Raw genomic sequence first — 122115 nt, 5'->3', positions numbered from 1 at the left:
TTCCAGGAGCGAAACTCTATAGAGTGTTTGAAAAAGAAATCCTCCCCCTTTTTGACGTTATTTTCAAGCCCATAATTGTTTGGACACTCCATATAAAATTTACGATAAAATTTCATAGAAATTACAGAATGGGGTAAAAATTGCAAATTTTACTGAACAAATGTGTCGTACCACATGCCTGAATTAACGAGATTTTTTGATGACAAATACTCATATCTAAAGAGTTTTTCTCAGTTACACTCATGTAGAAAAAAACGTCATATTAGAGGTTGCGCCGCCTGGACATACCTTTGCTTACAAAAACACTAACAATTTATTAAAAAATAAAAATTATGATTCATGGTTTATTCTATAGATAGAAAAGATGATGCTAACTAAATGTGTAAAAATTCATTGATGTACCTAAAGCGGTTTTAATTTTATGACGCTAGTCCACGAACTTTTTGATAACCCCTCGTATATGTTAACATTAAGTAACAGAAAATTTTAACCTTCAGAATGTCTTGTTTGCAACAAAAACAATTTTTCCATTTTTTTTTCTGAAAAAGGTAAAAATAATCGTACAAAATAATAAGGAGTTAATTGTTTTTCAATGACAAAATCATGTCAAAAGTTAATTCAAACATCCATTAGACAATATTTTGGTGTGACACACAGGTCTCCTTAATTATAATTTTAATTGATTTATATGTCTCTAGGACTTGATTGTAATTATTTGTACTCTCAATTACGCAAAACCCTCAATCGTTTTTAACATGAACCACGTGCACAGTTATGCAAAAAAGATATCTAAGTATCTGCGTATTTCCTTGTATATATAAAATTCCGATGCCTTTTTCCGCTTGATTAGGAATACAATTTGCATAAGCTTCCTAATCTTGAGATTTAAAAAAAAAAAAAAAAAAAAAAAAAAAAAAAAAAAACTAGAGATAAAATGGGAAATTCATCCTAGTGTACGAGTAAATTTAGCATGTGGCCTCCCTGTATTTTTTTTGTTTTCTAAAGCGATATTAACTTTATTGCTTATTAGAAAGCCAATTAAAATTTTCCAAATTTAGAATAGAACCTTTATCTTTCTTCTTCGTTTAGCATTTCTTTTATTTCTCTGTATAATGTATAAAAAGACAGAAAACTATAGGTCTGATTTAAATGGGAAAATACTATCATTAGGAATTATAAAATTCTTTAGAGTTTATTAGGATAAGGTACATGTGTTTCTCTAGATATTCTTGATATACTCTCATGACCAGTTCTTCCAATATCTATTTTAATGACAGTTAGGCTAAAAAAAAACAAAATTAAAAATTGGTTTTGTTGTATTTCCGTGTTTGCAACATCTGCAATTACAACATCTTGCATTTGTGTAACAGGGCTAATAGGTTAAAAATAGAAAAGTATATGTGGCCTCCAAAAGTAGGGCAAAAAGAAGGGACAATAATATTAATTCTTATTAAAATCAAAATTTCTTCATTCTGACTAACTGATGAATCTTAAATTATTTCTTACTCAAAATGTATTCAATATAGGTGGAATTTGAGAAAAGAACAGTTACTCCAGCAATTACAATATGCATAAATTATACATGTATGTATCAAATGCATAAACTTCTGGATGGTGTTAAAAATTGAGCATGAAGGTATGAATTTTCCAACCTCCTTTAGTAATTTTATTCCCAGATCTACATTTAATTCCAAACCCTGAATTCTATCTTATTTTTTTAAATTTAATATTCCTTTGTAATTAAATTAAAATCCATATATGTAACCAGCAAATAACTCACTGTTTTAAATTCAACTATAACAAGAGGCCCAAGGGCCTTGAATCGCTCTTCTGATAAACTGTACAATCTATCACTTCTATTTGAAGCCTCTAAGTATCCTGTATATTTACATAAAGCCTCGAAATTCCAAAGGTAGGTCATCATGACCTATATTTTAGATGAAACACTCTGAGAACCCAAGATGTTTCTAAGCCAATTAGTACCTGAGAGTAGGTCATGGTGACCTACTTATCACTTCTCTGAGGACCCAAGATGCATCAACTAAGTTTGGTGATTCTAAGCCAATTAATACCTAAAATATTTTTAAAATTATCACCATAAAATTTTAAAAGTAGGTCACAGTGACCTACTTTTCAGATGACATACTTTGAGGACCCAAGATGCATCAACTGACAAAGTTTGATGATTCTAAGCCAATTAGTACCTGATATATTTAAATAAAATCATAAAATTTCAAAAATAGGTCACAGTGACCTCCTTTTCAGTCGACTAACTCTGCTGACCCAAGATGCATCAATTGACAAAGGTTGGTGATTCTAAGCCAATTAGTACCAAAAAATATTTAAATAAAGGAATAAAATTTCCGAAGTAGGTCATAGTGACCTACTTTTCAGTCAACTTACTCCGAGGACTTAAGATGCATCAATTGACAAAGTTTGATGATTCTTAGCCAATTAGTACCCGAAATATTTCATTATAGCCATATAAATTGAAAAGTAGGTCACGGTGACCTACTTTTCAGTAGACGTACTCCGAGAACCCAAGATCAACTAAAAAAGTTTGATGATTCTAAGCCAAATAGTACCCGAAAATATTAAGTACAGCCATAAAATTTCAAAAGTAGTTCATGGTGACCTACTTTTCAGTTGTCGTACTCCGAGGACCCAAGATGCATCAACTGACAAAGTTTGACGATTCTAAGTCAATTAGTACCTGAAATATTTAATTAAAGCCATAAATTTTCAAAAGTAGGTCACGGTAACCTACTTTTCAGTTGACGTTTTTCAATGACCCGAGATGCATCAACTTACAAAGTCTTATGATCATAGGCCTTAAAATGTCCAAATTATGCCTCTAAAACGCTTTGAAATCGAATGCCTGCAATGTTCAAAAAGTAGGTCACTGAGACCTACTTTTTAATAGATATGTTTTATGGCCCCAAGATGCATCATCTTACAAGATTAATGATTTTAAATATCTCAGTATTCGAATTAATGACCTTAATTGTTTTGAAAAAGATTAGCCATAAAATTCAAAAAGTAGGTCAAGGTGATCTACTTTTTAGTTGACGTACTTTGAGGAACCCAGATACATCAACTGACAATGTTTGATGATCATTGGTCTTAAATTGTTCAAAATATGCCTCTAAATCATTTTGAAAAAGAATGGCCGCAAAATTTAAAAAGAAGGTCACGTTGACCTACTTTTGAGTCAACATGATATGAGGTCCTTAGTTACCGGCGAAATTACGTCCCAACGAACCAATATAATTTTGCTTGCCTACAAACTTTGACCCCACAAATTAGAATGATTCCACAGTAGTAAACAATGAATCTCTTTTTTCTAATTAGTATCTAGATTTCTTTTTATCAGATACAGAAAGATATAGGGAAAGATTCAATTTGAAAATTATTTATTTTTCTTAAATATTGCAGTTCCATTTCAATTTAAAGATAATTATCTATTTTTTTTTTTCTTTTCTATTGCTAAAATGTTTTTTGAAGATTTTTATCCCTAAGTTTCTAAACTATTGATAAATATTTTTTTCATATTTATAAAAACTTTTTCATTCAAAAAGGAGAAATATCATGACATATTTTATTGGGTATTAATATTATCATTAATTAACGGAAAACTTTAAGCTCCAAAGTGTTTCATTTGAATGAAAGTAATTTTTTTTTCATTGAAATAGGCAAAAAAATATGTAAAATAATTTAGAGCTCATGGTTTTTAAATGATGAAATCATATGTCGAAAGAGATATTTCAAACATCAATCAAATACAATTTTGGTGTGGCATACCATTGATATAATTTTATATATGTATAATTGACTTGATTGTAATTACATGTATTGGTACCCTCTCAATTACGTAAAGCCCTTTGGTTTTTTAAAACATAGACAACCTTTTGATGCATAAAAAGGATGCGTATTTCCGTGTATATGGAGAATTCCGATGCCTTTTTACCACTTCATTTGGAATAAACTAAGCATAAGTTTCCTTATATCGAGATTTGTTTGGTAAAATTAAAGACAAAATAGGAATTTCCTCCTAATGCATGAGTAAATTTAGCAGCTGGCTTCCCTGTATCCTGTGCTTTTTAGGAGATGTAATAAAAAAAACCATTGAAAATTTTCCGAATTCTTCCCCCTTCTTTAAGCACTACTTTTCTTAATATTTAATCATAGAATATCTTTTAAAAAGAAAGAAAACTACAGGTCTCATTTAAATGGAAAAATATTATATTTTCATTAATAATGGTAAAACAATTAATTTAGAGTTCTTCGGATAAGGTATTTCTCTAGATATTTTTAATACACTGTCACGACCAGTTTTTCCAATATCTATTTTAAGGACAGCTAGGCTTAGAAGACAAATTCAAATACTACCGATTTAGTCAAAATATATACATGTACAAACTAAAATTAAAAAGTGTGATACCATTTGCTTAAGGTCTTTTTCGGTTGTTTCTATTGCTTTTATATCTAAATCTTATTATACTTTTGTGTGTTTATGAAAGAATCCTGTCAATTTGGAACTAAATTTAAATCTCAAAATGATTTTAGACTGTGATACAATAAAAATGATTCAATGTTTTTGTTCTTACTGCTTTCCAAATGTAGTGAATTTACACTTACCTGCCCTTAATTGAACATTAGATATGCATGAGAGGTGGCGCTAACATTGTAAGAATGGGTCTAAAATTAGACTTGATAAATAACAATAACATGTTTGAAAAAAAAACGTAATCACTCTTTTCAATCTCCCTCTTCATTCTGTATGGCACAAATACACTTCTGACAAAGGTTTCAAAACGAAATTAACAATATGAGCAAGTCAATGTAATTAAGGTCAAGATCTATTAAATGAAAGGTGCCTTCAGATTTCTGAAATCTGAGAAACAAGTTCTTTCAATGATCCTCAACAAATATAGCTTGGCGAAATTAGGTGTGTCGGGACATAATTTTTAGGTAAACTCACCGAAAAATGATACTTTAAACTGTTATTTTCAATGAAAAATGAAGGAAGTCAGGTATAAATATGGGAGTTTTTTCCTTCTCAGAAAAAGAAAATGTATCAATATTGCCTACAGTCTCTCAGTAAACTGTTTTTCATATCTTCTTGACCTCTTCTTTAAAATGATATTAATTTGAATATAGGTATCGGGGTTAATTTTGACATGATTTCAAATTGAATTCCATGAAAATGTTTCATTTTCTACGTAATTCTACAATAGCCGTAAAGTACGGGAAAAATTAAGTTTAAATCAATTATGACGTCATAATGGATCTAGCACCAAAAAGACAGTCTAAACTCATTTACTAGATCTTGACCTTAAAGCAGATTTTATATCAGTGCCAGATGACTTAACGACAGTTACGTGTTCGAACACAATGTCCTATTTAGCACAAAACATGCTACCTTACAAGTAACGTGACGGAATTTAGTATTCACAAAGTTACCTGAGGTAAGAAATCACGTGATGAATTATAATGTTACAGGTCCAATAAATATAAGACTGCTGTATGGGTTCTATTCTTTTATTTAGTACATCTTGATGAATTGATTGATATATGGAGCCCTAAAATTGAAAATATATTATAAATACATGTAAATCTACAAATCAAATAATTACAAACACAAACAATCATATATATCACATGAAATACAATGGTATAACATTATGCTCAACATTATACTTTCCTTCATCATACAGTATGTACAGCACTCTGAATAAAGGGCAATAACTCTTAATTTTAACTGAACAGATTTATAGGGCTTTACAGATAAAACATGAAAAATAAAGATAAAAATGGATTTTGGTAATTAAGCTTGGTAAATCAAAAATATTTGTCAAACATTCTTTGTAACCAATACTTTCATTATCAATTCAAAGTAATAAAAATATCTAAAATAAATAATACATGTTCTTACCAAAGACAATGTGTCTGGAGGCTTACTGATTCAGATTTATATATTTACAACAACTTGTCATATGGTAACCCAGCACCTAGTCATCAAAATAATATAAAACAGTTCAAGGTTCTGCATACACACTTAAATGTAGTTTTTAACATTCAGATTATTTAAAACCAATAAGTCTTTTAATCAAGCAAAATAATTAACTTATTCAAATCTAAGCTTTAGATAAACTTTATATTAACTTTAAATGTCATAGTCAAAAGTATAGAGAATTAATTTAAACAACAAAATTAGTAAAATTAGTAAGAGAAATCTAACCTGCTGCTACAAGTATCAGGACCAAGGTCTGGCTAGAAAGTGAAAAGCATGAACTGCATGGGATAAATGTACCACCTGACTGACCAAAATGACTTAACCAATAGCAAGACAGGGCAAGGCCTCAATTATAATAATAATACATCACATGACACTACCAAACTGGACAAAACACTACACAGAACACAAAACACAACACAAGCACATGGCCAGGTAAACATTGAAATTACACAAACAAACACATTTAATATTTTAATAAATTTTATTAATCTGACCATACTACAATAATATTCAACATGTCACAAACCTTGGTTACAACACAGAGAGCGAATGTAAGAAGAAGCAGTTTTTTTTCTCTTTTTAACCATGAGCGCATGTTTGTCTATTAATCTCTTTTTGATGCATTATAATTTATGCAAATATACAACCACTGTTAAACGTAGAACAATAGACAAACATACGCTGACTATGTATAAAGTCAGTAAAAAAGTGGGCGTCCTCATTACCGAACGGAGATTCAAGAAATTGTTATGAACCCTGACTTTGAAAACAGATTCGAATTTTGTAAATACACACTTTTATTAAACGTAATTACATAATGTTGTAGACTGGATGTTGATCATTCTTGCAATGAAAAGAAAAATGTTGTTTTGAAAGTTTATTTTGTCGCAAATTTCGGATGTCCTTAAGTGCAGTCATCATTTGTATCAAAAATCTTTAAAAATAAAAACTTAAGTCATGTTTATATAAGTAAATTGAATAGTATTGAATTGAATAGATTTTCATTTTTCTTTTAGCATTTCACAATAATTGGATTTAAAGTGAAAAAAACCTGTATAGATTAATAAGGATTTTGCAGAAAGGTGGAATTTTGAACATAGTAGAAAGTTTATAATTTCTTAACATTTTAGAAATTTATTATTCTAATCATTTCCAACAAAAAAGATCCAAAATATATACCAATCCAGGCATCCATTTTTATTTTTATTTATTTTTTTTTTAATCATCATCTGTCCTTTATGAACAAATAAGACGAAGAAATAGATCAATAAATTATCTTATCCTCTAAATTTAATTTTAAACAAAATAAAGATGCATTTCCTGACTACGATTTATTTTCTCTGATTGGAACCCACAAAATAATGAAGATAACAAGCTTTATATAGTAAGTATTCATTACCTTAATAACAGATATAATAAAACAATCAATTTCTTCGTAAATAAATCGATCTTCAAAAATGTTTGTGCATGAAAAATAAGAAGTGTCACTGTAAGTGCTTATTTAAACCTGTCATTGTCGCTCTTTCGAAGTTTTGGTGTATATATGCGGCAGATTCCTTTCATTACTGAGACATCTTCAGCATTATTGGCTGACATTTAACTGCGTCTAGCATATTCAAGACATTAGCGTAACGTAATCGTAATTGCTAGCAATATTGAAAACAAAATATTAATTGATAATAATATAAGGCATTTAATAAGGGCCCCGCGTGAAATTTTAAGTCTGATAGCTGTTTCTCTCCATATCTGTGAATATCTATCGTAACACGATAACTCATAGTTTTCATTGTTACAATTTCAAATTGTTTACACCAAACGAGTCGATTATAAGAAAAATAAGTTTTATGTATGTCCGAATTTGTGTCCAATCTTTTAAATGTTAAGAATTCTAACATATTTATGAATGATTGTTCTATTTCAACGTTTCCTATTAGACGCGCTGCTCTGAAGTGCGATGGTCTGATACGCCAAAGTCCGATGATACGGAGAAGCAATCAACATTTATGATGTCACAATATTCCGACGTCAATCCTTGACGCCATTGTCCTGCATTCAAAAGCCGTCAAATCAGTATTCGTCCTCGCATACAATTTTACTGAGTTTTGCTTATTGCTTGCATACGTCAGAGATATTAGGGTTAGTTCTCGCACACCACTTGACTGATCAGGGTTAGTTTTTACACAGTAAAGGACTGATTATTGGATGGCCTCGCAACAACCCGAGAGACTTAGGGTTAGTCCTCGAACACCATTCGACTACATTATTCCATTGATTAGGCCACATAACAAAATATCTTATACACATTACATGCACACCTTACAGGTGTTACTGTGAATGATAATCTTAATTAAGAGCTTTTTAAATTCCAGTTTCTCCAAATACTTCAATATGTATAACGAATGGAATGGAAAAGCATATACAATCATACATTGGTAATAACTGCTAAAATAACAATCGTCTTCGTATAGCGAATATCTGGCAGATTGATTGATTGATTGAGTATTGTTTAACGCCGTGTCGGCAATCTTTCAGCCATATTTCGACGGATGTATACCTAGCAGATAGTATGAATATGTTAAATCTGGTTGAATGTAGGTTGGAACCGTGAAAAAAAAATATTAGCTGAAGTCCGGTGGATTATACATACTAAATTGTAGGAAAATAAGATATGTTCATTTAAATATATGATTTTTTTTAATTTCATTTTTTTTTCAGAAGGGGGTTGGGTTGGATAAACAGTTTACATATAATTGACGATGTAGACGAAAGGTTATTACAAATGATATGATCAAATGCAAGGTTGAAGGTTTTTGGAACATTTTGATTGAGCAATCAGAACTGTAAAGTTCTTTCGATTCCTGCTTAATGTACTGTTCAGGAATGGATTTAAATTGAATTATGTCCCTTCAGACATTGCATGCTAAGAAATGAAAGATATTTCTAATTAAATGGGAAGATTATTTTATAGAACACATACGATATAATTCGGAAACAAAGATTGAAATATCTTCATTATCTGAAAACCTAAGAATTTGATACACAAAATAATTGGTCTCTAGGTACCAGAGCGTCCTTTTGTGGAATTCATCTTGTAAGATTTTCTATCTAAATGAACTGTAGTCTCTGAATTTCTTTTTTTTCTTCTAAAAATCTGTTGAAATATTTCTTCTTTACATCCCTGGCCTTCAGTAATCAAGAGTTGCTATCATGGTTATTATGATCCCTTTTTAAATGTTCATTTGGACTATCCTCCCAACAATAAAATCAATCTTCTTTTAAAATTCATTTATGTCTTCTAATTTTAGGCAAGCTTACCGCAGCAGATTTTTGCTAGATTTGTATTAATCAAAACAAGGACTTTGATAGAGATAATATATATGTTATTTAAGAAAATGATGGTATAATTTTGAACAATTATCACACAAGAAGTTGATCAGACTCACAAGCTTTGATTGTGAGTTACGTAAAATATTATATCTAACCGCCGCCCCCCCCCCCCACCCCCGAAAAAAAACAGGAGGTATCTATAAAACAAGACAATCAAAACATCACAAGAAATCGTTAAGAAAAAAACATTTACTTAGTAAAAAGATGGCACATCAAAACAAAATGTAAAAACCTACATATGATACATTAATCATAATGTTAAGGAGAAGGGTATGATCGCTGCTTGGTGGGTCTTTGAACGAGACGTGCATCGTATAAACGATGGTCAGCGTGCAGGTTTACAACTGTCTCGTTAAGCTGACCACGTGACCCTTTACCATCATCAGGGTAATTGGATATAAAATTTATGTGCTATTAATACATCGGTCAAGAAGACGTGGGTCTAAAAACTTTCACAATAAAAGAATCCTTTCACAAGCATTGAATTATTCTTAATACCTCTAATAAATACCAGCATTAAATACACAAATACATTTACTGTTCTAATAATTGTTGTTAGTATTTATAGATACTCAACAATTGCTTTTAAACACTGTGTATAGTCATCAACCTGGTCTTATATGTTGATATTACACAAGGATTAGATTGTTTTGAACATATTTTATTGATAATTTGTCAATGGGATTAGACACAAGTTCTGAAAACTTAGATAGACCTCTCCCATACATGAAATCTTAAAAGCCACATACAACATTTACAAAGATATATAATTACAAATTTACAATAACATAGGATTACATGAACATAGAAGAACAAAAACAATAGCTTTTATTCCTAAGGAATATCAATTGATATAATGATGGTTATATTGAAGACAATAACCATATTGAAAATAGTTTCAAAAGAGGTAGTAAATACAAATAAGTGTTAATTGAAATGACCAATATCCTGGATAATTTTTTTAACAATACCAGATATTTTTTTTTTCATTTTCCTGCAAAGATAATGATTCTCCCCCCCCCCCCCCGCAATTTATGCACATTTAACATTTTTACATTTATTTATTAATTACAAGAAATTCTTTCAACATCAAACCTCTAGCTTCAAGATGTTTTCTACACACGAAAAAATAATTATGACTATCCTCCTTATATCCACAAGAACAATTTGGATTCGTCATAATGTTATATCTATACAAGTCATGATTTAAAATACAATTGTGCTTTAATCTTGTATGTAAAATGGTCAGATACCTTTCGCCATATGATAGATACTTGGGAGGCTTGTCATTATTATTATTCAATTTTCTTTTGAAAATTCCTACTGAAGTTATTCCCCTTGTTTCGTTACTCAATGAATTCCATTTGTGAATAGTATCGGGGACTTATTGAGAAATTCAAGCCTACATTTTGGTAAAAAAATATATAAATACTTGAATTACGAGTATTATAATTGAAACAGTGTTTCTAACTACTGGTATAACATTTTTTAAATAATCAGGAGCTAGGTTATTGTGGATTTTAAATAGTCATTGTTAAAAGTTTAGCTTTGTCCCTTTTTATTATAAGAGGTTCCCATCCTGTTTCAACATACAACGAGTTTCTTGACGCTAATACTGATAGACCTGTCACAATTCCTGCAGCGCTCAGTTGAACCTTTTCAAGTTTTTCAATATCTGCAAACGAACAGCCTGACCAAACTTCAGATACATAATCAAGTTGTGATCGAATAAAGGAAATGTAAATTTATAAAGTAATTCTAGACACTGAAAATTTAAGTATCTTGAGAAGTCAAAGCTTTTTGTAGCCTTTACTAACAATGCTATCAACATGATTAGTCCAGGCTACTTTAGATGAAAAAAAAACCACCAAGATGTTTATGTTGTTATACATATTCTAGCTGACAGTTCCCAAAAATAATGCAGGTAATTGGTTTGTATTTTTTAAGCTAAAAAATACTACTTTTTTTTTATTTGGGTTAAATTTTAATAGCCATATTTTGGACCACTCATCCAGGATTTTTAAATCATTGTTTTAAATGATCTTAGGTGTTGTAGATTCCTTATATTATTCAAAATGTCTTGTTTGCAACAAAAACATTTTTTTCCATTTCTTCTGAAAAAGGTAAAAATAATCGTAAAATATAATTTAGAGTTCATTGGTTTTCAATGACGAAATCATGTCAAAAGTTAATTCAAACATCCATTAGACAATATTTTGGTGTGACACACAGGTCTCCTTATTTATAAGTTTAATTGATTTATATGTCTTTTGGACTTGATTGTAATAAATTGTACTTTCAGTTACGTAAAACCCTCAATCCTTTTTAACATGAACCACGTGCACAGTTATGCACAAAAGATATGTAAGTATCTGTGTATTTCCTTGTATTTTTAAAATTCCCATGCCTTTTTTCTGCCTGATTAGGAATACACTTTGCATAAGTTTCCTTATTTTGAGATTTTTATGAAAAACTAGAGATAAAATGGGAAATTCTTCCTAGTGTATGAGTAAATTTAGCGTAAGGCCTCCCTGTATTCTGTGCTTTCTAAAGCGATATTAACTTTATTGCTTAAAAAAACAGAGAAAATTTTCCAAATTTAAAATAGAACCTTAATCTTTCTTTTTCTTTAAACATTTGTTTTATTTCACAGTATATGAAAAGACAGAAAACTACAGTTCTGATTTAAATGGAAAACCTATTTTTATTAGGAATTGAAAAATTCTTTACAGCTTATTAGGATAAGGTACATGTGTTTCTCTAGATATTCTTGATACACTGTCATGATCAGTTCTTAGAATATCTATTCTTAAGATAGTTAGGCTAAAAAACTAAAATTAAAAAGGTTTCCCATTTGCTTAAGGAGCTCAAAATTGGAAGAAAAAGATCGATAACTTATGTTAAAGATTTAAAGATGAGAATAGATTTCCTCAATAAAGTGTATTACCTCTGCAGATTTTGTCTCTGTCAGGACGGTTTATTAAGTCCCTCTATCTTATAATACAGACAAGGGAGTATTTTACAACACTAGCTGTTCGTCAAGGGTTCAAGATTTTCGAGAGTAAGATTTACCGCATTTCTGATATTCTTTTACACTATGACAAAATACCACTATTATTCAATAAATAAATTACAGTATCTCACTTCTTGGAAATTTCATAAAATGAATCAATTCATATATAAACAGCGAGGAGAAAATAAATCGATTTTCAAAATGGCATAGATGTACATGAAAATGAGAAGCGTCAGTGTGTGCTATTTTTAAACCTGTTATTGTCGCGCTTTCCGAAAGTTTCAGTATCCATGCATATGCAGCAGATTCCATTCATTCATTCATGAGTCAGCTTCAGTATTATTAATTGGCTGACCTTGAACTGCGTCTAGCATCATAATTTCGAGCAAAATGAATAACAAGTATATATATAAAGCATAAAATTAGGGTCCCGCATGGAATTATGAAGCCAGATAGGTTTGTCCGTCTAGCTATCTGTCTATCTAAATGAACATCTATCGTAACACGATAACTCATACCGTTTTCATAGCTGCAATTTCAAATTTCTACATTTTAAAAGAGTTCACTATAAGAAAGAGATTTTGTCTGTATGTATGCCCAATGTTTAAATATTAAGAATTCTAACAGACATATGAGTGATTGCTCCACGTCACCTTCCTTATGCAGACACGTAGTACATGTATATATTTGGGGGAGGGGGCACTTTTTTTTCAAACATAAAGTTTTACTGTTAACTACGAATATGTTCATTGAAAGACAGATTGGACCCCAAACATTTTAGCAGTATGGTGAATTGGGACAAGTTGGTGTGCTTAGAATTTTTATGGGAAAAGTTTAAAAACGAAATAGGGTTTTTGAGTTTGGAAATTTTTCTTTCTGAGTGTGTCAGTTTCATTTTTTTTTTTAAGTTTCACTTGAATCTTAAGTTTTGACAAGCGTGTTAACTGATGGGCAGAATATTTACGAACATACACATTATGCTCAGTTCATGTCTAAATTTTGTATACATAATAGGGGCATATTTCTGAAATCACTTGTCCGATGTTTATGTCTACTTTTAATATCTTTTTTCAAAGTGTCCATGTCTTTTTTATGCCATCCAATTGAAAATATAATTTTCTGACAAGTCAAGATATAGATCCGACTATTCGACATGAAGATGTGACCAGTCAACATAATCATATAATAAGTCGACATAACTTTCTAGCAATTTGACAGATGATCTGACAAGTTAACATAAATTTCTGACAAGTTGACATATTTATCTGGCAAGACGATATAACATCTGACAAGTAAACATAATTTTTGACATGTAGACAGTACATCTTACAAGTCGACATCTTAATCTGACAAGTCGAGATAACATACGAAAATTATTTTGACTTGTCAGATAATCATTTCAATTTATCTGAAAATTATGTTTACTCGTCTATCAAATTGTTTATTCATAAATGACATAATTATATGACGTGACAGTCAACATCATTTTTTGACAAGTGATAACGGTTATCTCGACTTTTTCAATTTTTATTATTATTTGTCAAAATTTATGTCAAGTTATCTGATAAATATGTTGACTTCTCAGAAAAATTAAGTTGATTTGTCAGATAATTTGGGGGCAAGAAAGTAAACTCAAGAGATGATACTACTTTAGTTATTTACTTGCTGGATACGCATGTCGTCTTGTCAGATATATTATGAAGATAAAAGTAAGGTGCCCTTAGAAACTGTAATAATTATAACAGTGACTATCGATTATGATTAATGAGAAAATAACAACAAAATTACATATAATTTACGGGTTTTTATATTACAAGCATAAATCTTAAGGTTTTAATGCACAGAGTGAAGGTGTCATTTATAAACTGGCATGCCTTTTATCTACTTCATACTTGTAAGCATTATTGTGCAAGTAAATCATTTACAGACACCTGTTTTACATCTAAGATGTTCGGTAATGAGAAAAATGACATAGATCTGCATAACAGTTACACTACACAGTTACATCAGCTTGATTATCTCATACGTGTACAGTGTACAACACAAAAAATAAACTCCATAGTTCAAAATAACTCCCCTCCCCTTTTCCATAATGTAAACAGCCTAATCGGCATATCATAAAACAAAAGTTATAAAGCAACATGAAAAATTTCTTTATGACCAACTATCGATTTATTATTGATAAAACTATCTTTAATTTAGTTGCTTATGATCAAAATTGAGTCCTATATCTTTGCTGTGCCAGGTCTGTACAAAAAAGGGACTTGCAATTCATTATTTATATGAAAACAGAATGTATAGGTAATTTAAATAGAACATGCATTTACAACATATACTAGTATTTACATTGGTGATGATCAGTAGGTCGTCTGCTTTGGAAATAAGCTATCATCGTCACTATATTAATAAAATGTACCTGGTACCTTCGTTGCACATATAGTATAGACATACACACTTTCTGCTCAAGTTTTATACATGTAGGTTGGAAAAGTGACAAAAATGTGAGTATGTGTCTGGTTGGACTATATACACCATGATTTATCATCTTCAAGATCTGTTAACATAATAGCATTTTCGCTACATAAAGATATAAAACAAGTGCTTACTACTGAGAGAGAGAGAGAGAGAGAGAGAGAGAGAGAGAGAGAGCTACTTTGCATGTACATAGAAAGATATACTTTTGTATTGTTTTATGAAATGTATTTCAAGGAAGTACCTCATTTTAACAAAATCGATCAAACTTTATGAATTCTTTGTGCATTTTGAGCATCTGGAATTCTCAGGAATACTGAGTAATTCTTAATCTTTCAATTTGTTCTTAAAATAACTGTGGAAAAAAGAAGTATAACTGATAAGTAATAATTAACTTTCAATTAAGATGTAGCGGGTGCGAAGTTGTATTCAAATAAAGTGCTTGTACAGGTGTTTAATGATGTTAATTACCACATGTACGTAAAACAGAGGCAATTTTCTATTACTCTAAATTTTTATACACGTCCTTACGTGTATGTACAATTTACATCTTTACATCGTAAAGAATTTGTATTTAAAACTTAGCCTATTATAAAAAGTTCATAAATGCATTTACATGCAAAGACTGGAGATATGTGTTTTACACATCATATAAATTGTGGCCATGTCTCCATTTGCTTTTCCAATGCATATGAGGAAAAGGTATTGGATGCCCCCCCCCCCCCCCAAAAAAAAAATTACATTTTATGTCTATTTAACATAACCCTAGTTTCGTGATTTTGTCAAAAATATTTCCTTTCTAAGAAATTAAGAATATTTTGTTTCCGTAATGTTTTCCCTCAAGTCAATAATATGTTAAGTTTTGTCGGTGCTTTCATGGGGGCCATTTTCAAAACAGCAACATTTTTTTTGTTTCTACTTTCATCAAGTTTTAATGAACATGGGGGGGAGGGTTATTATTTCATTCCTCGGACATGTATCTACTTTGGAATATTTTAATGATCGCCATAGATAAATTCCCATTTAAGATTTAAAAATGAAAGTTAAATCAATAGAATATTAAATTTAAAGTCTTTATACGTATTTCCGTGTTTGTATGCAATTACAACATCCTTCGGTTGTGTAACAGAGCTAATAGTTTAAAAATAGAGAAGTATATGTAGCTTCCAAGGCTAGGGCAAAAAGAAGGGACAATGATACTAATTCTTATTGAAAGGAAAATTTCTTAATTCTGGCTAATTGATGAATCTCAAGTAATTTCCTACTCAAATTGTATTCAATATAGGTGGAATTTGTATTAAAAAAAAAAAAAAAAAAAAAAAAAAAAAGCAGTTACTCCAGCAATGACAATATACATAATATACATGTACATGTATGTATCAAATGCATAGACTTCTGGATGATGTTAAAAATTGAGCATGAAGGTTTCAATTTTTCAAACTTCTTTAGTAACTTTATTCCAAGTTCTCTATTTAAATCTAAACCCTGAATTCCATCATTATTTTTATTTAATTTCCTTTGTAATTAAATTAAAGTCCATATATGTAACCTGCAAAAACTCACTGTTGTAAATTCAGCTATAAAAAAACTCGTGCACTCTTATGAAAAAAATAAGTCATAAAATGATATTTCTTAATTTTATTAAATACTTTTCATAAACTAACTGTTCAAAATTTTTAAAACATTTAACAAAAAGGTGTAATGACATCATTTTGATGACCTCTGCCCTTTGAGGCATTCCAAGGAAAACTTCATATATACACAATGTACTGTGAAAGTCTTACAATCATCACAATTATCCAACAGGTAACCAATTACGCCATATGACAAAATAATTAACATACCTAATGAATATTGTAAAGTGTAAAATCAAGTTACCCTCTCCATGTGACTGTTATATGTTGATTGACAGGTACAAATGTATGTTATATACAAAGGTGTCATCACCTAACACCTTGTCCACACTTTACAGTGTAAGTAACAAGGAATATTGCACAGGTTTGCATAATGTTATTCTAAGTTGACCCCACACATCACTGCATCATCTTACACATAAACAATAAAGAAAATTATCCTCATTTTATGGTGCTATTACCATGATTACAATTTCACCCTCTTAGATACAGTTAAGATATATACAATAAACTTTGAAAGGTCAACAACTAGGTTTACACTAACTAAATAATTACTCATGATTATCACTTAAACATGTATGCATAAATTGATATATACTATAAATTTTTACTGGCAACTCAATGTCAAACAACCATTGCTCATCTATCCTGGTACAATACCTGACTAACAATTTTACAAAATATACAATTATACATTCATTAACACAATTGCTGTGAGTTTTTGCAAACTTGACTAACTATCATTTGATATATTAAATCCACGGTGTACCTGGTACATAATATCAGATGAACAGGTAGAGGTAAAGCTACAAAAGTGATTATCTCTCACTTATCAACAATTCGGGCAGGTCGGGGTTTTCACCACTTTCTCTACGTGGGAGTTAGTTGGAGGCCGCGAATGTGGTTTTAAGCTAGTAATATATTATGTGTGCTCCACGAACAAGTGCCTTGATCTGAGTTATATATATATATATCTAAATAACTTTTGAAAGAGTTTTGCATTTTGAAATCACTGAAGTGCCCTACAGAAAGTATTTTTTATATTGCGTAACTACATTGAAATTGGAGCACTGTGCATTGAATAAACACTGCAATCATTTGCCAGATTAATCCATAATTTTAATTTGATCACTGTTGAATAGAGAACCTAAAAATAAACTATATAAATCAACAACAAATAAATTTGTATTTTAAAAATGTAATGAATCACTAACCCATGGTTGAATTTATACCCTTAATATCATACCATAAAAGCTTCGTTACTTATATCTTTCCTAAATTATTCAGGGGTTGCCGATTTGTATCTAAAGTTGAGTGCTCTTTCAAAAATAATCCTTATGTACATTTACATGCTCTATCTAAATCTTTCACATATTTTTTAAGTTCAATTGTATACATTTTCACATGCGGTTCCATTGTCAGAGAGGGCATTTAAATTATGACTCTTTTTATGTATACTCTATACTCTATATATGCCATCACAAATTTTAAAGATGATGCATTCCTATTTGTCATTTTCCATAAAATTAGGCATTCACTCTTTAGATTTTGCTTGATCGAATGATTTCAACATTTAAGGATATACAAGTAACTAGTACTCAGAACTAACCATATCCTCATTCCTGTCCTATTTAACGAACGCCGACATTGTCCATTTGGACCAAATCAAGGACAAAGATAATTTTATTATAGATTCTTGCCATTTGTTATAATTACATGATAAAAATTAATTTAAAAATAACATTTGGCCTGAGGTTGTATTGTGCAAGATTTGAATTGATCAGATCTCAAGTTTCTTTGTACTTTGCACTGCACTTTACATGTATATAACATGTTTAAGAAACTAGACACATGCACTTTAAATCTGTGTGAGAATATTCATTATGTGTACTATTTTTATGTCAATTATTAAAGGTACTGTAAAATTTCCAACACCATATGGTTTTCAGTACCAACAAATACACTAACACATATAAAGTATAAAACTATACAGAATAATCAGCAGATTTATCTTACATACATTTTCATATACACATATTAAAAAAATCAGAGATTGCTAGTGATACCCCATACTTAAAACTTGTGATCAGTTCCAGAGCATATCCATGTTTATGGAAAGACAAATCCAGTGTATTCTTATGTAATCATGTTGAAAGACTTTGAACAGGGTAACTGAATAACAATCTTCAATAATCACCGTTTAATTTCTCTAAGCATATAAGTATCAGTGTTAAGTGTCGGTATTCAACCATTCTTTTACGAATATGGCATTTACAAAGTTTTATATGTATACATTGAACTTCACAGCACCTTCTAATACAGTAATTGAAAATTAATTTTATAATGAAAATGCACACCTTAGAAGTGTTACTGTGAAGGTTAATCTTAATTAAGAGCATTGTTAAATTCCAATTTCTCCAAACACATATTTAAACAATACTTTAATATGTATAACGAATAGAATGAACAAGCATATACAATCATACATTGGTAATAATTGCTAATCTAACAATCGTCTTCGTATAGCGAGTACCTAGCAGATTGATTGATTGATTAAGTATTGTTTAACGCCGAGTCGGCAAATATTTCTTCTTTACATCCCTGGCCTTCAGTAATTCAAGAGTTGTTATCATGGTTATTATGATCCCTTTTTAAATGTTCATTTGAACTATCCTCCCAACAGTAAAAATCAATCCTCTTTTTAAATTCATTCATCTAATTTTAGGCAAGTTCACCGCAGCTGATTTTGCTAAATTTGAATTAATCAAAACAAGGACTTTGATAGAGATAATATATATGTTATTTAAGAAAATGATGGTATAATTTTGAACAATTTAACACACAAGAAGTTGATCAGACTCATAAGCTCTGATAGTGAGTTATGTAAAATCTGATATCTGATCCCCCCCCCCCCCCCGAAAAAAAACCCTGAGTATCTATAAAACAAGACAAACAAAACATCACAAGAAATCGTTAAGGAAAAAATTACTTAGTAAAATGATGGCACATTAAAACAAAATGTAAAAACCTACATATGATACATTAATCATAATGTTAATGAGAAGGGTATGATCGCTACAAGGTGGGTTTTCAAAAGAGACGTGCATCGTATAAACGATGGTCAGCGTGCACGTTTACAAATGTCTCGTTAAGCTGACCACGTGACCCTTTACCATCATCAGGGTTACTGGATATATAATTAATGTGTTATTAATACATCGGCCAAGAAGACATGGAACTAAAAACTCTCACAATAAAAGAACCCCTTCACAAGCATTGAATTATACTTAAAACCTCTACATAAATACCCGCATTAAATACACAAATACATTTACTGTTCTAATAATTGTTGCTAGTATTTATAGTTACTCTACAATTGCTTTTAAACACTGTGTATAGTCACCAACTGGGTCTTATATGTTGATATTACACAAGAATTTAGTTTAATGGGTAAACGTTAGAGCAAAAGAGAAGGCGAATACCTTTTTTTCATATAACAGTGGAAGAATTTATTGTCTATATTTGGTATGGCACAAATGAAGACAATATACAGTCGTGAAGAAACGTCGATTTTAGGTGTTGTAGATCCTTTATACCTTACCCACTTAGTACCTTGTAATAATAAAGATAAATGCTTTCAAATACTAAAAGGAGAGTGTTTGTATCAAGGAAAAGTCTTTTCAAAGTAAATTACATTTTTCAAAAGTCGATATAATTTTTTTTTCACATATTATTGTTTGGGCTATTTGAACGCAATGTTTCATGGTTAGTGAAAAAATCTAAGTTGAATCTATTTTAGAGATTTGTTTAGTGGGTCGTACTTAACATTAATTTATTCATATCTCTAGACATTTCCTATTAAATATAACATATCAATTTTCGAAAAGGAAAAAAAGCATGTGATTAGAAAATCGAGAAATAGAAAATTTAAAAAAAAAAAAAAAAACATTTCTTTTTTTTGTTTTTAAAGGGGGGAATCTTTGAAATTTTTTATATCAGATACAGAGAAAGATAGGGATAGATTCAAATGTGAAAATTATTTAGTTTTTTTTTTTTCCTTAACTTTCACAATTCCATTTAAATTTAGTCTGAAAATATGATAATTTAATTTTTCTTCTTTTATCACTCAAATGTTTTTGAAGATTCTTATCAATAGATTTCAAACCTATTAAAAAATAATGTTTTTCATATTCATAAAAAAAAAATGTTTTTACTATAAAAAATGTCTTGCTGAATCTTCGTGACATGTTTTATTAGGTAATTATATATTAACATTAATTAACAGAAAATTTAAAGCTTCAAAATGTCTTGTTTGCAACAAAAACAATTTTTCCATTTCTTTCTGGGGAAAAAAAAGTAAAAATCGTACAAAATAATATAGAGTTCATGATTTTTCAATGACGAAATCATGTAAAAAGTTAAAATTCAAACATCTATTAGAAAAGAATTTTATGGGGCTCACAGGTCTCTTCGTTTATAAATTTAATTGATTGAACTTGATTGTAATTATTTGTACTCTAACTTAAGTAAAACCCTCAATCTTTTTTAACATGTACCACTTGCAAAAAAAGATATCTAAGTATCTGCGTATTTCCTTGTATATATAAAATTCCCATGCCTTTTTCTGCTTGATTAGGAATACACTTAATAAGTTTCCTTATTTTGAGATTTTCATGAAAAACTAGAGATAAAATGGGAAATTCGTCCCAGTGTTCGAGTAAATTTAGCATAAGGCCTCCCTCTTTTCTATGCTTTCTAAAGCGATATTAACTTTATTGCTTAAAAAAAGCCTCTGAAAATTTTCCAAATTTAAAATAGAACCTTAATCTTTCTTCTTCGTTGAGCATTTCTTTTATTTCACCGTATATAAAAGACAGGAAACTACAGGTCTGATTTAAATGAAAAACCTAGGAATTGTAAAAAAAAAATTTAGAGTATAATGGGATAAGCTACATGTGTTTCTCTAGATATTCTTGATACACTGCCACAACCAATTCTTCGATTATCTATTTTAAAGACAGGCTAAAAAGTAAAATTAAATGTTGGTTTTCCATTCGCTTAAGATTCGAAGAAAAAGACCGATAAATTAAATTAAAGATTTAAAGATGAGAATATATTTCCTTACTAAAATGTATTACTTCTGTAGTTTTTCTCTCTGTCAGGATGGTTTATTAAGTCCACCTATTTTATAATACAGACAGGGTTTTTTTTTTTTTTTTTTTTTTTTTTTTTTTTTTTTTTGAAACACTAGCTGTTCGTGAAGGGAAGGAAAATCGAAAGTAAGGTTAGCCACACTTCTGATATTCTTTCACACTGTGACAAAATATCACTTTTATTCAGTGAAAAAATTACAGTATTTTACTTGTTGAATAAAATGTAATTAAATGAATCAATTCATATAAAAACAGCGATGAGAAAATAAATCGATTTTCAAAATATTATATATGTACATGAAAATGAGAAGAGCCAGTGTGTGCTATTTTTAAACCTGTTATTGTCGCGCTTTCCGAAAGTTTCAGTATACATGTACATGCAGCGGATTCCAACCATTCATGAGTCAGCTTCAGTATTATTAATTGGCTGACCTTGAACTGTGTCTAGCATCATAACTTATAGCAACATGAATAACAAGTATATATAAAAAGCATAAAATTAGGGTCCCGCATGGAATTATGAAGCCAGATAGGTCTGTCTGTCTATCTAAATGACATCTATCGTAACACGATAACTCATACAATTTTCATAGCTGCAATTTCAAATTTCTGCATTAAAAGGAATTCTCTATAAGAAAGAGATTTATATGTATGTATGCCCAATGTTTAAATATTAAGAATTCTAACAGAGTAATTGCTCCAAGTCACCTTCCTTATGCAGGCACGTAGTACATGTATATATGGGGTAGGCCAAAAGGGGGAGGGATATGAGGCGCCGTTTTGGTATTTATTGCCATTTAGTGATATCACCTATTCGAATAAGTGATATCACCTATACCAATAGGTGATATCACCTATTCGAATAAGTGATATCACTCATTCAAATTGAATAGATGATATCACCTATTCGAATAGGTGAAATCACTTATTCGAATAGGTGATATCACTTATTCAAATAGGTGATATCACCTATTGGAAATGAATAGGTGATATCACCTATTCGAATAGGTGATATCACCTATTCGATTAGGCGATATCACCTATTCGAATAGGTGATATCACCTATTCAATTTGAATAGGTGATATCACCAATTCGAATAGGTGATATCACCTATTTGCATTTCTTACAACAATAAATAATGAATGCTCCCTTCCTCAAGACTATCTAAGATTTCCATTAGAACCAAGCAAATTTGGGCTGCCCCGTTTTCCCTTGTAACTGAGTCCGAGATATTTTAAATACCTTATGTTATCGACCCCTGTAAAGCTATATAAATTTTATAAATTATACCAAGCTGGATTACAACAGACTGGCATACCTTTCTCTCTTTATTATGTAAAGTGGGGCATTTTCCGTATGGAACAGTTATGCGTTTTTCACGATTTTTCCTATAGTATACCTTATAGATAAGTGTAATAAATATAATTTGTGAGCAAAACAAACTACAAATTCTACTAAGGTGCCTAAAACTAAATGCGAAGCTGTAATCCATTGTCTCCAAGAACAGTAAGTTATGAATCAAAAGTGAAAGTAAATGAGAATCAAAGGCTATAGTCTTGGGAGCAGTTATTATTTCATAAATAATTTGAATAGGTGATATCACCTATTCGAATAAGTGATATCACCTATTCAGAATGATTAAGTGATATCACCTATATTCGAATAGGTGATATCACCTATTTGAATTGGTGATATCACCTATTTAATTTGAATAAGTGATATCACCTATTCGAATGAGTGATATCATCTATTCAAAAGGAATAAGTGATATCACCTATTCGAATAAGTGATATCACCTATTCGAATAGGTGATATCACCTATTCAAATCAAATAGGTGATATCACCTATTCAGAAGCTGAATAGGTGATATCACTTTTCGAATAGGTGATATCACTTTTCAAATAGGTGATATCACTAATTGAATAGGTGATTTCACCTATTCGAATAGGTGATATAACTTTTTGGTAGTAAAACCAAAAGGGCGCCTCATAGAGGGACATTTTTTTTCAAACATAAAGTTTTACTGTTAACTACGGATATGTTCATTGAAAGCCCCAAACTTTTTAGAAGTATGGTGAATTGGGACAAGTTGCTGTGTTTAGAATTTTTATGGGAAAAGTTTAAAAACGAAATAGGGTTTTTGAGTTTGGAAAATTTTCTTTCTGGGTGTGTCAGTTTCAATTTTAAGTTTCACTTGAATCTTACGTTTTGACAAGAGTGTTAACTGTTGGGCATAATGTTTAAGAACATACACATTATGCTCAGTTCATGTCTAAATTTTGTATACAATATACATGTTATAGGGGGCATATTTCTGAAATCACTTGTCTGATGTTTATGTCTACTTTTCATATCTTTTTTTTTTTAGGTGTCCATGTCTTTTTTATGCCATCCAATTGATAATAAAATTTTCTTACAAGTCAAAATATGGATCCAACTATTCGACATAAAGATGTGACCAGTCAATATAATCATTTTACTGTCTAATAAGTCGACATGACTTTCTAGCAATTTGACATAGGATCTGATAAGTTAACATAAATATCTGACAAGTTGACATAATTATCTGGCAAGTCGATATAACATCTGACAAGTAAACTTAATTTTTGACAGGTAGACAGTACATCTTACAAGTCGACATCTTAATCTGACAAGTCGACATATCATACAAAATTTATTTTGACTATTCAGATAATCATTTCCATTTATCTGAAAATATGTTTACTCGTCTATCAAATTGTTTATTCATAAATGACAGGTCGACATAATTATACGACGTGACAGTCAACATCATTTTTTGACAAGTATGATAACGGTTATGTCGACTTGTTCAATAATTATTACGATTTGCCAAAAATTATGTCAAGTTATCTGATAAATACGTTGACTTCTCAGAAAAATTAAGTCGATTTGTCAGATAATTTGAGGGCCAAAAAAGTAAACTCGAAAGAGGATACTACTGGTTATTTACTTGCTGAATACGCATGTCGTCTTGTCAGATATATTATGAAGATAAAATTAAGGTGCCCTTAGAAACTGTCATAATTATAAAAGTGACTATCGATCACGATTAATGAAAAAATAACAAGAAATAACATATAATTTACGTTTTTTCTTTTTTATAGTACAAGCATACATATTAAAATTTTAATGCACAGAGTGATGGTGTCATTTATAAACTGACATGCCTTTTATCTACTTCATACTTGTAACTAAGCATTATTGTGCCAGTGAATCATTTACAGACACCTGTTTTACATCTTCGAGGTTCGGTAATGAGAAAAATGACATAGATCTGCATAACAGTTACACGACACAGTCACATCAGCTTGATTATCTCATATGTGCACAGTATGAAACACAAAAAATAAACTCCATAGTTCAAAATACCCCAACCCTTTCCATAATATAAACAGCCTAACCGACATAAAATAAAAGAAAACTTTGAAAAGTTACAAAGCAACATGAAAATTTTCATTATGACCAACTATCGATTTATTATTGACAAAAATATCTTTAATCTAGTTGCTTAAATGATCAAAATTGATTCATATATCTTCGTTGTGCTAGGCCTGCACAAAAAAGGGACTTGTAATTCATTATTCATATGAAAACAGAATGTGCATGTAATTGTAACAGAACATGCAATTACATGTACACCATGTACTTAGTCTAGTATTTACATTGGTGATGATCAGTCGGTCGTCTGCTTTGGAAATAAGCAATCATCGCCACTATATATAAAATGTACCTGGTACCTTTGTTGCACGTATAGTATAGACAAACACACTTTCTGCTCAAGTTTTCTACATGTAGGTTGGAAAAGTGACAAAAATGTAAGCATGAGTCTGGTGGGACTATATAGGCCATGATTTATCATCTTCAAGAACTTTTAACATAATAGCATTTTTCGCTACACAAAGATATAAAACAAGTGCATACTAGTGGTATATAGCTAATGTGCATATGCATAGAAAGGTATACTTTTGTATTGTTTTCAAGGAAGTACCTTATTTTAACAAAATCGATCAGAGTTTATCAATTCTTTGTGCATTTTGAGCATCTTAAGTAGTCAAGAATGCTGTATAATTCTTAATCTTTCAATTTGCTTAATTTTAAAATTACTGTGGGAAAAAGAAATACAACTGATAACTAATAATTAACCTTTTCAAGAACATGTAACAGGTGTGAAGTTGTATTCAAATAGCGTACTTGTACAGGTGTTTAATGATGTTAATTGCCACCTGTAGGTAAAATATAGAAGCAATTTCCTATTAATCTAAATCTTTATACAGGCCTTTACGTAAAATATACATCATCACACCTAAAGAATTTGTACTTAAAACATAAACTATTATTAAAAGTTCTTAAATGCATTTACATGCAAACACTGGAGATACGTGTTTTACACTTCATATAAATTGTGACCCTTTCTCCTTTTGCACTTTTCCAATGAGAAAAAGGTATTGGATGCCCCCTCCCTTCTCAATTCATTTTATGTCTATTTAACATAACTCCAGTTTCGCGATTTTAACAAAAATATTTCCTTGTTAAAAAATTAAATATACTTTGTTTCCGTAACGTTTTTCCCTCAAGTCAATAATATAAAAATTTTTGTCGGTGCTTTTACGGGGGTCATTTACAAACAGCAACAGATATTAGTTTCTACGGCCATCCAGTTTTTAATTAACAAGGGGGGGGGGGGGTATTATTTCATTCCTCGGACATTTATTTATTTTGGAATATCTTAATGATCGCCAATTAAGATAAATTCCCATTTAAGATTTAAAAATGAAAGTTAAATGAATAGAATATTAAACTTAAGCCTTTATAAGTTTCCGTGTTTGTGTACAATTACAACATCTTGCATTTGTGTAACAGGGATAATAGGTTAAAAATAGAAATGTATATGTAGCTTCCAGAGCTAGGGCAAAAAGAAGGGACAATATTACTAATTCTTATTGAAATTAACATTTCTTTATTCTGACTAATTGATGAACCTTAAATTATTTCCTACTAAAAATTTTGTAAACATAAAATATACATGTATGTATCAAAGGCATAAACTTCTAGATGGTGTTAAAAATTGAGCATGAAGGTATCCATTTTCCAAACTCCTTTAGTAACTTTATTCCCAGATCTCCATTTAATTCTAAACCTTTTTTTAAATTAATATTCCTTTGTAGTTAAATTAAAGTTCATATAACTCACTGTTGTACATATAAATTCAACTATAAAAACTCATGCACTCTTATAAAAAAATAATAAGTCATAAAATGCTATTACTTAAATTTATTAAATACTTTTCATAAACTAACTTATGTTCAAAATGTTTAAAATGTTTAACAAAAAGCTGTAATGACATCCTTTTTGATGACCTCTGCCCTCTGAGGCACTCCAAGGAAAATTTCAGATATACACTGTACACCATGTACTGTGAAAGTCTTACGATTATCACAATTATCCAACAGGTAACCAATTACACAATATGACAAAATAATTAACATACCTAATGAATATTGTAAGGTGTAAAATCAAGTTACCCTCTCCATGTGACTGTTACCTGTTTGACAGGTAAAAATGTATGTTATATACAAAGGTGTCATCACCTAACACCTGGTCCACACCTTACAATGTAAGTAACAAGGAAGATTGCACAGGTTTGCATAATGTTATTCTAAGTTATTCCCACATATTATTGCATCATCTTACAAACAAACAATCAAGAAAATTATCTCCATTTTATGGTGCCATTACAATTTTACCCTCTTAGATATAGCTTAAGATATATACAAATAAACTTTGAAAAGTCAACAACTAGGTTTATGCTAACTAAACAATTACTCATGATTATCACTTATATATGTATGTATAAATTGATCTATACTATAAATTATTATTGCTGACTCAATGTCAAACAACCACTGCTCATCTATCCTGGTACAATACCTGACTATCAAATATACAAAATATACAATTATACATTCATTAACACAATTGCTGTGAGTTTTTGCAAACTTGACTAACTATCATTTGATATATTAAATCCATGGTGTACCTGGTACATAATATCAGATGAACAGGTTCAGGTAAAGCTACAAAAGTGATTATCTCTCACTTATCAACAATTCGGGCAGGTCGGGTTTTCCCCACTCACTCTACGTGGGAGTTAGTTTGGGACCCTGCCAAAGTGGTTTAGCTAGTAATATATATGTGTGTTCCACGAACAAGTGCCTTGATCTAAGTTATATATATTTAAATAACTATTGAAAGAGTTCTATATTTTGAAATCACTGAAGTGCCCCAAAGAAAGTATTCTTTATATTGCGTAACTAAATTGAAATTGGAGCAGTGTGCATAAACAAACACTGCAATCATTTGCCAGATTAATCCATAATTTCAATTGGAATTAGTGAACTTGAAATAAACTTTATAAATTTATAACAACAAATATATTGGTATTTTAAAAATCTTAATGATCACTGGCCCATGGTTGAATTCATACCCTTAATGCCATACCATTATTGCTTAGTTACTTACTTATATCCTTACAGAATTATTCAGGTGGTGACAATTTGTATGTTTATTTATTTATTTAAAGTTTGAATACTTTTAAATATTTTTTTAAGTACAATTGTATACATTTTCACACTTCCATTGTCAGAAAGGGCATTTAAATAGTGACAAATATATACCATCACAATCTTTACAGATGATGAATTCCTATTTGTCATTTTCCATAAAATCAGACATTCACTTTTAGAATTTGCTTGATCGAATGATTTCAACATTTAAATATACAAGTGACTAGTACTCAGAACTAACCATATCCTGTTCTATTTAATGAACGCCACCATTGTCCAGTCGTGGACCAAACAAGGACAAAGAGAATATATTATAGATTCTTGCCAATATGTTACAATTACATGATATATATTTATAAATAATATTTGGCCTTGTGTGTAATGTTAATTGATTTCATCTCGAGTTCCTTTGTACTTTGTACTGCACTTCACATGCATATAACATGTTTAAGAAACCAGACACATGCACTTTAAATCTGTGTAAGAATATTCATGATGTGTACTATTTTTATCTCAATTATTAACAAATAATTAATAGATATAGGTACTTTAATATTTCTGACCCCATATGGTTTTCAGTACCAAGAAATACACTAACACATTAAAGTGCATGTATATAAACTATACCGAATAATCAACAGATTTATCTTACATACATTTTCATATACAACATGTACAATATATTAAACAAAAAACATGTTTATCAGCGATTGCTAGTGATATCCTGTACTTAAAACCTGTGACTCTGTTCCAGAGCATAAACATGTTTATGGAAAGACAAATCCAGTGTATTCTTATGTAATCATGTTGAAAGACTTTGAACAGGGTAACTGAATAACCATGATAACAATCTTAAATCACCACTGAATTTCTCTAATCAGATAATCAGTGTTTGGTTCAGTATTTAACCAACCTTTTATTAAGAATATGGCACTTACAAAGTTTATATGTAAACATTGAACTTCACAGCACCTTCTAATACAGTAATTGAAAATTAATTTTATAATGAAAATCAATCATTGTATGGTCATTGGCCACATAACAAAATATCTTATACACAATAGATGCACACCTTACAGGTGTTACTGTGAATGATAATCTTAATTAAGAGTTTTTTTTTAAAAATTCCAATCTCTCTAAACAAATATTTGAACAGGAATGTAGAGAGGATTTTCATTAAGAAAAAAATCTTTAAATCAGTTAAATACCAAAAATCTCTTTCTTAGTTAATTAACTTTCGATTCAAACAAATTCTATTTTGGGTTAACATGGTGAATGTTCTGATCAAGATTAAGCTTCTTTTTAAATTAAAAAAAAAATGAAACCAACCAATAACCCATTGATAAAGAACATACTATAAATATCTTGAAAAACTTGATAAATGAAGGGATCGATGAACTTAAAAATCCCAAACTGGCAAAAATCAATGTGAACCTTTCAGGTAAATGCTCTTTTTTGTTAAAAATACATTTGAAAAATCTTTTACCTTTTTTTTTTTTTAAATACGTACATTACATCATTCAAAGTAAACAAATTTATCTATGCGTGTCTTCTGTCAGAAATAAATACGTCATATATAGCATTGTTGACCACATGAATTCAATACACAGTTTAATGAATAAGGGTATTTAAATTATTTAACATTCAACTTATTGTCTGTTACTCTGCTGATCTAGGTGTTTATATATTTCCCAGATATTTATCTCATATAGACTTGTAAACAAGGTGGAATGCCTGATATCACTTCAGGTACCAACAACCTCAAAACTGATAAAAAAAAAAAGATAGATAAAGAAAATTATGTTCTAAATCAACAATGTGAAAAAAGGACAATGCCTTAAATCACTTCAACCTTTTCAAACAATGACTTCACTTGATCAAGAAAATGATTTCAAGTATTATATCACTGATTGTACAACCATTTAGTAAATTACAAATTGCATTCTATCTGATCTATGAACATTTATAAATATCCTTCACAAGAGTTTAGGAAAAGTATCTCCCCTTTTTCATCCTTACTGAATACTGACCATAGTCAACTTCTTGATGGTTAAATTATACTGCATCCCTTGACTGGTTTCTCGACACTTTCCGACGTTTAGAATTCACTTACATCGGTCATTCTTTATCATGTTTTTGTCTCCTCAGGTCCGGTAATGAATGACTGTTTGTCAGAGTTGAAGAATTTTCCCTAGTCGAATTGTAGTATGCATTTCTTAAATAGTACGAATAACACATTTCATCACCCATGTACCTTAAATGTTTACCGAGTCCTTTGGAATAATGCTCGTCTCCCATCACTCTAAGAATTTGTCCACAGATGGAATGTGACTGGGGATTCAGGTGATGTTCTACCAGCCCTGTGGGGACAGATCCCCTCCGCTCCACCCTCTGTTGACTTATTCTCATGCTGTCGTCTATGTCCTCTTCATTATCACTCTGTGTCCTGTCTGTACTTTCCGCCCGTGTCACCTCTATCCTGGGGTTGTTGCTTGGGTGGGGTAGGGTTCTCTGAGTTTCCTCTTGATCGTCTTCCATTCCCTCAGATCCCATGTCCTAGAAATCATAAGAAATCAAAATTAAATTTTGCTCTTCTTAATATTATTGTAGCTGTCATAAATATTGCATTTGTGAAATAGTGTTCAAAAGCTTAGACATGTTAGAAATGCATAGACAAGGCATCAACTGGAAATTGAAACTGAAAATTAAAAAAATTAAATACATGTACATGCATTTCAGCAATGAATTTTCATGGCACTGTAACACACACATGAACACAAATCATATAATTTGATCAACTGGTTACATATATATTTTTTGGCTGATAAACAGGATAAATTGAATAATTCTTAAAGTTAATTTTTATCTCTGCATTGAGAAAAAACAAATGTATCTGCTTGTTGTCAATTTAGAAGATTCTATAAAATGACAAAATTTTTATGAGCATCACATTCTTCACCATGAATTAGAGATTTTGGTATCCATATATATACAGTCACACCTTGTTATCTTGAACTCAATGGGATGAGAAAAAAACTTTGAGAGGAAACTTCCAAGGATTCAAGATATCCAGGGTTTGTTTGTTTTATGTCCCTTTCAAGAATTTTTCACTCATATGGAGACGCCACCGCTTGCATGTGGAGGGCTGCAAATTTATACCTATACTCAGCATTCAGGGCCATTAAGCAGTGAGGGTTCTTTTTTGTGCCACGGGACCTCAATTTATATGGTCTCATCTGAAGGATCAGTCTCCACGTCCCACAGTGGAGAGTTATGATCCAGGGTAAAATACATAAAGAATAAAGATGATAAACTTGATAAACTTTATTAAAGGGTTTAGACTAGCTTCCAAATCACTCCCACATATTCATGGATTTGAGATATCAGTTTTGAGATATCGAAGTTCAATTGTATATTTAACTTGAAGAAGATTAAAAAATATCACATAACTTTCTTTTTTTACATTTATTGGTCTAAGTTATAAATTCAAGCTTTTCTAACTGACGGTATGCATTGTGTGAACAGAATTATGGTCACTTAAATTGCTCACACAAAAAACAAATTTCATCAACTTTTTACATGAAAATATACAGCATTGATAAAATTAAAGCAGGCAATGCAATATCTGAAATAATATCTAACCCATTTCAAACATTGCATTTTCATTTTGGCTCATACTGGAATGATGCTAGATGTCATTGCCTGATTGGATAAAGGACTTCACCTGCCTGCCATCAATATTTCTTCCGAAAGTTCAGTCAGTGAATACATGTAGTAAAATTTGGACATTAGCATGGCTAATAGAAAGGTATAACATCCAAATTTAATGAAAAAATCATGCCGACACTATTTTCTCTTTTAAAAGAAATTTTCCAAAAATGTTAGATTAATCTTATACCCTAAATGCAAAAACTTTGTAAATTTGTTGAATGAAAAATGTTTTGCAGTGTGTCTCACTAAGAAACTTTCTCCATTTTTGGCAAAATGCAGTACATAGCATAAATCTAACACGTTAGTATATAGGTCCCTGCATAAAGTTAAACATGTTTACAATACTGCACATGCATCACAAATCTATATGCTCCTGACTTTGTCAATGTCACCATAGTCATACAATGGTACTTAGGCTTTTATTTTCACATGAATGAAATTGAGCAAAATAATCTATTACTGAACACTAGGCCAGCACATCGATTTACCCAAATGGACCCAAATGGAACCCAAATGGACCTCAAATGGACCCAAATGGAAACACAAATGGACCCAAATGGAAATCAAACGGACCCAAATGGAAATCAAATGGAATATTAAATATATATAATCGTATTATCAAGTTGTTACTTATTTAAAATGATGAAAATAATGAACTTACAAATGGAGAATATTAATTATTCATTTCTAATATTGTATTTTAAAATACGAATTAATTTTCTATAGTATTCTATATATCGGCAAAATTATTGGGGGGGGGGGGGGGGGTAGTGCGCCTCTCTCGTGCCCCCCCCCCCCCGGGTTCCTACGGCCATGAAATCTATAAACTTTAATATGAAATACTTCCATTTTGTATTCAATGATATGCAAAAGTTATTTCAAATAGAAAAAAAATAATTCGTATTTTAAAATACAATATTAGAAATGAATAATTAATATTTTCCATTTGCAAGTTTATTATTTTCATCATTTTAAATAAGTAACAACTTGAGGATACGATAATATATATCTAATATTCCATTTGGGTCCATTTGATTTCCATTTGGGTCCATTTGTGTTTCCATTTGGGTCCATTTGGGTTCCATTTGGGTAAATCGACGCACCCCACTTGGCTTCAAAAAGTTTCACATTCATTTTCTTTATATTCATTGCAAAAACCAAGATAAAAAACAAAAAGTCAAAACATCATTATTGAAAAAACATTGCAAAGTTAAAAACAAAAACAATTTCCAAATAAAGTACCCTATAATCATAATAAACCATATGTTTATCTAAAAAAATTGCTGAGGAAATTCGGCAGTAGTAGAGGCCTCTAGAGACTATAGGCCTACTTTGAGATAAGTATAACGTTACATACCTGATAATTTCCACTTCCTATAATCTGTTTTATGGTAATTTGTATCAAATATATTTTTCCAATATATTCAACAACTACTACCGTGAGAGGAGGAAACTCTTCCGTAAAATTTTCGTCCCTCTCGCAGGAATTCCTGTAATAATATTGTCCAATCAAATCCTTACTTTCTGAATGACGTATGATGTGGAATCTTCTCAGTGTATAAATATAGAATTGTTTTTTACGTCACATACTTTATAAACACCATTGACCAATAAGAGAGAAGGTTAGTTATCACGTGAATCGGTCCGTTCCTGAGAAGACCGCAGCCATTTTGGGAGGTTAGACGTATAAAGACTTCTCGTTTTCTTGTTTACATCTCATTTCTTGTTCTTTTAATTGAACAGTTAACAGTGGATTTGGACTTAGAAATGGCAAGTGAAGTAGAAAACCTGAAACATTCAAATGGAAACTTTCTCAAAGGAAATTTATTTACTGAAATTAACCGGCAGCTTGGTCTTCTTCCTGGATTTGCGGGACTTGGTCAAGATATGGCGAGGTTAGATCAAGAAACACAAACTCCTGGTAGCACAACGCCTATGGATAAAGTTCGACAGATGGCAGAAGTTATTGCCTCAGATGTGATTGCTACATTCGAGGAAAATAGTGATAGAGCTCCTCAAAATAGATACTGTAAAACCATGAGAAGAACTGTGAAAGAAATGTCTGATCGTCATAATATCGCTTTCAAATCTATGGTGCAAAAACTAAATGTGAATGACACTAATGCCTTCCCGACATTTGTATCAGTTGCTGATGAAATTTTTGAAGATGGGACAATTAACTGGGGTAGAATTGTTGCGGTGTATACTTTCGCAGCTAGGTTAGCAGTCCATTGTAAGAAATATAGTCCGGACTCTGAAGAAAGAATTGCCCTATATGCTGGAAAATATGTTGCGAGTAAATTGGGGAAATGGATCTTGGATAATGGGGGATGGGTAAGTGAAAATTGCTCATAGGATTGATAATATATTCATGATTTTTTGAGTCGGGTGTTAGTTGGAATAAACAATATTATATTAATAGATTTATTTAGGAAAAAACATCTGAAACAAGTATCTGTGGGGATTTTAAAAAAATATATGAAGATTAAGAAATGTCTTTGAAGTATACATGATAAGAATTATTAGAATGTAAGGTCTTCATGGTTGCTTAGTATCTATACAAATGTGCCAGACATGCTTTGGTAGTGTGCCAGTGAGTGTATTGAATTTTCAATGAATACTGAATACATTTGGCAGATAGCCAAATTCCATTTAAAAACCTCTTTAGACTGGATTTTACCACAAATATGGGTGATTCATTTTATGCTTTCATTCTGCATTTCTCAACTTGGCAAATATTTTAATTTAAAGGGTCCTTTTGTAGAAAACTATTTTTAAAATTTCCATGTATGGAGAAGTCATGTATTGAGTGTCAAACCACTAAGCAAAATAACTATAAGCCTGGCTAATCCTAATTAAATGTATGAAAAAGATCTCATGATACATGACATCAGGTATGGTCTCTCAATAATTGAGAATTGTGTTTTTTAAACGAGGTATTTTTGTCTTTTATAGGACGCCTTTGCTGATTATTTCCCAGAGCAAGGTGCAACGGAAGACAAGTTGTGGAAAGGACTCATGTTCACGGCTGTCGGCCTTGTGACGTTAGGAACAATGGTCGCAAATCGTTGAACAATCAACAACTGGAGTGAAAATCCAAACATCTAGTCAGCTGATCAACTCCACCCATCCTTCCCCAGGATGCAGTTGTCTTCGAGACAATGAGAAATTCGTGTTCAGTTGGGGACACTTTTATTTTTATACTTTTTGTCAAGCAATTATCATTTGTACATAATTGTTATCCATTTTGGATTCTTGTCTCCAACAATTAGGACAATTTTAAAGATTTTGTTTAACTTTAAATGTGTACTTTTGATGAATAGAGGAACAAAGGACATGTTTTCTCATTTATTGTAAGCTGATATTATGATCGAAAATTCTGTCATACCTACTAAACCATTCCTCTTGAAAAAGTGTAAATTATTAGCAGTGACATTTATAGAACTTTTTAAATTGTTGAGAAGGCTGGGTAATTAAATATTTGTACAGCATATGTCAACAGAACTTGCCATTTTATATGGTGTGATTGACAGAATTTTCCAAAAAAAAAAAATGTTGAAGTTTAGAATTTCACTTGAACATTTGTAAGCAAATCCATGGGTTTTTTTCCTAATATTTATATACATACAAAAAAGGAAGATTTTGTCAGTATATCATATTTATTGGTATTGTAGCAATCAAATATAGTGCTATTCTTCCAGTAAGCATGTTTATTTAAGACATGTATATGAACTAGTATTATTTAAAGATGCAGCATCCTAAAATAAGGGCAGATTCCAGTACCTCATAAATTTAATTCACATTGCTTGCGAGATTGTAATTAGTAAATTGTTATTTTGATGTGTAAACCAGCAAAGTTGATTGATCTCAAGAATGAACACGCAGTAAATTTTTTTTTTTTTTTTTTTTTGAACTAAAAGTGAGTTACGCTTTCAGAACTTGTCAAGTTTTAAGGGTTTTTCTAGTGTTGTAAAAATGTGTACACATCTTTTCATCAGAAAAGAATCAAGAGTTAAATATGAATGAAGTATGAACTTTAAATTTAAATCTGAATTTGGAGTATCTGAAAAAATCTCTATTTTTATTTTTTTGTTTGATGCTGTAAATGGTTGATAGGCATCTTTTTTGTGCAATAGATAATGTAAATCCAAATAAAATTATTAAAATTTGAATATTAGAATTATTTTTTTATTCCATGAAAAAATGGACACCACGTCATATAATAATATTCCAAATCTCTACAGAATATATAGAATGAAGTTGAACACACCTGTGAAATCTAGCTTTTACTGAATACTGATACCTGAATGGTACAGAATTTGTTAAATAACTTTAAAATCATAAATGTGTCCTATTTAAAAAAAAATTAAATGAAGTAAAATAAACTGCACACATTTTATAAAGATGAAAAGTGTTCTGATACAATGTGACGTAGTTGTAAAACCTGAACCTTTAAACATTGATGTGGCAGATCATGAAGTCGGAAAGACTGGGGAGTAAACATAATTTTACAAAATAACAGGGTTTCTATTAGCAAGCTGTACATGTGCACAGTACTGCCTCTGAACTATAATATTTAACAATTTAAAGATGGATGTAACTGGCGCGATAAAACCTTATGTTATATTTATTAGTAATTAAAACAAGAATGTTGTTAGTATAGAAATTGTCATTGCATGTGTGTGCAAAAACTACAGACGTCGGTCCGTGATTCGGGTTTGCTTGAGTTGTCGTTCTTTGAATGTTGATCTCTTCCATTCCAAACGAAGAAAAGAAAATAATGTTGAATCTATATAGTGTTAAATCCAGACTCTAAAAAGGGCATGGTAATCCAATAATCGAAAGGGCACTTTACGCCGCGACAAGTTTTCATTAGGGCACTTTTTTTAACGTCTTTTTTTCTGGCTTAGAAACATAAAGCCTCTGGGTGTCAACTCAAAAAGTTAGAACACAGATCATTGAACATGTTGAAAGAAACTAACTTCATACTTTGTTGTTTCCTAGCCCATTTCACACATAATATTCAGTTTTTTTTTTGGTACTGTACATTGTATGTTGACTTAATTCATCAGCAGTTTTATTTTTCACATTTCTTCATCTACTCTGTTTTTTCTACTTTCAAATTAAAAAAAACGATCCTGACTTAAAATGTGTAACATTTTAATTTACAAATTAATCTATCTTTGACACTGGGATAATTCTTGCATAATCAATGCAATTAAATGATATTTTCTCCTGTTATCTCTTATACCCTGACAGCCTGAGGCATGTTACCTGGCCAGGTGGCTGTGTGCGTTCAAGCGAGAAGTGATTTCCTGTCCTGAATTCACACCTTTGCCAGCATTCAATAAACAAAGGGGCTAATCAGCATGCACTGAATAAACAAAGCCGCTAGTCCATCTTGCCTCTGCTAGGCATATTTATTTATTTTTGCAAGGAAAAAAGGGCATGGCGCTGGAAAAAAGGGCATGGCGCCGCGCCATGCTAGTTTGCTTTAGATTTAACACTACTATATGATTTTTTAAATTTATTTTCAGCATAATTTGTCTGTAATTATTTCTTGCATACAAAAAGGTAACCTCTACCACATGTCACTTTTTATAAATATTGTATTATCACGGAAAAAAAAACAACAAAGAACAATTTTGGCTTCATACTTGGTACCACATCGTCGCAAGCCACTGGTTTCTTGTCCATTGTGGACACAGAACCCGTAGTTTGCGACGATGCCCGCACTATAGTAAATGTCTTTATCAGACAAAGTTCTTTATAAATCAATTTAAAATGCTATGAAATGCTCGTTTTTGGTAGCATAAGCTGAGTCATACAGATAAAAGACAATAACACTAATACATGTAATACTCAAAATGGTGTTTCTTTTTGGAAGTCAAGCTTGAAAATCTTGGCAAAGGCCACAATGTTACAATACAATTCTTAAACCGGCTTGACATCTTTGTGAATCAACATCATAATCTGAATTATTTAAAACATAAAGCACAGATAGATCGGAACTAAATGTTCATCCAGTTAAGGTGGGGTCAAGAGAAGGCTAAAATTTTGTACGTTTCATATATACAGTTTCTCTTCAGCGAGGATACCTTGAATACCATGATTGAAATGGGATTACCAAAAAGAACAAAAGCAAATCAGCGGACATTGTAGACGTGTCCTGCTACAGAAACGATAGAAACATTGCATAGGCGTTTAAAACTGTAACGATGCTTTCCCTACAATATATTTACTCCAAGGGAATTTTTTAGTCGTTTTGTTGTGTATATTTTCTTCTAGCACACGTATCCATGTGTTCAATATTAAAAATCCAAAACAAAACATTAGAGCAAACGTTTCATAAAAAAAGAAAATCACCACTAACACAACTTTTTAGCTCACCCGAGCTGAAGGCTCAAATAAGTGAGCTTTTCTGATTAAAATTCATCCTTGTCTGTCATTGTTGGTTTCGTTGTCGTTGTTGTTGTCGTCGTAAAATTTTTCACATCTTCATATCCTCTGCAGAATTACCGGACCAATTTCAACGAAACCTACCAAAAAGTATCTTTGTTCGAAGCGGATTCAAGTTTGTTCAAATGAAAGGTCACTTCCTTCTTTCAAAGGGAGATAATTAAGAATGAGTGAAAAATTACCGACATCTGTCAAAAATCTTCTCAAGAACCACAGGGACGGAAAAATTGAGACTGTTGTGAAAGTTTCATTACATAGTGTAGACTGAATTTTGTTCAAAAATCATTACCTCGGGGGGATGATGGGACCACAAATGGCGATTAAAGTTATACACCGGGAATGTTTAGGGGGAAATCTATAAGAATCCTCTTCTCAAGGACCCCTGGGCTAGAAAAGTTTAAACATATGTGAAAGCTTCATTACATAGCGTACATGTAGATTCACGTTTGATCAAATCAGCAAGGCTAGGGCAACGATGGGCGAGTACTGAGCTCGTTTCTGCTGTTCTCTAACCAACGTGCTCAGATGAGCGATATGGTCCAGTGGGCCTCTTGCTTAAAAATAAGTTTATTTTGTTACTTCCACAATATTCAAAAACCCTTCTAAAATGATTAGTTTAAAACTCTCTCTCTCTCTCTCTCTCTGATAATTAATACTTATCTTGATGTTTCACATTGTTGTAATAAAATAATTTCTTTTCATTAAGTTTAGTTTAACGTTATGCTGTGTATATATGTACAGGTAAACTTAAAAGAGTTAAAATTTTTGATAAATGCTCTTATTTCGATTGATATAGCGTTATAGTGAAGACATAGATAATGGGAGATTTAAAACAAACAGAAGAGCAAACAATCATGCAGTTGTGGGTCGGAGTGATGTCCAGAGGTCGATCACACCAAAAAATTGATGTATTAAATCATACTCATATTATTGGACACAAAATGGGGGGGGGCTCCCTGGACCCCCTCCCTCTAAATCCTCCAGTGATGTCTTGTTGTTTTCAAAGTGGATTTGCTCCGTACTTTTTCAGTCTTCCTCCGACCTCTTCCGTTGCCACTCCTCTATTATTACTTGCATGTGTTAGGTTTGTTACATAACTGTCTACGGAAATATATCGGGTTGATCAATTTCAAATAGACAGCTTGGATTTTCCTCGTCGTCTATACGATATATTTCCGTAGAAATAAGGAGTGTACTAAGATTGCTGCTGACTGTTTATAAAAATACATGTATATCGGGTTGAGGTCCCACTTTGGATCAACTAGATAATATTCAGGACCTTTAGAAAATGTTTTCTGAAATATCTTTTCCCCGTCATTTTGTTTCTTCAAAAGAGATGACAACTGCATGCAGAAAAGAACCTTCAAGTGTCTTTTCATTTGAAAAGTTATTCTGAATTATGAGTTTGTATCTCGACCTATCTTAATTGCCAAATACACGCATACAGGTTTATGTACAGAGGAACGAGAATTGATTCCAGACTGAGACAAGATCGTTGAAAATTTCGATTTTATTCCAGTCGAATGTTACGACTTTACGTCCTTAGTTCAATATTTTGTCACGCCTTCAGATCTAGACTCCGCATTGTTGGTAAGTTTAAATTAATCCACTCCATACATGGCTTACAAAGTCAAGGTTCTTATACATCTTATAAGTCATGAGCAAAAACATTCCATGGTATCCAGTTATAACCGAGACTCTGTTTGTAACAAAAGACGGACAGACAGGCAGACAACGCTGGTCAAAAGGATATGACGTCAACATATACTCCTTCGGTAGAGGGGGGGGGGGGGTACGGGGTCAATTACCATTTTACTTTCAAAGTTTTCCACCTCTTGTATCTGTTTTCTATGGACTTTCCATAGTTTTCAATCTTTTCAAGCTTAATTTTCTTATATAGCAAAATGTTTTGTATCGACCAGGTCGATCAACACTGAAGTAATATATTCTGTAATAAAGCAATCACGCCTAGCTTCGTTGACAATCGCTCGAATATATTAGAATACCTCACAAATTTCCACTAATCTCTTAACTATAGCTAGTGCACATACCTGTACCCTGACCATATATAAACGAGGTCAATACTAGGTCACTCTTATTGGTCTGTATTGTGCTTTATGGATAATAGGATCAGTGGATCAAAATATTAATAAAATTACGAAGTTTGAAAGTGACTTTCAACACGGATAACAGTGAAACTATGCAAAAAAAAAATAAACTTTAAAATAAATATCTTAAAACTCGATCTTACTTTATAAAAACTATATAATTTATCAAAACTTAAAAGTTAGAGATCGATAAATTCTTGACAAGTTCAATGTGCACTTATACACATGTCAAGTTTTTGTTATATTTAGTCTAGACCTAGATATGAATTGCGGACATTTAAAAGTAGTTTTGCTGGACAATAGAGTCACGTCATAATTCAACGGAAGGAAGTATGCCGGTATATCCACGTGCATAATCAGTGTCTGTATAATTTAAACTCCTCATATACACGTAGAAAACGTCTTATTGAGGTAAGTATTACATGTGATTGTTTATTCATATGTTGTTGTTGATTTCTCATATGTAAGCCTTTAAGAAAAGATGAAATTCTAACTAAGGCGATATACTGCATCTATATGTATGCATGATTCGATGTATCAAATGAAATGGATATTCAAGAAATGAAATGAGGAAAACAGTTTATCAAAAGTTGGATAAATTTGAAAGACGATTAAATTAAAGTTCGCATTCCATAAATCCTATATTCAGAGAATTAAGGTTGTGTTTTTCAATTGGAAAGAGTTGGGGAGCGAGTAGTCTACATCTACATGTATGCCACTATGGTATCTAGTAAAAGAAATTAATAGCCTTAAGTCAAAAATGGGCAAAAAGGGGGGGGGGGGTAAGGGGTGAAGGGGGTATAAAAGTAAATAGTTTAGTTTAAATTTTATTTCATTTGAATAATAATTAAGTCAGCATAAATATACATGTACACACTCAAATAGTATACACGCAGGAAAAATATTCGGAAACAAGTTGTTACAATTGATCCGTTTCCGTGAATTAACATTTGCCCTTGTTGCATGACAAATAGATGTATGATAAATAAAATAATTATATATATATATATATATATATATATATATATATATATATATATATATATATATATATATATATATATATATATATATATAAAGAGGAGATACTTTTATATACAAGAACTCTCCTACACTGTAGAATACGCAGGAAAGAACAACACATGAGTAAAAACCAAAAATAAAACAAAAAAACTGTAGGATTGCTGATAAGATCTTACGTTTTCCTTCCTGATACATAGAGATGTGGCAAAATTAATGTGCCTCGTCTTTCCTGTAAAAGTTTTTCAGTGAAAGAGCACAAAATGATTATAATTACCCAAATTTTACATGCATCCATGAATTTCATTTGAAAATAGAACAAAAGTGAAATCCACGTGAGTTTGCACAGATACTGAGAAAGCTATGTATTGAACAGTTAGAAATACAGACGCGTTTGATTTAAATAGTTGCGATCGCTAGATTTTGGTCTTGTGTTGATGAAAACTTTTTTTCAAATTAAAACCTTGAGAATTCTAACTATACTTTTTTTTTCATAACATGATTTCTCTCAAGATCTATGAGAATTCCAGAATGAACAAGATAACAGAGACACCCCGGCTTTACCATTATATTATGGAAGATCTTAGTGGTAAGTTATACAGGCATACAGTGCATTATATACTTACATCGTTTGTCATTCGTGTTTATAGATTTATCTGTCTTTAGCTGCATGGTTCTATGTGTTTCAGTACTTCTACAGTATAAAGCATATTTCCATTGGAGGTAGGTGTATGTGTGTATAACGGCCATGCCAACACATGCGCCAGAAGTGAAGCTATAGCAATCCTTATCCGAGTGTCTTTAGCTGCATGGTCATTACTTGAGATGGATACTTGTAAATCAGAATTAATTGTTTTGATATCTGAGGTGAAAATAGGGGCCCGTAGTGTGGATAAGGCTCTTCATAACTCCTCAGCTAAATTACTAAAATATAACGAGCCTTTACATTATCTCAAAATTCTGCAAATTTCCTTCAATTCCATTGAACTTTTTTAAAGATTAACTTAAGAATTGGCCATATACTGTCTGGTCTATACGGTACATATATGGCCAAATTCTAAACTTTAACAAAAATACACTGATTGTTCCCGTTTTGCACACATTTGAGAACAATAGGTGTGAAATATGTTTTGATAACATTTATAGTACTAGTCTGATCTCCATCTGGAATTTACCTGGAATTACCTGTGTTATAATATATATATTTAAAAGAATAAATTCTGAAAATTTAAGTTGTGCGACCCAACTGAAGATGAATTAGATAATTTAGACAGATATCTTATCGAAGCTGTTATTTCACAAAGATAAAATGATTTAGTAAATGATTTCAATCCTGATTAATAATAAAAAAAAATTAACTTGTTCATTTATTACCATATGAATATAAATATAGTTTTGATTAGTATTTATGATAATTTTTAGGATTCAAAATAGTTTTTCTAAATAAGAAATTAGATAAATCAATCAAAATACCAAATTCAAAATTAATCATTTTTTCTTTGTATTCATTCCATAGATTCTTTTTCTCCAAATTCATAACTATGATACAGACTATAGCAATTAAGAAATTATCTTACCTTGACAAATTCCCGCTTTGCACACATTTTTTCAATACCTGAAATTCAAATGTGAGCAAAACGGAAACAAACCCACAGAACGACGTATAAATCCGTTCGCACATATTTTTGAGAAATATACAATGTATATGTGGTAATTCTGTTGGGGGGGGGGGGCGTTCTCCACATTATGGTGCCTGTGGATAGATATTATAGCATGTAAAATAGAGCATGCAGCCCTCTGCTTGAGTGAACTGAGGTTTTTTTTATTCTGTAATTACAGTGCATAACAATTTTTATTTTTTTATTTTTATTTTTTTTATTTTTTTTTTTATTATTTTTTTCTTTTTTTGGAAATTGTCATGATTCAATAAAGGATGGAAAATAAGAACTACGCACGGTAACTCCCGACTCCCTCCTACATTTTACAAATATTTAATTCAATATTGATGACAATTTGGCCATAAAATCTTTGTTTAATACAAAGAACAGTTCAATGGTAATTGATTAATTATTTTAATTCCAGTGCTAAATAGTAAAATATCCCTAATTCTAGCTCTTGAAATAAGGGAGGTAGACGATATTTTCCACTGAAATCGGGCCATAAAGCATCACCATATTCTGAAATAGTCTTGGTTATGAATAAATGTTTCTTAAATCTTTTCTTATGTTTTATGCACATAAAATTAAGCATATATATTAGTAAAATATAATGTTTCAGTTGTAAAGCACTTGGAAATTGCTGAAAAAATATGCATTTTTGTCGTTTTTTGTATATAAACATATGTTCTCCCCCGTGAAACACAAAAAGCTTTGGTATGAATTTGTGAAATGACAGTCCATATTACCCGTAAAAAGGAATTTTTGTTTCACGAGGGGGAAAATTAGTTTTACCAAAATTTTAGAGTTATCTCTCGTTGTTTTCCCAAAGAAGTAATGTTTTATAAATATCCGTATAAATATTAAAAATCATTCGAATATCTTCACTTTTGAAAATTGACTTGGAGATAGGCGGGAGAACAATACTATCGTCCGCAGTTCTTTATAAATATTAGAGTTATCTCTCTTCGCAGAGGATTTTGTCCCAGAATGCCAACTTGGAATGAGTACTTGTTAATATTTAATAATTTTGCTGGAGATTGTATTACTAAATACATGGTATTTTACAATAATAATATTTTCTGAAATATCTTGCAGGAAATAATCAAATCTGCAGGATTTTGATAATATCCCATAGAAATTTTCCTATAGGAACTTTATTATCCCTTCAGATTTTTTTAAAAGGTGATTATATTCACCACCTTTAGGGTGGTGGTGTGCACGTGGATCGTGCCCCAATAAATTTACCTGCTTAGTTACGTATATATTTACTATAGAAAACCAGCTTAATAATAATGTCTGGTGCCTGTCACGGAATTTCTATCACCCCCACCCCTTTTCCGAAATACTAACTTAATGTTTTAAGTAAAATTTAACTAACGTTTGTTTATTCGTTCATCTAATTTGAAAATTATAATCATTATTATTTTTTTCCTATTAATCACAGACCCACGGACCGCGGATTGGTTCATGGTACGGTCCCCAGTGCCTCTCTTTCTGAGTATAGCTGTATATCTGTATTTGGTGAAGATGGGGCCTGTCTGGATGCAGTCGAGGAAACCATACGATCTAAAGAATATAATGATCTTCTATAACTTCTGTATGGTGACACTTAGTGCTTATATGTTTTATGAGGTATATATACATGTGTACACATATCATGTACTGGTAAAATTTTTCTTACTTATACAAGCCACTGTAAAGCAATTAGTACATGCATGTACATGGAAAACTGCAGGTCTGTAGCAGAATGATTTGAAAAAAATAGTGGAGTGACCATCCTATATTTCATCGATCAGTGAACTTCTGATCTGGAGCTTGTACATATGATGTTGGCACTGCATGGAATTTTAGTTTTAGTACCTAAATTAATATGAACATTGAATACCAAATTATTTTTAAAGCTCATATATACAACTCTACCTGTAATTAAATTTTTACAAGGCCATGTAAAACAATTACTAGATTAGTACATGTAATACTACAGATCTGTGACTCACTGGTCTGCAAAAGAAGATTGGATGACCAATCCTTTTTTCATTTAACAGTTATCTGTACATCTACTGATAGTACATTTGCTGTTGCCCTTTCAGTATCAAAATCACATCTGAACATTGAATAACATCAATACATTTATTGCTTTTCATTCTTTTCATAGACTCTGGTGACTGCCTGGTTAAATCCAGATTTCAGCAAAGTGTGTCAGCCAGTTGACTATTCTAACAATCCACAAGCATTAAGGGTATTAGTGATTGATTTATCTACTTAATTAAAACTTAGATTATGAAATTGTTAGTGATTGTCTCCAAAGCATGCACATTATTTATTAATTTCTATGTTTTATTTCAGTTGGCAAATGTGATTTGGCTTTACTACATATCGAAACTAATAGAATTTCTTGACACGGTATGTAAAGAAAGAACATCTTATTGATTTTTAATTATGAAATTTTCAAAACATATCTATGATACAAATTTATATCTCATCCCTTACAGGTGTTCTTTGTGTTGAGGAAGAAAAACAACCAAATTACCTTTCTTCATGTATATCATCATGCCAGTATGCCTTTCTGGTATTGGCAGGGGGCAAAGTTCGTTTCCGGTGGAGAATGTAAGCAATATGTACCATTCTTAACATTTTCCTTGAAATCAATACATAAATCTTTAACAAGAAAAAAGAGAATCTTTTTAAATGATCTGTTATTAATTAAAGTTTACTTGTATATTTGTAATTTCAGCATATCTTGTCGTTAGTTTGAACAGTTTTATCCACGTCATAATGTATACGTATTACTTACTGGCGGCTTTCGGACCCTCCATGCAAAAATATCTCTGGTGGAAAAAGCATATGACAAAACTTCAGCTGGTAGGTTTCTTCTGCAATATCTACTATAATATAGCTGCAAATCAATAGCTTACTGGTCCGAAAAATTTAACTGGAATGATCGTCCATCCCAATTTTTTTTTTTTGACTAGTAATATATAGATCTAGCAGGAGGTATACCCAAGAAGGTTATTGAATAGCATATTTTGCCTTGAAATCTTCATTTTGTAAATTTACTTTTTTTTTCAAATAGCAATTGATTGTTTGAATCAAACTTGAATCTATTTTTATCCCGATTTTTAAGGTAACCAACTTAAAACCTAGTTCTACTTTGATTATTTTTATCATTTTCTTTCCAGATACAGTTTGTTTGGTTTGTGTTACATGCTTTACACACGTTGTATATTGGATGCGGGTTTCCCAGGGCTTATCTGATGTGCCAGCTTCTGGTAGCTTTCTCCCAGCTCGTCCTTTTCCTTAACTTCTACACACAAACCTACTCAAAATCAAATCAAAGAGAAAACCAAGTCAGTTCTAATGGGATATCCACGGAAAAGAAACTAAGTTGATAGTGTTGATAGTATACTAGTACTTCTGAACAGCACCAGCTATACTCAAAACAGTCACAGATATCGGTGTCCATAAATACAGAAAAGAAAATGTTCACCATTAAAGTAGTTATCAGTTGAGGAAGGTATATGTTAGTTTTGTAAGATCATGAAGGAATGACCTTACACTTTTTACCCAGGCATTTTCACTAAACACGCTATAAAATATGCATGGATGCAAATTAAGTGTCTGGTCACATCCTTCTGAATCACAGTACTTACATTTACATTCCAACTATTCATTTACAATTGTACTTCAATAAAACAACCAGTAGTTGACGAAATTTTTTAAGTCTAAAGTTTTTCCCATTTTTCTTTGGCATTACATGTAATATGTATTTATTATTGGTACACTACTTCAGAAGGATGTCAATTTTAGCACTCACTGCTTCACAAGAATCAAAGAAGAAAATCACAACTGAGATATTTAAATGTGGATGAACATTCCTCAAGTTTCTGTATGAATGTACCATTATCACCATCAGTGATTCTTAAGTTATGAGAGTTTGCATGCGTGTAAAAGTGTTCAAATGATGAAAAATTATATCATATACATGTAATTAAGTAATGAATAAAGGAAAGTTAATAAATGGAAATTTTGAGAGTATATTGTAGATGTTTTCATTCTCGGAATCAGATTGGAGTTTATTTTAAAGACACATATACTGCGATGTTGAGTGACATTAAAATTATTAGGCCATTATTTTCATATTGAATTTTCTACGGTTTCCCTAGATACCCGATCATGACAAGGGCTAATGGCGGACAACAGAGGATGCTTACTCCTGCATGGAGCCTGATCACATCTTTCATGTTTAAGAGCTCCATGTATTCCCTGCTCACAATTTGTATTGTTAGAGCTTTCTTTGAGTTCGCTTTGTCTTAGTTGACTTCAAATTTTATTGGGGTTCTTTTAAATTGTATGTCCTTGTGCCTGTTAACACACTCCAATAATCATTTTTATTTTTTGTTTTCAAAACAGACCTTATCATCCCAAACTCTTCATATTTTCCTCGATGGTAGATTGTAAATATGCTACAACATAAATATACTATCGTTTCAGATTGTATGAGATGAAATATATGAAGATAACGAACAGTATTCAGACTCAAAAGTCCACCAAACAATACAAAATAGGAGCAGAGCAAACACGGACCTCCAAACATCAGAGGTGGGATCAGGTACCATGGAGGAGTGAGCATCCCCTGCGGACCGGTCACACCCGCCGTGTGCTCCTTGTCATGATCGGGAAATAACGGAAAGATCCGTCGACAATTCAGCGTGTAAATAATGGCCTAACAATTTGTATGAAAAGCGTCAGTCAACATTTGACTCAATAATAAATTGTATTTGCTGACAAGGTCATTGTATCGACCATAGAACTTACGAAATGATGACTTTAAACGAGACAGCTGATATTCTTGTTTCATCAACTTGTTTAATTTAAATTAAATTAAATGAGACCAATAGTCCGAAAAAATTGAACATATATTTACCCATTTTGTGGAAGGAGTTGACAATCGAGATTCTTTCCAAAATTACGACACAAAAATTTTAAATTAAAAGTGCAGTACTTTTTTGTTTTGAAGACTTTATTGCTTGTTCAAACAACTGTCATGTTCTAATTTTCCTTTACACCCATTACACCCATACAATTAAATTCAAGCTTTAGAGCAAAACAAATCTGGATCTCTTAGAACATTTGGAGACAGAAAATAAAATCCTCGATAAGTTTGTAAAACTTTTTAGTCTTTTGCTCTACTCCCGATTTGTATTGTTTCAATGGACTTTTGAGCTTGATTACTGTTCATTATCTCCATATTTATGATAAAATCAAGTCTTGATCTTAGAGAAATTAGGAGGGAATATAATTCTAAAGAACGATTTTCAAATAATTGGTGGAAACATGAATACGTTTTAAAGCCGAGAAGGGATGAGGACGGGATTGGATGACAGTTATCGATCGCGATGTTTTTGAGAACTTGGGTGCCTTGTATTTTTATTGAATATGATGAATCAAGAATTTACATCTTATGTTAACAGTTAAGTTGTTAATTAAATCTAAGCATTGAAAGAAATACTCACAGTGTATATTTGTTATCTTTTTCAAATACAATTGTATTCTGGTACCGGTATATTAACAACTTTACGATTTCATTATATGTTCCTGTGAATTTTTTAAAAATCTGAAATGTGTTATTGATATTTTCATGCACGTATTTATCGCCTGCAAACGGGAATAGGATATAAAAATTAATGTTCCCTTTTATTCAAAACCTGATATCTAAACAATAGGAATTATTACATTTTACATAATCTCGCTTAATCGTCTTTAAAATTTGGCCCAGATTTGTTGATGTGATCAGTAAACCGTTATAATGTTTCCCAATAGTCTGCATCCTAAGAGACAATCCTGGAGTACATAATAATAAACACTAAACCACTTGTACTGCTGTACCTAAATTATGACGTAATTTACTTTATCCCTGTCCTTAAAAGTTAAATGGTGCTTGAACTAAAGGTACCATTAAGCTTTACAAAATAATGAATGATTGTAAATTCTTCTCATATTTTATTTAACAAAATTATTAAGTAAAAACTTGTTTATTTTTTCTGGATTGCACCTACCTTATATCTCGTACATTGTATACTGACTCATCAAAAATATGAAATTTTCATTATTAATCATAGAATGAAATTATCTACAAAGATTTTGATCAAACAGTCAAATGTACAACTATAGTATATGTGTAATTTTCTTATCTGATGCTGATCATGCTCTTCACCTACCTAGAAGGGTACACTTAAGGGCATGCCTACCTAAATTCCAAGTATTGCTATGACATTTTATATCTCATAGGTGTGGTGGATACTACCCATAAGACATTATATTAAGACTTTGTAGAAGAACACTTCATAAACTGCATTGCGTGAGAGATATTGTCATTTAATGACATTGCCCAATAATTCTTTATAAATATCGTTCGACGTTTTTGTAATACCTTCATGATGTTTATAAAATCAAAGTTTATTCCATTTATCACAATTATTTGTAAATAAATTGATTTGATTTTTTTGTTAAGTGTCTGTGTTATATATATTAGAGAGAGAGAGAGAGAGAGAGAGAGAGAGAGCACATTTTACACAACTCTTAACTAACAAACTGCCCTAAGTGAAGAAATATTAATATAGAATCAATTTTAAAAGGATATCCACTTCCGCCCTAACCCGGGGTTGAACTCTCGACCTACGGAATCTATCTCCTAGCAGTACAGGAACAGCGCGCTAGACCGCTCGGCCATCTAGGCATGTTATGTTAATTTAAGAGTCGTAAAATGTTCTTTAAAAAAAAAAATATTATTTCATTACAATATGTATCGGTAACGATCCTCTAATGAAACTAATGTCCAAAAAACTGTATCTCACTTCCATTCTCAATGACCGTGTAATGTAGGATATATATACAGCGCCGCGAGAATTCCATCTGCATCGAAAGCAAGTTTTATGACTTGCCTAGATGGCCAAGCGGTCTAGCGCACTGTTTCTGTATACTGCTAGGAGACAGATTCCGTAGGTCGAGAGTTCAACCCCGGGTTGGGGCGGAAGTGGGTATCCTTTCAAAAGTGAATTACCTTGTGCTTTCTATATTAATATTTCTTCACTTAGGGCAGCTATGTTAATTTAAGAGTTGTTGTAAAATGTGCTTTATATATATATATATATATATATATATATATATATATATATATATATATATATATATATATATATATATATATATATATATGACACAGAATCAAATCAATTTATTTACAAATTGTTGTAAATAGTTTGATAGTTAGCCTACAAATCGAACAAATGTACTCTAGAGACTTTAGTATCAAATAATAAATGAATTAAAAATACATTCGTGAACATAATGGGATTTACTATAAATAGCTGAAAAATTCTAGTATTCCTATCCACAAAAAATCGAATTATTCAGTATTTTTTGTTGATGATATCAATCGTTTTATAAGAATATATAGAGACCACAGGAAAATAAAGAGAGTAAAATACGAGAATTTAATCAACACATTAGCAATGTACGCTTATCAGTAGCGCTAATTTCATGTACATGTATGATACGTTAATCAACATTCAATTCAGCTTTACTGTAATATAGAAAGTAGATTTGTTTAAAGTGCACAGCCCCTCAACTCACGACATTTGACATTAAAGCATAAGTGCATTTCTGCGTTTTGGAGCAAATAACACAAAAATTGCAGTTAAAAATCGACGAAAATGGAAAGACTGATTTGAAAAAAAACTAGAGATTTTTGCAAAAGTATATATTATAGTAAAAGTGTATCACTTCTTATTTATAATTCAGATTGTCTAGCATCAGCATTGTACATTTAGGAGTTTGGATCAAAAATTGAAAATTCCTTAAAAATGGAAATAATGGAAATAAATGAAAGAAAGTTTGCATTTTGATAAGTTTGTTGAATACCGAAACGTTGATTAAATTAAAGTCAATTTTAATGAATAAATAGTTTTTAATAATCTGTTTCAATATCCGATATCTAACCAATCGAGATCAAAGTCTTACAATGGAGACGGTATTTTGAATTCCTCATCCATTACTGTTGTATCTTGTATACTGGGTTGTAAACGCTTGAAGTTCCGACTTTGAAAATACAGAAGAATAAATTAAAGAGATTTCACCGGTATGTAATTGTTTTAAAATATTAACGTACTCTTAACATTGTAAATGACCCGAAGATTCCTACTGAAGAATACGGAGAGTAAAAAAAAAACTAGAAACTCGTTGCGAGCAACGAGAGGTCTTCCGTCCTATTCTCCATCCTTGTATTATTGTATGCAAGTGAATATATTTATATATGCTAGTAATAGTGACACACACAGGAAAAACACACTTTAAAGAAATACTTATTAAGGAAAATATCACAACGAAATAGGAGGGTAGAATTCAACGTAGACGTTTGAGAAAACATTGGATCAAAATTATTCTTCAAAGTTCATTTTAGTTCAACAAAGCTATTCTTATACACACAATGTAAATGACAGACAAGTAATTTCAGAATTTTCTATGTAATGTTTTTAAATACACGCGAATGTAATTTTAGATATAGATAAATGTCTTTTGGCGATAACCCCTTTTCCTGAAAAAGGGACCGGGGCTTGTGAATATTGACTAAGAAATTTTTCAGGCAGATTATTTTTTCTGTGATGACCAGGAACATATTTTATCGCTTTAACAAAATAAGGAGGAGGGGGACTTTCAATATAATTCAAGAACTCGATTTTTCATCTTTGCCAGCAAAGAGTTGGAATTCCTTACAGATGACCGAAGGCCTATAATTCAATGTCAGATTGCTTACTTTATTGCCTTTGGAGGACAGATTATTTATATTTTCATAGACAAGGTATTCATTTCCAAAAAAAACGCCAGCTCCCCTGTCCTTAATTGTCAAATTGCCCCTATGAAAGTCATTAATTTCTTCTATTTAGAAATTGGATAGAAAAGTCTTATTTGTCCCCTACCGGTGAAACCGGAGGGGACTATAGGTTTCCTCTGAGTCTGTCCGTCCGTCCGTCTGTCTGTCTGTCCCTCTGTCTGTCTGTCAGTCTGTCCCACTTGGTTTTCCGCACTTTTTTCCTAAACGCTTGCAGATACTGAGCTGAATTTTGGTATGTGAGTGTATCTTGATGAGTTACAGATCAAGTTTGCATTTCGTCCCGCTTCATTGATTTTTGACGGAATTATGGCATTTTCAATTCTTAACGGGAATCAGATTACACTTGCCGGTAGGGGACAAGTATTGCTAATGCAATACTCTCAGAATGCTTGTTTGTATTAATTTTATATTATTCTGAAACTAAAATAATATTTTTTATCCTTTTGATGAATCATTAAAACTTGGCCTAAGAGAAAAGCCAAAGTGGATTGAAATTCAACTGCAAAGAAGAATTTCAATCCAATGTTTATTAAAACGTCCGCAATAAACTCACAACTCACTGCGGACATCCGAGAAAACATTTCATTCAATTTTATGTTTTTTTCGGACGCCCGCGATTAATTCGATGCGGACGTCTGTGAAAATATTGGATTGAAATTCTACTTTTAAAAAGCATTTCAATCCAGTGTTGAAAACAGACGAATATCTCGAGTTCGGATTTATCAATTTTCAAACAAATTATATATTAAGCATTTTGCAAGGAGTATCTATTAACCTTTTAAATATTATCAAAAAATATTGAAAAACAAAAAAGCTGAAAAATTCAACTTTTTAATTCGTTTCCGGTAGCGACCGGAAGTACTGACGACGCAGAAAAGGGTGATTCCCCTCATCTAGAAGTCATAATCTATCATCTCTAACAAGTCTCTAGTTCGTCTTTATCCCGAATTTATTCCAGTCAAACTTTGAAAGTGCTATACAAGATTTTATTAGTCCCCTACCGGTGAAACCGGAGGGGACTATAGGTTTCCTCTGAGTCTGTCCGTCCGTCTGTCCGTCCGTCTGTCTGTCTGTCTGTCTGTCCGTCTGTCTGTCTGTCTGTCTGTCCCTCTGTCTGTCTGTCAGTCTGTCCCACTTGGTTTTCCGCACTTTTTTCCTAAACGCTTGCAGATATTGAGCTGATTTTTGGTATGTGAGTGTATCTTGATGAGTTACAGATCAAGTTTGCATTTCGTTTCGCTTCATTGATTTTTGACGGAATTACGGCCTTTTCAATTTTTACGGGTTTTCCGCAATTTTCTTCTTAACGCTTGTAGATATTGAGCTGATTTTTGGTATGTGGCTTTACCTTGATTAGTTACAGATCAAGTTTGCATTTCGTCCCGCTTCATTAATTTTTGACGGAATTATGGCATTTTCAATTCTTAACGGGAACGGAACCAGATTACACTTGCCGGTAGGGGACTAGTATTGCTAATGCAATACTCTCAGAATGCTTGTTTGTAATTAAAGAGACAGAGAAAACACTACAAGGGTATGTTCTCATCACTACTGGGGTTAATCAAATTTTTAGGGATATTTCAACGCTTTGTGGATACAAATTTATATAAATATTCTAGTTAACTGGTTAATACGGTTTATGTCATGATTTTTCCCGAAAAAGGTTGAAAATTGAAGCGGTTTTTTTCCCCATTATTTCGTGTAGAACTCAACCTTTGAACGAAAATACGAATGGGGTTTTTCAACATTTCGTACAGAACACAACCTTTAATCAAACTGAATAGTAATAGAACTTTTTCTGAACATTATAAAACATACTTAAATTCCTGGATCGAGTGGTGTGCTTCTTTTCTAAAGGTACTCAAATACACCTCTTTTCTGCAAAACTTAAGAACATTGCAAATTTACAAAAACTGTTTCCAAATTCCTTAACTTTCAATGGAAATTCTGCAATAGGAAATGTAAGCATCGGATCTCTACTTTACATTGATAATTCTAAAATAGGACATATGGTGTTTGTCAGGTAATTGGTATATGGAGAGGGTCATTATATACATCAAGTGAACCTATCTTTTTCAACTAATCCCCTAATAAATACATAGAATTCGTGTGTTGTGATCATATATAAACGTGAATGTGGTCATACGAGGTTGCACAATTGTAGTTACCATATGCATTAATGAAAAAAAAATCACTAAGGTTAAAATGTTGCATTAGTGAGTAGATGTTTTTTTCTTTATGAGAAAATCATAAGATTAATGATGGACCAATATTTCCACTAATGATGGCATGTTCACTAACCATAACATTTTTATGAGAGGTTAAAAATTAACTGAAGTTAAAAATTGCATTAAAATTTCAATAAAAATTGTGAATATTACATGCGTTTTGTTTAGCAATGCATCACACAATTTTTAGCATTACTTGGATGGATACAGATATAGAACTTATTTTAGGTACGATTTCTGTCTGGTGCAGAAAAAAACTATTCAAATAACAGTAAAATTCCAAGTAAATCGTCAACATGGTCTATGTGGAGTCCAGAATGACTAGATTACAGAGACTCAACGACTCGCATAGATAGAAATGCGATGTCTCATATGAAGTAGTGTACCCGCCATTATTATTTATATAGAAATTTAGGAGATGGCTACAATGTACTTGATCATATACTGTCCGAGGTGAAAAAAGGAATCTAACGGCAAGATTAAAGCAGAGTGATCAAAACATCTAATTGATTAGAATTTTTTTTGTAATTATCGTGCAAGCTAGCGTGCTAACAGAAATTGGAGATACGTGTAAAGCGTGATATTTAGCTTAAAATATTTTAAAGTTATCGCTCCGAGCATAGTATCAGTGAAATTTATTCTCGATTCATTACCGAGGAAGAGCAATAATGTTCGATTATATGATTTCCCTGTCTTTATATTTTAAAATAATTTTGTTAAATCTAGAAAATGTGTATATATATATATATATATTTAGATATTTAGGAACAAAGGTTTTATCAATCAAATTATTCGATTTACCTTTGCCACTTAGTTTTATAGGGGCTGGTACACAGATTTGAGGCTCGTATTTTCTAAAATAAGTTTTAAAAAATAAACTTTTATCTGGAAATTATTCAAACTACGATTTTGGGGGATTTTAGATTGACACATATCCTCACGCTTTCACATAGTAAACTTTATCCATAATACTTAAAAAAGAAGGAATTTTGTTGTGTATTAATGAAAAATATGAAAACTATAATCCAGAAAGTTCAGATCTAGAGTAGAAATACGAGAAAGCAAAACCAATAACCAATATTGTCAGTACGTGCTAACTGATGTGTGTAGACTAAACAAATTGAGCTGCAGATCTACAGGTAGAACATGTGCCCTGCACTTTTAGTACCTTAATCATATCTGAAATAAATAACATTTTATGCTTTTAATTCTTTTCAAAGACCCTATTAACTGCTTGTTTAAGCCAGATTTATAGCAAAGTTTGCCAGCTGGTAAACTACTCCGATAATCCACATGCAGTAAGAGTAAATGATTGATTTTACTTCTTCATTATGATGTTGTAATTTATTGTCTCCAAAGCATGCACATCAATTATTTTGGCAAATGTGATTTGGCTTTACTACGTTTCGAAACTAAAAGAATTCATTGACACGGTCTGTAAATATAAATTAATAACATTGAATTTAAAAAAAAAAAAACAAAAAACCCATTAAATACTGTCTCCCCTGAAAGGAGGAAGAAAAACAACAAATTTACTTTTCTTCACGTATATCATCATGCCAGTATGCCTTTCTGGTATCGGCAGGGGACAAAGTTCGTTTCCGAAGGTTTAAACTGCTTCCCAAGAATAAACATAGAAATATTAACAAATGCTTCTGAAATCAATTTACAAAACATTAGCATTGAAATAAGAGAATCCTTTTAAATCATTGTGATTAACGATTACTTAAATTTGTAATTTCAGCATATCTTGTCGTTAGTTTACCCACGTCATAATGTATACGTATTGCTTACTTGCGGTTTTCGGACCCTCCATGCAAAAATATGTGTGGTGGAAAAAAAAACCAATAAAACTTCAACTGGTAGATTTCTTCTGTAATATCCACGAAGACTATCATAATGGATACCACATTTTGCCTTCAAAAAGTTAAAATCTCTCTCTCTCTCTCTCTCTCTCTCTCTCTCTCTCTCTCTGCATTATAGATTAATTTTAAAGAAATTTTCTCTGCTTTTTAATTATTTAATCTGTTATAGATTTTCTAAAAACTTTTTTATTCTGTTTTTTTTTTAAATAATTTATTCCGTTTGCCTTTGCTGTTAAATAAAATACTATTTTTCTCCTGTTTTATTTTCCAGATACAGTTTGTATGCTTTGTGATACATGCTATAGACGTGCTGTATATTGGATGCTGGTTTCCCAGGGCTTAAATATTAATGATTTGCCTGTTTCTGGTAGCTTTTCCCCAACTTGTCCTTTTCCTTAACTTCTACACACAGACCTACACAAAATGAAACAAAAAGGAAAACCAAGCCAGCACTAATGGGATATCCACGGAAAAGAAACTAAGTTGATTGTGATGATATTATATTCAAAGATATTAGTATATAGCAACGTAGTTATACTCACATATATACACCGAAAGGGATATATATGGTAAACACGATAGGAGATGACTTCGTTTATATAATGTATTTCACTCTTTCGGTTCCTAGATTTCATCTCGGCGCATTTTATAAAAAATATCCGTGGGTGGAAAAAGTCTGTCATATCTATCTATCTATCTATCTATCTATCTATCTATCTATCTATCTATCTATATATATATATATATATATATATATATATATATATATATATATATATATATATATATATATATATATATATATATATATATATAATGTACTTAAATAAATAAAAACAGAATGCTACAGTCCAAATTAAATAAAATCTTTTCTGTTAGCGTTTTCAGCCATGTTGGCTATTCATAACTGTCTGAAGAGCCAACATGTGACCGAAGTAAAAAAAAAAAAAAGCTTCTTTTCCATCATTGTCGTCAACAGAAGGTCGAAAGATTTAAAATTTAAGTGCTTGGATGTGAAAGAGTTCAAATGATGAAGAAACGCATCAAAACATTGCGTTTAGTTTGAAGGGAAAATCATTAATTTGTTTTAACCTAAATCAAAATTCTTTATTTAATATACTTAAATGACTGTATAGAGTGTTTATCAAAGACGTTTATATTTTTCCTCTGAATCAGATTGAAGTTTATTGTATCTTGGTTTTTTTAATTAATAACCTTCCAATTGTAGACATACCACATAATTCCTTTGAGCGGTCATTCAAAACCCTTCCATCCTGGATGGTGGATATTAAAGTTTTGATTGTTAATATGTTATAACGTACAATGTATTTGCTGGGAAGTTACCTATTCAACCAATTTAAAAGAGTATAATGTCGTTCCAGATTGTATTAGATTTATGTAATGAATGAATGTATACTCATTTTGCGTAAGGTTTAAGAAGGGCCAAAAAAAATCCAATGTATTGTGCATTTATCTCTTTTGTGAAGACCCAAGTCAGTTCCAATCATTGACATGTTGTATTTTCACCTTTCCAGGAAAATTAAAAAACTATAAGTGGTATCACATAATAAATATAGTTTTTTTTAACAGAAAAAAGTCTGTTGAACAAAGGTGTTGTACAATCTGGTCACAAACGATCCAAATCTTGATCTTATCTGATTCTAAAAAAAACTTGGTTATCATTTTCTGAAACGCGAGTAACTTTAAAAACATGATATCAGAAGGGATAGAGACAAGATGGAGTTGAAAAATGACTATTAAGAATACTTGGGTCCCCTGCATGTTCATTTAATATGATGAAACATGCTCTTATATCTAAGTAAGTCCAAATATTTATGTGAATTCTTGTGCTCTTATTTAAAAGCATATAGTCACGAATACATGCAATTACAACTGTAAATTACAATTACAGTAAATGCATTTGTGGCAAAAACTTTTTGTCTTAAATGCATTATTGCTATTTCTGTACAGCAATTTGATATAAAATTTATGTTTCCTTTTAATTCAAACATAATATTTAACCAATATCAATTATCATATTTTGTATAATCTAGTTTAATCATCTTTAAAATTTGGCCTAGATTTGTTTTTGTGATTAGTAAGCGTTAAATGTTTTCGTGGTAAAATTTCCCAATAGCCTATATCCTTGGAGAGAATACTGAAATGCGCTTTAATAAAAACTGAACCACTGGTACTATTGTAGCCAATATATGATGTAAGATAGCTCAGTCCATGTTCAGGAAAGTTAAATGGTGCTTGAAATATCAGAGTCACCACATATGACGTTAGTCTTGAATTACAGATTGAACTAATGATAGTTTCAAATTGACAAGCTTCATGTAAAATTTAGAGAGCTCTTGTAGATCATTATATAGTAGCCTTTTCATCTTCGGCCCCAAAGGTACAATTAACCTTTCTAAAACAACGATCCTAATATCTTCTCTTCATATCTCATATTACGTAACAATGTAATCAAAAAACATGTCTATTTATGCTTACTTTGTTCCATTCTTGATATTTATATAGAACTGAAACATCAAATTTATGAAAAAAAAATATTATATTATAAATATGGAAGGAAAATATTTACACAGACTATAATTAAACATGTAGTTTAATTTCAATTCTGTTTACATTTTGCATCTGATGAAGATGATAGTCTCTATCTATCCGCAAAGGCACATCATTGTACATCCGGGCACACTACCATTGTACAACCAGCACAGAACTTTTGCATGTATGCCTAAATTCCAGGTATTTCTATAAAATGATTAAGATTTTTTTAAAGGAATCATTTATAAATTGCATTGCATGACATGAATTGAGTTTAGATTCTGTCAAGTCATTTAATGATATTGTACAAGAATTCTTTGTAAATATTATTTGGCTTTTTTCGAATAAATTTGTGATGTTTAACGACATCAAAGTCTGTTCCATTTATCACAAATATCATATTCTTTATAGTTATAATTATAACTTGCAGGGAGATTACCCAATTTAGGCCAAAAAAGAAAATAATGTTGATCTCATTTTGTTCTCGTCACGAAATGGGCACATTAGTCTAAATATATATAATTTGCACAGACACTTGGCAAAAAGAAAAATAAATACAAAAAACATACAAACTGTGCTCAATGGTTTTTAATCAATCTTGAAGATCGAACAAACTTTTGATTGCCAGTGATAATGCATTTATGAAGGGACAAACATTTCTTTGATTTTTATAATGCATGTTTGTCAGATACGTTGTAAAATGAACCTTTTCAATATATATCTATGAAATAACTTCGCTTAGTTCATTGTACATGTATTATATAATTGACAATCACTTCAAAAGCACATATAAATCGTTTTATTTTTTTGTCAGAGTAATTTTTTTTAAATCAAAGATGCCGGTCCTGAACATATTGGGCATATAAAGAGCTAGATGAAAAAGATTCAAATATATCAGCAAATATTAAAAATCATTAAATATCAATAAGTTTAAATTCAGTAGTTTTTTGGTTGGTGATATTATTAGTTTGATAACACAAGAGACCACCATGAAATAATGAGAGAAAAATACGTTAATAAAATTGATCAATTAGCAAAGTGTGCTTATCCATAAGTATTAATTTCATGAATGGCATGTAATTTAGCTCTCATATTGCCATATAGTATTTTTTCTATCACGCAGTTGTTTTACATCATTCTGTTACATGCACAATTTCCTTATCTTTATATCTATGTAATCAACAAAGTCAATAATTATAACATGCTATTCTCATACTTAATCACCGGGGTTCCTCCTTTTCCTCTCTCTCTCTCTCTCTCTCTCTCTCTCTCTCTCTCTCTCTCTCAATGCAGGAGGTTCCTGTACTTTTATGGACGCATTAAAATCAATTAATGAATGTTTATAATTACTCAAAAATGTAGATGCATGGCAAACATAATTTTATAAATTTAGCTTTTGTTGTATTTTACATTCCCTATTATTGTTCAATTATTGAATCGTATTTGTTTAGGTATTTTTATTTCAAAAATTAAAACAATCAAATTTTTTCTTTGTTATGGATTAACCAGAGATGTCATAGAAATTAAAGAATATTTGCTCTGTCGATCCCTTTTTTGAAGGAATAGTTTGCCAATTATCTTTAACTAAGTAACGAAGTTATTCTACGAATAGCAAACGGAACAAATTAAACACTGCCGCCCATTCGCTTATCTGATAATCTCCATGGATAAAGAAAAATACACAGCTGCATATTGGTAGCATTCAATATTACATGGAAAATAAATATAATTATGTTTCTCGCAGAATTTCAAATTGTACTCATTCTGAAAGGTATTGAATTTAGCTTATGCCAATTTCACGTTTGATTACATACCTATGTCAAGAAGCCAGAATATTAGTCAATTAGTTTGTATTCTTAATATAAATAATCATACCTGTTCAATCGCAAGTTATGATGGAAATTATTTCATATTGTTATATAACAAAGGTAAAAATTGATTTCTTCATGTCCATTTTGGGCTATTATAAGACAGAGATCGAACCATTTAATCTGTGGTTCAACGGCTTCCCTCAATTTTAAGCTTGGCGAACCGTATAAATGGAGAAGACCAACTCCAACTAATAATTTCTCACTTTCGTTGAGCTGATTCATTAAGTGAAGCTATCGACTCTATGGTATAACGAATGCTATGAAACTGGAAACCAACACTTTCACTATCCTATTGGAAAAGCAAACTAAAGCTGCAGCCTACAACTTCATTTTAAATGTGTATGCGGGGTTACTAGGGATGAGATTATATAAATAACTGTTTTGAGAATGTGAGTTTAATTTTTAATTAGGAACCTCTCAGTGAACACGAGTTCATGGTGTTTAAAATTCATTTTTAATGGAAAACTCGCTAAACACAAATGAGGAAGTTATACAATCGGTAACAGAGAATGTTATTAATTGTAAAGAAATGAAAAATGATTCTGAAAAAAGTGAAGAACAAGAGTTAATTGTCGTTAGTGATGGTAAAGAGGGTGAAACATCGAAGGAAGAAAATTGTGCTAACGACAACAGCAAAGACAATAAGGATGCAGAAAAGATCACTGTAGCAAAACGAAGACCTATGTCAACAAAAAGTACTCGAAGTAGTGAATTCAAAGAAAAGGAGAAGAAAAAACGTCCCATTGGATCTGGTAAGGGAAAGCATATTGTGAAAAGACGAAGTAGTTCATCTGATATTATTAAGAAAAAACCACATATATTTCATAAAAAAGTAACGAAAAAACTAGAAAAGTCCAAGCAAAATGGAAATGTATCCTCAATAGAGAGCAGTTCTCAACAATGCAATTCAGAAACAGATTCAAAACGAAGTACAGAGGAAGAAACTCTGAAATTAAAAGACACTGAGAACAGACCACAAAGCTCATCGAGTAAAAATTCAGAAAAAAATGCTGGAAATGGATGCATATCCGTGGAAAGTGACAATAAAGAAGAGAAATTAAATTCCACGGCTCATGAGAATAGTTCAAAAAGATTTGGTATCAAAAAGACATGGCAAAGAATAAAATCAGTGAAAGAAAAAGGCTTAATTTCTTCACAAGGAAACGGTACTCTACCGTCAGGACACGAATGTAGGCCAATTATACCAGACAAGGAAAAACACGAAACTGTGTTAAAGAAAGATGATCAAGGAAATGAAACCAAAGAAACTCTCACACCAGAAGTAAATCAAATTTTACAAGATTGTCCTGTGAATGAAGCCAGTTCACAACAGTCTGCTGAACCAACAGTTCAGTATGGAAATGGCAATAAATATGCTGAAGATGAAAAGACAAAGGCGTTGGTTGTTAATTCGGACCCTTACATTCATTCCGCTATACCATATCTTCCATTGCAATTATCTGTGATCTGTTTAGTGATGAACATATTTCTACCCGGATCAGGTAATTTGATTTTAACCATCATAAACATAAAGTAATTACAAATAAAAGATTATAATATCCATGATGAATATATATATATATATATATATATATATATATATATATATATATATATATATATATATATATATATATATATATATATATATATATATATATATATATATATATATATGTATGTATGTATGTATGTATATATATGTATATATATATACGTTTTATATATAGTACATATAAACGTTAAATTAAAAAAAAAAACTTTTTCACAAGAGCTTCATTTCAACTAAAGGAAGAGTGAACTTCAAAATTATGAGAAAATAGATCAAAGATTTACGAAAAAAATAACATAATTCTTGGGAAGAAATGGCAATATTTATTAGATTCTTTTCCCTTGCATTTTACTTACCTTTTGAAAGCTTTTGGTAAACCAATTTCTGCTTATGATTATTTACAACATAAACACATTATTCGATAATTATGGTTCAATGTTGCAACAAAACTACGCTTCCACTTTAGAATTAACACGATTTTCGTTCCAACTTTATTACAGAAATTTCTCGTTATGGATGAACATTAATAAACGTAGGTCGTCAAATCATTAAGATTTCCTTTGAACTTAATGGGAAATTATAGTTTTATCTCTATTTGCCGGTTAACATTTCACACTTACAATAAAATGATCAGTTCACTGCCTATTAGGTAGCAATTCATTGTTCTGTCACAACACTTTACACAGGATTTCTGAGAAAACGGATTTGCCGAACCGGATGTGTTGTGTGTATTCTTCTGCACCGATGAATAATTTTTTGCTGTAAATCACTTGACTACTGCGTTATTGGGTACATGTGGCTTTTTAAGTTGTTTTCCTATAATGGTAATTTGAGAAAAACGTCAGGATTAAAATGATGATTTTAAAGACATAAAGAAGTAGAACGCATACAATGAATTGCTACATGGGTTTGGGAAATAGAGATTCCCTTTTATGGGTCAAATTTGTGTTTCAATGAATGTTTAATTGAGAGACTTAAAAAACTTTAATTTGCACATATTTCCTAAAACGCTCAACCTTACTTTAATGATTAAGTTTGTGGATACTAATATACAGACAGAAAGTTTATTTTCACCCATTTCCGGACTTTTCGTAACTGTTGTCCTATTAATGAGACTCATTTTGGACAGACGATAACAGTATTTAAACAGGGTAGAACTATCTGACATTTTATGTTTTGTTTAGAATTTTGTGGGTATGACGTTACTAACACCTTATCTGCAAAGTCCAGAAAATCCCATTGGAGTAGACTTGGAGTTGAATTCCAATTACCTGACTTGCTACTTTGCGATAGAGCTGCATTCGTACAATCGGCCTTTAAAATTGCAAATCAATGTCCATTTCCACCCTGTCTTGCTTATCGGCTTCTTTTACACGGCGCTGATTGAATAAATTGATGGCTAATTGATTTAACTGGTACTCCACACTGACGTGCGATGGAATCTATTTGCTTCTTTACATTGATATTCTGGTCCGCCTTGATACTTTTTTCCGGAATTACCGAATACTTGTGCTAATCTGCAGAGGTCTTTAAAAAAGAATATGTAAGAGGCTTTATTGAGTACATTAAAATTATCAAATTAAATCGAAAAAAAAAATGATGCCATGCTTTAACAAAGTCATTGATTTTTTTATATACAAAAGGTAATTTAATGACTGGAAAATTTCATTGCAGTATATAAGGATTTATTCAAGTCTCGGTCAATTCTTTTTTAATGGAATGAAAATCAAGTGTGGAATGTTAATTCAAAAAAGAACTTTCGTCAAAATTTCTTGAAAATTAATTCTTTGCAGAACTATACAAAACAGGCAGTACATTTAACTAACAATACGTGATTTTAAAAAAAAAATCTTTATGCATACTTTCTTATTCAAAAGCATGATTTATACACCAAACACACACAAATATTTACCTGCTTTCCATTATTTCAAATCTTTAATTCATAATGCATCTCATAATTAATAAATGTTGAAAAAGAATTATTATGAAACTGCTTATACATTTTATGTGGTTTGTAGGAACTGTCTTGAGTGGGTTTGCCATCCTTTTCTGTGGAGAAACACGAATTCAGACGAAAGAGGACCAAAAGACGGTAACGCTGTGTGTTAATCTCTCGGTGGGCGTGTCCCAGCTATTCACCGTCACCTTCCTGTTGGTTGGATGGTTCTGGAGTCTTGCTTGGGGAATCAAATTGGTCACACTCTCTGGTTTGTATATTACTTTTCAAATCTGGTATATAGTATTATAATAGATAGCAGACTTGAAGTTTGTAGAATCTATTAACTATATGATGCATACTAATCCAACAATCACATGTACCTAAAGCAGGTAGGGATGACTTATTTAATAAAGCAAATAATGTTTAGGGGCACTGCTTAAACATTTTTCAAGGATATCTGTGTTGACAGAGAATCATCAGGAGAGCGGGGCATCCAGATTCATAGTTTACACTCATCCCCGTCCTAATACATAAAGAAAGTATTATAGTTTGAGAAAGAAAGCTGAGTGAGGATTGAGAATGAAATCCTTGGAATATGTGACAAAGTTCGAGGGTATTTAGGATCTCTCCCTCCGGCGTTTTTTTTTTCGGCCAGGCCTTTGGAACCATTTGTATTTTGTAAATGATTGCTAAAATCAAGATGGCATAAATGGCCTGAAAAAAAATTTGAAAATTACTTTGTTCAGAGTATTTCTTTTAATTTTAGTTTTACAATATTTGCAACTAAAATTGTGCCTTGCAGTCTTGATGAAATTATAACAAACATCCAAGATTTGAGAATTGTTTGAAATATATGTAGGTGTTATATTCAGAACAACAATCCTTGCAATGCAAAACAAAATTTGATATTTGGTTGTTTAAACACAGGTCGTTAGCTATTGATTAAAGACCCATGAATCTAAATCTACTCTGGATTATCTAAATCATTTTAACGTTATAAAGATTTTGATGTTACTGTGCTCTTTCTATTAAGAGTCAAATTAGATCATTTGAGACTAAAACTTTCCTCTTTAATCTTGATTCTTCTCTAAATAATATAAATTATTAAATCCTTATTTAAAAAAAAATTAATATTACTGGTCCCTTTGTATAAAAAAAAAGTCAAATTAGAACATTGAGACTAAAACTTTTCTCTTACTTCTGATATGAGCAATGTCGTTATGCAGAATAATCAAGCACTGTGGAAGAACAACATTAGTGATATTTTAAATACGATAAATGGAAATGAAAGGAGGATTTGCTACCTTTGTTACCATCATTTTAAGGTTAAAAATCCATCAAAATAATTTTATCCTTTATTCCTTCCAAACAGGTTACTTCATATCCATTGTGTGAATATAATTTGTCAAAGGAAAACAAAATATCAATTTTATTGATGCGTTATTCCATCGTAATATAATAATAATATATACATGTATTATAATAATCAAGAATAAATAATTCTACACAATGTTAAGTTTAAAGAAACGTTACAGCTTACATGTGAACTTTGTTTCTTTGAATTTTCCGGGATTTTTTCTTAATTTGAAACTTATTTCTAAAATGTCTACTTAATAGTACTTATGTAAGCTTGTTCTAAATTAGAGACAAAGCTTTTTGACGACTTTATAAATACTGAATCTTCGTTAATTATTTCTGCATTCTTCGGTTACACAAGCAAATTAATTTATAATGCCTTACTATGAAAAACCATGGGTTAGGAGATAAATCATTCAGTGTTACCAAAAACAAAGTCTGTGGACAAGTTAGCTAGAAAGTTCTTTTCTGAATCAGTAAATAATGATTGTTTTATCAACAGGGAACCAAACTTCATACAAATCACCAATTCCCTTCTTCATTTATTCCCTGTATAGTTGTAGTATTTATCATGGTTAAAATGTGAGGCATTTTACAAAGCTAACATTATATTTTATAAAGTGCAGGATTCAATTGTAACTTTTATGTTTGTAAAATTTTGAAAACATGTATTAAAAACAGAATAATTTTAAGCAAAAATCAGTAGCATGTACATGTATGTACATTTGACCGTGCAGCACAGCATTTGGAAATGAAGATTGTAATTCGACTGGATGATAATATTGCATTGAGATTTAGCTACCAGTAGAGATCGTTCGTTATTATATTTTTTATGTTTTATATATATTTTTATGATTTATATATATTTTTTAATTTGTTTATTTTATTGTTTGCTATCCTTATATCCGTGAAAATTATTACTCACGGTAATCAATTTTTGGGTATTAATTTATTTATGATAAAAAAAAATATTGTTTTCAAATTTAGATGTTTTCATTTCTTGCATGTTATAGAAAATAACAGGTTGATATTGAAGCCTGCTATTGTTTCGGTATGACAAACAATTTATTGCAGATATGTTCAGGAAATATGAAGATTTATTATTCAGCCAACAAATATCCTTGGGATCTTTTTTTTTTTTTTTTTTTGGTTCATTGAATAAATCTTCATATTTCTAGAACATTCTTGTAAATGTATAATATTCGTGAGGACATACGCCGAAAATATGGTTGATGTATGTAAAAATTGTCCTTTTCAAGGAAAGTTATACATACATTTAACAAGCACATCAAGATAACATGTACTACAAGGGCACCCCAGTGAGCAAAGTTTTATTGAATATTTGTTGTACAAAGACCTCAAACGTGAGACAGATCAAACGAGTAAATGAGAGTTCCTGAACCATCATACTTTGTTATGCTCAGGACACAATTCTTCTTTTAATTATTAAGGAATTTAGGGGTCTCAAATTGCAATTTAAAGTGTGAAATCTGCAAATTTTGCAATGTCAGAATCGCAACACATTTATGCCTCAATAATTCGGGCTCAAAAGAAGAGAAAACATACACAAAACCCATATTTACCCATGTTAACGATGTAAAGTTAAGGACCAGAAATATCACTTGAATGATGTACATGTACATAGTATTGGTTAAATGTTTACGTGAATTGGATGTATTCTTCCATTAATTAATTGAATTAATTCCTTCAAATTTCTGTTCTTGGTTTTTGTTGTTTATTGCAATGAAAGAGATTTAAAAATATCTTTTTTGGTTCATTACATACATAATAGTATATAAATAATTTCTTATTGTAAAGTTATTATTTATTTCTTCTATAGACTGTTTCACGATAATTGCGGTGCTCTTCTATTAATTTGCAGGGCAAAATGATATATTTTGGTTAAATATGAAGTGAAAGTAATTGTTTAATATACGTCATTTAAATATCTGTCATCAAAAACTCCGCCAAACGTAATAGTACCGCAGTTATCGTGATAAGCTTATATTATTGTTTATTACGCCTGTAGATGGATACAAGATAAATGTGTATAATATGTATATGTGTAAATATATCTATTTTTTACAAACCATGATGATATATCGACTTAATTTTGTTATGAAACAAATATCATTTTTGCACTAGACAGAAACGTGAGATTTTTACACGTCCTCGCCTCTCTTCATATTTTTGCCTTTTCTCAAAAGCCTAGTAAATCAATTCAAGAAGACAAATACAAATGTTGCCCTAAAAAATGTCGTCAATATCAATTAAATATTCTGGCTAATTGATCAGGGAACTGATAAAAAAAATTTAAAATCAGCTCCTTTAAATATTGTACGATTAATAAACAAAAGTGAGTTCATTGACAAATATTGAATCGCTACATGTATATACATGGACGTACATGTGTGACGTCGACACATAAAGTGTTTTTAGTTTTTGTTTTTTTTTTTAAATCGCACCCCACCCCCTTTATCAGATTCCTCATTGCTGCATGTTCAAACTTATTTTACATCTTTATGTACTGAACCTGAATCATTTAGCTAATACCAAACTCTCTCTCTCTCTCTCTCTCTCTCTCTCTCTCTCTCTCTCTCTAATTTTTCGATCATTATGGGAACAACTTTAAGTTGCAAAAAGCTGGTATTTACTTTATTTTCATGGATGATAATTTGATAATTCAATACAATAAATTAACCATTGTTATGATACCTCTACTGATTTTCCCCTATATAAAATTAGATAGTTTGATTGAATAATTCTCTAGAAATCGCTGGACTAATACCCGTGCGTTAGTCAAGTGAACTAATCCCTGCTTTGACAGTTAATTCTCGGTTATCCGCAATCCTCTAAATTTTACTTTTGTATTTGTATAATTAAAAATTTAAAAAAAAAAAATAAGTAAAAAGATATATCATTAAGAGAGTTAGCAAGATTTCGGTTCCCTTGACCAGGGCTTTTGTCATGGTCTTTGGGAACTTGAATCTTGCTAACTCCCTCAACAATACACCTTAAATGTATACTAATGTTACGTATTTTTGAACTCTCAAGATACTTCAAAAAAGTTCTCAAAATCTCTTAAAGTTTAAGTTTGTTGTCCTAATTTTTTATTGTCCAAAACGATGATTTTTTTTTTTAAAGAAATACATTAATTAGGTCTATGTTACTTATGAGGAATTTCGGAACGGCCAGTAGATTAAGATCGGTCTGTACAAAAGTTGTATAATTTGTGTAGAATATATAATATATATATTTATTGTAGCAACCACTATGTCGATATATATTCTCATTTTTTAAGCTGAACAAATATATACTTAAATAAGACATTTCATAGGTTATTTTTTTCAATAGAAAATATAAATCTCCATAGTATTGGTAAGGAATTCCTTAGTTATTCTTTTTTTAATAAGTGTTGCACAAGTGACTGATTAATTAACTCGCGTGAAAAGACAATTAACTTTTACAAGTACAAAGTTTAATTCTTAGTCATTTTTAATAGGAAAAAGATCCTTGGCCTCCTAACTTGAAATAGCCATATGTGTTTGTAATTTGATCATTCTTTGTTATTTATATCATACGCTGTTCGCAATGAAAGTAATGTCGGTGCTTATCATATAGTCATTTAAAATAATTTAGCATGAAGTTTTGACCACAATAAATTACTATTAGTCTTCATTTAAATAGCGACGATTTGGAAACGTGTCTACCATACTCTGCAATTTAAAGGTACAGATATAGAAATTTAAGGTTTATACAACTTATGTGTTAGGATTGTCAAGCTATCAGCTGATAATGGTTCAGAAAGTAAATTAGTTCAAAGATATTACATGTATAAGATTTAAGAGTGCTTTTGACTCAATCGCACCTTCATATGCTGTAGATACCAGTGTTATAAAACATTCATGAATATTCATAAAATTTCAACTTTTATTAAAAGTGGTGAAGGATGGAAACTAAACAGGCAATAGTTTAATTCAGTTCGCAATTGATTCGATTAGCTGGTTTGCTAACAAGCAGTTGCAAAGTAATGGTATTGTAGATATCTAAAATATGTGGGGGGTTTTAAATTTTGAATTAGAATTTTTCTTTATGATGAAAATTTAACATGTTACTCTAGATGTGATAAATGATATAATTACAATTTTTAAAGATGAAATGCGTCACAATTACCAGAACAATCTATACACATATTTATTAGCAATGTAGCATAGGAATGGAATTTACTAACCGATTAAATATTATTCTAACAATTTCAAACATTCCCAACCTTCAAACATACGAAATACATGCATACATTTTCTGACGATATGTAAAGGTTAAGGTTTGCAAAACAAATTTCATTTTTGTTTAACGTATTAATTGAAAAAAAAAACACTTTGCAAAGTGCATTCTGTAAGTACTCAGTTATCTTTCCTGGATATTCTGCTTCATCGTCGAATGCCCTCGGGTGGTCTCCTCTTTTACACGTCATGAGTTGAATTAGCGTACAATGTAGAAGATGCTATTATCAATTCACAGATGCCTATGAATTAGTTTTATTTGTAGCAATATGCACACAACTTGTGTTTAATTTTTTTTAAAAGCAGGCCGTTTTAAATTCTATATGTTAAGCATGAATTTGGGATTTTTAGCTCACCTCGACGAAGTCGAGATGAGCTTATGCTATACCCCCGGCATCGGCGTTGGTGTCGGCGTTAGCGTCGGCGTCCCGGTTAAAGTTTTAGGAGCAAGTCCATTCCCAAGTAACTATAAGCCCTACCTGGACCAACCTTTCATGGATGATGCATCTAGGGATGGACACTACCACACTTGCTTCTGATGCTGGATCTGACCTAGATTTTCCACATGAGTGACCAGGTTAAAGTTTTTGGAGCAGGTCCGTTCCCAAGTAACTATAAGCCCTACCTGGACCAAACTATCATGGATGATGCATCTAGAGATGTAGAGATGCCGGATCTAACCTAGATTTTCCACATGAGTGAATTTTAGCCATATTTTAACCAAATTAGCATGGATGATGTATCTAGGGATGGATACTTCCAGACTTGCTTTGGATTCTGAATCTGACCTACATTTTCCAGATGAGTGACCAAGATATTTTTTTGGAGTAGCTCTATAATATTATGGACTGTTATGATAAACTTTGTATAGATGGTGCATCTAAGGATGAAAACTTCCAGACTTGCTTTGGATTTTGGAACTGACCAAAATTTTCTTGAGTAGTAAACAAGTTAAAAGTTTTTGAGAAGGTATTTCCAAGTAACTATAAGTCCTACTTAAGTCAAACTTGCATGGATATTGATCTTTGGATGTACACGTCTAACTGGAAAAAAAAAATATGATGTGAAATTTGCATTACTTATAGATAAAATTCGTCGAGGTGAGCTTCGTAATCTTTGATTACATATGTTTTAAAGTGTTTATCACAAATTATCAGTAAAACATGTAGCTAAAATTATTTCTTTTTTAATTCGTTTTTACGTATGATAGGATTTTTCCTAATTACTTCTGAATATCCGAATATGTAACAATCTGACATCTTTAATTACTTCATTTTTACGTATGATAGGAATTTTCCGAATTACTTCCGAATATGTAACAATTTGATATCTATGATTACTTCAAAGACTAATCTCAGTCTATTTGCTGGTTTGGATGAGTGAGCTTATTAAAGCATATTTCTTTTCACTGCAGTATTTAAAAATAAAAAATGAGTTAATTTAGAGATTAAGATTGTTATTCCAGTAAATATATGTATTTCTTTGCAGAGAAGAACTGTATACCTTTATTATATTGCAACATCAATCGTAATTCAAGATATTGTACTCCAAAGATTGTAATTCTTGGCATTAAAAGATCCCTTCCGGTTATTTTTTTTTTCATGGAAAGCATGCATTCATTTGAATGTAGTGGGCGATGTTTCATATCGTTATCAATATTTCAATCGTAATTAGGTCATTCACTGGAACTTTTGTTTCCTTGAGTTGAGGACCGTGACTGATACAAAATGCTTTTATTATCTTTTTTCAGTGGAATACAAAAGACATTTAAAACAGAAACGAGAGAGAGAATTACAAGTCATTGCTTTGAAAGCCTTTGGATCATCCATGCAAGTGCGTCCAATGTTTTCCGTGGTTACCGAGTAATGAGAAATGGTGACGAATGGACGCGTACCTGTCAGTGCTATAAATCTTTCCTGACAATTGATGATACGTTAAAATAATATGTTACCGTGTTCTGCATGGCAAAAGTATATAGATTACAAATAAAACACGTTTGTAAATTTGATCTATCATATCTCATTTGTTAATTATCTAATTGTCTGTAGATGTAGAACAAGCAGATCGAATCATGTTTCTCAGATATACAGGATTATATTAGAATGAGCAATACTTTCATATATAATTTGATTAAATCTGTTATTTAACTTTACTACACTTTCTCTTTTATTGATATTGTTATCTGGGTTTTGAAGGTAGGCTTCTTTCCTATTCTGCCTAAAAGTCTTATTAATAAAAGGTACTTAATTGCAAATATACATGTGGAAAACAATGAGAGTAAAAAAGAAATACCATGTTAAAGACATCACTTTCGCTTTAATGTGGTTTTGGTTTTTAATTTATGTAACAGCTTGCCTCTGAATGTTATTCTCGAATTCAAGGCCATATAAAAACAAGATTACTTGGACCATATTCAAATATGACAAAAAATTACATTCATTATTATTATTATTATTATTTTTTTTTTTTTTTTTTTTTTTTTTTTGAAATACCAAAAGAAGAAAAATTATTTGATAACTTATCAAATTTGCAAAATTATTAAAATACCAGAGATAAATTCAAATAAACATATCATTTCTATCGATATTTGGAAACGTTTTCATCGATATTTGGAAACGTTTTAATTTTCCTTTGCTCAGTAGTAAGGACGACGTAATTTTCATAACACATCAACTGTTAAAATGTTATTAAAGGTGTAGCTAACATTGAAAAAATATATTTGCAAACATCGGGCATCGTAGAAAAATTATAAGAAATTCGTTTTGAGTTGTTCTTTATAAAAATACTTAAGGCATTTTAAAATAAAATCTTTCACTGTATCATTAGTAAAATATTTATATAAAGATTATTCACAATATGAAACAATAACTTATCTACCCATCAGTCATACATTATGCATGTAATATCCAGACAGCTAGTAACAAGACATGAACACATGAATTCTACAATATAATTGATAGATAAGTATTGATGATTACTAAAGTGTAGAGAAAACATACTTAGATGTTTCTAATCATCGTCCAGTAAAGATGTTTTTTATCTTTCTGCCGATATCTGTTCCTTTCTTGGGAACACTACTTGTCTCTTCAGCAGTCTCCGCTATTTTTTCAAGTCTAGTTTCCTTTGGAAGAGCGTCTGTCGCAAACAGGGTTTTATTTTCAGTATGTTTCATTCCATCTATATCTCTGGTTACACTAGAAACTGAATCAGATACTCTTGTTTGCACCGTAGTCTCCGTAGTGTCATTTACGGTTAGGGCATCGTCACCTGAGATATTTAGAAATATGGCCACCTTGCTTTCAGTTTTGTTAACAATAGCTTGTGTTACCTGTATTATTGATGGAGTATGATCTGTACGTATATCGGCAGACATTTTCTCTGTTTCATTAACGTTGACATCAGATATGAATTTCAATGTAGGCTCAGGTTTCTCAATAATTATTTCTACCTTTTTAACACCATCTACAGCTGAAGGAACTGTATTTGTCGATGCGTTGTTCACATTTGCTCTTACGAATTTGATTCCAAGATTTTGCATGAAATCCAAAACTTCCTTTCTCGTACGTTTTCCTGATTTTTTAATTATTCCCTCCAGCCAAGATGGAACTATTGGGTCTTTAGGCTCTATTTTCACTCGTGAGATTCTAATCACTGCCTATGAAGCAAAAATAAATTGGTAATCCGCAAGTACTAAAGTAAACATTTCAAACTACTTACTCTGGACCATAAAGACTAACCTTTGTATCATCAACCAAGTTCTGAAGCATGCAGAAAAGCAAGCTTAGTGTGAAGATTGACCTCATCCTTTCATTACATTGACCAAAGTTTATTCAACTATATATGTGTTTTCCTTTATACTTTGTTTTTGCACGAATCACTGAGCATGAATGTTAGCAGAGGCGTGTTGTAGCTTTGAAATAAACAAAACAGACAGTGCAAACATTAAACTGGTGAAAATGCAACTTAACAAATTTTACCCATTTATACGAATAAATATCTTGTACCAGAAACAATAGACTGTTCTGTAGAGTGGAAATATTGTTAAAAATGAATTTCTTTAACACAGCATTGTTTCTTGTGAAATGGACATTCCCTTGTTATCGAAGAGGAGTCTCCAAGTAAATTGATCTTTCTTTTAATTTCAATACTTATTTTCAGTCAATTGCATCGTCAGTTTTAATATGGTATCATTTAATGTTGCTATCTCAAGAAAAAGACTCAATTCAAACATATATCTAAAACGGTTTTTGGGGGATGGAGGGGGTTGGGAGTTAAATCTGTGGAAACATTTTTGTCTTTATACTTTCTTTTGAATTTTTTTAATTTTTTTTTTTTTTTTTTTTTTTTTTTTTTTGCCAAAGAGTAAATGGTATGCGATAAATCTATCGGTACTACAATCACTTAATTCGTAGAGTCATATTACGAAGCATTATAGACTCGAGCTCATCTGACCAACCTTTACGTTTCGCTTCGAGTTTAATCTGAATATCCACACTATCAATTTCCATGATCAAAATCTTCGAATCAAGTTACTGTAATTGTATGTATGGCAAGGCTTGCCATACGTATGCCTCAAATAACAAACTAAATAAATCTCTGAACAAAACTGCTATGCAACGCATGCTCACAATAAGCAATTTAGATATGTTTTGAATTTATAAAATTTCTTAGTTTTCTTGACAGAGATAAACAATAATGTATACAACCACAATCAAAATTTAATATATATGTATATTAAACAATTAAGTTTACAACAACAAATTCAAAGAAATAAATACTAGTGTATATACAGAGAAGGAACAGTTCATAGATTTTACATCAGAACAGCGCCGTTTGTCCATCTATTCTTCACTTATCTTTGATTTCGAGGTATATATCTAATTTCTTCTAAATCTCTTGAATCGGCGCAAGGCTCTTTTAGCTTTTCTAGCCTTTCGCTTTGCTCTTCTTTTGGCTCCTTTCTTTGATTTTTTCGCCTCCCTTTTGGCCTTTCGCTCTGCTAATTTTTTTGCTAGTTTTGCTTTTCTCTCCTTTCTTTTTTCCTTCCTTAGTTTTCTTGCTGCTTCTCGTGCTGCTTTTCGCGCCTCGGCCTTCGCCTTTCTGTGAGCTTTCCTTAGTTTGGTTTCTGCGGTCTCAACCTTCTTTGCCGTAATGTTCCTTTCTTTCTTGGCTTTTCTGGCAGCTTTCTTTGCTTTTCTGATGGCGGCTTTCTGTTGTTTTGTCATCTTTTCAGATTTGGAAGCAGGTGATTTTGAATTGATAGAACCTTTGGAAACTGTGTTCGTCGCTTCAGACACAGTAACTTCAGCCAAGGAGGTTTGATTATCTTTTCCTTCTGGAGAAACAGCTAAGGGATCCCCAAGAGAATTTACAATCGATTTTGTTGTAGTGTTTACTGGAGCTTCCGTAGCAGAGTTTGCCTGTTGTTCTACTAGCTCGGTTGTTGAATTTACTGTCTCTGCCGTAGCCGTTGCATCGATCTGAATATTGTTTGTTGATCTGCTTGGCGCTACATAGGTAGTTTCAGCAACTTGGGCTTGTGTCGCTGTTTCAATAGGATTTCCTTCCGGGGCTTTTACTGTGGGCTTTGAGAGAGAAGTGGCATATATTTCAATTGGAGGGTCCACCACTGAATGGACATTGCTTATAACATTACTTGGAGCACCCGTCGAAGGATCGGCCACTGGAGCTTCGGATGTTATTTCAGCAGGTTTTACTTCCGGAGTCATTGTGAGTTCTGATAAAGTAGTGGCAGACATTTCAAATGGAGAATCCACCACTGACTGAGCATTGTCTCTGGTCTTAATTGGAGTCTCGATGGTAGAACCCATCACTGAAGCTACAGATGTAATTTCAGCAATATTTGTTTCCTGAGCTTTTGGTTTGGGTTCTGATATAATTGTGGCAGAAACTTCTGGTGGAGGATTGACAACAGTTTCGTTTGGTGTTGGGTCAGATATGTTTTGACCCGTTGTTGCGGTGGTTGCTGTTTCGTAAGGTGGATTCTCAATTGTACCCTGTAGACCTGCTACCTCCAAAGCTCGCTTTCCTATATTTGAGAATTGTCTTATTTAATTTGCATTTAAAATAGAATACTTGTAAGTCTTTGTTTTGAATGAATAAAGTATTATAACAATTTCATGATACATCATACTTGTATTTGTATGATTTCCATTTCAAAGCATATCTTACCTCTTATTCGTCCATTGAAACCTTCTAGCGGAACCTTTTGAAAGAAATGTTATTTCTTTAAGTTTGATATTTGCACAAATATAAAAAAAAATATTATAAAGTAAGACAATTGAAAATTGAAACTTCATATTTGGGGAAAGTATTTTAATCCTACCCTTTTTGAAGTTTAGATAATTAATGCAGATAAATGAGTAAATGTTTATCGTAGATTACTTATTGTCGAACTTGAAATTAAGTGAATTATAAGAGCATATTTTTCTTACAGATATTTCAGCAAATTACCTGTCTTGATTCCACTATAAAACCAATGCAGATCAAGGTGAGTATTCCTGCCGCAGAGACCCTCATTGTTGTTACTGCATTGTGGTCTCTGAAGCTTTCGAATTTATACTATTCAACAATAAATTCATGTAAATTTATGATAAGTTTTATTGGATAACATTTTTGAAGAAACTCCTCTTTTCCTCGCCTGTCAAAATACTAACGGATGGCTTGAGAGAAATATGCATTTGTTCTCCTTTTTTGGAAATTTGCATGAAATTTGCAACAAATGCCTAATTTGCATCTCTTGATAGTAACTGTTTGGTACAGAGCGCGTGAACCTAAGTATGATGAAAAAGGTTCTATTCAAAAGTACTTCAGTCCATAACTCTTCAAAATATATCTTTTTCTGTAGATGAGAGAGCTAATACATTATCGAGAAGGCATATCATCAAATGTGTTACTCTAGACATTTTTTTCTAATTGATCATATATTTATTATTAATAATAATTACGCACTTTTTGCCATGCATGTGCATTAATTTTACAGTTTGTGCATCATTTGATGTGGATTAAGGAAATGTTAAATCTAGTATTGCTCAACTGTTCAGCTGTTCAAGTTGAGGATTTATATTATTTTGAAGTACAGTAAAACTTGCTGAATCCGGATGTTGTGCATTCCGGCATGTTGTTCAGTCCTGTGTAATATTTTAGTCCCTTTAATTTCCTTTATAATTTGTGTTTAATAAATGTTGTTCAATCCGGATTTTGCCTATTCTGTAAACCGGCCGCTATATAAAGAACTAACTGCTCATAATTAGTACAAATTAAATAACTCTTCTAATCCAGCCACTTATTTTTACCTGTACCCGCTGGTTATTAGAGAAGTCTCGCATGGGGTAATTATTGTCCCAATAATGATCTATCCTCTATCGATGGTTTAGATTTTAACAAACGTGATAAAAAAAATCATTAATGGCTCAAGTAAGGCGAGGAAACTAGCAAAAGAACGAGTGATGGTGATGATTGCGTGTAGCATGTCTGTAGAAAAACTTGGAGACTCATTCATGACCTCCTTTCTACTTTTGTTTTCTGTGCGTTTGTTCCGTTTGTGCCGCTAGTTTACAACGACCAAAACGACAGAAGATTTTGATCCAATATTCATTATAACATTTAAAATTAAAAATACAGTGTCTAAATATTCAAACATATTAATTTTAAAAGAAAGAAATTAATTAGGAATCTGTCCCTAACAAAATAATATTTACAGCTACGATGAGGTTTTGGAGTTTGTTTAAAACATTTAACGATTTTCAAATTTAATAAATGACCAAGAAGAGATATTATATTTCGTTACTGAATAAAAACCTTAAACAGAAATGAAAATCCTAATGAACAAACAGAGTTCAAAACAAACGAAATAGACGAGTTTTTCTAGTGAAACGTAAAAAATTACACATTTGATCAAGTATTTATTTACCACTCTTTGTTTATATCTATGTAATTTTTAACTTGCTATAATGGTTCAATTTTCTCCAATCCCGATGTTGTCTAATCCGACCAAAATTTTTGGAACCACTGGTCGCCGGATTAGACAAGTTTTACTGTATAAGAGGTAAAACATAAAAAGTAAAAAGCATCAAAGTTTAAAAAGACATAAATATGAATAATATTTTCTTGTTTCAAATTTACCACCAAACAAAAATTAATATTTTACTTTTTCAAAACTTGATTATGATGCATTGGATATTCAATCATCTTACTTAAGTTAAAAAGAGGTATTTAAATGCCCTAACTGATAATTATGTACAATGTTGAAGTGTAACCATTTCATAGAAATATGAAAAGCGTGCCCATGCTTTCTTTAGAAGAATAAATTCTTATTTTTTTATTTGTGTTTGTATTCCCTATGTTTGTACCAATTAAAAACTCAGAAAAAATATTTCAGCGTATGCGGCGTTTGACACTATAAGAGCATGCAAAAGCGGTCAATATGGTGTCTGAAGGCGATTCCTCTGGAGAAATTCGTAAAAAATAAAAACAATTAAAAGATTATTCATTCGACTGGGGAAAAATTGTTGCTAATATATTAATAAACATAAAAATGTTTAATATAGATATCCACTGCATTAAGTAAGCACCAAACGACAATTTCAAGATTGTTCCACAACATTGGGGCAACCGGAAGTTGGGTGGACTGGAGAGTCGCCTAAATTCCTTCCAAAAAGTAATTTAGTAGAGGGTTTCTGCGTGGGAAAAACTAAATTTGGTTCATTTTGACCAGTCATCTACAAAAAAATTGAGGTTATGCAAAACATTTAAGCTATTATTTAAGGTTTTCACTATATGATTTCTTTCCTTCGAGAGACAGAGAAAATGCCAAGATAGCGCTAATAAAAACTTCAGAATAATTAAATTTTATTGCACTACACAGGAGATAATAATTATTTAAAGACAATGAAGATGTCATTAAATGGCCCTCCATAAAGTGTGCTCGGTGAAGATAATCAAAATAAACTAAGTAGCGTATTGCAGGAATTATTTTTGATGAGAGATATGACTCTAAATATAACTACTAAAAATGTATATTAAATATTTAATAGGCATAATTCAGTGCCTCAAAAATATAATTTAATGTTTGTTGCATCCAAAAAAGATATCAGACTTGGCAACAACTATAGGAACTGGTAATGTTATTCTTGTTTTTTGATTTGTATATAATCCTTTTTTTTTTCGCTTTCACTGATAAACGGATGAATTCAATAAATTGATATTATCTGATTAGTGACATTTTCATTTTCTATTCGGTTTTAATATAATCTATTTTTAAGAAAAACTATTCATCTAGAATGTTCAACATAGAGTCAATTCCAGAATTAAATGAAAGAAATACACATTTATCATGTCCTGTAAAAGTAGTTTCCACTATCTCATCAACCCACTCATTTCCTTCTTATCCATATCCTAGGTGTAGAATCCTTATTCTGGCTGTAGTATCCATATCCTGAGTGTAGGATCAATATCCTGAGTGTAGCATTCATATCCTGGGTGTAGTTCCCATATCAGAGTGAAGGATCCATATTCGTAGTGTAGTATCAAATCATGGGTGTAGCTTTCATAACCTGACAGTAGTATCAAATCCTGTATGAAGTTTCCATAGCCTAGGTGAAGTATCCATATCCGGGTTGTAGTGACCATATCCTAGGTGAAGTTACGATATTTTGGGTGTAGTATCCATATCCCGAATGTAGTATCCCTATCCTGGGTGTATTATCCATATCCTGAGCGTAGTATCCGTATCTTTGGTGTAGTATCCATATCCTAGGTAAAGTATCTATATCCCGGGTGTAGTATCCATATCTAGAGTGTAGTATCCATATACTGGGTGTTGTATCCACATCCTTAGTGTAATATCCGTATCCTGGGTGTAGTATCCATATCCTAGGTAAAGTATCTATATCCCGGGTGTAGTATCCATGTCTAGAGTGTAGTATCCATATACTGGGTGTTGTATCCACATCCTTAGTGTAATATCCGTATCCTGGGTGTAGTATCCATATCCTAGGTAAAGTATCCATATCCTAGGTTTAGTATACTTATCCAGAGTGTAGTTTCCATATACTGAGTGTAGTATCCGTATCCTATGTGTAGTTTCCATATTCTGGGTGAAGTATCCATATCCTGAGTGCAATGTATGTTATGTTTAAGGCATGTGTCTCAGGGGAAATAAGTGACTTACACTATGACTGAAATTAGGATAAATTTGAAATAAAATGCAATCAAAGATAATTGTACATAATTATATATAATTTAATTTCGTTTGTATTCTAGCCTCTGATTGGTTAATATCCAAAAAGGAACACAAATTATTTCTGTATAACCTGGATTGGTATGGGGACACATACCCCTGACAACCAGCTGAATCATCTGTATCCATACAATCCTCTCATTTCCAGTCCTCGGGATTCATGGAAAATTCCAGATTTAATAAATGTACCTTTAACTTCAAACAATAATTCGATCTTACCACATGTAAACAAACAACAAGGCTGCTAGGTTATGTATAAGTTTTTACCTCCCCTCGCTTCTCATCACTTCCGTTACTTCTGTTACTACGGTTGTATTATTGAGCGGCAAATTTGAACTAATAAAAAGCAACGAAATTTTACACCCATAGTTATTTAATGATTTTAAAATAAAATTATAAGGAATGACTCTAATTCTTGGCCGAATTATTCGAGTATAACCTGGTTTGGGTTAGTTTACGCTTTATAATCCGCGAAGAATTAGAGTCATTCCTAAAATATCTTTTTGTGTCTTCTTTTCTCATTCGACCTATCTTTATGAAATGTTTTCCAAAATGAGTGATATTTGAATAACACCGTTGTCTAGTATTTAGCTTTGGGATAGATAACATTTACCATATCAACTTTGTTGTTGGATATAATGTAAACTTTCATGAATAGAATCTTCTTCTGAATTTGTTTCCTCTACTCATTTTTACGCTTCTGCATTCCTTTTCAAATTTTAAAATTTCAGTCCTATAGAAATTATTAAATAATTGGACCAGTTGCAAATTGATACTTGTGACCTGTTGACAAGGGATGCCTACTCCTCCTAGACACCTGATTCCAACTCTGGTGTATCCCGGGAATGGTATATTTTTCCTGTGCATGGTTTGTACTGTAAATAGGATTTATAAGATTGATCAATGCTCGTTATCTTCACATATTTTATTTTCATAAAGAGCAAGTATGACATTTTGAATGATAAACATGACCTTGAATATTTGAAAATACAGTCAAACCTCATTATCTTGATATCAATGGGGCCAAGAAAAAAACTTTGAGATATCCGAGGATTCAAGATATTGAGGTTAAAATACATAAATAAAAAATGATAGGACTTCAAAAATCACTTTAACATACCCAAGGTATTCGAGATATCGGAGTTCCAGATACAGATGTTCAGCTGTATAAGTACATGTACTCTTGAAAATCTTTTGAACAACTTTGCAATAGAGAAAAAGAAAAAGTTGGAAACGAATGCTAAATTCCGAGGTTAATCCAAAAGAATCCCATAGAAATAATTAGTAAAATAAGAATAGTTTAAAATTAGCTATAAAGTGTTTTCAATAACATGCAATTCAACATTACGTATGCAAATAATAACATTTTTTTCAAAACTTTCAAAAATTTTATTAAATGAAGTTATTTCTATGCCTTGGAAGTAGAATAAGAGAGGTATTTTGGAACTATTTTAAAGAAAATACAAATATTTAAATTTCTGTGTGAAATCATGAAGACAGAAGAGGTAAAATACAAGATATTTTAAGCTTTGCATATTTATGATGCGGTTTCTCATACTGTATACTTATCCACGTCTAATGCACCTAAATTATAGGTAAAAATAATTTTATTTCTACTAATTAAGGAGTATTTAAGATATTTAGGATGATGAAAAACGTTTGAAAAATGTGAATATACAGCGTTGATGACTCAATGTCTGAAATTCGGAACGCCACGTGTGAAGAGTCATTTGTTGATTTAGATAATTAAATGTAGATTAAAATGTCGTAAGATATAAATCTGGTTTAAGCATGAAAATGTCCTGATTGAATTTTAAAGTACAGTTTCACTGTATTTCAGTCTCCCGCTATGCATTGGAAGATTTAATAAAGAATAGATATATATTTAAAAAGAAATTATTGATTAGTGCTATTATTACAATTAATGCAGGAAATATGATGTCAAATCTCTATTTCATTATTTTTTAATCACTCAACAAACATGAAACATACATGAACATACATGAAAGTAAAGTCCAGAAAAAGTCTTAATTCTATTTCATGATATAAAAGAAATAAGGAGAGGAAGAAGATACAAAACTGACAACTTTTCAGTAAAAGATACTGGGAGCTGATTTAAATCTTGACAAAGCAACTTCACCTTTTCTAATTTTATTTTTTTTTATTGACAGTCTGAAAAGGTTATTGTTTCTTACAACGTTGCAAGTAAAAATTTTTTTCAGATCAACTCATGGTCAAATTACTAATCATTTGATTAGCTAATCATTGATCGATTCTGTTAGGTTTCTTCTTTAAAAATCTTAAAAGCACAAGGATTACATAATTATAAAATTCTAATTGGTCCATTCAAAGCATTTTCAGATTCGTAGATGCATTGTATATCAAGCGTTCCAATGCTTGATCAATTTGCATTCTCTATTGAATATTTCACAATTCATATTCCATAATGCTTCGATTTATTTCTATTCACTAACTAGAATCATAGGATGAAAACATTTATTTCCTATCTAGCTTGTAACTTGAAATATGATTGGTTGGCAAACCGGGTGTTAATTTAATCCGTACACCCGACTTGAGCCAGAGGATAAATAACCTGAGGTCAAAATGCATATTTCCTCTATGATAGAAAGCAAATAACATGACGTCACGATACATTGATCTTATCAATAACTTGAAACATCATTGATTGGACTAGACTTTTATTTGGTTACATAGAAAATAAATTCGCTATCCAGGTCCACTAAGGGTGTACACGGATTTCTCCGAGTTTTTTTATCCTTCGGCCTCAGGGTATATGGAATAAACCCAGAGTAAATCCCCGTACATCCTTGACATTGAACCTGTATAACTAATAATATTTTCAACATTTAATAAAAGCACACAAATTATTTTGAAAGTTCAAAAATTTAAGATTACAAATTATTGTTTTTATTATTCAATACAAAACGAAATTATGCTATATAATAACATATATAGAATACAAATCATATAAAAAACTAGAAACTTTGCTATTGAAAGCAAAAACACAAGTCCTCCCGAATTGATCACAAGGGTGTAATATTGGAAATTACATCAGAATAGGCTGAGCAGTTCCTGAGAGAAATAGAATTGAATTTTTAATATTTTATAGCAACGATTGCCATTTTGAAAATTAAAAGTTTTAAGTGCATACCTTAACTTGGAATTTATCATCACTGTAAAGTTTTAGTAAAATTGTTTAATACTATCACACAGGTATGCCGACAAAATTAAGTGGAAAAAGAAGGAAAAACCAATAAAACCAATATCAATATTTCACCTGACACAAATATACAATATAAATGGGCAATTATAAAAATAAATATAACAAATGTAAATTACATGATGCAATACAAAAGAAATCAATACAAAAGAAAATTATGGAATACATTTGGAAAATTATACAATATAAAGAGAAAGTATAAAATGCGAAAAAAGCTAAAGAATTCAAATAGAAAAGATGGTATATAGAATGGGAAAAGATAATATATATAATTAAGATGACTTTTGCAATAAGGTTTAAATAATGTATACTAATATATGTTATGAAAACTATACCATTTCTTTTACTCAAAATGTTTTTTTCTCTTTAAAATGATGTTTATTCAGGTTTAAAATAGTGTTAAGGTATAAAATGACATTTCTAATCATGTCATGGAAACTCGTTGTTAGAGCTATTGCAGCTATGTATCGTGGGCTGGCGCCATAAGATTAATATGTAAACTATACTTACAGAATTTGTAAGGAATATAAAGTAACAAAAGTATTAAAAGTGTTGAGAATTTAAACTTGATACGTTGATAATTTTTCGATTAATTATTGGAAACAAAAACATATTATGATCACGCGGCACTGTCGATGACGTTGGACAAGGTCATTGCTTCTCAATGTCCGCTCCCCCTGCCTCACTGCACTGAACTTGAAGAGATGTCCTGGTGTTAAATACTGACCGAATCCCATCTTGTTTATTGCACTTTAAAAATTTCATGAAAAACTAATTTCAAAACAAAATGTTGTAAATGGATCTATCTGAACCATACATATCCTCACTTGACTTAGACTACTTAATCCGCTTGATGGAGTTCAAGTTCTCCCTATCAAAAAAGTACTATAGTAAACTATAGTTAACTTTAGTTTACCATTATAGTTAACTATAGTAAATCTAAGTTTCAAAGTTATCACTATAGTAAATCAAAGTTTCAAGGTTATCACTATAGTTAATCATAGGTTTTAAAGTTATCACTATAGTAAATTAAAGTGTCAAAGTGATCACTATGGTTAATCAAAGTTAAAGTTTTATCACGACTGTATATAATGTTCTGTGATAGAAGTCTCAATTAATTTCACAACATATAGATAATATCCAGTTTTACAGATTTCTCATTTTATCAAAGTTACCTGTTAATGTTTTGCATTTCAAATAATTCCATACACATTACATGCAGTACAGTATATTTTAAGTTTTATTTTTAGTGATTCTTTTTGAAACCTCATGTCTTACAATGACTGGTACTGCCTAAACATTTCTAAAGTGAATATTGTTCTTCATTTTACTTGTTTTTTTTATATTAGTAAATCACACTATAAGAATAGCATTAAGTACATCAAACAAGATCGCCCGCGTGGCGCAGTGGTACAGCGTCTGCTCTAGAGTCGTGGAGTAAGGAGTTAATCCATACGTCGCGGGTTTGAATCCCACTGTGAGACGTTGAGACCGGTCCTTCGGATGAGACCGTATAAACCGAGGTCCCGTGTCGCAGTAGATGTTGGCACGAAAAAGATCCCTCACTGCTCAATGGCCCTGAGTGCCGAGTATAGGTCAAAATTTGCAGCTCTCCACCGACAAGTGGTGGCGTCTCCATATGAGTGAAAAATTCTCGAGAGGGACGTTAAACAACAAACAAACAAACAAAAAACAAGATTAATAGAGCTATCATCTGATATACAACGATATAAAGTATATGATTGATAATCATAGTAAATCAAGAGTTTTCATAATCTTACTAAAGTATTTCAAAGTTTTCAATGTTATCAGTATAGTGTCATAGTGATCACTAAAGTAAATCAAAATTTTCATAGCTATCACTATAGTCATTCAAAGTGTCAAAACTATCACCGTAGTTAATAATAGTTTTCATAGTGTCAAAGTTATCACTATAGTTTACTATATAGTAAATTATAGTTAACTAAGGTTTACCATAGGATAGTTTTGTAAGGTATATCGCACTTGATCAACGTTATTTTTTCGATATGACTGATTTTGGACATTCTGACTGCGAATCGGCATTAATGGTTTCTCTCCTCTCTCTGTATCCTTTATGTCGTTTAGCAATAATTTATCATCTCTCTCTCTCTCTCTCTCTCTCTCTCTCTCTCTCTCTCTCTCTCTCTCTCAGACTTTTTCAAACATTTGAAGTTTATGCGAGTTTTTCCAAAATGAAACTATAAAATGCGGCAAGTAGACACCCCCCCCCCTTTTCGTCATTTTTGACCACTCTTTAGCACTCTCTATTTAATTTACGATAAATTGTCTTAAAACTGACAAAATTAGTAAAAGATTATGAATTGTTTGTAACAATTATGTCACATCTGTCGAGTGAATGAATGTAATGTGAAAATTTGACCAAAAAAATTTAATATGAAAATATTTGTATCCGTTCAACTCAAGGTTAAAATACGGGGTATTTTGAGGCTGCGCCGTGTCAAACCATATTGATTACAAAAACATTGACAATTTATTAGAAGATGAACCAAATTTCTCATAAAAATATAGTTTATTCTATGGACGAAGAAAATTATTTGAATAAATGTTGAAAAAATCATTTATTTACATGTACCTTAAGCGCTTTTAATTTTATTAATAACCCCTCATATGTGTTAGAGTAGACAAACATATGTTTTGTTTCGTTCTTTAAATACATAAACACTGAAAATGAATGATTCAATTCAAATATTATTTCTCATCATAATGCTAGAAAATACTTGTAATTCATTTGAAAGATTTCTGCTAAAATTTTAATATTTTTTAGACGTAGTAGTAGATAAAATCATTTAACTCAACTCCTAAGATTTAATGAAAATTTTACTCTAAAGGTAGAGCCTATGTCGGAAAAGTCTATGTCACAGGAATTTTTCTAAATTTTCAAAATGATTAATTAGGACAAGCGCATTATCCAGTTAAAAATAAATGGCTTGTTTCCCCATTTTTAAATGTAGTGCAACAGGGCACCTTGGAACGATCATCATACAAGGTGACTCTACAATTTCAAACATCTTTTGTGGTATAGTGTCATATGGACAAGATAGAAAATAACAAAAACACTCTTTTTCTAAATTTCAGAGTTCACCTAGTTATTAACTAAACAATAGTTAACTACATTATTTAAGAATAATCTTTTTTATTGGCATAAAAACAGGCAGCATATCCACAAATATCGGCAAATGAACTAATTATTTTTTAAAGGATTTTTTTGTCAATTTAACGCCCTAAAATTAAAAATATTTTTCAAACATCTTTGTCACAGAGTTTTTAATATGACGAAGAACAAACCCAAATGATTACTAAACGTGATTAGAATATATACCTTTCCCCATAAGTTTATCAAAGATTTAGGCTTTTTATTTGTGTTACTTCTGTTGACTTTTTTGCAATTACACAAGATTTTATGATTTTCAATTGCTTTGGGGGTTACTTTCAGATTTAATGCGCAAAATTTTATCCAGAAATGCTAATTTGTTCGTGTATATAAAAAAAATAATACTTTAAAAAAATATTATCAACAATATGAATGTGCAATTAACATTTTGAAATTCTGAAAATGAAAACAGATCATTTAATAATGCATGTAGATATTAAAAAACTGTAGACAAAATATTTGAATTAAACGTCGCTCACATTATCAAAGTAGTATTTTCGTTAGCTGAGACATTCACGGGTTCAATTAGATCTATAACGAAAACTCAACTATGACGTCATACGACATAGGTTCGACATTAACTACATTGTAAATAACCGCGGCATTGAGTATCGACCGACAATTTAGCCATAATTTGTGTTTCTATTTTGGCTGGCAAATATTTGGTCATCAGAGACCCTAGACAATAACCAAAATATCTTTCATAGATTTATAGGGCAAAAATTACAAACCTTTTTTCTGTAAATGTTTTGTAATATCAAACGTCAACCTTCATGCAAGTTGCGTATTATTAAATACATATAATAAGGCCAATCAGCGTGCACGCAGTTATTTTCTCACATGATAATTAATATAACTTATGTATAACTTTTTAAAATATTTCATAAAAATACGCTTATGAAACATTTTAATTGCCTCATTACGAAACGTCATTTCTTAGGTAACCTGTAAGTGTATGTCCATTATGAAGCTCTGTCGGACGGAGTATATTCGTCGTCTTATGCATAATGTGAAATTTCCTACCTCTTCTTTGTTCAGAATATACTCTGATGAAGTGTTATCACTTAATAAGATATAAATGAAAAATAAAAACCAGGAAAACTTAATTTTAGTATATTATATTATTTAAAAGAAATGAAAAGAGTTTCAAAACAGACATCTTTTCAGTTACAGTGCAGTGACAAATCTAGAAAAAGACGCTTATTTTTCGAGTTTAATGCACCGACATACCCTACGGCTGAAAGTTATATTTTATAAAAGAGACATCCCTTCTCATGCATTTTCGTCCGGTCGTAGAGTTTTCTCGAGTCAAACTTTTTTTAATTGCGAATAAAAGTGAAAAGGGAGTAGCATATTTTGTCTGTCGATATTATTATTCACAAGTTAACATTTGAATTACATAAAAAAGTAAATCTTTGTAGGATACTTATAGGTATCTAAGTTAATATTGTCAAATTAATTATGAATATTATTGTTTGTTTTGTTTGTTTTTTTAAGAGATTGCGTGTTTCATCAAAATACATTCCACGTAGTTACATAATGTTATAAATTTTGAACATTTACCTAAATATTTTAAAGATAATTATGCAAACAATGTTTTACAATCAAATTAGACCTAAGGATATCTTCACACTAAGGTTTTTATTCTCCTTGATCTGAAATTTTAAACATTTTATGTAACCGGAAACAAATTATAGAACCCAGCAACACCTGTGATAATGACATGGATTGATTACCGATCAAAATATTGCTAGACATATTAAATTGTCTTCTTCTCTTAATCAAAAAAGGCTAAAAAGTTTCATTGTATTTTCCTTAAAGTTTTAAAGACAAAATTCAAATTTAAATATACGCTCGAACGAAAGCACTCAATTTCCGGAAAAAATATGCAAGTTTTGACAGACTTTCAAATTTTCTCCTTAAGACGCCAAATGAATCAATAAGCATTTGAGTGTAATTATTCTGTTTTATTTTTCAATTAAAGAAGACGTGAAGGTCAAACATGTTGCTTTCATTTCATTTTTCATGTTTCTATTTGAACAGTGTCTTGCATGATTAGAGATTGCTTTTTTGCATCGTAAGCGATGCAGATGTGATGCTAAGTTGTATGAAATAGAAAGAGAAGAACGATATTTAGTGTTATTGACACATTCACAGAAAATGTACGAAATATTTGAGTATATACTATGATATATCATTGGCAGGACTATATATTATAAAGATCATGCATCACTTACTTTACTTCCTCTCGAAAAGTGGTGCGGGGGGGGGGGGGGTCACATGTACATTAAGTGATTGGGGTATCTGACCATCAGTATATCCGGCACACTCGGGGTGGACATCCCTTATCCGAAATTTATGCTATTTCATATAGAATCTTTAATACAAACTGCCTTATAATAAGCACCTGTTTTTTTACGTTTCCATCGGAATCGGGGTTTCCCAGTATCCATCTTTTATTCTGAATCCTACTATACAACTGGATAAAATTTTATTAGATATTCACATATTTAATCTCTATTTCAAATCGTTGTGTTGTGCACTTTTAATTTTACGTCTTGATCAGAAAGATATTTGTGATTTCTTACATCAAAACATGGACTTTGCAATTATTCTTGTCAAAGGGGGTATCCATTTTGTTCAACCAGTTCCTTCTTAAACCCCGAATGAATATCGATGATAATTTTTAAGAATCACCTTCTACCAGACGAAAACTCCTACTGGAGCGGGAGTATCATTTTGTGAGCTCAATCAAGTTTCTATTCTGCTTTTCAAATGAAACATATCCTTGTAAAGTGATGTAGTTGTGAACAAGACAGAGAAATTACAGCTCTAACAAATGCATATCGTCAATAATATAAAATGCTTTCTTTGTCCCGTTTCATAGAGTTGCTACTATATCACCGATACAAGTCCAACATCTTTCTGCTCCTAAATCCTCACAGCCGAGTATATATGAGAGAAAAGAAAAATACCAAGAGTTTTAGCACTCGTTTGGCTCTTGTCTTGTGACAACAGATATGGCCACTAAAAGAAATCTATATGTCAAAAGGCCATATGCGTCGAGCATACACCTGTATACACGTATTTCGAAGTAAAAGAACCCTTGATAAAACTGCTTTCAAATTCATAAAGTTGTTAAACGAATTAATAATTATAAACAAAACAAAAAAAGTTAATTATTATGCATAACGTTTATGACGTCATATAGATGATAAATATGCTTCAGGAACAGAAAATGTCATTTTAGAGTTCAATATATTCAAAATTATTGATATTTAATGTTTAAATAAAAATATTACTTCAAAGCAACAAAACTCAAGAGTTAGTCATATTTCGTATTTTGGGGAGTTGAGATGAAGTGGTGGTGGTGGTGGGGGGGGGGGGGGTTATTGTCCTTTTTTGATTTCCTAATTACTGTTTATCTTTACAATCACCTAATATTGCCTGAATGCACTTTATGAACAAAAAACCTGTACATCAGCAATGAATTAAATCAACTCCTAGACAATTAAAATAGTGCACAATAGATAGGTCAAATTTTTCCTCAAATTCATTTTTTTTATAAACTTTGAAATTTTGTTCTAGGATACAAAATCTCTTTTATATGTAATTTGAAAGAAATTCAACTGCACAATTTTTCCCCACATAGCTTGAAATATGGCCTACCAGCCCCCTGTAAGAATATTGTGAAATCAGACATGCACTTTAGAATATGCATTTTTAAAAATTATCGATCCATTTATTGCAAATTTGAGTGATGCTTTTTATAAATACAACCTTTCTGTAACTAAATTTCAGTAAATTATATTGATACTGGTATATTTGAGTAAAATGTGATTAAAAAAATAAAACATACATAAACCAGGAATTGAAAATTCACGTGTAAGTATGCTAAACTTTAAGTTCTCTTAGGAGAAAATGTATGATTCAATTTGTACAAAAAAATCCACAGAATGATTGAAATAGAACCCAGATTAAAATGTGTCAAAATGAGGAACATTGAACCGGCAGTTTTCAGATATTTTGGCGATTAAAAAAATATTCAATGCAAAAAATTTAAAAGAATCAGTAGATGACGTCACAATATTTGACCTTTGACCTCTAAATATGACTTTGACCTTTCTTGTGTACAAAGAATGGAAACTCTTTATAAATTGGTCCAAATATCAAGTCTATGCTAAAAACGGATCAAAAGTTACTTTGTATTTAATAACAGACTGTCATATTGAATGTAGATGGCATAAACACATTCTAAAATGTAGGCTCTCGAATGACCAATATAAACTCTTTAGGTTTTTTATATATATATATATATATATATATATATATATATATATACAAAATATTGTGAACAACATGACACAACTTATTTATTTTCTTACAAAGATCGTTAATTGTTGACAATATAGTGATATTATTCTCTTTTTTTTTTCTAGTGTACTTATAAGAAATGAGCTAAACATATTTCATGGGTGTTTTGTACTACCTTAATTTTACGGACAGACAGACGGACATTATAGTTCAAATTTTCCTTCCTTTTCTATGAAATCTATATTTTAACTCTAAAATCAATTTTCCAAACAAATTTATTGCAAAATCTGAGAAAATTTATGAATTCCTTAAGCCTTTTTAATATGTTCATTATTATGGCCAGATTTCAATCACTGATCTTTAATCTCCTATTATCTTAAATTTTGACCATAGAATTTTCTACGACTGGACGAAAATAATTGCTGAATAATATACCTTTCCAAAAAAGCACAAGTTAGCCGTAGGTTAGGGTGGTGCATTAATTTCAAAATTTTGATGGTCTTGTCACTCCACTATTAAAGATACTGGGAAATGATTTAAATCTTGACAAAGCAGATTCCTTTTTTCATTTTTGTATTTATTTTTTTACTACAATAAAACCTAGCTGGTTTCCTAAAAGATACATTAAAATTATTTTTTTAGATTATTTTTTTTAACAAATGACGTCTAGTATCCATTGTTAGTTGATCTGTGATATCGAAATCGCTGGGTTTCCTCTTAACGAAATCCTTAAAAGCATAGATTACATAGTTATGAAATCGAAGTAGTCCGTTTAAAGCATTTTTTAAAAAAAAAAAAGATTTGTGGATGTTCATTTTGTGGATGAATTGTTTCTCAAAAGTTTCAATGCTCGATTAATTTGTATTTTATTATTTATTTTATTATTACTATTATACAATACAAACGAAAATTATGCAATATTAATATTGAGTATAAATACAAATAAATAAAAAGTAATTATTTAGTAGGAGGAAAAACTTAATTAGGTTCATTTTGACAACTTATTTACGAAAATTGTGCAGAGATTATGAAAAAAGGCTACTATTTGAGGTCTTCACTTTATGATTTCTTTCCTTCAAGGTGCGAAAAATATGCAAAGATATCGCTAATAACCAACCTTTTACTGCATTTGACAAGAAATGATAATTATTTTAAAAAACGTTGACATTAAATGACCATCTGTAATGTGTACTTTGTAAAGCAAACAAAACTTAACTAAGTGGAGTATTGCAGAAATTATATTTGAAGAGATACTGAAAACGTGTATTAAAAAGTTTGTGTCTTAGGAAATAGTTTTAATGTTGATTGCATCCAAAAAAGATCTTAGACTTGTCGACAAATATATGAACTGATAATATTATTCTTATTTAGGCAAAAACTTACCTTGATTTATGGACAATTTGAATATTTTTTCGCTCTCACTGATAAACAGATGAATTTAATAAATTGATATTAACATGATGAATGACATTTTGTTTTAATTCTCCTTAAATGTCATCTTTAAGAAAACATCTCCATCTAGAATGTTCAACAAAGAGTACATTCCAGAATGAAATAGAGAAATGCCACTCTATTTGGACTACGTCCAGGACTAAATGTTCAACCCATGCAGCTTATCGCTCATTTCCTATCCATACCTTAGGTGTAGTTTCCATATCCTGGGTATATTAACCATAATACGAGTGTGGTATCTACATACTGGGTGTAGTATTCATATCCTGAGTGTATTATCAATATCCTGGGTATAGTTTCCATATCCTGAGTGTAGTATTCATATCTTAAGTGTTGTATCTATACCTTGTCTAATGTTTCTAATGTTTATTGTATATTGTATATTGTGACTTGTGTGTCGGGGAAGATCTATTGATTTGTTAGCACGGTCTGAATTTAGGATAACTTTAAAATAAAATATAATCTGAGACAAATATAAATAAGAAGTACGGTTTTGGCTTTATTGTGCCCTAGCTAAAAATTTAATGTTTTCAAAAAAGTGTTGAAATTGGCATAAATATGAGTTGTGTATACTGTATATGTGATAATTCATGAAAGAATATGGCATAAAAGAGAACCATTCTGGAAATATGACGTTATTAACTTCGAATTTTTTCTAAGTTTTAAGCAGAAAAAGCCTCAAAAAGACCCATTTCAGGGGGGATTTCACTTGAGAAAATAATGTCCACAGCCGTCGCCAACTTCAATATTCGGATATGTTTTGTAAAATTCTTTGCAAAATCACACTCAAAATTTTTGTGGGCGATGCATGTGGTCTATATTATCTGAAAGAAAATTTCACTGAAAATTGATGTTTTCTGCAACTTTGTAAGAAAATACGGGAAAATGCACAAGTTTATGTAAGAAAATACGGGAAAATGCACAAGTTAATGACGTCTCGATTAGCATTTAAGAAGTAAAATGAGAAAAACGATTTGCCTGATCTTAGTGCATAGAGTTTCATTATTTCAGAAAGCATGAATTTTAATTTCTTTCGTCACTTTCATATTTTAAAAAAATACAGGGCCAGATTTGTATTGAAACTGTACCATGTTCTTTTTTTAAATTTGTCTGTGTTTTGTTCCCATTAAAACTACATTTGTGAAATTTTATGCTCAAATCTATTGAATTTCAAGTAAAATCTTAGTCTAACATCAAGAAATGCGATCCATAACGATTACCATATCAAATGCGTTATTGTTTATAATGCAAACTTAAATGAACAGGAGCTCTTTTCAATTTGTTTTCTTTAATCCTTTTTTTTACGCTACCGAATTTTTCGGACTGTAAAAGTTCCGATCTAAAAAACATGATTAAATGATCAGTTGACAAGGAGCACACGGCGGGTGTGACCGGTCGGCAGGGGATGCTCACTCCTCCATGGCACCTGATCCCACCTTTGATGTTTTAGAGGTCCGTGTTTGCTCTGCTTCAAAATTTGTATTGTTTAATGGACTTTTGAGCGTGAATATTGTTCGTTATCTCCATACATTTCATCTATGCATGTGATCTGTCAGTAAGGAATGTCAATAGGGAATGCTTATTCCTCCCTGACATCTAATTCCACCTATGGTGGTTTCAGGTATCCGTATTTTTGTTCTTTGCCTAATTTGTATTGTATAAAGGATTTATGGGATTGATTACTGTGCATTATCGCCACTTCTTTTCATTTCATGAAGAACAATTGTGACATTTTGAGTTATAAAATTAAACTTGAATATTTGAAAATACGTGTATTTGTACTCTTGACAATGCTTTAACAGCTTTGTAAAAAATATTGTTTTACAGTTGCTACCTATTTTTAATTGACTTAGGTCAGTCACGGTCCTAATTCGAACACACGACCTTCCGATCCCGGGATTGAGTTTTGAAATTCATTTTCAGTGTATCTCTAGCTATCAGAAAGGTACAACATTGGAAATGACATAAAAAAATTTAAACTTTTAGGTGCCTAATTTTACTTGATATTTAATCATTACTTAGAAGTTTTTAACCTCTGGAATTTCCAGGGGTCAGTGTTTTATATCCTGTTTACAAATTTGTAGATATTTGAGATCTACCACTGTTCGTTATTTTCACCTTTTCATTAGAGCTATCTGAAGAGAGAGAGGCCCACAAATTATTCGGAAATAGAAAAAACAAAAAAGAAGCAAAAAAAGAAAGGAAAGGAAAGGAATAACAAAAAGAAAAAAAGGAACAATACCAATATGTCATCTAGTATAAATATATGATGCAAATGGACAATTATAAAAAAAAAAAAAAGGTTAATCAAATTATACAATACAAAAATACAATACAAAGGAAAATTAAAGAATACAATTGATTAATTAAACAATATAATAAAAAGAAATTATATACTACAAAGTAAAACTAAAAAAAAAATACAAATGGAAAAAATGGAAAATATAATTAAGATGAGAATTGTCATTTCACAACAGTTTACGAATCAATTTCAGATCCTTAGGCAGATAACAGTCTAGTATTCAATTAATCAATTTAAAAGTAGTTAACACGGAACTTTACCTGGACTTTCTCTTTTTGGGGAATAATTTACAGTATCATTCGTTGAATCATTGAATTAATGTTCAAAATAAGTAACGAATTCTATCTTTAAACCGGTCCGTAGCACAATGTCATTTTTTATACTAAAAAATCATTGTACTTAACTCTTAAGAACTAATGAAGGTTTTACTTTAACTATACATTATAAATAACCGCGGTATTGGGTATAGACAAGCAACTTAACCATCATTTGAATTGTTTGTATTTTGCAAGTAAAACTTGCTGCAAATGGTGTTTTCCACTTACTCCCACTTTTAAAAAAATCTCAATTCCACTTATCCCACTTGCAAACAATAGATGTATTGATAGTTCATTTGTTTTTATAGCTATTAGTTTAATAACATCCCACCTTAGATTAACCTGCATTTTATATCCTTTAATACAATTTAAGACAGAAAAGAAATAAATTGATAAGAAATATGTTATTTGATTTACTTCAAGCTTTTCTTTTTGAATATGTGAACTTTACAGAAACTTGTATAGAAAATACATTAAATAAACAACGATATTAATCTTATCATTTTAGTTTTGATTAATAAAATGATGTTCTATACATCAAACTGAAAGTATAATATACTCAATATTGATATAACTTATGACATTGTTTTTCAAATAACAAAAAAAATATAAATTACATATTCTTTCTTTCTTTTTCTTTCAAACGTTAGTAAGAAAAATAATCAGAATTACAAGAAAAGACAAAACCAATTTACCCACCCTTCATCAAAAACGGAGCAAATTAGAAACTGTCTATGCAGTTACTACATGTATATGTTTACACATTAAATCATTTGTTTACACAAGTACAGAGTATTCCACCTATTTCCACATTTTAACTTTTATTATCGGATATTTTTAAAAGTGGAAATAAAGTGAAATCGTTTTTAGCCTGTCAAACTTGCTAAATAACAATATTTGGTCATCAGAAACACAAGAGAGTAACCATAATATCTTTTACAGATTTATTAGACAAAACTTACAAACCTTTTGTGTAAATATTTCGTAATATCAGACCTCAACATTAAGTGAATGCAGTAACGCATTACAGATATTATACTTCCACATAAACAATTAAGGTCAATCAGGTTGTTCACAAGTGTCTCTTTACATGATAATTAATAAATATAACTGTTTAAAGTATTTTCTAGAATACGCTTAGGTAACATTTTAATTACCGCATTACGAAACGTTCTTTGTTCAAAAACCTGTAAGGAGGCTTTGTTGGACGGCGTGTATTATTTGTTTTATACATAATTAGGATCTTGAATTTTCTTATCTCATCCTTCTTCAGAATGTCCTTTGATGTCAGTTTAAATTCAATAAATAACATCCTTCAGATTTTATACATTCTGGATTGTCTTTGCGTTTTTATTTCATTCATAGAAATTTTGTTACGATATATTTGGTTTATATTTGGTTACAGAGAAAAATTTCATTGTAGTAATTTTACCTACATAGGAAAACATACAAAGAAATATCAGTAAAATGAAAAAAAAATAAACCGAAATGCCTTACATACAGTGACATTCGCCATTTATAAGTAAAGGTATTTATGCAATATCTTTACAGCTAGTAATTCAAGTGATCCACAACAGGAAAATATACTTTTAATAAGATCTTTAAACTTAAATTTAATACGTGTATAGGATAATATAACATAATATATTCTTGTAAAGTACAATTTTATTTATTTATTTATTTATTTATTTATTTTTTTTTTTTTTTTGAGATATAAAACGTAAAAGAAGAAGAGGGGACTCAATCATACTTTAACTAATAATTTTTGCTTCTTTTTATCAACAATAGGACAATACAGAATGACAGAATTGTCAGAATATTATTTGAATTCTCTTATGTAAAATTAAATTAGACGATAAATGTATATGACGACTTTGATGATGATGACAAAATCAAAAGTAAATTAGTATTTTGGAATATTTTCATTGGTGGAAATTTCTACAAACCAAAATTGTTTTCTGTCTAAAACGAGGAAAGGCGGTGCCAATTTTCTACGTTTCTTGGGAATGTTAATTTGTTGTGCCTGGGTATAAAATATAAGATACTGTCTCATTTTCTTTATATAAAATGACTAAAATAGCACTTAAATCTGAAAAATTATTTGGATTCTTATTAAGCTTTTAATGAAAAATGTAAATGTCAGGAACCATTTTCGGAGTTAAGTCTATCATAGGTTAATGCAAAATTTATGTGTCTGCTTGTATTGTAAGTACTCGTACTATGCAAAGTCTTTACTTGTGATATTCCTCTTTAATAAAGTAAAAAAAACTTTTTTTTTTTCCCAAAATTACATTCTTGAATTAAAAAAAAATACTGTCTCCTGAAAGCTCAATAAAGTTACATGTACCACACTAGATAATATAGAAAATGGATATAGAAAGAAAATAGGAGGGAAAAAAAGATTTCAAAATTATTATAGTAATGCTCAGCGTTTCAACTTTTCGCTGAAGCTTCCGCTAGTCCAATCAGGGAGTTTATCTATGATGAGGTCAATTGAATTTTTTAATAATGCATCATAAAAATACAAAATACAAAGATAAAATTAGCCCTTTTTTTAATTATATGTCTATTACTGAATTGATTTTTGGAAGAATAAAAAAAAATGATAAAATTGACTCTGGGGTATGAATGTAATTTTTTACTAGCGTTATAATAAAGTATTATAAGATTCTTGAATTCATAAAACAGACAAGATAATCTAATTTATAATATCCAAAATATCAAATTTAATTAGGGGTGAAAAAAGTACACACAAATAGGGAAATAGATACCTTATGTGTAGATAATAGAAATATAAGTAATTTTGTATATTTTTTGTGAAAATCATATTTATTGTTCAAAGTTATCGAAGAATTGTTCATTTGATCTTGATCTTATTTTCACGCTCTGGTGGTTCAAAAAAAAGATAATTCTAGGAGAAAATTAAAACCTCTGTTAGATATGCACAAACGAAAGCCTTGAGCGGATGAGAGAAAGCGTATTATCAAAATTTGTTTTAATGTATTCTTTTTTTTTAACACGCAAGAGAATCTCTTTGTTATCTCCCTTATCGTATAGTTCATTCATCAGCTCCAGTGAGCCTGGACAGCGTGATTTAAATTTGACCATCTCTCTAAAAAGAAAACAAACAAAAAAACAAACAAAAAACAAAAACAATGATATTTCTTTTAAGTTCAATAATGGACATAAACAACGTCAAAATTAAATGTTTCACAAAGGTAGTAAACGCGTGATGTCGATATCAATCATGTTTTGAAGAGAAATTTACTCGGTATGTGCATGTTACTTCCTTTCACTAGCGATAATCAATCAAATTCAAGCAATTATTCATGTAGTGTCAACGTATCTGACCCCTGCAAATATAAGAATTCACACCTGTATTACATTTTAGGATTGATTAATTATAACCATTTGATGTTTACGTCAAAAAGAGAATGTTTTCAAGACGTCTGGAGTTGTTGGGAAAAAATGTGGAAAAAATAATTTAGTAGGTAAAAATTATTTCATCAAGCTGACTTTAAGGTACATAAACGATTTTTTTTTTATTCACTTTTTTTTTATTTATTATTATTATTATTATTATTTATTTTTTTTATTTTTATTTTTGTTTTACATCTAGTTTTAGTTTTATTTTAAAGTGATATCAAGGAAATACAGAAACGTCATTCTGTGAATATATATTCATCTTAAAAGTACTTGGTCAAGCTTGCACTGATGATTTTGTAATTTAAATAGAACTATGGTATGATGATGTTGTTCAGTCAAAAACATTCGGAAATTTTGCAAGGTTTATGATTTTATTGACTTTACACAGTATAATGTTATTGTCAGAAATCAGAAAGTTTTATTTTACGTCGGATTTTTAACACAGCAAACAAAAGCTCTTTCTATTTTTTGATGAATAAGAGACAGACAAACACATAAGATAGTCAAATAGTCAAAATTACAATAGCATGGGACTATACAAAGGACTTACGAAAAAAGACCAAAACAATTTTGCAATATATTTTATTCTGTCAATTAATTCTTTAATGACTTATGATGAAATGAAGGATATTTAGAAACAAGTCTTTATTTTATCTACTTTTTTTTTTTTTTTTTTTTTTTTTTTTTTGTTGATAATTTTACAATTCAATACCTCCTATCTGTATATCAGAAAATGTATTTTTAAAGATGTATATATCTGTCAAATATTATTTTAATCGAACAATCTTTCTGTTCTTTTGATCATATCATTTTGATTTTTCTCAATAAATGTCAATCTAATTGTCTTGAAAGATGTTCTCTATATGATTTTTATTAAAGAAAGCATAAAAAAACCTTGCCATAAAGAGACAATAATCTTTGTTTATCTTGGTCACATCATGATAATGAAGGAAAAATTACCTCTTTATCATTTTTTACTTACATTTTTGCTTCTTTTTCATATAAGAAATAATATGCAAATTTTCAAAGTATTAAAGAATTTTTTTTTCGTAATAAACTTTCATCTCATGATATTATATAGCTAGTTTCTAATAGTTATACAAACATAACACAGAAATTAAGTTTCCAATAAAACAATAAAACCTGAATTTGTTGGTTAAATGCTAAAGAATGCAAGAAGGGCAACTCTTTCTCCACTAAACTAAAGGTAAGAGAGCATTGATTACCGTCCAGTATTAAAACATAGCTATGAAGCATGACAAATTTCACACGCTGAGGAAATTCATTTTTTTTTTCAAAAGAAATGAAAAAAAAATCGTAAATTCATTTTATTCAAGCGTATGTATTTGTACAGAAATAGTTAAGCGGTACGAAAAGTAGATTTGGAGTATTTAAAGTGAACACGTTGAAGGTGGGATGTAAAGGGAATTCAAATATTCCAGTTCCTACCCAAATGCGATTTATCTATTTTTGTATCTCTGGTGCATCTTAATGAAAAAAAAAACAAATACAAACGTAAACAGATATGTCATGTCAATCAACCATAAAAATTAAAATTCTTTTTTTTTCAAATTGAATGCTCACCTACGCAAGCTCGATTGCACAGAGCAATAATTGAGAGAGAAGCGAAAATTGTTATTAAAAAAATGAACTGAATTATATATATATATATATATATATATATATATATATATATATATATATATATATATATATATATATATATATATATATATATATATATATATATATATATATATATATATTTGTTTGTAAGGCTCATTAATTTAATTGTATTTTTTAATTCAAAAAGTGGCAATTCAACTTATACCCATAGCTTCCTTTGTAAGGAGGAATTTCTTCAAAATTATATAGTCAGTTTTGAATATTTTAATATTCCCAACAACCAAAATGAATTTGAATCACATTATTTATATTGGATTCCGAAACTTCACAAAAATCCTTACAAACAGGGTTCCATTAAATGTTCTACCAAGTCTCTTTCTTTACTCCTCACTAAAATATTAACAGCAGTGAAGGAGAAACTTTAGGAGTACTGTGCAACAATATATTTGAAAAGTGGTGTAAATCATATGTGGATACTTTAAAATTCAAAGGAACTTTTAGAAAATTTTAAATCACAAAACTTTACCAAAATCGATAACATAAAAAACTTAGGACTTTTCAACTCTGTATACAACCATTCCCCACGATAAATTGAAGTCCAGGCTTTTTGACATCATAGCTATAGACAGCTGCTTTTTCAATAAAAACGGAGCTCGTAAATTTACTTAGCTTGTCATTGGTCATTTGCAAAATTATTTTGTTAAAAAACATTCTGATTGTACACACAAGTACTCTGAAGTTGATATTAAAAAGATGCTTGAGTTTATGATTGACAGTATCTATGTGGTTTTTTGGAGACCAGGTCTTCCAACAATCTGTTGGAATTCCCATAAGTACCAATTGCGCCCCGTTCTTAGCAGACCTATTTTTGTATTCATATAAAGCAGAATCTATTCAAAATCTTATACACGAGAAAAAGAAATCTATCTCTTGCTGTGACCTTCAACTCAACATTTAGATATATCGACTACGCATTATCAATTAACAATAGTGATTTCCATTCATATGTCGACATGATATATTCCAGTGAGCTTGAACTAAAAGATACCACAGAGTCTGAGACATCTGTTTCATATTTGGATATTTTACTAGAAAAAGACGTTAATGGTGATCTAACAACAAAGCTTTATGATGAACGAGATGACTTTAACTTTTCAATCGCCAGCTTCCCTTACTTATGCAGCAATATACCCTTATCACCTGCATACGGGGTGTATATCTCTCAGTTGATTCGATACGCAAGAACATGCTCTACGTATGAACAATTTCTAAAACGAGGTAAGTTATTGATAAACAAGTTGATGAAACAAGACTATCAACAATCTCTTTAAAGTCTTCATTTCGGAAGTTCTATGGTCGATACAATGACCTTGTCAGCAAATACAATCTATCATTAAATCATATGCTGACTGACGTTTTTCATACTAATTGTTAATTTTTCCATTTTTTTCCCCGATCATGACAAGGAGCACACAGCGGGTGTGACGGGTCGGCAGGGGATGGTCACTCCTCCATGGCACCTGATTTCTACCTCTGATGTTTTTGGAGATCCGTGTTTGCTCTGCTTCCGCTTTGCATTGTTTTAATGGACTTTGAGCTTGAATACTGTTCGTTATCTCCATATTTCATGTTAGACATTAGAATTCCTGTTATGAATTTACAAACTCTAGCTTTCGAATTTGCTAGTATTTAAAGCCATTTTGTCATAGAATATCATTGAATATGACATTTTCACCGTATGAGGAACTAAGTATTATTTATTAATTTTGTTAAAGTATTTACTTATATCTTACTTTTTAGATACTTGTTTATTTTTCTTTCCAAGTTTTAAATTATAATTCAATAAACTTTAAACAAGATCAACTGTTATATACATGAAGCTATGTGAATTTTATTATGTTCATATATTATTTTTTTTTTCTAAAGACAGGTCACGCTGTAAGAAAATCTTAATTATATCTTTATTGAGAAATCATTACAAATTTATGATAATGAATCATTCTCCCTATCAGACGCCTGATTTGATAAAAAAAATCTTGTTGTTTTGTATTTAGAATCATATGACAAGTAAAATAGACAAATTCAAATTGGAATGATTAGCTGAATTTTTCTTGTTATGTTATCCATTTATCTCCCAGACTATTAGTTCTCTCTCATCAAATCTCAGATGGGAAAGCGTGCATTATTTTCCTTTCTCCCATTATGAACTGTGTATCATCCTCAAAACATGTTAAGAAACTCCTTAATAGCACTATTCTGATTGGCTGATTTTCTAGGGAATACATCTTCAAGTTTCTGCCTATTATGACATAAACTGCAAGTTGTTTGTAAACATTTATGATTTCATTTTCTTATTTAATTTCATGAGACTTGTATGAATGGGATAGAATGGGATAGGCAACTATTTCACCAAAACAACAAACAATTTCATGTTTGCAAAATGGGATGGATTCAGTAACCCGTGTACGTTCGTAAACGGCTTTCTCAAACTATCATGACTTTTGAAAATTAAAATAAATTAAGAAACACGATTAGTTATCACTTGTGATAGTTATTTCATTGTAAAACCTATATGACTTATTCTGTACCAAAGCTTATATCTTCAATTTTCAATGAATTTTCAGATCATTTCGATTGGGTGTGGATTTCCAGGTGATTTCACTGGTGGTTTAGGATTATTTTATAGAACAATATCTGTCTTCTACTCTTTCTCCCCTAACATTTTCTTTGAATTCTTGAAATATGAAAGTCCAAGAAATGATTTAATAAATTCTCTTCTTCAACTTACGACAAAATATAATAGACACTCATTTTTTATTATGTGGAAACGAATCTTTGTCTACCGATGCAAATATTCAAATTTTCTATTGTGTCCATAAATTTATTTGAGAATCAGATAGATTCTAATTCAAAACAGTGTCTTATGTATATGTAGAATGAAATTTTTAATTTTTTTAATAAACATGCCAGCTTCTTGTTCAATAAACATTGTAATCAGTGTACATGTAACATTAAAGCTCTTGTAAATTACTCAGTGTATGTGTCTTTATAATTTTTATATATTATATATGTATAACATTAATTTTTGTAAATTATCTCAATTTATTTTTATGATAATCATGTTGTATTCATTGCTCGTTTAACAAGGAGAGGATCTATTACGTTGAAAGAACTTGTATCCAATCCTTTTGTATGTATTATGCAATAAAATATGTTCAAATCAAATCCTATTGCGGTTGAGCTCTGAGTATCATTCGGCTTTTCTGTCATCCTCTACCTAGGTCTCGATACTCTTGCAATCAAGTTTGAAGTCGGATTGATTCTGTACAGACCTCCGACTTGTCCTTTAAATACATTTGCCTGTCCTTGGCTTTCATGTACATAGGCTCTTGTAGTTAAGTTTGATGAGTCGGGGCACTGACTGAGCTCACTACAGCAACCCCCATTTTAAATATACATATTATCAAAATAATTCATTCAATAACGTTTCAGAAAACGTTAAACGTACTTCTGTTCTTTTTAATAAACAACTTATTACATACTTGAGAAACATTTGTCAATGAATAACTTTGTTTAATATCTATCATTGAAAAGCATCAAGAATCCAAGTGCATTAAAAATTATCCATATAATTACATTAATGTGGGTTAGGGGTTGAGAAGGGCGTACAAACTATATATTCTCGGGTTGAATTCCCGCTACATGAAGATATTTTCGTCTAAATCTTGCTATATTTAATTTCATTTTCCAAAAACATACATGTAGACATTTTAGTAAAAGAAATCAGTTTTTCTAAATTGTTAGATTGTTTGATAAATGAAAAAGGTGCACACATCGAACAGAAATCGATCTCAAACTGTCAAATAATGACCTTGCGTAGAGAATAGTGATCCAAACTCCCCTAAATAAATAACAGAAAATCTTTTCTACATATTAACTTTACATTTTAATTAACAAAATAATATTATACAACATAATAAACTGGTTTGGTGTGTGGTCGTCCGTGTCCCTAGAATGTCTACTACGTCTATGGTTTTGTTCCACACGGTGTTTAGGCTACACTACAGTCTCTTGCCGCTAATGAGGCTCAGACACCCCTCTCCAGTGCCGAGAAAGGTTTACACTTCCCCCTCTCCAGTGCCGAGGAGGTTACACGTCCGTCTTGCGTTCAAGACTATGAGATGTGACTGGTACCGGCCGCCATCTCTACACTACTATACAGGAATGAGACCTGTTAAATATCATACACAGAATAATATAGACATACAACTTACTCCGTGAGTACAATATGTACAACGCAATAAATGCTTTACTATACAATAGTTATTACAGAACGTAGAACCGACAAATAAAGACACAAACAATCCACCGTACAATTAAGACTCAAACATTTTCCAGTAACTATAAATAACAGAACTTAAAAATATCAAATAGAATAGCTTAAAGTTGCATATTTTAGAAATTCCGTATCTGGGTGTTTTGAGATGTTTACAACTTTATAAAATATTAAAAACAAACACAAATAAGGCTTACCTCAGAGAAGCAGGACCATACAACTAAATTCTTAACAAGTAAAACCCTCAGTGGTCTGCCATGTGTATAAGATAAATCAAACAGATCTTGAGAAGTTTTGAAAACGTCCTTCTCCCAGGACTGCCGTGTCCAAACTGAAGCACGGGCTTACAAATATTTTAAAGGTCCGGTGATTTGAGGTATAAAACAGGGTAACATAAACCCGGTGAAAAATGGAGGCTCCCCACAGGTAAATATAAATTGCTTGCGTGTTCGAATAGGAACATGTAGATTTTAATGTGACACAAACAAACAAACAAACCTAAAAACAAGTCAAATCTGTGAACAGGGCATAAAATACGGACCCCCCCCCCCCGAACATTCAAGAGATGAGATGAGGTATCTACATGTACAAGGAGTTTATATTAAAGATTCTTCCTACATTTATATTTTGTCTAAAACATGAAGTTTTCTTTCTAAAAAGGTGTACGACCTCCACAAGAAACAGTTAGTCTTTAAACTGTCATTATTTTTATATTTAAGCTTGGCCTGATCAATATTAACGACTCATTAATATTGATCAGGCTTAAATATAAAAAAAAAATAAAGATTTCTTTAATTTTATGCTTCTTAATAGAGGCGAAAAAACGAATAGTAATAGATCTCAAAACTAATAATTTGTGAATAGGAAATAAACATGGACCCCTGAAAACTCTAGGATCAGGTACCTAGGAGAAGTAAGCATCCTCTATCGACTGGTCACAAATCATCATAAATATGTCCGTTCACTTTACGTCAAATATATCATGGTTTTTTTTTATTCTTCCTATTTAATTGATTTAAAAAAGATCTACTGTTACAAAAAAGACATGATACATGTAGATGTTCAGGGATTTTTATTTCATTGACTAAATGACTGCATATGCATGATTATAAGGATTGATAAAAAGTGCGCTTGTATATTCATGAAGGCTTCATCTCTTTTGGTTTAGATTTTAAAAAAGATCATTAAAATAATAACTCTTTGAGGTGAATGAATTAAGTTACAAATAACAGACAATTTTCTAGAACACAATGTTACAGGACCATTTGTTAGGGTAAGTAAGGATAATGTTGCAGAAATTTAGATATTACAAAACATGTGCAAAAACAAGATTCGTTTAACAAATCTTTGCAGTTAACTCATTCTGTACACTAAAACGAATTTGATAAAATGAGAACACATTAGTACGAACTTTAGAGTTTATTATGATTTTTTTTTCAAGAATAAAAAAAATGACACAAGACATAAGTTATTTCTAAAAATTCAATCAAAATCTGAGCTCCTGGAAGGCAAAAGTTGTGAAACACAACAAGCTGTGGAACTACAATGTTCCGTTCTATTTGGTTTTAACAGACAGAGTGTATATTTTATATTTCATTTCAAATTAATTCTGTAGTCACCTGCAAAGTCAAGGGTTCTGTTGTATTGATCTTTCATCCATCCTTGAACTACACTTAATAGATTGATCCTACTAATTTCTTTCTTTATTCCTCTGGCGCTGTTTTTCAATTTTCCTCGTCTTTTAATCGTTGATTCGATATGCTAATCATAGGATCATAAACATATAATATTTGTACTATGAATTACAGAATTATCATTGACTTAGTGTTTGTAGCGAGAAAGTTGAGTAAAGGCATGTGGTTTTGTTTTTTTTACATGACTTGTCGTTTATTGTTCTAAAAGAAACCTGCCAATTCGTAAAATATGTAAAATTCGAATTTACTGTACGTTTATAGTTTGTCTTAAGTTCTGGCAACTTCATACAGTTATACATGTTCCATACATATTACAGCTTTAAATCACAGAGCGTTAAAGCGTGCATTAAACTGGAATGAAGTAGCTATATCAAAACAGACCAAGGAATTATTAATTTTATCGAGGGAGATCTCTTACTGATCTGACAACAGATTTTTCCTTACCCAGTCATGACAAAGGGATCATAGCGGGTGTGATCGGTCGACATGAGTTGCTTACTCCTCCATGGCACTTGATCCCACGTTTTCTGGGGTCCGAGATTGATCTGCATTCAAATTGTATTGTTCATTTGGACTTTTGGCCATTATCTTCATATTTCAATAAAAAGACATACATGTTCCAATATCTTATATTACTAACAAAACAAATCGAGATCATTATCATTTCCAATCCTAAGCACATACTTTGAAGCAGAAAAAGCGACTGTCTGTCATATCGCCATATATCTAAATATATAGCAAATACCAGTCAAACTCGATTGGGTTTAAATCAGTAGTTCAGTATGCCACATCAACAAAAGAGATCATTTCATGTTTAGATCCTACAATGTTGAATATAAAAAAGAAATAGTAAAGATTCTAGTGAGTAACGATGAAAAACCATTGGAAATGAAATAAAAAATCAAGTTGTCTTTCTTTTTATAGAACTGTGTAAAATTTTGAATGCATGTACAATATAAATTGATTATTTCTCCTTCCTTCTGTAATAAAAGCAGAGATCTTGGCAAGTAATAAATTTCTACTGTTTTATAGAGAAAATTCTGCAACGAAAACCTCTTTTAAAATCTTACCCAGATTTTGTTCATGTACAAAAACTCATTTTATCATGTATTTGCAGTTATATCACTACAGGTATAAAACTTGTGGGGAAAAAAAAAATTCCAACACAATGGCTAGTAATACACCTACCTCCATGTATATATTTAATGATAGTATGTGGTCAACAAATTACCTAACAGGTCCACTTAAACATAAGAAATATAATTTTCCTAGCCATAAACTAATATAAGGTAAATAAAGAACCCCACATTTTCTATCTATCTATCTATCTATCTATCTATCTATCTATCTATCTATCTATATATATATATATATATATATATATATATATATATATATATATATATATATATATATATATATATATATATATATATATATATATATATATATATATATATATATATATTTATATATATATATATATATATATATATATACACCTGTATATATATATTTATATAATCTAGTTTCCTGTATTTTTATATGGAGTTCTTCTTTTCTGGGGTGTTTACAGTGCAGGGAACTAATTTTGTTACATAAACCAGCTTCAGCATAAGCATTAGTAGCATCAGGATCGAGCTAGCATCAGCATCAGCATTTAAAAAACAGCATTACCAGGATCAGCATCAGCAAGCAAAGGATAAAACCAGCATTGACCTACATAATATCAGCATTATCCTACTAGCATCAGAAAATCAATGAGTTTTAATTCAGTAAAAAATTAAAAAAGAAAGAAAGAATATTGGTTAAAGTATTCACATTATTGATACATAGTGAGATATTATGGTCAAATAATTGTAAAAGGCACTTTTATTGCTTTAAATGGCAATGCTGAAATTCATTATCTACTTCCGGTAGCATGATGCTACTTCCGGTAGCATTGACCTTATTATAAAACAGCATCAGGATAAGGATTACTAGCATTAAATCAGCAAGCAAAGGAAGCATTCAAATCAGCATCGATGCTGTAACAAAATTAGTTTCCTGCACTGTAAATAGTCGAAAAATGACCACAAACACCGATCCCTCTTAAGCCAACTAAGTACCGCCATGCCACACCGTTGAATTTGTACTGAGGCAGCTGAATGATTTTTTCTCTCTTTTATTTAAATCATATAAGGTTGCAGACATCACATAATATCATTGTTAACATCATTTCTGATGTACTATTTTACAATATACATATACATGGAATCGTTATTTTTTTTTTTTTACAGAAAATCACCTAAATTCATGATAAATACTGTCTCTTTTCTGTCTCTACAGCCCAGTAGCTATATAAATACTTCGGTACTAGTTTAAAAATACGGATACATATTTAATTGCTGTGGTAAACTTTAGAAATTTATTTCAAAATAAAGGATCATCTCCCTCATGCTAAGCTTTGATCAAGATCCTTCGACGTATTTGGCTCCAGTTATTGGCAATTTTTTTTTTTCAGTTCTTCGGTCTTTTTTTATTTAAATATTTTGGATTTCCAACCTGAACATCACTGAAGAGACATGGTTTGTCGAAATGCGCATCTGGTGCATCAAAATTGATACTGTATACTAATAAATCTGTTTAAGAACATCATTTTGAATATAGAGCTGTATTCCAGCCTAAGTAGGATTTTTCTCAGACAGTTGTTCATTTTGTAATCTAAATGTCATATTTTACTCGTAAATAGTGAAGCTAATAAAGGCTAACAAATTATTTAAAAGCAAAGCTTTTTCATCAGTTTCATTAAAAAAATCCAAGAACTATCCAAGAAAGTAATACCAAGTTTTAGAAAAAGACTAACCTTCTCCCATGTTTACAATTTATAATTTTGCAACCAAGCAGGGGATATTTTGTATCATCTTCAACTTCAAAATTTTCACACAAAGGAAAAGCATCCTTGTTTCACTTGATCCTAAAAAAACATTATTGTTCAAAATATCATGTAATAATTTATAGTTAAATTCTGATATTTTCTATTGTACATATGTATATATTCTCTGTTCTTATAAATATTTTCCATGTACAACCATCCAGAATATTGAATATCCTTTCCCATCAATTTTCATACAAAGGTTTTTGAAATTTTATATCAATAAAAATTGAGTGATAAAAATTGCTTCTTATATCCTGTATCTAGATTTACATGTACAACATTATTTTTTATATAAAAATATACATTTGGTTTTAATGTCACACACTTAGCATATGAACAGTCAATCTTTTGTTTATATGCTTTAACAGTTTTAAGCATATAATATTCACATAAGATATTGTTCTTTCTACTCAATTTGTTCGAGAAATAATTGAAAACATATATTTTCCCTGAATCATCAAACATATCTTTAATGTATAAAATATCACTCTGAATCAATTTTTTTTAAACACAGGGGGTTTGAATTAAATTGAAAAAGTTTATTATGTCTTAGAGCAGATGAATGTCAATATGGCCAGATCTTGGTGTTAAAAATAGCTGTAATATACAATGCATTATAGAACACTGAGAGTTCCGTCGTTGAAGGGGCAGCATTAAAAATGTAAGACATGGATATACTGGATGAAACCGGAAAGAACCAGAATTTTGCTGGTGATTTATTATATTTAATACATATGCCCGAGGCTAGTCATGAGGTATTAGCCAGGACCTATAGCTTTTATCGTCTGGATATAAGTTGAAGATTCTCTCAGGAATGTCGTCTCCAGACAATAAGTCAATCAGCCTGATGCAATGCTTTCGAAAAGGTTTGTTGGGTGCAGATTGAACCATAATTTCGGATTCAATTAAACATATGACTATACAGCAATTTAAAATAGAAGGCATTCGATGTTTGTGTTATGAAATTTAATGAACTTCTTTGAAGACATTGTGTCAAAAGCTGATACGTTTTTCATCTGGAATTTGATAGTTAATACTATGAACTAACATTGAGTATGTGTTGAAACCGGATTTTAAACTTACTTCCTGTACTATTCTATTTATAATTTAGTTCCTTGGTTTTTCTTTAGGTAATATTTGTTAATGCGAAAGAATGACAACTGTAAGGTGACTTTTATAGAAAAAAAAATAACTGGAATCCCGCATGTCTAAGAACAGTCTATCATATTGAGGAATCGCATAGAAAAAATGGCAAATGATTCCATGTTAAAATAAGAAATCAGATTACTCCGAAAAAAAATCAAATCATTAATCGCAATGACAGGGACATGTGGCCAAAAAGGTTGTTCCTATTTCTTTAAAATGTTTCAGAGATGATTACAATTAAATTGTTAGGATTTGACAGGATGGACGAGAGTTATATCTTTCTGATAGCAATTGCCATAGTAAATAAAAACTTTCAAAAATAAAAAAAAATGTTTTCCATGTTTAGAAATTTTAGAACCTGAATTTTTTCACCAATATTTTTTTTGTTAACCTAAGGGGGTATTAAAAAAACAACGACACCGTGAGTTCGGAATAAATGTCCATTTGTGAACTACTTTCATTGGACTAATTTCACTTGACTTTTTTCTAACCATAAGTTTCCCTGCTTGTAAATCCATGACATTTCGGAAAATCTACTAAACAATCTTTCATAAAAATTAGGAAAAAAAATATCTCTAGAATTTTTCACTTATATGGAGACGCCACCACTTGCCGGTGGAGAGCTACAAATTTTGACCTATACTCGGCACTCAGGGCCTTTGAGCAGTGAGGGATCTCTTTCGTGCCAGCACCTACTGCGACAGGGGACCTCGGTTTATACGGTCTCATCCGAAGGAACGGTCTCCACGTCCCATAGTGGGATTCGAACCCTCAACGTGATCAACTCCTTATTCCGCGACTCTAGAGCGAACGCTCTAACCACTCTCCTAGGACAGAGGACTAGGATTGTGATGGGCACCATGCTCATTCTGGGAAAGGATATCCTTATCCACCCATCCCATTGCCGAGATTTGGTCATTTCTGACAAATGAACTGTTCTTGTTATAAAAAATAACTTGGTAAGAAATATAAGATTCGGGAAAAATCTTTCAGCTTGTGTGAACCGAAAGCTACAGAGCATGTCATGTGACCGCCTGGATCACGTGATTCGCGCATGGGTAGAAGGGTGGCAGATGTGCATTAAAATCGGAGAGGACTACTTTAAAAAATAATGAACACTGAAACCTAATTTTATTTCTCTGATGGAAGTAATTCAATTAGTTCGCGAACTTTTTGATCACCCCTTGTAGTTAGTTACCAAACTTTATCATCTATACATAGCAGAAAATTTTTACCTGCTAAATGATCCATGTTCAGACAAACTACAATGTAAGTAACATACAGGACAATGAAAGGCTTTAAAGTTTTAGCTTTATTTTATTGTGTTATAATGGTATAAGAACAAGCATGATACATGATATGATCCAAACTAAACACCATGTGTCTAAATAGATATAGTAACACAAAAGGCCACCATACTTTTATAATTTGATGAAACTCATCCGTTGTTTGACACTTAAAATTTGCCGCTTCAGTGTTTACTTCATGGTGTGCCAGCTTTATTTCCTTTGTTGCCTTTCTTTTGTTTCTTGTCCTTCTTTGCCTTTTTGTCCTTCTTTGGTTTCTTATCCTTTTGGGGTTTCTTGTCTTTCTTTGGCTTTTTGTCTTTTTTGGGTTTCTTATCCTTTTTGGCTTTCTTATCCTTTTTGGCTTTCTTATCCTTTTTAGGTTTCTTTCCGGGTTTGGTTGTTACTTCAGGTCTTGGTTTTGTGGTCACGTCAATTCCAGGGGGCAGTGGCGGATCAAGTCCTGTTTCACCCGGAATAGCGATTCCTCCACTCTGTACCATACGCTTGTTTCTCACTGCTGAAATCAAATTTCATATTTATCATCATCTATACGTAAGACATGTACATTTAATGATTTCATTTTGGATAATATCTATACATAAAAATTTAAGATGAAGGATCATGATATTAAATTCATGTATAATATTTATACAGAGAAATTTAAAATGAAGAATCATGATATTAAATACATGTAAATATCTAAAATAATAATATCAATTGTATCAAGTGAGGAATAACTACCTCTGATGGCTCCATTATTTTCGGCATTCACCTGCTAAATCAATAAAACAAAAATCAGTATCTCTTCAAAGTTTTCAAACTGTTTTTCTGTCGTGCTTTCTTTTCATTCATCTCCATAGTATAATGCATTCTGAATTTTTCCCCAATATTTTTTCATAAAAATTGAATAAACAAAATAAGAAAAAATTGTAGTGAAATTATTGGAAAAATTTTACCTGAGGTGAAAAGCCCGCAAGGAGGACGCTACACAGCACTAGTAGTGCTGGAATTGTCATGTGCATCTCCTGGGTAAGATTCGATGTTATGAATAAACAGCCCGATATGTCCCAGGATTTATAGCAAGGTTAATTATCTAAACATATTTCAAATCTTATATTTCTATTTTTCACTGATAGGCTCTCCACCGAAGAGGGCGGTGTTTGTTCTGTTTTCTTCAATAGACATAATTCAGAACTGAATTAATAAAGCAGATATGAGTTCTCAATTAACATAATATTTTAATAAATGTCATAAAATGTTTTGGCTACATACAGGTAGTATACCGTGAAAATTTCCTTTATGTCTTAAATTTAGGCATTCTGGCAGATGGTTATAAAACTATGACAAATGAATGTCAAACATGGAGCTCTGCACATGGAGATTGTTTTTTTTTACGTGATTTATATGACAAACATTGGCACGACTGTATACTTCATATCAAGCATAAACAATTTTAGAATTTTTGGGAAACAAAAAAAAGAAACAAATACAAAAATAAAACACAAAAAATAACATTAAACAACAAGAAAGCAGATATTTCATGAAATGAATGGTGATGTGCGTCGTATGGATTACTTGAAACATAAAGAAAAAACATCTTTCTATATTTTTTTTTTACAAAGTATCACTTTTGACTTCATTGACCTTTTTTTGACTCGAACAAATGCACCAGTAAAACATATACTTCGTTTATATTTTTTTTTAACAATTTATTGTTTAATCAATAATCAGACTATATTTTATTTTAAAAACAAGCATTCTGAGAGTATTGCATTAGCAATACTAGTCCCCTACCAGCAAGTGTAATCTGGTTCCCGTTAAGAATTGAAAATGCCATAATTCCGTCAAAAATCAATGAAGCGGAACGAAAAGCAAACTCGATCTATAACTTATCAAGGTAAAGTCACATACCAAAAATCAGCTTAATATCTGCAAGCGTTTAGAAAAAAATTACGGAAAACCCTGAAAAATTGCGTGAGAATTATTCTGTTTAAGAACCTATAGCTAATGGATTTCGCATCAACCGAGACAACAATGCCCGATATTTTTAATAATCGTTTCTATTTGATAAATTCCAAAGCAGTCGATTTCCGTCATGTCAAATTTAAAAAAAAAATGAAATTTGAAAAACCATGAACCATGTTAGCTTAGTGTGCTGTCGTAAAACTTATAGCTTGCAAATGGCGCTGTGATTGTATTTCAAATTCTTGTGCTATCTGCACACAACCGGTTTGTTCCTTTAATTTATACATTTTAACATATGAAAAGTACATGCGAAAGAGGATTGTACATACTTAAGGTAATTCATTAATCATGAAATATATTCACATACAAATGTTCCAAAATGACAATAAATTATTGAAACTGAATGTTTAAAGGTACCTTTGAAATTGATTTCCTTCAAATTGCAAAAATTGTTCAATTTAATTAGATGAACATAAGATACTTATTAGCACGTTAATACTTTATATGGTATCTTTATTTAGGAAATGCCATGAAGGAAATATACAAAGGCATGCGTAGGGTGTGACAGGTGGTCAGAAGATGCACACTCCTCCATGGCACCTGATCCCATCTCTGTTTTCAGATGTCCGTCTTTGCTCTGCTCACAATTTGTACTATTTAACTGGACTTTGAGCATTGTTATTCGTTATCTTCACATTGGACAGAAAAAAATGATCGAAAATCGATTTTGATACTTCATCAGTATATAAATATGATTTTTCAATACCAAATTTCTTCACTCTTGTTATAATAATTTGTCATGTATCTGAGCAGCTAGTAAACAATTCAATGAATTTATACATTAACTTATTTCTATACTGGTACCTATCTCATCCGGATGGCTTCATTCTGTATATAAAACACTCCAGATACATGAGTCCGGATAATTAATCGTTTCTATTTTTAAAAGTCCCCTTAATAATTATACACTTTCATAATTCTAATAAGTCAAGAAAATGAAATTTAGAAAAAAAAAACTTTTGTTTCATAAAGTAAGAAAGTAATATTCTTTAAATGTTACATATGTGCAAACAAAGCATGCAGGTAAAATCAAACTACCCTCTGCTCTAAAAAATCTGCTGCTCCTTTACCACTACTATTGTGATGAAAACGAACGGCGATCAAGTTCAAATCCGATAAAACTATACAAACTAAGAGCAGGACAAACAAGGGAAATACCAGAGCTGAGATAAGGTGCCATGGAGAAGTAAAAGCAAAATTAGTGTGAAACTTGAATAAAGAAAGTCAGTCAGCATTTCAACAAAAGACTAATTGTTTTTTTTTTTTTTTTTTTTTTTTTTTTTTTTTTTGCAAACAAGGTCATTGAAACGACTTTATATCTTTTGGATGTTGACTTTAAACAGGAGTAACGATGTTCCTGTAACATCAGCTTAAATGCCAGTATATAGTCTGCCCCGGTTAAGATATTTATCGATTGCAGAATATGCTTTCGTTTCGAATCAATTGAGAATTTGCTGTTGATAATGGAACAAGTAGATAGGAAAGTCCAAGTCATCCCATTCCTCTTAAATTTTAGTTGTTAGCTTGCCATGAATGTCTACATTTAGTAAAAAAAATCCAAATATGTAACAAATATGTCAGAATCCTTGGTGTATCTTTGGCAAATTTACTGGAATGTATCGAATATAAGTTAATTGATGAAACATAGATATATCAGTATATATATATATAAGTCAAATATAAGGTACATGTAGAAATATTTCAATAAATTCTTCTTTTGAGGAATATAAACCTTTTAAAAAAATGTCTAATAAAACAATGATGGAAATTTTATCAGATTGCTGGTCTCCAAATTAGACTATAGAAAATACAACATAGATACACGGTATTTGCCAGTCAGAAATTCCTGTACATCTTCTTAATATTAACTTCAGAATACTTGCTTGAGGAATCAAAATGAGTTTTAACAATATGCGTACATTTTCGATTGCCATTTGTATCGAAGAAGCAGTTTTCTATAAAACCGGAGAGTTTCTTTCACAGCTGTTGTGTCCTATCATCATCTGATAAACAGTTTTATAACATACTTGGTATTAATAACAGGTTTTTGCATATGCAATATGCCTAGCGTCACAATAGCCGTATCAGCCGCCAGGGTTCTTATGGATCCTGCGGGGCTGATATGGATCTGCATGGCTGATACGGATATTTATTATATACCCATCAATTTCCTTGTTTTTGTTACTGTTAATTTTACAGAGTGTGATCCGACTTTCCAAATCACCACACTGTGGTTTTCTGAATCCATATCACCCCTCTCTGAAACTGATGACGTAGTACACAGATAAATGACGTTTTTATTCTCGCGCATCAAAAGTTCCTTGACAAAATGGTTTGTTTAATGGATAAAAGTTATGTAATTGATCCCAAAAAGTTTTCCTTTTATTATACTTTGCTAGTTGTAAAGGGGTATATAATAAATTTATCATTATAACAGTAACTTGATCCGAGGAGCCGTATCACGTCTCGTTGACAGGCGCGGATCATCAGATCAAACTCGACGCTTCGCGTCTCGTTTGATCTGATGATCCGCGCCTGTCAACTCGACGTGATACGGCTCCTCGGATCAAGTTACTGTTATAATAATATATATATATCACATCCCTTGTGAACTAAACGGTTAAAGACAGTACTTGTGATAATACATGTTTAGCTTTTATCATTCATATTCTCTGTGAAAATTGTTGAGGTTATTTTCTATAATAAAAAAGCAGTCATTTAACTGTATTTGCTCATGTAAATATAGAAGTGTTCTGCATGTTATTACTGAGTATGTAAAGGGTATAATAATACATACATTTTTCATTTCACACGCTGTATCAGCCCTCAACCAACATCAGCCCACTTAGTGTACTGAGGGTATCGTGTGAAACAGTGATTGTATCGGTCATTCTCAACTTGTTGATCGATGATTTATGTACTATATGAGTTCAAATTTAATTTTCAAAAGATATTAGAATTGTGCCTGTTTTTTAAACTTTCTCTTAATCGAATAATTGTACTGTAAAATAGTAATGTAAAAAGAGACAAATCGACTAACGTTTACTGACATGATCAACCTTAAAGTGTACATTAATAAACAAGCAATGAATAACATTACGAAGCAAACCAGATAGAACTGGTTTATAGTAATAAAAAAAAAATAAAGAGACAAATACTATTCTGTCAAAACGCCACATTAAAACATAAAAATATGCATGCCATATGTAAATTTTAAGAGAGCACATTTGTTTTTATATCTATTTGGAGAGAAATTATTTTTTTCTCACTAATCTAATTTTATCCCTCTCAAATAAATCCACGTTTTACATAAAGAAGATAGGAAATTGTTCTTTTTTGTGAAATCAAAATCTTTGAAGGCAGCTGAATGTTCACCATGATTTATTTTTCATTGTATGTAAAATGAGAAGATAGTAACAGGAATCGTCCTCAAAGTCTATTTAAACAATACAAATTGTGCATTTTGACTGAGTATCACTACAGAAAACATTATTCATAGCCATACAAATAGCTTAAGTTTCAATTGCAGATGGATTTCAGGAAGAGATCCAGGAGTTTTGGTAAGGGTGGGGCTTAAATTCTTTTTCAGAATCAAGGGTTTGGGGTCGCCTTAAGGTCCAGGGCGAAGTCCTGGTGGGGCTCAGGGGACAAACTCCCCAAGAAGCTCCTGAATTTAAGTGACTTTAGGAGAAAGTTTTAACTAATAATTACTTTTATATCCGTCCTACAAACACAAACCCATTTTAATATCAATAATCAAACTATATAAAATTTCTCATCAGAAAATTTCTTTTCAGTCAAACGTATTTGCTCGTCATTGATGATATCTACTTATATATATATATATATATATATATATATATATATATATATATATATATATATATATATATATATATATATATATATATATTTGGATTTGGGTCACATCCAACCCCTTTTTCATCGTGTGATGACATTTACAACCTTAATGCATGTCTTCTCGTTTTTGTAATAACAGATTTTCAAATAGCTTAAGGTTTTCTGAGTCACAATTACAGTAATTTCCTGAGCAAATCTCGAAAGAAGGGAAAAAATATAGTCACATTATTTTCATTACTTTTAAATTTCATGAAATTATGTGAAATGAAAAAAAGATAGCGGACAGTTATCAAGCTAAAAAATCTATTGGAATAATACAAATCGGGAGTAAAACAAACACGGGCCTCTAAAAACATCAAATGTAGGATCAGATGCCATGGAGGAGTAAGCATCCATATTTGACCTGTCACACTCATCGTGTACACTTTGTTATGAGTTACTTTTGTAAACAAAAAGAGTGTAGACTATTCAGTGTGAAAATAAGACCTAACAGTTTGTATGAAAAACGTTGAGTCAACATCCGATTTAACGATAGATTGTATTTGCTAACAAGGTCATTGTATCGACCAAAGAATTTGCAAAATGTTGCATTTACACTGGACCGTTGATATGCTTGTATCCTGATATCATAACTAATTTTTCAATAACTTGCCTCGGTGTAGAAATTGTTCTTACGAAGAGCATGCTCTTGCGTATCAAATTGACTGGGAGACATAGTCGAAAGGGAAGTTGATGATAGAAAAGTTGAAGTCATCACCTCTAGCATACAGTTTTGTTGTTAGATTGCCTTAAATGTCTATTTCTATTAAAATACCCAGAGGTTTTAGACTCTGTGATGTCTTTTTTTAGTTCAAAGGGATATATCGAATGAACGTCATATTTAAAAACAGTTAAAAATTTAATAAGGGCGATTTTATTTGGACATTTCTTCTCTATTTTCATATAATAACGGTATCTTTAAATCTAAAAAGAAAAGTCAAACAAATATAAACTGTTTTCTGTTATACATGTTTACAACTAGCTCCAGCACTCAACTAAAAAAAAGAACTGACATGAAATTATAGAGCTACACTTGCAAAAGGAGCGCAACTTTTAGAATACTAAATTCCTGAACTGGTCTATCGCAATGTACTTTTAACATATTTCCCTTGACTGTGTATTTTTAGCGCCTTTGGTGGAAAGCAACTTCCGCTAATTCATTGAACGCTAAATGTCTTGCACATTTTCACATAAATAAGAACAATAAGAATGCGCTAAATCAAATCTACGCTAACTTGTTCAAAAATAAATTTCCGCCAAATATCGTACATGCTAAATATAATACATTTACAGATTTTATACTAAAAACTACAAAGAGAGTTTCACTTCTGATGTTGTCATTTTATTTTCCAATGAAATTCTTTAAATTGCCTTCAGCAGCCACGGAAGAGACAGTGGAATTAGTAAAGGCCGTATCTTTAACCTGTAAACAAAATCCTTCTTCCTCACTTTTCGAGGTTTGTACAGGTTATGAGACCAGTAACGTAAAATTTTTAGTATGAAAATGTCTTTTGACTTTTGGTATCAAGAAACTGATGGAAGATCTGCCTTGTAGAGATAAAAATTAAACTATTATCTTGTGATTTTGATCGTTTGAAAAGTAAAAAGCGCACAATGCTACATGTAATTTTTCAAGAGTGCCAAATCTTTTATTTAATAAATTTATCTAATTGAACGTATTTTATACGCAAATTTTAATATCAAGACAGTTTGTCCTGCATTTTTATGCTCACGTAATCGTTTATGGGTGTGGACTTAAAGATGAAATTGTTACATAATGTTAACATGTACATATTACATGTAGGTTTTTAGCAAATGTTTATTATAAAGCATTATGAATATTATTATTTTGGATAATCATATGCCATTGTATATTTGTTTAATTATCTATTTATTATCTGCAAAACCTTACATATTGCGTCAATTCATATACATCTTAGTGAATTTTTCATTAAAACATTTGAAGTTTAACATAATCAATATTGGTGTTCAAGTTTGCTTAGAAAACAAACACCAAAACGAATCTTTACTCAAGTTTATCAAAATAAAAATACAATCATGGAATATGAGGAAAAGCTTGGACTTCTACTCATGAGTTGTCAAATACTAGTATACACAATGTCTTATGCAACTACATGTACATGTTTCTGAAAATAACGATAGAATCAGGCTAGAAAAGTTGTTATAAGTAATAATTTTGCTTGAATAAGCTTCAAATACGAGGGTTGTCCAATAAGAAATCTATTAATCTTTACGTACATCTATATCTATAGTCTTTGTGTCCATTACAAAAACATCTCAGCATACTCATCTTTAGGGATGCTCAAAAGACATTGATGAATAGCACTTCCCATGATACCTGAAATTATAAAGTCTTCCATTGACTGTTTTCTTGTTTTCTTTTTGTTTGTTTGTTTTTTGTTTTTTGTTTTTTTTTTTTTTTGGAGTAGAAAGATCTCACAATGACTGAGATCTAGCGGGAGTGGCTAGGTTCTGGAAATGTTCCTTTCTTTGCAATTTCTTTTATATCTCTATGCTTAGTTGCAGCAGCGTTACCAGGCACAAGAAAATTGTCCTAGGGACCGGTATTTGGACTTCCTTACAGAAAGCCTGCTTAATTTTCCTTAGTTAAAATGTAACATAAAAGCTACCATTGATGGTTGATCCTTTGTTTGGGTGTAGGTACAAAAAGTATTGAACCTCTTGAGTCAAAACAAAACCTGTGTAAGACATGTTTGGAGCTCTGGCTTCTCTTTGCAATATAAATTGCAATATATATTGCATGTAGTAGGACCACAGCTTTCTCTCATTTTCTTATTGACCTTCCCTTTGGGGTATAAAAAGTGCACCCATGCATGTTTCGTCATCTGTCACCCAAGTTTGATATACTTTTTCTGTTAAAATGTTTAATTTTTAGTATCCCATTGGCACCTTTCGTAATAATTAAGGCGCCCGTCTGATAGAAATATTTTTAGATTCATTTCCCTTTGTCAGAGAACTCAAAGAACTGTTGTTGTAATGAAATGTTTAGTGTCTTACCAATGTTTTGGACTGTAAATCTGTCATTTTCAGATATCATGTTGCTCTCGAAATCAATATATTTGGTGTCCATAAAGATTTCGATCGATCAGTTCGACAGCAAACTTTTAAATCTCTCTTTACTTTTGAATTTCGTAATCCATCTGAAAACTGTACGACTTGAAAGACTAGTCTTTTCACATATCAAAACCATATCTTTCATATGGGTTCTTCAAGCGAACTTTGTAATGAAATCTTCACATATGTCCTCGTTTTCATCTTCTTGGCAGAGAATTTTTCGACTGTGACAAAATAAAATTAAATGCTTCTACATATTTAGTGATAAACCGTACATAGTGTACGTTGCAATACTTACTGATCAACCCTCGTATGGATATATATATAATATTAAAATAGAAACGTTATATGTATGTTGACCCAATTTATTTCAATATACTTTAATCTGCATGTACTTATTGAGTACTTCAAAAACAAAATACGACTCATTCAGGTTATATTTTTGGTGAGGAACTTATTTGATATCTTACCATTTTACATACTACATTGCCTGTACAAGAACATATGATTTCAACAATGTATTCATGTAATATGCAAAACCTTTGTTCTGAGACCTTGACAAGCCCATAGCCATTGTTTCTTTGAGCGGATCCCTATTTACCCCTTCTCACGGCAAATGGTCTGGATCTTGTTCCCTCCACCTAAGAAAAGTTTCATCATTACTTAATGCCCCTCAACATTTGACTTCTGCGCCAAAGGAGAAATAAGCTGCGCTTTATTTCATCAAATAATGGGCCTGGTGAGGATGTCTTTATTATTATTAATTAATAAATACCCACATATATGTAGAAAGCACGACACTATGACAAACAATTTTACCCTGCTATGATGTGTTCTTTTCAACTTCATGATAGCTGGCCCAATGACCCCTTAGAGTTACATGATTCTGTCATAAAGTTTTGGTATATCATGCTATACATGACTCGATACATATTTTTTATTTAAACTGCCCTCTTGAAAACACCGATATTATGGAGCATTTCTACAATACCCCCTCATACCCTCTGTATTACTACTCGTTAGAAGTTATTACAAAATTTATTAATATAATTCTCCATCAAATTACGTAATAAGTGACCTGTGCAGTATGACATTTGTATTGTTTAGTTATTTTGTATCACTGTTCGTAATCTTTTTCATTATGTATTATATTAAGTACATAAAAGTATAAAATGCACCATATCATATTTAAAACAATTTTGTGACGTCATCTTTTGTTTACCTCGGTCCAATATTGTTTTATTGTCCTGTGTGTGACACAATAAGTCACCTGTAGGTTGTAGGTGTCCTATAAGATTCATTAGCATGCAACATATTATTTTTTCACGCTTTATACAACTATTCCTGATGATAAAATAAAGCGCAGGCTTTTGACATCAAAGACAACTCCTTTCTAAACACAAATAGAACGTCTTAAATTTCATAGTTTGTGATTGGTAATCTACAAAATTACTTTGTTAAAAATCATGATTCTGATTTTACATACAAATACTCTAATGTTGATATTTAAAAGATGCTGAAGTGTCTAATTGACAATAATTATCTATTATTTGGAGAACAGGTCTTTTAATAATCTGTTGGAATTCCGATGGACACTAATTGTGCTCCAGTATTAGTCGACTTATTTTATATTCCTATGATGCAGAATTTATTCAAAAAATTCTACATGACAAGACGACAATTTTTGCTGTTGCCTTCAACTCAAAATTTAGATATATCGACGACGTTTTATTGATTAACAATAGTGAATTTCATTCATAAGTCGACTCGATATTTCTCAGTGATCTTGAAATCAAAAACACTGCTGAGTTTGTTTCATATTT

The 122115-nt window shown here is 31.0% G+C and overlaps 6 protein-coding genes and 1 pseudogene across 7 annotated transcripts; 4 read left to right on the top strand and 3 right to left on the bottom strand.

The window, feature by feature from the left end:
• Positions 1–26957: 26957 nt before the first annotated feature.
• Positions 26958–33447, bottom strand: LOC133173833 (uncharacterized). The gene is made up of 2 exons (XM_061308902.1): positions 33333–33447; positions 26958–30820 (listed from the first exon to the last, which is right to left on the bottom strand). Exon 2 carries the CDS (start codon positions 30815–30817, stop codon positions 30383–30385), a length of 435 nt encoding a protein of 144 aa, XP_061164886.1. The 5' UTR covers positions 30818–30820; positions 33333–33447; the 3' UTR covers positions 26958–30382.
• Positions 33448–33628: 181 nt separating this feature from the next.
• Positions 33629–36147, top strand: LOC133173832 (bcl-2-like protein 1). Its single transcript, XM_061308887.1, has 2 exons — positions 33629–34309; positions 34931–36147. Exons 1-2 carry the CDS (start codon positions 33743–33745, stop codon positions 35045–35047), a joined length of 684 nt encoding a protein of 227 aa, XP_061164871.1. The 5' UTR covers positions 33629–33742; the 3' UTR covers positions 35048–36147.
• Positions 36148–42093: 5946 nt separating this feature from the next.
• Positions 42094–47188, top strand: LOC133201042 (elongation of very long chain fatty acids protein AAEL008004-like). The gene is made up of 7 exons (XM_061336848.1): positions 42094–42151; positions 44665–44852; positions 45376–45459; positions 45567–45623; positions 45713–45827; positions 45955–46082; positions 46400–47188. Exons 1-7 carry the CDS (start codon positions 42094–42096, stop codon positions 46607–46609), a joined length of 840 nt encoding a protein of 279 aa, XP_061192832.1. The 3' UTR covers positions 46610–47188.
• A 7350-nt stretch (positions 47189–54538) lies between these two features.
• On the top strand, positions 54539–56690 carry LOC133178085 (elongation of very long chain fatty acids protein 4-like; annotated as a pseudogene).
• Positions 56691–61084: 4394 nt separating this feature from the next.
• On the top strand, positions 61085–71683 carry LOC133178084 (uncharacterized). Its single transcript, XM_061312846.1, has 3 exons — positions 61085–62129; positions 64198–64386; positions 71508–71683. Exons 1-3 carry the CDS (start codon positions 61085–61087, stop codon positions 71621–71623), a joined length of 1350 nt encoding a protein of 449 aa, XP_061168830.1. The 3' UTR covers positions 71624–71683.
• A 2806-nt stretch (positions 71684–74489) lies between these two features.
• Positions 74490–76297, bottom strand: LOC133201031 (histone H1, gonadal-like). The gene is made up of 3 exons (XM_061336837.1): positions 76232–76297; positions 75950–75983; positions 74490–75806 (listed from the first exon to the last, which is right to left on the bottom strand). Exons 1-3 carry the CDS (start codon positions 76295–76297, stop codon positions 74635–74637), a joined length of 1272 nt encoding a protein of 423 aa, XP_061192821.1. The 3' UTR covers positions 74490–74634.
• Positions 76298–111279: 34982 nt separating this feature from the next.
• Positions 111280–112324, bottom strand: LOC133201014 (uncharacterized). 2 transcript variants are annotated; one of them, XM_061336819.1, is made up of 3 exons: positions 112228–112324; positions 112013–112046; positions 111280–111788 (listed from the first exon to the last, which is right to left on the bottom strand). In XM_061336819.1, exons 1-3 carry the CDS (start codon positions 112291–112293, stop codon positions 111466–111468), a joined length of 423 nt encoding a protein of 140 aa, XP_061192803.1. In that variant the 5' UTR covers positions 112294–112324; the 3' UTR covers positions 111280–111465. The 2 variants fall into 2 exon arrangements, with proteins under 2 accessions (XP_061192803.1, XP_061192811.1); XM_061336827.1 differs by having other exon boundaries at positions 112013–112043; positions 112228–112302.
• Positions 112325–122115: the final 9791 nt, after the last annotated feature.

Source organism: Saccostrea echinata, unplaced genomic scaffold, assembly GCF_033153115.1.
Source record: "Saccostrea echinata isolate AGI-Se365-2 ecotype Australia unplaced genomic scaffold, CSIRO_AGI_Sech_v1 ptg000002l, whole genome shotgun sequence".
In the NCBI taxonomy this organism is placed as follows: Eukaryota; Metazoa; Mollusca; class Bivalvia; order Ostreida; family Ostreidae; genus Saccostrea; species Saccostrea echinata.
Note: the sequence above shows the minus strand (reverse complement) of the source record. Positions and strands in the feature narration are given on the sequence as shown.

Coding starts and splice junctions, on each gene's coding strand:
- LOC133173833 (XM_061308902.1), bottom strand. CDS start 30,817: ATGGGATCTGAGGGAATGGAAGACGATCAAGAGGAAACTCAGAGAACC.
- LOC133173832 (XM_061308887.1), top strand. CDS start 33,743: ATGGCAAGTGAAGTAGAAAACCTGAAACATTCAAATGGAAACTTTCTC. Junction 34,310..34,930: donor TCTTGGATAATGGGGGATGG/GTAAGTGAAAAT, acceptor TGTCTTTTATAG/GACGCCTTTGCTGATTATTT.
- LOC133201042 (XM_061336848.1), top strand. CDS start 42,094: ATGAACAAGATAACAGAGACACCCCGGCTTTACCATTATATTATGGAA. Junction 42,152..44,664: donor TATTATGGAAGATCTTAGTG/GTAAGTTATACA, acceptor TATTAATCACAG/ACCCACGGACCGCGGATTGG. Junction 45,460..45,566: donor ACAATCCACAAGCATTAAGG/GTATTAGTGATT, acceptor GTTTTATTTCAG/TTGGCAAATGTGATTTGGCT.
- LOC133178084 (XM_061312846.1), top strand. CDS start 61,085: ATGGAAAACTCGCTAAACACAAATGAGGAAGTTATACAATCGGTAACA. Junction 62,130..64,197: donor CATATTTCTACCCGGATCAG/GTAATTTGATTT, acceptor TGTGGTTTGTAG/GAACTGTCTTGAGTGGGTTT. Junction 64,387..71,507: donor CAAATTGGTCACACTCTCTG/GTTTGTATATTA, acceptor ATCTTTTTTCAG/TGGAATACAAAAGACATTTA.
- LOC133201031 (XM_061336837.1), bottom strand. CDS start 76,297: ATGAGGGTCTCTGCGGCAGGAATACTCACCTTGATCTGCATTGGTTTT. Junction 75,984..76,231: donor TTATAGTGGAATCAAGACAG/GTAATTTGCTGA, acceptor TTCTTTCAAAAG/GTTCCGCTAGAAGGTTTCAA. Junction 75,807..75,949: donor TTTCAATGGACGAATAAGAG/GTAAGATATGCT, acceptor TCTCAAATATAG/GAAAGCGAGCTTTGGAGGTA.
- LOC133201014 (XM_061336819.1), bottom strand. CDS start 112,293: ATGCACATGACAATTCCAGCACTACTAGTGCTGTGTAGCGTCCTCCTT. Junction 112,047..112,227: donor TTGCGGGCTTTTCACCTCAG/GTAAAATTTTTC, acceptor TTATTGATTTAG/CAGGTGAATGCCGAAAATAA. Junction 111,789..112,012: donor AAATAATGGAGCCATCAGAG/GTAGTTATTCCT, acceptor ATTTGATTTCAG/CAGTGAGAAACAAGCGTATG.